The sequence below is a fragment of the Gymnodraco acuticeps genome, unplaced genomic scaffold (genome assembly GCF_902827175.1).
Source record: "Gymnodraco acuticeps unplaced genomic scaffold, fGymAcu1.1, whole genome shotgun sequence".
In the NCBI taxonomy this organism is placed as follows: domain Eukaryota; kingdom Metazoa; phylum Chordata; class Actinopteri; order Perciformes; family Bathydraconidae; genus Gymnodraco; species Gymnodraco acuticeps.
Window position 1 is genome coordinate 5,382,717 of NW_022992351.1, and position 123,756 is coordinate 5,506,472.

The window sequence follows — 123,756 nt, forward strand, 5'->3', positions numbered from 1 at the left end:
CATTTCAGGAATCGAAATCTGAACTTTGGATATAGCCAGATTCAAAATTATTGTTTCATTTTGTAGTCATATTAGTATCTAAGGCTTTTACAGAAGGGATATTGGATATCTCTTTTTATCATTCCATAAATCAGAAAATACTGTCAACAGCCCTAAAATATCAATTTTCGCCATGTTTTTAGGTATACAATGTTGTATAATTCAGGCTATGAATGATATATGAACAAACCCTTCTGTAAAAGCCTTCATAATATTGATAGGAATATAACTGGAAGGTTTGGTGTATCTACGTGCAACTGAAGTTGAAATTTCGAACTCAGAGTAGGAGAAAAAACTCATTTTGAGAAAACGACCTTTAAAGATTGCAGTGAGAAGCTAGCTAAACCCTCCTGTTCTTTGGACGACAGCTTGCGCATCGACGCACTCCGTGAAGGTATTTCATGTTCAGGGTCATTTTTTTTTTTATAACCTTGCTTCGTGCAAGTGACAATTGTTGTCGTCTGCTCTGTAAACGTTTTTTTCGCCGTTCTTTTGGCATTTTGAGATTTCAATTTCTAGCTGAAAGCTAACCAGGAAGTGTTTTAGCACACCACGTGACGCATCTGAACGAATCACGTTGTCAGAAATTGACACCAGCCAATGAGATTTCGTTTCTTGGTTTAAGACCCCTTTGTGCTTTCACGATTGGTTGCTGATACAAAGGAAATGACCATATTTGGATCCGATGAGATTGTGCAGGAGAGACACAGCTTTCCAGCGATACCTCTGATTGATTGATTGATTGAAAAGTTTATTAACAGCTTGTATATTGGGTACAGTACATACAATTGTTAAGGGGATGCAGACCAGAAAAAGACTTTCGTCTTGTTTACATCAGGGTCCCCCATTTCCAATTCATCATGTCATTTAAGACATGTCTGTTGACATGGTGCACACAGCGGTCGCGGTACTTTATGTTACGTTAGAATGCTAACTTTTGGTGAATTTAGGAGAAATCTACAGACGCAAATAGACAAACTATAGTAAAATAAACACTTAAATGTGTATTTTGTACGTTTTCCTTCAAAAAGCCTGAAAGAAAACATGTTATGGAATCAAAATAGCACAAAATCTCAAAATTGACCAGTTCTTGAAAAACGATGTTTTTGCCTGCCGTGTCTCACCTTAAAATCACTGATAATGTCATCGGATTAAAAAAAAAAAAAAAGACTGGCAGAGACTGGTCTGTTTTATCGGATGATAATTATTTAAAAATGAGTGTCATGAGCATACCATTCCTTTAAACTGTAGCTATTCTTGTTTATTAATAACAACTTTTTTGTTACTGTCATATAGTATTTTATACCTGTTTACTTTATTCTCTTGTTTTTTGATAACTATAATGATCATATAAAGATGTGCCTTTACCTCACTGGTTGTAGAAAAAGCTTCTTATATTCGTTAGCATAGCTAGCTAACCAGATGCTAATAACAACAAAGTTATTGACTGTATGATCAGAATGACAGATGAACAGATCGCCACTGGGCTTTCAACTAAAGACACAGCCCTTCAAAAACTGCGGCATGTGTATGTATGGAGTCAGATTTGGGTCAATATTCTAGCGCGTAAAACAAGCTACTCACGAGCGGAAAATGTGCTTTTACACGCGCATAAAATTACCCTCGCGAGCAGATTAAACCCCCGCGAGCGGCTCTGCGCCCACGAGCGAGCGCAGAGCCGCTCGCGGGAGAGACAGCCCTCTTGCTCGCTCGCGGGAGTATCAGCCTCGCGAAGTCTGTCTACGCGCGCGTGAAAAGTTTCTGGCACTTTGGGGCAGAGCCACTGGACTTTGATTGACAGCTGCCAGGAAACCCGGAGTTGCCCGGTTTGATAAATGCCTGAACTACCAAGAGCCGAGGAGTGACAGCTGCAAGATCAGTTGGACGAGATTGAATGGTAAAGTTGTCCATAAAAAAATATTATATTCGTAAAGTGTACAGCTAATATATATATATATATATATATATTAATTAATTAATTTTATATAAAACAATATATTTTTGAGTGGGCTGTATCTGTCGGAAATTGCATATATAAATTAATTTGATATAAAACAATATATTTTTGAGTGGGCTGTATCTGTCGAAAATTGCTAGCTACTGTCTGCTGTATACTCTTAGAAGGGATGTGTCAAAAATGACACATGTGTTGAATTTCAACACACCTACAGAGTGTGCTCAGGGACAACACGTGTATTTATGTGTAAATCATTTTTACACACAAAATGTGTTACATGCCCCTAACACACAATGTGCACATTTTACACATTGTGTCATAAATGTGTAACCAAGATGAACACACTCATTTGTTATTTCTGCACATTTTGTGTTATATTTCTTTAACCAGAATTAACATTTGATTGTGTTATATCTGCACATTGTGTGTCAATGACGATTACTGGAAGTACCAGGTGGTGGATATGGTTTTTATTCAAAAAATCGAATGCAAGAATACATTCATTGGACATTTATTTACAAGGATTTCATTAGCACAATATGTCATTAAGAAAATAATTGTTAACATTTAAAAATATTAATATTTTTCTAATTCATCAAATGTTGACAGAATAGATCATTCATAAAATCAGACCTAAAAAAACCTTATACCTTGGTTAAAACAAACTTAATCTTCAGCAAACTATTGTTGTAAATGACTTTCAGCTGAGGGAATATAGTGATGAGATTCTTCACAAGGACCACCTTTTCAGTGTTGGATGGATAATTAAGGATACAAATGAATGACAAGTGAGCTATTTATTTTTTATTTTTCAAAAAGAATACAACAGTTCTAGCATACAAATATTACAAATGCGTGATAATAAAGCAATTGGTTATAAAGAATGTCCTTTTGTATCAAGCAAATAAAAAAACGATTTTTACAACCAATTATATTTATATATATATATATATATATGCAATTTTCGACAGATACAGCCCACTCAAAATATATTGTTTTATATAAAATTAATTTAATTTATATATATATATATATATATATATATATATAAATTAATTAAATTAATTTTATAAATATAATTGGTTGTAAAAATCGTTTGTAAAAATATAAATATATATATATATAAGCTGTACACTTTACGAATATAATAGTTTTTTATGGACAACTTTACCATTCAATCTCGTCCAACTGATCTTGCAGCTGTCACTCCTCGGCTCTTGGTAGTTCAGGCATTTATCAAACCTGGCAACTCCGGGTTTCCTGGCAGCTGTCAATCAAAGTCCAGTGGCTCCGCCCCAAAGTGCCAGAAACTTTTCACGCACGCGTAGACAGACTCCGCGAGGCTGATACTCCCGCGAGCAAGAGCAAGAGGGCTGTCTCTCTCGCTCGCGAGCGCAGAGCCGCTCGCGGGCGCAGAGCCGCTCGCGGGGGTTTAATCTGCGCGCGAGGGTCATTTTATGCGCGTGTAAAAGCACATTTTCCGCTCGTGAGTAGCTTGTTTTACGCGCTAGAATATTGACCCAAATCTGACTCCATAGTACGGCTCCTTATGGATACTGCGATTTTTGAAGTCCCGGAGTGGCGTTCTGGTGCTCTCAGGTAGAACTGCCCCCCTGTCAGACGTTAGGCTCGTGTTGTGTTCAAGGACCATGACCGTTGCCAGGAAAAACAGGTACTCACTTGTTTAATTATTTTGCGGTCTAGATTTCTTTAATTTTTTTCTTTTTTGCGTGTGTTTATAAATTAGCTCGAGGGCCATACCAAATGGTCTCGCGGGCCGTATACGGCCCGGGGGCCGGAGGTTCCCCACCCCTGATGTAGGGCTTTCTTTAACAGGTTGAATCATTTAGTTTATTATTATTATTATTAGTTTCTTGGGAATCAGTCATTCTGAATAAAAATAAAAATAATTGTGTTCATTAAAGTAATTATACGACTAAGATCAAATGATTGAAACATGTTCTCTTAGCAGTAAGGAGACTCTTAACTACAAAAGCAGTGAGTAATAATTGCAATAATACCCCTAGCATCTGATTCCATATAATTTACAAAACAATAAAAACAGATACATAGCCCATAAATATGTGAGAAACTTAAAATCTTCTTCAATACTGAATAATTTGTTCATGATTAACAACATACCACTTTTATTATTGGGCCTAAAGCTGAAATGCATGGCAGCTGTAATAATGCAAACACAGATATGTGAAGAGACCAAACAGGGAATCCCTTCTGATCTTGTTTTATTTTTTTCTGTTCTTTATTTATTTTCGAAGGAATGCAATTACAATGTACAGCGAAGACACGGCACCAGGCAAAAGAAGCAGAGCAGAGGGGAGGAAGCTGCTGAGGAGGAGGGGGGAGCTTTGTACAGAGGTTTAAGGATCAGCCAGAGGTCGTCCAATGAGACGTCAGCACCAGGTGTCTCATCCACAGCCAAATGTCTCCGGTCATCACTTGTCAGACGTCCAAGGGCCCGCCTTTTCTGGACTCAGGAAGGACGGTTTTATCTCATCACTTGATCCAGGCAGGATTTGGATAATTTCGCACCTTATTGAGGAATAGTGAGAATGATTTAAGCTGGGAATGCTCCATGTTGTTGCAAAGCTCTCTTCTTTGTTTGGTAACTGGTGCCCCCTAGTGTACATCAAGCCCATTGCCATTAACTACTTTACATCTTCACAATCCATCAAACGGCATCAAATATACAGTACATGGCTGCATTTATTTTTTACCTTCCAGGTTGACATCCATGATTAATCATCACTTTAAAGGATTTTGAACCAAAATATGAATAACAACGGGAATTACACTACACGTGAAAGTTGACAGAAAGGTTTGGCGTCTGAAAGCCTAAGTCATATTTCAGTAATACCCTCATAAACCTTACATGACAGGGTTATACCATGGTTTTACTCAATTGAGTCATTTTGCTGCTGAATGTATTGATTTTTATATAAAATGTGACATTTGCAAGGAGACAGAGACCTTGTAGGTAATGTTAAATACACCATTATTAAAGGGAAACCTTGCCGTGTCAAGTTTATGCATTTGACTTTCTGGACTTGTAGCTTTTTCATACAAATATTTCAATATAAAATCAGAGTTTGTACAATTCACTGCTACCTTACATGGCATAGCCTACTACGTTCCTCTAACATTCATGTGACAAATCACACACAATTAAAAGTCCACAGATTCTGCTCCTACTGTATATTTACTTTTCTCAAAAGATTATTGGAAGGGCTCAGATGCATCCCAACATTTTTGTCTTTTCTTCAAGACAGAGAAAATGTGTTGTACAATAAATAACTCTGCAAAATATATCATTCACCACAACTCATGTAGGTCTCCTCATGTTTCTGCACAGGGAGATTAAATTAAAAGCTAATTGATATGTAAAATGAAGATATGTGTATCAGCACTAGTGGCTTAAATAAGGAGAAGACACTGTAGCCACTTAGCTGTCATTGAATCTTGGGATTAACAAAACTGAATGCATTGTGAAATGTCCCACTACTTCTGAATATTCTTAATTTCCTGTCAGAAGGCTTCATTTCCTTCTTTTAATAAGCTCCGATATAACTTCAGATTTGTTGCCCTTATTATCTTGGACATCATGATCCATTACTCTTATTAGTTAATATCTATAATACTCAATTACAATCCAATAATGCCAGAACATATCATGCAAATATGATCTGAAATACTAATTGTACTGACACAGCAGCCTGTTCTGTGACCTGAACAAGGGTGTGAGCCTATACTCTACGTACCGACTACACTAAATGGCCAAAGTGGTATTACATACAGACTTCTGAAAGCATATCTAAAGGCTGTGAAAGGAGAGGAACTGGGCTCGTACATTACATCTCCACCATGTAAATACATAAGAGTTCACTGTGTGTATCAACAGCTCCCACAAGGTCCATCCTGATGAAGCGAAGCATACTTCATGGCCAAATACATTTTACAGAAGTAAATTCTCAGGTGAGACCAATAGAGGAGCAGAAAATACTAGCTCAGGCTGGAATGATCAACAGAGGATCTGATTGGCTCTACATGATCCGATCTGCTCAGTGCATCCTCATCAATCAGTGTAACAGAGGGGGGACGGACGGACGGACCTGAACCCTGCTTCACTGGATGTTCCATCATTACTAAAGATAAATGTGATGGATTATTCTATGTGTAAGCACAAACAGTAGTTTTTTTTACAGCACACAGCAGTAATCTGATGAATTCTTCAGTACAGCAGCACAGACATGTAAAAGACATTCCTAGTTTTTTTTCTATTTTGTGGGTACCAACATGGCACATGGCCCTGGATTATTCCACAGTGTGAATGAATGATTCCCTTTGACCGTCGAGGAATACTTAAGCAAGTGGTTTTAATATACAGTAGCAGCCCTGAGAGCTTTGCAGGGAATTTAGTCGGATTGGGATCTCTTTAAATTGTTCCAGATGTTCGGATTTCCAGTGGCAAGTATATGTGTGTGTGTTTAGGCTCCATATTCGCCACTGGCAGAAGTCTATCAGAAGGGAGGTGGGGGGAGAATTTCAGGCCGGGCACTGCCACTTCCGGTCCACCGGGGGGCGCTCTCGTATCATAAAATCAGGACTGCAGGTAGAGAGAGAAGACAGCGTCAACCTTAAATCCCTTTATCTCAAAGGTTGATAGTGAGGGCCAAATCATATAAAATCAAGATGGTTTTCGTACCTCTGATGGGCCGTGACGATCCTCAGTGGACGATTCTGTTTCCCTGACAACCACTGCCTTAGTTATCTGCATGTCTGGATGCTGCTGCTTGGCTTCCTGTATTGCAATAGCCAGAGCCTGCAAGAAAAAGTGAAATATCAAATGTATCACAGAAAAAAATTAATTAAGTAATTTTTTTAATATATTTTTTAATACATTACTGTAATGTCAATTTTTTTTTGTTTTGACAAATTAATTTAACTATAGTCTACCAATTATTTGTTTTAAGATTTGTAAAAATTCCCAGATGCTCAATTATATAATTGATTTACTACAATTGATCTAATCTGAGGTACATTAATGTTTGCAAATACTATATGCATTATGAATAAGACGTTATCTATGAATGGTTGACATGGCCATTGTTTCACTTTAAGGATAAAAAGTACAGTCCTGCAAAGGTCCAACAACTACAAATGTCCCAAAAATACAACATCCAGCAACAGACGACATGGTTCTTTTGAATTGACCGTTTGCTCCACAGTTCATTTCAGCTCACCTGTTCCTGGTCTACATCATCGTCTCCTGTGATGATGATCCTCTTCTCAATCCTGGTCTCTGAGTATCCTCCTTTCACCGTCTGCAACACACAAGGGCTTTTCTTTTAATAGCCTTCAGAAGTAGAGCCCATATATGACTGTATTCAGACAGCAGAGATGAACCTCTTTTGATGTAAAACCCACTTTATCGTAATCATACATTAAATTGAGCACTTTGTAAGGTCTACTCTACTTGAGCTTCTCTACCTTGGAGACGTGAGTGGTTGCCGAGGTAACATTTTCCGTTATGAGGATAGGCGACCCTGATGCCTCTCTTCTAAGACTTCCCATATGCACCTGAGAAAGAAGAGATTAGTTTTCAGGACATGCATTTAGACACTTTTTGGACATTTGACAGCAAGTAGGTTTAAACCCAGGAGAGCAGTGTGCTTGCTTTAGGTCAAGTTAAAATGGGAAAGGTCCTTCTGTTCGTACTCACAGGGGATATGCTCTGTCTGGTGGAGTAGGAAACTTCACTCAGGCCGGTGATACCGTGACCCTGAAACAGAAAAATGTATTGTGTGACTTGTGGGAAGTAATACTTTAGATCAGGGGTGTACAAACTTTTTGCACTGAAGGCCACATACAGAAAAATATACGAAGGGCTGGGCCACTCACTAGGTGAGGTATATTGCCTCATAAGTTCAGTTGTAAATTGGAAAAATCTATCCAATCTAGGTCAATTGTTCTTGATACTTGAAAATGCTGTTAGAAAAAAAACTGCCTAAATTACAGCTCTCCATTTATTTTGTTAGCAGCTCATTCCTTAAAACAGAAGCTTCACATTGCTTATAATAGGAAATATGAAGGGTATATTTCAAGGTTATTATGTACATTTGTTATTGGGCTTTTTTCTTATCAACTTAGATTTGTTAGAACATGTTTTCAAATGTAATTGACTGAATTTATTTGAAAATTGGGCTAATCAACACATGAATACTGTGTAATATATTAGAATATATATATTAAAGAAGTACAATATAAGACAAGCAGAAGTTTATTGCCAGAAGGGTGGCAGTGAAAGCAGAGGGTCTCGACGGACCAGACCCGGGCGACAGAAGCTGGCTTTGGGGACGTGGAACGTCACCTCTCTGGGGGGGAAGGAGCCGGAGCTTGTGCGGGAGGTAGAGCATTACCAGTTGGATCTGGTTGGGCTCACCTCTACGCACAGCGTCGGCTCTGGAACCTTACTTCTGGATAGGGGTTGGACTCTATTCTTCTCCGGAGTTGCTCAAGGTGTGAGGCGCCGGGCGGGTGTGGGGATACTCACAAGTCCCCGGTTGGGTGCTTCGTTATTGGAGTTTACCCCAGTGGACGAGAGGGTCGCCTCCCTACGCCTGCGGGTTATGGGGGGTAAAACTCTGACTGTTGTATGTGCTTATGCATCAAACAACAGTTCGGTGTATACGGCCTTCTTGGAGACCCTGGAAAGAGTCCTGTATGGGGCTCCTGAAGGGGACTCTTTAATCTTGCTGGGACACTTCAACGCACATGTGGGCTGTGAAGTTGACAATTGAGCGGCCCGACCAAGCAAGGAGGCAGAGGCAGAACGTCCAAAATACAACCCGGTGTGGGCATTTATTAAGTCAGGAACACATGACACACAGCCTCAATCCTGCTGTTTCTCCCTGACCACAGCCTGCAGCCACAAGGATCTCACACACACTCTCTCCCAAACAGCAAAACCCCAGAGTCTAAATGCCCAACCCAATCAACCCAACAGGACACAGGTGAGGGGGGAGGAGACACCATAGAGCACCAGGTGCACACAATCAATGGCAACAGACATGGGGAAAGGGGAACACATTTCAAAAATAAAATACAATAAACACTACATCAATAAATAATATAAACTGTATAAACATGTGCACATATGCAAGGCCCGAAGCCATCAGTGACAAAGTTACCTTCGTCACTCGGGCAATGATGGAGACATTTGGAGGGGCGTGATTGGGAGGAACGGCCCCCCTGATCTGAACCAGAGTGGTGGTTTGTTACTGGACTTCTGTGCTAGTCATGGATTGGCCATAACAAACACCATGTTCGAACATAAGGAAGCTCATAAGTGTACGTGGTACCAGAGCACCCTAGGCAGAAGGTCCATGATCGATTTCGTTATCGTATCATCGGACCTGAGGCCATATGTTTTGGACACTCGGGTAAAGAGAGGGGCGGAGTTGTCAACTGATCACCATCTGGTGGTGTGTTGGGTCGAGTGGCGGGGGAAGCCTCTGGATAGACCTGGTAAGCCCAAACGTGTAGTTCGGGTGAACTGGGAACATCTGGAGGAAGCCCAAGTTCAGGAGGCCTTCAACTCACACCTCCGGCGGAGCTTTTCGGGCATTCCTGTGGAGGTTGGGGACATTGAACCAGAGTGGTCGGTGTTCAAAGCCTCTATTGCCGAAGCCGCGGCGGGGAGCTGTGGTCTCAAGGTCTTAGGTGCCTCAAGGGGCCGTAACCCTCGAACCTCCTGGTGGACACCGGTGGTCAGGGAAGCCGTCCGACTGAAGAAGGAGGCCTTCAGGGATTTGTTATCCCGGGGGACTCCCGAGGCAGTTACAAGGTACCGACAGGCCCGAAGGTCAGCAGCCTCAGCCGTGGCCGAGGCAAAGCAGCGTGTGTGGAGGAAGTTCGGAGAAGACATGGAAAAGGACTTTCGGGCGGCACCAAAGTTGTTCTGGAAAACTGTCCGACACCTCAGGAGGGGGAAGCAGGGGACCATCCAAGCTGTGTACAGTAAGGATGGGACGTTGTTGACCTCAACTGATGGAGTGTTAGTGCGTTGGAAGGAACACTTTGAGGAACTCCTGAACCCGACAACTCCGCCCTCTATGTTAGAGGCAGAGCTGGAGTATGACGGGGGATCAACACCAATCTCCCGGGGGGAGGTCACTGAGGTCATCAAACAACTCCACAGTGGCAAAGCCCCGGGGGTGGATGAGATCTGCCCAGAAATGCTGAAGGCTCTGGGTGTTGAGGGACTGTCATGGTTGACACGTCTCATCAACATTGCGTGGAAGTCGGAAACAGTACCGAAGGAGTGGCAGACCGGGGTGGTGGTTCCCCTTTTCAAAAAGGGGGATCAGAGGGTGTGTGCCAATTACAGAGGCATCATATTACTCAGCATCCCCGGGAAAGTTTAATCTAAGGTACTCGAAAGGAGGATCAGGCCGATTGTCGAACCTCAGATTGAGGAGGAACAATGCGGATTCCGTCCTGGTCGTGGAACGACGGATCAGCTTTTTACTCTCGCAAGGATCCTGGAGGGGGATGGGAGTACGCTTATCCGGTCTACATGTGTTTTGTAGACTTGGAGAAGGCGTATGACCGAGTTCACAGGGAGTTACTGTGGGAGATGCTGCGGGAGTATGGGGTGAGGGGGTCTCTACTCAGGGCCATCCAATCTCTGTACTCCCAAAGCGAGAGCTGTGTCCGGGTCCTCTGCAGTAAGTTGGACCCATTTCTGGTGAGGGTTGGCCTCCGCCAGGGCTGCGCTTTGTCACCAATCCTGTTTGTAATATACATGGGTCGGATTTCGAGGCGTAGTCGTGGGGGAGGGGGTCTGTAGTTCGGTGGACTAAGGATTGCACCACTGCTTTTTGCAGATGATGTGGTTCTAATGGCTTCATCGGTCTGCGACCTTCAGCACTCACTGGATCGGTTCGCAACCGAGTGTGAAGCGGCTGGGATGAGGATCAGCACCTCCAAATCTGAGGCCATGGTTCTCAGCAGGAAACCGATGGACTGTCCACTCCAAGTAGGGAATGAGTCCTTACCCCAAGTGAAGGAGTTCAAGTATCTCAGGGTCTTGTTCTCGAGTGAGGGAACATTGGAGCGTGAGATGGGCCGGAGAATCGGAGCAGCGGGAGCGGTACTGCAGTCGCTTTACCGCACCGTTGTGACGAAAAGGGAGCTGAGCCAGAAGTCAAAGCTCTCTGTCTACCGGGCCATTTTCGTTCCTACCCTCACCTATGGTCATGAATGATTGGTCATGACCGAAAGAACGAGATCGCGGATACAAGTAGCCGAGATGGGTTTTCTCTGCAGGGTGGCTGGTGTCTCCCTTAGGGATAAGGTGAGAAGTTCGGTCATCCGGGAGGGACTCGGAGTTGAACCACTCCTCCTTCGCGTCGAAAGGAGCCAGTTGAGGTGGTTCGGGCACCTAGTTAGGATGCCACCTGGGCGCCTCCCTAGGGAGGTGTTCCAGGCACGTCCAGTTTGGGAAGAGACCAAGGGGTAGACCTAGGACCAGGTGGAGGGATTATATTTCTTCGCTGGCCTGGGAGCACCTTGGGATCCCCCAGTCAGAGCTGGTTGATGTGGCCAGGGAAAGGAAAGTTTGGGGCTCTCTGCTGGAACTGCTACCCCCGCGACCCGACCACGGATAAGCGGGAGAAGATGGATGGATGGATGGATGGATGGAACTTAGATTTGTTAGAACATGTTTTCAACTTTAATTGACTGAATTTATTTGAAAATTGGGCTAATCAACACATGAATACTGTGTAATATATTAGAATATATATATTAAAGAAGTACAATATAAGACAAGCAGAAGTTTATTATACTTAAGTCATTGTACTTTTTGAATTAGCTGATGGCCGATTCAAAATGGCCAGGCCGTAGTTTGGACACCCCTGCTCTAGTCCAACATATACATTTTATCTTTAACATTTCTCAGTGAAACATTGAACTAACCTGATCTGTAAACTCCACGATGGTTGTGGTGACCTCTGAGCCGTTGGGCTGGGTCTCCGTCCTGACGTCCGTCTTCCTCACTGTGGGGGTGGGCATGAGGTCACTGGCCTCCCTGCTCAGTGGTGTGACGGCAGAATGGCGACCGGCTTCTCTCTGCGACTCTCTGTCCACTGACGATGACACCGGCACGGACCTCTTTGGTTTTTTGGGTACAACAGGCTTACAGAGGAAAAAGAAACACATTGTAGTTTTTAACACATAGCAGATGAGCTTGAAATTCTGTTGTGTTTTTCTTAGGTTTTGTGTGAGCTTCAAAAAGACTTAAATTATGTTTTTTCAGTTCCAAATTACAAGATTATTATTGAAGCTTTTAAAGCATAAAGTAAATCCAAAGAAAAACAAGCAAAAGACAAACACAAGGGAGTGTTAATATAACTCAGATGGAAGATTTGTTTTTAGCTCAGTGCTTAAAAGATGTGTTTTAAAATAGATAAGAAAAACAATGAAAACCACAGAAGAAGAGATGAAGGATATGTCCTCATTACCCTTCCGTGCTGCTTCATAAAGAGAATTACAGTAAACTTGAAACACATTTCATAACAGTCACTTTGCCTGCTCTACTTTTCTGTCAGAATATCAGAATCATATCTCAGAATCAGAATAAATATTGAAAGAACATTTTGTGATGTTTACTTTTTATATTGCACAGCCTTTTGACTATTAAAATCATAAAAAAAAGAAATAACAACAAAGAAAAGACACAAAACTGTGTGAAATGTGTAAAAAACACACATTTAACACATTACTTTGTTGTTTTTTATTAGTTAGAAATGTTGCCACTGTTCTATTTTTGTTTGTTATATCGACATTCACATTAGCCCACCACAAGGCTTGTAAACAAAACTTGAATGAACTCATCGACACCTCACTTTGGTGGTCTATCATCACACTTGGTTGGAAACTAGGGAGGCACTAAGATGGGATACGGTTGAGTTCGATCCTACTTGCTGTTGTTTTGGCAAAGCAATAGCACACACTATTTGTATTTATCATGTGCATCTCATTTAACACATGGAGATAGAAATAAAACACGTTGGTGATTTCTTGAAAAAAATATCTCTTTCAAGTTCACATCCATGCTCACCTGCCCTGCTGTTTGTATAAAAGAGGACACGTATTTTTAGGTGCCTAAAAATAGAATAGTTTTACCCTACCTGCATGAAAAATCTAAATAGAGGAGAAGCTACAAACACAAATGTTGCTGTACCTGCATATCAGACCGTTTGACCTCTGGCCGCACTTCTTCTGCCTGGATATGTTTGGTCGGAGGGGCTGACACCAGTGGGGGGGGTGGTTCAAAGGCGGCCTGCTGCTGGAGCATGTCCATGCTAAAGCAGAGACCTACGTCAGGTGACTCTACCCTGTCCCCCAGCTCCGTCATGCCCTTGGAGAACTCCTCCATGCCAGTGTGCAGGTCAGTGAGGACAGTGAAGTCCACCTCAGCCTCCAGGCTGGACGTGGAGCTGACCGTGATGCTGGAATACTTCCTCTCGATGCCCAGGTGGGTCTCCTTCAGGTACAGGATGTCGGGGTCCTGGTCGTCCTCGGAGACGGAGCCTAGACGTCTTTCCCACGGTTCCCTCTACAGAGAAGAGTGCAGTACATGAGACTACATCAACTCCAAATATAATGACTTATATAATCAAAGGCTGTGAACCACTGTAGCTCACATTCTTTGATTATATATGTTATTATTATATAAGAAGATCTGAAGGAAACAACAACAATTTTCAGTATTTCTACTGAATCTTTTCCATTACCTATATTGTATACAATACATTTTCACGGGATGGGAACCCTTTAATAATAAGATTCAGTTATTGTGTTACAGTTCTTTACATTTTGGTGGTGGGGTCTTACCAGTTGTTTAGATATGAATTCACAGCCTGTTCCTTGATGGGAACCATATCCAAAACCATTTTTATGTAAGCACAAATGAATGAAAATCTTGAAGAAAGACGTGTGAAATAATGAAGTGCTGTTTGTTTTCCAAAGGAGTGGCTAAAAAGGAGGAAAACCCAACTGGTGGAGACGACTTACTGAAGCTTCATTGAAAGGTTCCTCATGAATAGCAGGTGTGGGAGGTGTATCCTACGAAAGAAAAACAAACGATAAGAAAACGTTAATATAAAACTAAATATAGCAGGTGACAAGAACCAACCTAAACTATAGCCAACATGTATCATTTGCATCAGAAAAGGAAAGAGCTGAAACAGGAAGACAGGAAAGCTTTTCTTTGTCTCTGCATTGACATGACGTTCATAAACCACAACTGATTAAAGCTTTTTGTCACATCTATAGAAACCATGCTGTGTGATCTCACAGCTTTTAAACTGATTGCTTTTGCACTTGGCGGAGGCCTCTGCATTTTCATTTATAAAATGTCAATACTTAATTCATCTACCAACATCATGGCATACCATGAATTTAAATTAAAAGTTTAGGATTGCAATTTTTAAATGTTTGCATATCCTTCACTAGAAAGTCATATTGGACATAATTTATTGTAATGTGTATTGTGCCTTCATACATTTTACAATTATGAAGTCTTTATAAATGTTCTTGACTTTTTCAGTACTTGTGGTTGGTGATAATATACTCTGAATCTAATTTGCTTCCATCACTTAACCTTAATCAGCGTATAATTATGATGACAGGCCTTTAATTACTTAGCAAAAAATGTATGGAACGTACGGTAACTTTAACGTGAGCTCGGTACATTCTCGCAACAGAGGGTTCCCCCCGAGGATTGCTCAAGTATGACCCGCCCTCCTCTACCTCTGATTGGCTGAGCGCGAAAGGTCAGAGTCTAGGCTGCGTTCAATTAAAGTAAATTGTTTGACAAGATTTGATTGAGACAGAATCTGTCATATCACTATGATTTTAAATTAAATATAGATTTAAGAGAGGTATGGCCTTTATCCTTAATTGAAAACCTACCTGTCCGTCAGCAACGAGTTTATTTAACATGCCGACAAATGAAATGTTAAACTTAAAATAAAGACGGGGACACGTTACAGCAGGGTGACGAAAACAAGCACCCAACAACACTGTTTCTGAAAAGTGAGGAATGGACCTCTCCTGACCATAATACACAACTTGGATTCGGTACATATTTAAAGAAAAACTATTTGGTTGATTATAAATATGGAGGAATGGATCCATGTCCAGACTGAAAGACCGCTCTGAAGGTAGGGATTTGCCACGTTTTGTTTGTATCGCTCTTGTTTACCATGCCGGTAAATCCGAATGAACTATACCCTAGTGCTCATGTTTATCGTAAAATGGACTGAACGGTTAAATTGTTGGAATCTAACCGATCTATCAATAAGTAGCTTGTCCATATTGACCAAATGTAAAGCATTTATTAATGCACATTTATTTTGTAATCAGTTTTAAACTCCTTAAAAGGTGGGGTAGGCAATTCACTTCAGAAATCTTCGTTTTATATTCCATGGAATGCTCTTAACATCCCGATAGCAATGGATCAATGAAATGCTTTGGCAATATATACAAATATTTATATTTGTACGGGCCCCATTTGGCAATCCAATTATCTGCCCCAGGCCTACCTGCCCGTCAGCCTTCCATCTCGTGGACAAATGTATCTCGTGCCCTCATTGGTCACGCGCGTTTTTGTGTGTTGGAGGAGGGGCTCTGTAAGGAAGTCTGAACGAAGGGGCAGATTTTTTTCGGTTGTGTCCGTCTATGGTTGTGTACTTTCAAATTCTAGCTTACTCGAGCTGGTTTCTCCATTCTTACCTACCCTACCTTTAACTCATGGAATTACGTTTTAAAAAAGGCCCACATCCAAATAATTACATTAAAATAAACTATAATATTTAACGTCATTTCAAGACCTGCCTTTATTTATTAAAATGGTCACCATACCCAACGAGTTAAAGGGGCTGGGTGTTACATTGAAGTTTTATGGGTAGGTAAACTACACAATAAACACATAGCCTACTGTAAAGCTTACACCTACTGTCAGAAGCATGCACATAGGGTATATTTCGAAGGTTGACATAATCAGAAATGACTGCAAGTGCAATGTTAATGCCATGCACTGAAATGTTAGATTTTTCAAACTCCCTTTCAGGAAAGAGGTATTCATATGCATAAATGCAGTATATGAATACTTAAGCCCTGAAGAGGTTTGGCAGCTCTGCAGCCTGTGATTACATCTAATCGCCTTTTTCATTTTCTGCTGTAACCACAGAGGTGCCAAGGCAGAACATTTGATTCAAATGCCCTTCTCAGTCATTTACAAAATGGTGAAACGGTCTTGCACTCCTTGCAACAGCAGCCACCTTTTATTCTGTGAGGTTGTTGGAAGGAGAGACCAAGTGTGAAGTCAAGGTGGGATTGAAGGGACGCCTGAAGCTTAAGCATAGGGGTGTTTGCTTAGAGGCCCGCAGCGTTCTGAAATGGCCAAGCAGATGTCAAACTTTGCGAAGGGGAGGACAAGGGAAAGCAAAAAGCTCTGTGGACCATGGACGTAAAAACTAAGTCTGTCAATGATGCTAAGCCAAGGGACGTGAACTTTTGCTTTCTCATACACAGCCACATGAGTTCTGAAGTATGTGTGATTGATTGTTTTTAGATGGTAAAAACAAGATCTGCACGACTGAAGCTCATGCAATGCTTTACTTTCCGATGATTGACAAGTATGTTAAGGGTCGGATGGTTTTTACCGCTTGCTTCCATTTGAATGTGTCTTGGCTTGGCATCCTGAAGTGGATGTGGCTGCTGTCCATGTTGCTATGTCTGTCCCGGGACCACTGGGATTTCAGAGGCAGCGTTAGAGGAGGTGCAGTTGGAAACTTGGAGCTAAAGAGAAGATTCTCTTTAAACTCCAAGTTGTTTTGAAAATGATCTTCATGTCCTCTTGTATACACACTTTGTCCCGTTGTGCGTCTGCAGTCTCTAAGCTCCTGTTGCCCAAACAACTCATTCTTTATCTGTGGGAGTGGTAGACTTTGCTGTTGAAATGACATTTCAGCCTCGCAGTGATGCTTGGTGGCTCCTGTGTTTTCCATGATAACATTTGCTGCAGACTGCAATTCAGAATTGTCATCTACTCTCCTTCCTGCATCAAAAGATTCATCTTTTGATTTTGTCATCTGTACATCCCCAGTCCCACCAAAGACACCTCTGTCAGACCAACTCTGAGATGCAATGTTTTCCTTATTCTTCTTGGATCTCTGTGGCTTTAGAGGAACTACTTTGGTGACTTCTGAGTTTGAGTTTCTTCCTATGTTGCATTCTTGAGCTCCCACAGGGCTTGAGTCTTTTATTTTCCAGGTCTCCCAATGCCTCGCGTCACTCTCAATTCTGCCGCCGTTGCCTTTTGGGAGAGAATCCACAGCCAATACGGTTTCAACGTTGTTTGTTCCCTCTCCATGAGTGTTGCACTCATACTGACAATGCCTAATATCTCTGTTGCTCATTGCACTCCCCTGTTTGTCATGTGGAGATCCATATCCATTTTCTTGAATGGTGTTGCTTGCTAATAAAGAATCTTGATGCCCGTTAGTTGCTACTGTACCATCCACTGGGCTCAAATACGTTATTCCTGTTGCTCGAAAGTCTGTTTCCTGTTTTGGAGATGTCCCAGGTCTAGTTTTTAAAGAGTCATTGGCTGTTTGACAGTTGCTCAACTTTGTGTCAGTCCAAGGTGTCAAAGCAAAGATGTTTTTACTCTCAGAGCAAGTATCCAGCTCTCCTTCATAAGCATCCTGCTTGTCAATCAATTTGGCATCAGCGGTCGCCTATGTTGACATAGAGTAGATGGTTACTTTAGCTTAGCTCTTCTAGTATTTGTTATCCTATCCTTACTCTTAACGATTTAAGTCATTCACTTTTCAGATTTGTCTGTGTTTTGGCTCAATGAAATACATTTTTTTAAAGAGTTGAAGAAAAGACTGCATGGAAAGAAATATATATGATTCTAACTGTTGTAGTACAGTGAGTATTGTAACTTGGGAACAGGAGGTCATTCTTACTGCTTTGCGCTCAGGGGTTCCTCCAGGAGGAGTAGCTGAGGAGAGACGTTTCTCCCTCTGGGCCATCTTGCTGTTAGGCTGCTTCAAAGCCCTCTTCAGCTCATTGATGCTGGCCTGGTGCTTCTGTAGAACATCTTCTGGCTTATCCAAGAACTGCTGCTTACACACCAGGGACACAAAAAAAACAAATGTTACTATCCTGGATCTGAATCTATTTGGTTCTGGTAACAATCATCTCTACATTTCTCTTTTCTTTTTCAAAATTCTCACTCTTACTCTGTTCTGATGAGGGTTCGGTGCATGCATGCCTGTTTTTTGTTGCAATACTGGGCTGTAGAAGGAATTAAATGCTGCCACCAACACACATCATTGAACAATAAAGGTATTGATAATTACCTTAAACAGATATAGACCTTGGTACACTCAAAATGAGTATCATCTGCATTTGTATTTTACCTTGGCAATGTGAGCAAACATATATTGTGTTAGAGGTCTACACAGGTTTAAACAATCTGAACATTTTTATTTAAAATATCTTACAATGTATTTGTGTTACTGTTGATGCATGTAGTATAGCAATTTTGGATGGAGATGGAGCACATTGATTTTTAAACTAACAAGCTGTGTTTTAATAGAAACTCCAGTGTTGTGGCTGTTTGCTGAGTTCTAGCAGTGAGTGAGAGGCACAGGTATACATAAGAAAACACAGAACACCTGGTGATAGCCACACACAGCACATGCCAAAAGAGACAAGCAGTACCTCCTGTTTGGGCCGAGGGGTGGCCAGATCCTTTTCCAACAGAGGGGGGAGCCCAAGGTGTGACAAGTGAGATGAAGTGATGGGTTTTGAGCAAAGCGGGAGGTTGAGGATTGGGGTTCGGGGTGGAGAACAGATGCGTGCAGAGACAAAGAGGTAGAGTGCTGCAGGTGAGTCAAAGAGGCAGGCAGCCAGACGGACAGACAAACAGTTAACACCATCAGGGCTTTCGACTTAAAGACTTTCAAGCCATTTAATGCTCTGCCAAGAAGACAGGGACAATCCATTTCAGTGTCAGCCAATTGATAATTCATGCAGTCATCTATTGACTGAGCATAAGTGTTTGGAGAGGGGGATTATTCCCATACTTCTTCATCCAAAGACTTGGTGAAAAGGCATCACACAACCACAAATGATCGGACTAGATACACTGGAATAACCTTTACCATAAGGAACACCACAATGTATTCTTGCACCTTCGTAACCAATAAGAATGTACTTCTAAAAAGGACAATTCATATACAAATAACTAAATGTGAATTGAATAGTGAGACTTTTACCCATCTCAGTTGAGTATCAGGAGATTTGCCAACTAAGGAAACACTGATTCACTGAATCATCAACAGTGCTTTAGGGCCATCTGTTTATACTGCTAATATGATCTAATTTCACACAGGGACACAATTAAACATGTGTTGACAATTGTGAAAGATGCTTTTTTCACTGTTCAATCTAGATAAGAGCTACATTTCAATGAAAACAATCCTGTAAGAATTTTCCATAGGGCAGATAAGAAAAAAGGAAAGAAAGAGCCTGAATGATTCATATTAAAACAGTTTGCGAAGATCAATTCATGCCGTTTCCATGGATTATGCCCGATGGAATCCTGGAAGTTATGACATGAAAATAAATAACATTCCCTTCAGAGACAAACAATCAAAAAAAGAATAGATTGTGTTTTAAAAAAACGTATGTATGACCTACAGAAACCAAAAACCACAGACAGACGCTAAGGGCCAAGGCCAAAATACCTCAGGTTTTGAGTCTAGAGACGTGCCTTCCGCCTCACCCTGCAGGAGAGTATGAGGTGGACCACAGAGAGGTCAGAGAGAAGAGAGCAGAAGTAAGCAGAGTGTGTGTTAACAACACAGCAGGGGGAAGAGAAGAACTGTTAGAGGCATGAAGCTGGGTTAAAGAAATATCATCGGCAGCAAACAGGTCAAGTTAGTCTTCGGGAGGCGATTGAAGAAATGGAGAGGAAAGAGGATTCATTATGAGATTTATAAGTCTGCAGAGGAGGAGGAAATAGAGGAAATTAGGCCAAGTAGAGAAAAAGTCAGGATGGTGATTACAGTCTTATATGAAAAGGAATGTGAGAGAAGGATGAGGAGTGCTAGTCAAAAGTTCATGAGGGATTTTGTTCGGGCGTAGATGTATAATTTTCGAGCTAAGGAAACTGCCTTGAGATGTTTTGTCGCACTTTTTCTTAAATTATGAGGAAATAATTGATTTATCTGGTGTTTCATTCACTAGTTGAATGTAATTTATTCATACCGTGTGCATTAAAATGTACAAATTGTGGCCTTGTTGAACAGCTATACATTAAGGCAGGTCCATGTTTGTACCTTGAGCTCGATGGTCCTAGTGGAAGTTGATATGCGTGCACCGTAGGTATGTTTCTGATCTTGATCCTGGTCATCATGCTGCTCTAGCTCCTGATCTGTGAACTGGTCCTGGTCTTGGTCCTGATAATGGTACTGATCTTGGTCCAGGTCCAGGCTGCCCTCCTGGTCCAGGTCTTCTCTGGACATGAACTGTGTGCGTTCACTGGAGCTCCGCTGGGACAGCTGTTCCATACTGTAACCGAGAGCTGAGGCTGGGGAGGTGCAATGGAAGGGATAGGTGAACCAACCACAACTCCAGTGATAAAGCTTTTACATGATATGCAGTACAGTGTTTATTAAGGCCACATATATCAAGAGGCTGTGCTCTAACATGAAATCACAGGATAAAAGCTGCTTTTATTGCAGTTTTTGCCAAGGAGTTTCGGTCTCTGTCAACAGGGGACTAAAAAATGTGTTTCTTCAGTCTGAAAGCCATAACACAAAATCAATATGCACTGTTGATGGAATAGCTAAGTATGCTTTCACGCATACAATGTTATCAATCCATTTTTAAACCTGAGGGGCTGGAGACAATTTATAGGCTCACATGTTAATCCAGAAGATAAGTGAACCTCAGAGTGGACAGAGAAATAGTCTGGGTTCTTACCTCCATCAATACTTCGGGCCAGCAAGTACCTCTTGCTAACGGACCGATCGAACTGTGGGGCCGGCCTGTCGATCAGAGCGCTCGCCTGTCTGGTCTGGGCTTGGGTTCGCCCGCTGTAGCGGAACTTTGAGCCAATCACCAGGAAGCCCTTGGGAGGGGGCTCTGGGGAAACCAACCTGCAGAAAGGTTCAGCTTGTGTAAATCTACCTCAAATACTACCTTGTTGTTGACAATGTTTACTTAATTACAAAGTTAAATCTCTTATGAGGCACATACAGCAGTGTGGAACAGTAACTGATAAAATAGCTTGAGGGGCAAGCAAGATACACATTATATATATATATATATAATTAATTACAATATAACATCTGTGTATATTTCTTGCTTTTCCCAATGAGTTGTTTTGTCTCCTTGAACCAATTATTTTGCATCTGTTTTAAACAACTGAATCGTAAAACAGCACGACCAGCTTCTATAACAAAACAAAACAAACCACAAATAAATCACTAGCTCCTTGTGGAACAAATGGTTTTACCGTAAAAAGATAACAACACCTTTTTATATATTGAGTGTCACTTGATAGAATCCCGAAAGATATAGCAATTGTGCAGAATGTGAACAGATCATGCAAGGAGTGAAGTGCAGAAAAAGTGTGTCTCTGTGCATCTGTGAGTATCCTACCTGAAAAAGGTGTGGTGCTCAATGCAGACCTTCCACAATCGCTTTGAGGCCCGATGGTTGGGCAGCTTGAAGCCTATGGTGCTCTCAAACTGTTCATACTGAGGAGTGAGGGGGAGGAGTGGGGGTGGAGGACAAGAAGGAGGGAGGGAGGGAGGTGTGGAAGGAAATAGAGGGAGGGAGGGAGGTGTGGAAGGAAATAGAGGGAGGGAGGGAGGTGTGGAAGGAAATGGAGTGAAGGAAGTGAGTGTAGGGAAATATGGTTGGATGGTGGCAGGTTGAATTGTGTTGACTTTGCAGCAATGAGCAAATCAATGCTTGTAACTCGTAATATATTTTCCCAATGCCATGTCAGGTAGACTTTCTATCTCTAACCAACCTACAAATTAGCCATTCATGCCAACCCATCAGATAATCAGTTGTGTGAGAAGAAGAAGATGCTTTCAAATCAATAGTTTTGTTTGCAATATACCAGGGCTTCAAACATAAACACTAGTTCCTTCACAAGAGGAAGCCAAATCGTGTCTTATACAGTACAAATACAAATATGTGGGGAGAGTTTCAAATCAAAGGATTTTAATTTACAATGACGACCCTCCAGGCAATTAGAAGTGTCAGCCGACTTAAGAGGATAGATGTGCAGAACAAAGTGTATGCACTGAATGGCTTGATGTTTACTATGAAGATGTCAATGTAAGTTAAACAGTGGATGTACAACACCTTCAAGGCAAAATAATGACAGATAAGAATGAATCATAATTTTAGGTAGTTGAAAACCATAGTGTGGTTCCAACATTTGCATGTGAATCCTCAAGAGTGCAAACCCTCATGACTGACCTATCAGCCTTATCTTAACAAAACGTCAGTTGTCAACTTGTTTGCTGCAGATAAATCTCTGATGTAACACTTTTATCAAACCATGAAATTATTATTTATGCTCCTCGGGACGAGTCAAGACAGACAATGTAATTTTGAAAACTGTGAAACCATGAAATAGACATTTTGAGTTGGCTCTTAACCAAATGATGCGTTGTTCCACTTTCCTCTGCTATGCCAAAGTGACTTTCATGAGGTATTCTTGTGGGAATGCGCAGACAATAATTGCAAAGTGAACTCTCAAGATAACCAATGTGCAAAATACAAGATAATGAGTTTTTATTTACCTCTCCTGGGCGGATCTTAATATAGAAGTTGCTTCTCTTATATGAGATCTTGAGAATCTTTGGCCAGGCGAATCGGTTAATCCTTAGGCGGTCCCGATAGATGAGCAGACCGTTGGCGCTCACTCCCAGCATTATGTCAATTCCTTCTGAATCCTGGTGATCACACAGCATTGAATATTAGTAAACCTCCGACAACGTGAATGAAACAGTCTCAGTGAAACAAAGTGTCCCTGTACCTTAGCATGATGCAGATCCACCCCGTACATTGAGAGCTTCTTGCCATTTTCTAGAAAGTTCACCTCTGCCTCTGCAGGACTCATTCCCCTACGAGTCAAAGTGCCACACATGATTAATTGTTTCTTTCATATTAATCTGACAAAGGAATAGCTTTTGTCAATATTGACTCGCATTCAATTTAATTAACCGTCATATTTTATCAGACCTGTAGTTACGATGCAGCTCCATCACTCTCTCCTCCAGCTCCCGTGTCTGGTTGGGTGCAAAGCGGAACTCGTTGACGTAGTCGGGGCCGTGTTCGTCGGCCTCGTAGTCTCCCAGTTCAGCCTGGACAGTGTAGGAGCCCAGAAGGGCGTGGGTGACGAACGAGCAGGGCAGGCGACCGGACAGGATGTCGTCCCTCAGCTGCAGGCACAGGTAGTACCTGAAGAAACACAGGAGGAGGACGAAACACTGCTGACACATGTTTAAGAGACAAGTGTGTTTATTATCAGGAAACATCAACATCCACTGCTGGACTCTGTAGTCTCAGTCCATTTGATGATGACCTAAGTTTACAGCAATGCTAATGGAGTGGTGCAGGGATGACGTATTTACCCGGAAGTAAGCTGCGCATGGGTTCCCTCGACAAAAAAGCAATGGGATTTCTCCATAGGATTTTGGAAAATAGCTCGAAATAAGGTGTGTGGAAAGCGAACCTGTTAGATAAATGCACGTTTTGTCCAGCCAGATAATATCCACATGTCTACCCTACTTTTATCATTTTCGAATCATAAATCTAATCTCCAGAAGCAAAATGCTAACGTTATGCTATAAACAAACTACAGCCGAGTACAGCAGGGTCGCACGACTTCAACGTCAACCATCATTCAGACACGTAAACTCTTCAAAAATCACCAGTGAGGTCACTGCTGATGTATTTAATGTCGTAGAACAAAACGTGATCCGTCTCTTAAACTTGTGTCAACCACAGACCTTGTTTCGAGCTATTTTCCAAAAATCCTATGGAGAAATCCCATTGACTCTGAGACAAGGGAGTCATTCCCTTGTCTCACTTCCGGGTTTTAGGACTTGTCACTGCACCACTCTATGGTTTGGCCTTTAGAGAAAGCAATGTCTGGCAATCTGTCTGTTAGCCTAAACACTACATGTTCCAGACCCAAATATCTCAACAACAAGATCTTATTCCTAGGAAATTGTTTTGAGAACTTGCTGAAAAACTCAACAGCAACACCTCGAACACCCAATTTCAAAGGTATTTGAGATAACCCACATACCACACTGTCTAGAGTTGATTTTATAGTCAGCATAACATCCTAAAGTCCTAATGAAGTCACCACACAATAATAGTGTCAACGGTTTACCATTATCTGTGTTGACCATCAAGAATAACTCAAATACTGTTTTGGCTTTTTGTAAAACAATTTGAGCACCACAAACCACAAATTGGAGAGGCATAGTTTCAGAACTGTCTCAAAAACAGTGGCATATAAAATGTAAAGCATCTGATGGTTCCATTAGAGCAGGGGTGTCAAACTCAAGACCCGGGGGCCAAAACCGGCCCGCGACTTCATTTTATGTGGCCCGCAAGTGCTCTGAAAGAATAAAATAAGTTTGTTATACAGTTACATGCCGCTTTACAGAAGCATGTTGCCTATAAACTGCATGTCCCACAATGCATCTCATGTTGTGACATGCACACTGAAGAGAATTGCAATTATTTGCCCTAGACTTCTGCTTTCAGACGTAGTTAATTATGAAGCTATCCTAATAATCCAATGCAGAGGCAATAATGTAAAATAATAATACATTATTTTATATATATATTATATATATGTATATTTATAGTCTTAAAGTTACAACCAGCCCTTTGAGTGCAACCATAATGCTGATGTGGCCCGCCATGAAATGTAGTTTGACACCCCTGCATTAGAGGTAATGAAGAAAAGGTATTTTTTTAGGATTTAGTTAAACCGACCATTTAAATATTTCTTATGCCTACGTTTTGACGTTAATGCACATACTTTTGGTGTTGTGCTTTGCTCTGGTCATGATTATGATACTTAGAAAGCCTAACATCGTTGCATAATCTTCCATAATATATATATATATACAGTGGGGCAAAAAAGTATTTAGTCAGCCACCAATTGTGCAAGTTCTCCCACTTAAAAAGATGAGAGAGGCCTGTAATTGTCATCCTAGGTACACTTCAACTATGAGAGACAGAATGGGGGGAAAGAATCCAGGAAATCACATTGTAGGATTTTTAATGAATTAATTGGTAAATTCCTCGGTAAAATAAGTATTTGGTCACCTACAAACAAACAAGATTTCTGGCTCTCACAGACCTGTAACTTCCTCTTTAAGAGCCTCCTCTGTCCTCCACTCGTTAACTGTATTAATGGCACCTGTTTGAACTCGTTATCAGTATAAAAGACACCTGTCCACAACCTCAAACAGTCACACTCCAAACTCCACTATGGCCAAGACCAAAGAGCTGTCAAAGGACACCAGAAAACAAAATTGTAGACCTGCACCAGGCTGGGAAGACTGAATCTGCAATAGGTAAGCAGCTTGGTGTGAAGAAATCAACTGTGGGAGCATACAAGACCACTGATCATCTCCCTCGATCTGGGGCTCCACGCAAGATCTCACCCCGTGGGGTCAAAATGATCCCAGAACCACACGGGGGGACCTAGTCAATGACCTGCAGAGAGCTGGGACCAAAGTAACAAAGGCTACCATCAGTAACACACTACGCCGCCAGGGACTCAAATCCTGCAGTGCCAGACGTGTCCCCCTGCTTAAGCCAGTACATGTCCAGGCCCGTCTGAAATTTGCTAGAGAGCATTTAGATGATCCAGAAGAGGATTGGGAGAATGTCATATGGTCAGATGAAACCAAAATAGAACTTTTTGGTAAAAACTCAACTAGACGTGTTTGGAGGAGAAAGAATGCTGAGTTGCATCCAAAGAACACCATACCTACTGTGAAACATGGGGGTGGAAACATCATGCTTTGGGGCTGTTTTTCTGCAAAGGGACCAGGACGACTGATCCGTGTAAAGGAAAGAATGAATGGGGCCATGTATCGTGAGATTTTGAGTGACAACCTCCTTCCATCAGCAAGGGCATTGAAGATGAAACGTGGCTGGGTCTTTCAGCATGACAATGATCCCAAACACACCGTCCGGGCAACGAAGGAGTGGCTTCGTAAGAAGCATTTCAAGGTCCTGGAGTGGCCTAGCCAGTCTCCAGATCTCAACCCCATAGAAAATATTTGGAGGGAGTTGAAAGTCCGTATAGGGTATATAACAAAGTATTGAGATGAACTTTTGTTATTGACCAAATACTTATTTTCCACCATAATTTGCAAATAAATTCTTTACAAATCAGACAATGTGATTTTCTGGATTTTTTTTTTTCTCATTTTGTCTCTCATAGTTGAGGTATAACTAGGATGAGAATTACAGGCCTCTCTCATATTTTTAAGTGGAAGAACTTGCACAATTGGTGGCTGACTAAATACTTTTTTGCCCCACTGTATATGTCCACTTAGAGTATTTAAGGCGAGACACCCCAGGTGAATAGGGTAATTTTTTTAACTTAAAAGGTATCAGCTAGACATTTCTCCAGTTAATTACTTACAATAAGGCAATTGTCTTAACATCCCTAAAATATCCATTTTCGCCATGTTTTTAGGTATACAATGTTGTATAATTCAGGCTATGAATTATATATGAACAAACCCTTCTGTAAAAGCCTTCATAATATTGATGGGAATATAACTGGAAGGTTTGGTGTATGTACGTGCTACTGAAGTTGAAATTTCGAACTCAGAGTAGGAGAAAAAACTCATTTTGAGAAAACGACCTTTAAAGATTGCAGTGAGGTGCTAGCTAAACCCTCCTGTTCTTTGGATGACAGCTTGCGCATCGACGCACTCCGTTAAGGTATTTCATGTTCAGGGTCTTTTTTTTTTTTTATAACCTTGCTTCGTGCAAGTGACAATTGTTGTCGTCTTCTCTGTGAACGTTTTTTTGGCATTTTGAGATTTCAATTTCTAGCTGAAAGCTAACCAGGAAGTGTTTTAGCACACCACGTGACGCATCTGAACGAATCACGTTGTCATAAATTGACACCAGCCAATGAGATTTCGTTTCTTGGTTTAAGCCCCCTTTGTGCTTTCACGATTGGTTGCTGATACAAAGGAAATGACCATATTTGGATCCGATGAGATTGTGCAGGAGAGACACAGCTTTCCAGCGATACCTCTGTTGACATGGTGCACACAGCCGTCGCGGTACTTTATGTTACGTTAGAATGCTAACTATTGGTGAATTTAGGGGAAATCTACAGACGCAAATAGACAAACTATAGTAAAATAAACACTTAAATGTGTATTTTGTACGTTTTCCTTCCAAAAGCCTGAAAGAAAACATGTTATGGAATCAAAATAGCACAAAATCTCAAAATTGACAAGTACTTGAAAAACGATGTTTTTGCCTGCCGTGTCTCGCCTTACGTGCATGTTGTCATAGTCTACTTTAGGGTAAATAAAATACACATTATATATACCAGCCTATGTTTGTGAAAAGATAGTGATGTCACAATATTATCAACTGTATTGTTTCAGAAATAATTTATATTGTGTCCAGCCTATATTGACTATAAAGCCACTAAACAACAACGACAAATACAGTCACCTAACTAGAATGCACTGTCAGAAAGCAAGCAACCCAACCCTGTCTCCTAAAAATTACGTTCCCACAGAACTAAACTGCATTCTCAATTACGTTTAGCAAGAAACGTATTTTCTCCCACGTTACGTTCGTTATGAACGTATCTCAAATACGTTTATTTTCTACATATCTTCTAGAAGCATATTTTCTCCCACGTTACGTTTCTTATGAACGTATCTTAAATACGTTTATTTTCTACATATCTTTGCCATTTATTGTCTTGCTTATAATAATGATAATAGTCATTTATAAATAACATTTTAGAGCACACATTTGAAATCAGTAGGCGAGGCTGTAATTTCGCCAGCTGTTACTCTCATGAGCGAGGCAGAAAATAATAGTTTTTAACATGCCAAAAAGCTGCTGTGTCGTTTATTGCACCTCAAACGTAGTGACGTACTCTCATCTATTATTCAAAACCATTATATTTATTCTAACGTAAATTACATGCCAGTGTTTTATGTTTTTATTTTAAATCGTATAATGTCGGACTTTTTTTCCCGTCTGTGAGGAAAATAAATACTGAAATCTGTATTTTTGAAAATCTTTTCTTCCTTATTTACTCAACAATAACACACAATTATCCTTGTTTTTATTTATTCGTTTAATTCTATAATCTTGGGCTTTTTTGCATGCTTTTTAGCCGTAAATAAAGTCACCGGAAACAGACGTAGGCCTATAAGGGACATTTTGAGGATACACACAAACCCACTGAACAGATTACCCAAGATCCTCAGCTTGAAGCTTGTTGATTGGATGTTTAGCCGCAATGCATGTTGGGATATGATGTTGATGATGATGATGATGACGAAAAAAATAAATAATAATAATAATACTTTATTCTGAGTGTTCTTGCTTTTATCTTTGGAAGTCATCACATAACGGCATTGTAATACACAGTTCAGCTGCATTAAATATTACACATCTGCTGTAGTTCTTTATTTATAGAGCCCTGATGAGAAGACTTCTGGACAAACAGGAGAACTGCCGCCAAAACTGAATATGTGACGTGGATCATAAATATATCAACAATTAAACAACACCTTGCATTTCTTTTCACAAAATGGAATCACAATTTCAATAGCTTACCATTAAATGACGGATATGGTTTTCTGTCTGTGATGTTTTACAAATCAGATATTAATGTGTAGAAGTAAAGCATGAGAAATAGTATAGCAATATCCTGTAAAATTATGTAAAAACATCAATAAAACTACACATCTTCAGATGTTATACATACATAAGTGTCCTACACTAATAATACAAAGTTGTTATTATTAGTATGCTGTGTGTACCTTGTGTGCACCGTCTAGTGGTTAAAGCACGTTATTGAATTATTTTTGTTGAATAATGTTATTTGATGAAAAAAATATTAAGAGTACATACTTTCATAGGGGGGAAGTAGAAGGTCAATGATAGAAGTATAGAATATAAAAAAATCAAGAAGATACTGTAAGTGATCTCTACAATAAAACAGTTTAGTGCACGATGTACAAAGATATTAATATGAGGATGTGCAAAACAGACAAACTAATTAACCTTTATTAACATATTAAAGAATACTTTAGGTTAAGGTCTTCTTTCAAATAAGAAAAAAGCTTTGGGGGTATCTATCTACAGATAAATATTAAGCCTGACAAAGTACTTAACGTCTAATGTATTGCTTTTCTGCAATGTTAACTATGTTGAAGCACTTATTTTAACTGATATTATACACATTAATTATACTCTTATGTATGTAGATATATAGTATAAGAAATGTGCAGAATTTGACAGTTTAATGGTGGAGGTTCACACATATTGATAGATGTCTTGTAATGCACTGTTGAGGAACCTGTGACCCAAGTGTTTCATTCATTGCATAACTACACCGTAGTTGTGTATATGATATGTCAATAAACCTTAGAAAATCTTGAAATCTTGAAAGGGATGTGCAAAATAGCAATTATATACAGTTTTTAATTAACTATTAGTAGAGAATAACGAGTAATTAATATACTTTATAGAGATCTGCAGATAAATGTTTAGTCTTCTCAAGCACCAACTATCAAATATCTCGCCTGATTGTTGGCACTTGACAATCACCTTTCCCTGAATTTTACTCAGGTGTAACTAAAGTCTGCTTTAAGGGTTGTTTATATTTCACATCAGTAATCAGAATCTGCAGAGTTACTAAAGTAAATGTAGTGGAGTAAAAATACCAGGTTAACCTCTGAATTGTAGTGGAGTAGAATATATATTAATGCTGCCCATTATGGATACAAGCGATTTTCACCCATGTAGTAATTACATATTTTAAATGTGTACACACCAATGTGTTTCCTATCGCCTAAACCTCCAGGGCTGTACACAGTTTAATACTGTCAACTTCTAATTTTTGGAAAAAACGAAAACGTCTTTTAAAACTCCCAGTAGAGACGTGCCATAGAGAACATGTTGCGAAACACAATAGCCAGCATGTGTAGTTCTGGGGGGGCGTTCAAGTCCAGTTTTGAATAGTCTGCCGTGGTTTCGTTCCATTTCAAAGAGCTTGACGCTCGGCGTAACCTTGGCGCACTGCCACTCCAACATCCAATCCCAGAGTTTGAAGATTAATCACGGGGTTTGTCAACGGGACTGTAGTCCCAAACGATAGCTGGGGATTATGGGTAGTGTAGTGTCTTCGGCCATCCTAAACTGAAATGTTTTTCGGATATCATATCGCATTAACAACACCACATCTGGCGTCACAGAGATCTTCTGTTACTGTCCTTTCTTCTTAGAGGAAGTACAGAAACACGTAATAATAAACGAGCTGGCACAGCAGCTTTTTGGCATGTTAAAAACTATTATTTTCTGCCTCGCTCATGAGAGTAACAGCTGGCAAAATTACAGCCTCGCCTACTGATTTCAAATGTGTGCTCTAAAATGTTATTTATAAATGACTATTATCATTATTATAAGCAAGACAATAAATGGCAAAAATATGTAGAAAATAAAGTATTTAAGATACGTTCATAAGAAACGTAACGTTGGAGAAAATATGTTTCTAGAAGATATGTAGAAAATAAACGTATTTGAGATACGTTCATAACGAACGTAACGTGGGAGAAAATACGTTTCTTGCTAAACGTAATTGAGAATGCAGTTTAGTTCTGTGGGAACGTAATTTTTAGGAGACAGGGTTGAGCAACCACTACTTGCAAACATTCTATAGCAATCACAGTTTTACCTGACTTTGATGCTGATCCATTATTTTCTCATTATAACCACCATTCTGTAGTCAATATTTGTGTACATTGGCTGTTTAGGGATTGTTGTTTTGAGAGCTTTTAATTTTGTCTTTATGCAACGAATAGACACCGGCTAACCAAGCTAGCCATTATTGCACTAACTTAGCTGAACGAGAAGAGACCTCTTTTCTATAAATCCTGCCTAAATGAAAATATCCCCAAGGCAACTCGTCATATTAGCTTCAGACAATTGTAAACTCTGTTGTTGTATTAACACTTACCTAGTGATGTCTTCCATGAGCACAGACGGGTCTGGAGGGTAGAACTTGACAGAAAATCCAAAGCTCCAGGAACCAACTGCGGACCAGCAGAAAGGTTGTTTTGTAAAGAATTGCCATATGTGTGTGGATTTGTCTGACTGTGTGTGTGTTTGTTGCACTTACCCCGAATTTGCTTCTTAATCTCTTTAGAGGGATCCAGCCAATGCTGATGAAGAAAGAAAGAGACAATATCCTTTTAAAAATGTCACCTTGGCAAAATCGTAAAACCCCATTCACACTTTTTAAGAGCGTTTTTAAGAACTTTACCTCACTGGCTGCTCTTCCCTCTTTTAATATGCTCCCTAGTTGAAAGCCAAATATAATAAGACTACCAGGCTTCTTAAACACTGAAAGCATCAATCTTAGGGCTATAAATGCCAGTTGAGTCCAGCTCCTATGCTGAATGTCACTAGAGCTTTCATGCTGCACTGTAGACCCAGTTTGCCATTTTTAAAAGGCCATACTGTCTAATCACATTTTAAAAGGTTAAAGGCCATGTATGCCACTCTCAGGCCGCAAGTGGTTGAATATGGTTGAAAGGGCAACTGCGGACTCACTGCTTTATGGCATGTAGAAAAACAGGATGACTAAATGGGAGGCTTGGCTGAAAGGCTCGTTGACATTTGCTCTGATATCAGTGACAAAATCCCCCAAAAAGGAAAATAATCGAATAAAAGTAGCTATAAAGAAACATGCCAAGTGCTTTGCCAACTCATACATCTGGACTTGGACTATACAAAACTTTATAACACAGAAGAACCTTAATGACCCCCTAACAACAATGAACACAGAACAGAAGAACTTCTAAAAAGAGGATTAGAACTGAAGTTCTCTGTTGCATTTGAGACAATGGTAAACATTAAAAAGGCGAGAGCTACCAAGCGCGTGCAAATCCTTTTGGATCAAGCAACACATTGTTAACAAATACAAATGTACCACTTTTACCACAACTTTTAAATGTGCGCCAACATTTTGTGCCAGATGACTATCCAGTAAACCCCAAATAAGAATTCTGAAGGCTTTGCTAGTAAACATGTCATTTGAGCTTCAAAGCCACAAAGAGCTACGAAGCATAATTGATTGGAAATGTGACCGCATGACAGATTTTATTTTATTTGATGAATAAAAACATAATGAACAATCATTAAATAATATATAAATCTAGGCACATAACAAACACCCACTGCCTGTATTATGCACCTCATATTTTTGCGTTTGTGCGGTCTCTCATAAACCACATTTGGAAAACTATTTTGGACTTTTCTCCAGTTAAATCGTAGCCGTTTCCAATGTCTAATTGATGCCCTATGTTTGGTTATATTGCAGCTTACTTTGGTTTGAGCAACAGAGGTTCTTTTACAAATTATATAATGAAATTTGAGGTTTCTCCCATTTTTTCCCCTTTAAACTGTGGGGTTTTCTCTGGAAGTTTTTCCTTGTACGATGTGAGGGTCTAAGGATAGAGGGTGTCGTTTTTCTCATACTGATATTCTGAACAATCTGTGCTGTTGTATTTGCTGTAAAGTGTCTCTACTGTACGCTATTTTTATTATATGTACAGCACTTTGGCTCGACCAAAAATCGTTTATAAATGTGCTATATAAATAAAACTTGATTTGATTTGAAGATAACTGCCTGAAGTAAGATATCTTCATGCATGTGTGTGTTTCTTTGTGTCTGACCTTGGCGTTGTCGGTGTCCTGGAAATTCAGGCCAAAGTAGTCCCTCTCCAGCAGGTTCAGATGGCCACACACCATGTCCAGCAGGGTCTGGCCCTTGGCAAATTTCTGTTACACACACACACACACACACACACACACACACACACACACACACACACACACGTAAGAACCATGGGCGTCGCAGCCATTATATGAGGGTGGGACAAGTCCCCCCCCACCTTTTAAAATGATTAGTTTAGACCCCCCCACTTTTACTATGCGGAAAGTCCGTGAATCGGTCTATCCACTCGCCACTCTCTGTAGGGCGCTGTGTCAGTGCTTCATTATCAAATCCATTCCACTTGCTTATTGTGAGAATGCCCAAACCAATAAAACTCCGTATGTTTTCACTGCTACTTTGTACCAAGGCAGATTCTCAGAGCCGTACACATGAGCTGTACACATGCTGCATTCTGTGCGTAGCTGTGTCTTTAATTGTAAGCCCAGTGGCAATCTGTTCATCTGTCATATCACACAATAAAGCCATCGAAAATAATATGATACAGCATTACAAGTTATTCTGGGTCTTTGTGTGTCTAGCTTGGCTGTGTGGCACGACGAGCGCATTTTGTGTTAGCGAGCGAGAGAGTGAACGAGAGAGCGCTAACGTACACAGTAAGGAGTTGTTTCTACAACAAGGAAGAGGAGAGCTCTCTCCTGTCAGACAAATCTTATAACGCCAGCTCAGGGAGGTAAAGGACTCTGAGTGTTTAGATCGTTGACTTTAGTCCAAGTTATCTCATGTAAACAAGTATTTCCAAGGCACACCTTTTATATGATCAATATAAAAAACAAGAGAATAACAGGTATGAAATCATTCCAACTCATACTATAGGACAGTAAAACAAAAATACTCTTTAAAAGGGGAGTGATTTGTAAAATATGCATAAAGAAAAAGTCAATCTGTTTACAGTTATGTTTCACATGGGTGTTGAGAGATGTATCCATATATTTAGTCCCTAACTTTGCTCTCAAAGTGCAGCAGATAGATTAATTTAATTTCAACATTTAAAAAAAATCTTCCCGGGGGTGCATGCCCCCGGACCCCCCTAGAGGAGGTGAAGTCCACTACCTGCCCACATCCCGCGTCAAATTGTCCCACCCACATTGAGGATGCTTCCTACGCCCATGGTAAGAACACACAGCGAGTGGGCAAGTGACACAGTGCAGGTTCAGGTTGTATGAACATCAAGTCAATTCAATTCAATTCAAAACCTTTATTTATCCAGGTAAAATCCCATTGAGATCAATGATCTCTTTTTCAAGGGAGACCTGCAGCAGTAGGTTCCACAAGAAGACAAACAACAGAACAACAAAAGGACATCATACAGCAAAATGTACAGGGATTACAATTTACATATTTAACCACAAGTACAGGTACCAACAGCATCTGATTTTGTAGCATCCAACAGAGCTTTAAAAACATGTAGTGGTACTAGCTTGGTAATTTTCCATTCTTTTTGCAGACTGTTCCATGTTAGTGGAGCTGCACATCTAAAAGCTTTCTTCCCTAAGACAGTCCTAGCACTTGGCACATTTAATAAAACCACAGCATGCGATCTCAGGCAATAAGTACTTTCAATTCGCAGAGAGATCAGGGAGCAGATATAAGATGGTAGTTTATCCAACATGGCTTTGTAAATGAAAAAGTACCAGTGACTGAGCCTCCGTACAGTAAGTGATGGCATAACCGCCTTGGTATACAGGGTACAGTGATGCGTAAGTGCTTTACAATTTGTCAAAAATCTCAGTGCACTGTGATACGCAGCATCTAACTTGCTCAGGTAATTGACAGGTGCATTCATATATAACAAATCACCATAATCCAGCACAGGTAAAAAGGTCACAGTGACTAGCCTTTTCCTGGCCTCAAGCGAGAAACAGGACTTATTTCTGTAAAAGAAACCTAGCCTAACCCTCAGCTTTTTAAGCAGGTTATTGACATGAAGTTTAAAAGTGAGACAGTCATCAAGCCAGATACCCAAGTATTTGTAACAGGTAACCACTTCAAGTTGTATTTCTTGCGTAGTTACAATATCCAAAGCAGTCTCTGGTGTATTTTTAGCTTTAGCTTTAGCTTTAGAAAAGAGCATTACCTTGGTTTTATCCACATTTAAAAGAAGCTTAAGCTCAGAGAGCTGAGCCTGAATAATGTTAAAAACAGCCTGTAATTTAACAACAGCCTCGTTAATCGAGGGACCTGCACAGTACATAACGGTATCGTCCGCATAAAAATGTAAGGTTGCTCCTTCGACATTTTCACCTAAACTATTAATATAGATGGAGAATAATAGCGGACCTAAAACTGAACCTTGTGGTACACCATTAGTGATGTTTAAACCACTCAGAAGACAGCCCATCAAACTGAACACATTGGGATCTTTCAGAGAGGTAGTTTACAAACCACCCTACTGCATGGCTGGACATGCCTATACTGACCAGCCTTTGCTTCAAAATGCAATGATCGACAGTATCAAAAGCTTTGGATAGGTCAACAAATAGAGCTGCACAACTCTGCTTATTATCTAAAATACTCGTAATATCATTTACCACTTTCATTGTGGCAGTGATGGTGCTATGTTGCTTTCTGAAGCCTGACTGATGTTTAGACAGGATGTCATTGTTACATAAAAACTCCTTTACCTGTTCACTCACTAAGCATTCAAGAACCTTGGCCAGAACTGACAACTTAGAGATGGGTCTATAATTGTTTAATAAGGTGGCCTCCCCTCCTTTTAGTAGTGGCAGGACATAAGCTGACTTCCATACTTTTGGGATTTTGTTCGTGCTGAGGGAGAGGTTAAAAAGAGTAGTAAGAGGTGGAGCAATAAAATCTGCAGCTATCTTTAAAAAGAAAGGTTCTACGTTGTCCGGACCAGCCGGCTTTTTAGGATCTAGCTTGGTTAAGACTTCACGAACAACATCAACAGTAAAAGGAGTAAAACTGAAGGGTTTTCCAGACCACATTGTTCTGAGTCACCGACTGTGGTGTTCACAGAAGCAGAATTAGAAACAGAAAGCCACAGGACACAAAATGCTCATTAAAACAATTTAGTATGGTGGTCCTATCCGATATAGTGCCAGATACTGTGGTAAGGCACGGAGGTAGCTCATTACGGATATCACCGGTGGATATCGATTTAATGGCTTTCCAGAATTTTCTAGGGTTGTTCAGGTTCTTTGTGGTAACTGACAGATAATACTTAGATTTAGCACTTTTGACATGTGAAGTGAAGCTATTTCTTAGCTGCCTAAAACGCAGCCATTCTACCTCTGAGCCTGAATTCCTAGCCTTTGCCCAGGCCTTGTTTCTCTCATGTAGGAGAATAGATAATTCAGCAGAAAACCAAGGATTGTCTCGTCCCTTCACTCTAAATTTACGCAGGGGTGCATGTCTATCTATAATTTCCATAAAACCAAGATAAAAATAAGACCATGCGGTTTCTACATCAGCACACAGATCGATTTTTCCCCAATCAGATCATGCACAAAACCCTGCTCCACAAAATGTTTGATGTCTCTCTTGATGATAATACGAGGTTTAACCTTTTGGACCTTAGTGTCCCTAATTGTGGCTACAACACAGTGGTCACTCAGATCATTCGCAAATACTCCCACAGCTAGTATTTATAGGGAACATTAGTTAAAATGAGATCAATTAGGGAGGATTTATTTGGGGACTTAATATTAGGGCGAGTAGGACAGAAGTACTGTGGAAGACAAAAAGAAGAGGACAGAGTGTAATAATGCAAGTTTATTGAAGATGTCAGAAGACACATGCAGCATAACTCCCTTTATCACTCTCAGTCGAAGGGCGATTGGAATTTATACGATTTTACAATATTTACTTTAACTGAATAGAGCATGTACTCATCACAAAGGAATCTCTGTTTTCATTTGAGATTATTAGTGTTTAGCCAAACAAGACAAAACATCTAACATAACTAGCTCTCCTCTTGACAATTTCAACAGAGATTTGTTTTTCACAGTGTAGCATTATCAGGGGGAAATGGGATGCGTTCAGGTTTATTAGGGCCCATTCTTTCAGTTTTCAATTGATCCAGACAAAATGAAACCTGTTACAGTATGCATACTGTAGTGTATGGCACTGTGCATGCCAGAAAGCATATATTAAGGGAATAGATTGACACCAATTAATGCAAATCCAAGGAATGGGACAACCATTAACCAGGTCATCAGGGTATCGTCAGCCTTCTTTCTCTTCTCGTATTTTTTTGTCTAAATCTACAGTATTTGCAAAATACCACCAAAAAGATCCTCTTTGAAGAAATAATAATAATAAAAAATGTATTCTGTTGTATTCAATATATAATTATTTGGTTGCTTATATTTATTTATAATAATTTTACCTACTAGACAATTAGTTTTTGTTTTACTCATATTTTATAACACAGAGGAGTGAAAATCTGTGACATAGAAATCCGCCCCAACGGTGGTCTGGGAGAAGCTTCCAGTCTGCCCCCCCCCTGCGGAGCAGGAGGAGCCACAGTCCCTCTCTATGCCTGTATAAGGGGAGGAAATGCATTGGCATCAGTGGCGTTTCAGCAGACCACACCTATTTTCTCTTTAGCCCTTCAGAGAGGAAACAAGCCCACTGTGGGATACACACACTGCCTCGGCAAAATGCTATCTCCACACACAGAGACACACACACACAGGAACACACGCCAGATTCGTCTCCTAGGGAAACCTGGCTCCTATGGCGACAAAGCAACCAAGCAGCTGTTACCATGGAAACAGAAGTAATAGGTCCCTTCTGTATGTGCATGTGCCCTCTCTCTCCGGTTAATACAAGGTCCCGACAGAGCTTTGTTCAGCTCTTGAGCAGTAGAGAAAGCATATATTTAAAATATTTAGGAGAGACGTATAAATTAACCATTATAATGCTATCTGTCTCTCAATCAAATTAATAATAACTTATACCCTGCTGCAATGAGGCTGCATGGGCGAAGCAGTGACATAATAATGCTGATTAACAGGCAGAGGCTGCAGTCAGTATTTTTTTTTATTTTGGGAGCGGCGCATACATTCGATTTTCTTACAAAATGAAATTGTAGCACACATCTCAGGTGATCCCCCAAGCATGGCAACCAATTCAGGAGCTGCTGATGCGATTTCGTTGTCGCTCCAATTGGCTCCAATTGTCAGGATTATCATGTTATGTCACGTTTGTAGTTTTGTATGTCTGGTTATGGGTATTTTCCTCCTTGTATATTGTCTGATCCTTCTTCCTGTGTTTTTTCCCTGTCGTTAGTTTCCCTGGTGTGTCTAATTGTCTGATTGTGTTCACCTGTGGCCCTTGTGTTTCTCCTCCCCTGCCCGGCTGTTTCTCGTCTTGTGATTACCCGTCCCTGTATTTAGTCTGGTCTCGTCCTGTGTTCAGTGTTGGTTCGTCTTTTGTTTGTGAATAAGTTCACCGGTGAGAGTTCTGTTTTGTCCAAGTTATTTTTATTTTATCCTTGAAATAAAGGCTTTTTTCAGCGTTATCTGCATTTGGGTCCTGCTTGCTTCACTTACCGTAACAGTACGAACCAACCAAGGACGGGCCCAGCAGATCCATTTGAGCAGGAATTATTGGATTTTTCCTTTTCTCTGACTTACTGCTCTGATCGATGGAGGGGAGCGTCCGGAGTTCTGCAGCGAGAGGCTGCTCTGGCTGAGGCGCACCAGAGGGCTATAGAGAAACCAGGTTTAGTTAAATTCTTACCTGGCTGGATTTTGGACTTCCTCTCTGTGTGTGATTCCCGGCCTGCTAGCCCCAGGCATGCTAGCTCCCTGCCTCCCAATTCCCAACCTGACACCATACGCCTCGGTGTGTTCCGTCTGGAGTCAACCCTTGCTTCTGCCCCAGTTCCTGCTCCTGTCCAAGAGCCGTTCTCTGGAACTCGTCTGGCTTTCGGAGGTCCACAGAGCCTCCAAAAGGCTCATAAGAGAAGGAGTCGCAGGTCCAGGCTAGCAGCCCTAGCCACAGAAGCCATGCTTTGGGCTCCAGTACAGGCCCCAGCAGCCATGGTTCCGGCCCCAGTTCTGGCCCTAGCAGCCATGGTTCCGGCCCCAGCAGCAATGGTTCCGGCCCCAGTACAGGCCCCAGCAGCCATGGTTCCGGCCCCAGTACAGGCCCCAGCAGCCATGGTTCCGGCCCCAGTACAGGCCCCAGCAGCCATGGTTCCGGCCCCAGCAGCCATGGTTCCGGCCCCAGTACAGGCCCCAGCAGCCATGGTTCCGGCCCCAGTACAGGCTCCAGCAGCCATGGTTCCGGCCCTAGTTCTGGCCCCAGCAGCCATGGTTCCGGCCCTAGTTCTGGCCCCAGCAGCCATGGTTCCGGTCCCAGTTCTGGCCCCAGTAGCCATGGTCCCAGCCTCAGTCCTGGCCCCAGCAGCCATGGTTTCGACTCCAGCCCCTCGTCTCCGGCCGACGCCAGCTCCCCGTGCCCTGCCGGCATTTCCGGCCGACTCTATGTCCTGTCCCGTTGGGGGTCCCGCCGACTACTCTTCTGCCGGGGGTCCTGCCAACCCTATGTCCTGGGCCGTTGGAGGTCCCGCAGACTACTCTCCTGCCGCGGGTCCTGCCAACTCTGTGTCCTGTCTCGTTGGGGGTCCCGCCGACTACTCTTTTGCCGGGGGTCCTGCCAACCCTATGTCCTGTGCCGTTGGAGGTCCCGCCGACTACTCTCCTGCCGGGGGTCCTGCCAACCCTGTGTCCTGTCCCGTTGGGGGTCCTGCCGACGACTCTTCTGCCGGGGGTCCTGCCAATCCCATGTCTTGTTCCGTTGGAGGTCCGGCCGTCACCTGTCTCGCCGGGGGTCCTGCCAACTCCTGGTCCTCTTCCGTGGGGGAAGCCGCGGTCTTCGCCCTCGAGCCCGGCCCCCTGACTCTTCCTGCCGCTGCCTTCGCCCTCATGCTCGGCCCCCTGAGTTCGCCCGCTGTGGCCTTCGCCCCACCATGGACTCTGCCTTGCCCCCGGGCCGTCCGCCCGAGACCCCCACCTTGGACTATGCCTTGCCCCCGGGCTGTCCGCCCGAGTCCCCCTTCTCGGCTTCTGCCTTGCCCCCGGGCCATCCGCCCGAGACTCACACTTTGGACTCTGCCTTGCCCCTGGGCCGTCCGCCCGAGACCCCCACCTTGGACTCTGCCTTGCCCCCGGGCCGTCTGCCTGAGTCCCCCTTCTCGGCTTCTGCTTTGCCCCCGGGCTGTCCGCCCGAGATCCCTTCCGGGTCCTCCGCTGTGCTCCTGGGCTGTCAGCCCAAAAACCCGTCCTCCAGGCCCTCTCCACCCACCCTGGTGGCCCTAGTTTTGTGTCCCTCCTCCGGACCCCCTACACCCACCCTGCTTGAGGTTTTGGACTTTTTTTTTTTCTTTTTTTTTTAGGAACATCTGAGGGGGGGTTCTGTCAGGATTCTCATGTTATGTCACGTTTGTAGTTTTGTATGTCTGGTTATGGGTATTTTCCTCCTTGTATATTGTCTGGTCCTTCTTCCTGTGTTTTTCCCCTGTCGTTAGTTTCCCTGGTGTGTCTAATTGTCTGATTGTGTTCACCTGTCGCCCTTGTGTTTCTCCTCCCCTGCCCGGCTGTGTCTCCCTGTATTTAGTCTGGTCTCGTCCTGTGTTCAGTGTTGGTTCGTCTTTTGTTTGTGAATAAGTTCACCGGTGAGAGTTCTGTTTTGTCCAAGTTATTTTTATTTTATCCTTGAAATAAAGGCTTTTTTCAGCGTTATCTGCATTTGGGTCCTGCTTGCTTCACTCACCGTAACACCAATCACATTTATGTTACTGGTTCTGTGGGCTAATTGTGTTCGCAGCCATTTGGTGTAATCCTAGGAATCTATTCTGCTGATCGCCTTGCCCATGCAAACAAGATGAGGAGACACATGTGGGTGTTAATGATTTAATGGCTAGCCAAAGAGAAAGTAAATCTATTGAACTTAGTCTATTTAACTAATGCAAGGAAAGGGATAGCACTTTGCAATTAATTAACTAGAGGAACAACTGTAGATTGTCGAGTTGTCCTCGTTTTATTAGTATGCAATTTAGTAGCTTGGTTTGGTTCTTGGATAAGTTGCTTGAATTGGACAGTTAGGTGAAATGAACAATCCCAACACATGTTAACCCTGTAAGGCCCCCCGGTTGTAATTTTACAACATTTCTTTAAGCTATCCTAAAAAAGTCAGTAAATGTTTTGTTTTTTTAAAGACTACATTTACATAGTCAAAAGGTCCTTTTTTTTCAGCCTCACAATGCTATTGGGTAGTAAATGTGTTTATAGGTCCTGCCCTCTGGCCATACACTCACAATATTTCCGAATCTTAAAACGAGTAACATCTCTTTGTTTTATTGGACTGGATTCGTCAGATTCAAGTAAGTTAAATGCCTCAAACTATTTTTTTTGTGATTATTACAATGTCTAGAACATGTACATAATTAGTTATTGTGGAATACATTCATCAAATTTAAATTTTAGCAGCTTATGTCTTAGTTGCAATATTACATACCTGGGTCAGTGTGGCAGTAACAAATAGCATGTGCACCTGTCATGGAGATTGCCCTTATATGTTCACATGTGGAAATAAAACACTAATAGAAATATAATGTCATTGATAATTCACTATAACTAAGTTCTAAATGTGTCCTCTGTTAAGATTTTTTGAATTAAAACCAGAATTGAATAAATGAATACATTATTTCTGATAAAAGTATGTGAAATTATATCTGTAGCAATATTTTAAACTCTACTTGTATCTTATCAGTTAATTAGTTACAAAAATACATTTAACTCTTCTCTGGTTCTGGCAGAAACGGTTCTTTCTGAAATGTTTTGGGACACTTGAATGTATCCCTTTTTAGTATGATAATTAGCCTATTATCATTAGCCAGACAGCATTGTGTGACTTGTTGAACTGGTTTACCTGCATGTGTCGGTGTAGGTATTCCTTTTATTATGATAATAGGCAGTATTGTGTGACTTGTTGAACTGGGTTACCTGTATGGGTGAAGGTATTCATTTTATTATGATAATAGGCTAAGCCATACTGCCTATTGTGACTCAAGTGTACAATGTAAATAGGATTCAGATGCTTGTTGCATCGGGACACCTGGAAGGGGGTGGTGCATGCATTCCTTTCAGTATGATAATAGGCTAAACCAGACAGAATGAACACTTGTCCCACCACCCTATCTATTCCTTCAGGTAATGTATTACAATATAATAAGCATGTGTTATTGATACATATTTATTAATTACTTTTTCCATTTCAGAATGCCCCCAGCAAAGAGTGGTCCTCGATTCAGTGTGCAGGATGTGATTGCTGCCATCCAAAAAGGAGAAAGTGAGTTTGAGATGGAATCAGAGGAAAGTGACAGATATCAGTGACGAAGAGGCAGATGAAGATGCCTGTGGCCACGTGTACAACGAAAACCAACAACCCAATGACCCCCATGAAGTCCCGACGCTGGTACGTGTACATCTTCTGGCACACCATCATCCTTGCTGTGATCAACGCCTGGCTCCTCTACAAGCGGGACTGCAGAGCTCTAAAGATGCCAAAGCAGGAGATTGTGAACAGGAGACAGTTCTCATTCATAACACTCCGTTCGATGTCTCACTATGGGATGCGCCTCATCGCGGAGCAAACGGAAGCATCAATCTCATTACGCCAATCCTGATTGGCTGGTGATCTTGACGTCAGCGTCAGGGAATCCACCCCCTATAAGTAGCTTGCGCTACGTCGCATGCGTCATTCAAACACCTCTTCTCGCTTCAGAGCACATCTCGATGGTAGCCGAGCTAGCTTAACAGTCCACAGACTGAACCCAAAGCTAACTTTCGGTCGACGGGCGCTCGCCGGCTACTCTTCTGCTTCGCAAGAAGACTGTTAACGCTAACACACCAGTTAGTATTACAATCGACCTCGCCGTTTCTTTCCTCGGAGATTAAGGTAAGGTTTTGATTTTTTCAAGCTAGCAACACACCTGTTGCTAGCTTGCTTTCCCTCACTACCGACACCACGGTAGCGAGGCTACGTACCTGTTACGAGCGGGTCCTCTCCACGCCACGCGGCGAACAAGATGGACGCCTCTCTCCCTCACACCAGAGGAGTCAGGGACTCGGAGGCTCGGCTCTGCGGCTGTGGGTTGAAAATATCAGGCACAGACTCACACCAGGTCTGCTCGTCTTGCCTCGGGCTGGAACACGGGCTATTGACAACCCCGGCTCGTGCGGGCATTGTGCTCGCTTCACCGTAAAGAGCCTCCGCCGACGGTTAGCACGCCAAGCTAGCTTGTCGGGACAGGACCCCCTCATGTCCGCTGATTTGCCGGCTGGCAATCAAGACGCGGGGGCGTCCGCCGCAGAGATTGAGCCCCGCACTGTGTCGGTCTGGGGCTCATCAACAGCGGCAGCTGCGGAACCGGAGTCCCGCGCCGTGTCAGGCTGGGACCCGGTGGCGGCAAGAGACGCGAGAACGGAGCCCCACGCTTTACCAAGCTGGGGCTCCCGGCTGGACCTCACCATGGTTTCGCCCGCGGAGGATGTCCTGGAATTGGATTATATGGAGGACGAAGAGGGTGCCTCTGAGTTCCTCCTGTCTGATTCGGATGAGCAAGAAGACGATATCTTCGTGTCATCGGCTCAGGCTGCAAAGCCGGGAGCGATGGCTGCTCTCCCGGGCGATAGCACACCAGCTTTGCCCTGTCTGAGCATGGACCTGCAGGCCGTGTGTCAGTGTGCCGCCTCCAGACTAGACATCCCGTGGCCCGAAATGGCCAAGGAGACCTCCAGGTCCCGTTACGAGGGGAAACATTTTCCCCAAGCAACGAGGACAAAGAGGCAACTCCTTCCGGTCTTCCCGGAGATGTTGGATGAGGTGTCGGTCTCGTGGAGAGACCGGCCCTTTAGCAACAAGGCCCCAATCCAGGGTGCCTCCTCCCTAGACTGTGACGGTATGGAGAGGCTCGGCCTGCTCCGCATACCGCCTATGGAACCGCTGGTGGCAGCCCACCTCCTACCGAGGCTGGTCCCGTCACCAAGCAGGAACCCCACGCTGCCAGCGAAGGCGGACCGATTCCAGTCGACCATGACTGAACGGTCCTACAGAGCCGCAGCGTTGTCCGCCAGGGCTTTGAACGTTTCCTCGCTGCTAACCGCATACCAAGCGGAGCTCTGCGAGGATCTGTCAAGCAATCCTGGACCGGCCATTCTGGACGAGATGGCCGCGATCACAGACATTTGTCTCCGTGTTCAACGCTGCGCCGTCCAGGCCACGGGGCAAGGCAATGGGGATCATGGTGGTGCAGGAAAGAGCTAGATGGCTCAACCTCACCAACCTCCCAGACCGGGAAAAGGAGGATGTGCTAGACATGCCCATCGTTCCCGAGGGGATTTTCGGCTCCGCTCTCGCCTCCATGCAGAGGAGATGCGAGTCGAAAAAGAAGGAGGACGAGGCCCTCCACCTCTGCCTCCCTCGAAGGGTCCAGCCGCTGCCTTCACAGCGGCAGTCCTTCGCCCACGCTGCCTCGAACCCTGCTCGGTTCAAAGCTGGGGACTCGGGGCGCCGAGTCCCCAGCCCAGGCAGGAGACGAGGGCGAGTTGGCCTAGAAAATCTCCGGTTCCGGCTGCAGCCCAGGCGCAGCCAACCCAGAATTTCGGCCAGCAGTCGAGGAAGAATAAGCGGGCGGCCTGACAGCCCCCCCTTCTCCCCTCTGTGACAGAGCTGGAAGTCCACGGTTCCCCAGCTCTAGATGTGTTCCCGCTGCCTCGAGAGATGCCTCAACGCCATCCTCAAATCCGCAAAAACACATGTCACAATATTGTTGTTGTTTCTCATAAACCATTTTCCGCTGACGCATCCAGGCTTCAGGCCAAGGGCGCAGCTCAAAAAAATGAAAAGAAAAACAATAAAAACAATAAACAGTCCGTCAACTGTTCCCCTTCTGAGAGCAGCTACGGCCTCTCTCAAAAGGCGGATAAGAGACGGGTCTGTGAAGGCACCACCGTCACGCGCATGCGCAGTGTCGGTGGGGATTGTCGAAATGGGGTACCACCGTGTTCAGATACTAGAGGGCCCCATAACACAACAAATAGAGACTCAGAGGGTAAGAGAAATGACATCTCCACTGGCTCTAAGGAGCATGCAGTGGAAGATGCTCACAACATCTGCTTGGGTTTTCAAGACAGTAACACAGGGCTACAGACTCCAATTCGCTGTCACCCCTCCTCGCTTCTCGGGCATTCTGTATTCACAAGCCCGAGGAGAGTCAGCCCATATTCTAGAGAGAGAGATCCTCTCACTTCTAGAAAAGAGGGCTATATCTATAGTACCTGCCGAGCAGAGTCAGAGCGGCTTTTATTCCAAGTATTTCCTCGTTCCCAAACGGGGAGGGAACGGGATTCGGCCAATACTAGATTTGAGGGTTCTGAACAAATATCTAAAAAGATAAAAATTCAGAATGCTCACTCACACATCTCTGCTGCGTCTCATGTGACAAAACGACTGGTTTACATCAGTCAACCTGAAAGATGCGTATTTCCACATCCCAGTATATTACAATGACCATATACCACGGCCTGTCGTAAGCTATTGCTTAAATATATATTATACACACTGCTCTGTTTTCTGCACGGATCTCACAGCTGTTCCCACTGTAAACATTGCGTCGCGATGAAAGCAGTTAATAAAATAATATCCAGGGGATGCATGCAGAGCTGTCATTGGCTGAGATAAGTGCGTCATGACTCTTTTAACTGCACTGTTGCCGGAAATACATCCACGGACTGGCGCGGAGGACCCATCAGTGTATCCTCGGTTATAGCTCCTCCAGAGAGCCTCCTCGATGCTCGATCCTCGGTCCTCGAAGTGTATTTCGAGAAATTAGATGTCCTTCAACATGGCGCACTGAAATCCATTTCCGGGAAATTAGAGAAATGAGAAAGGGCCCAATAAGAGATCACAACCTCCACTGGATGTACGCGAGGACCTAATGGCACATTTTCCAGTGAAGACAAAGAGAGGACACTGCAGACACTGCAGTACACAAACACGCAATGCAGCAAATGCAATGTCCGTCTGTGCTTTTCCAACGACAGGAACTGTTTTTGGGACTACCATTGTATTAATATTTAATAAATGACTATTCCTAAAAAAATATGACTGATGTGTGATTATTATTCATGCTATATACTGATATTGGACTAAGTAAGCAATCAATCCTGCAAAGTAATCCTTAGTTGTTCAATATATTTATTCAAACAATGTGAGTAGAAATATAGAAATTCTGCTCCCACCTAAGGCCAACATTACAATATTACAACATTTCCCTAAAAACATACCAAAACGTAAAGAAATTGAAAACTCTTTAATTTCTGCTCCAGAGGCTCCCTACAACAACAACATCTGAAGGGTCAAAAAATAAATTCTAATGTTTTTCTATATTTAGGATTATAGCAATTCACTTCCACAAAATTGGGCAATTTGCTATTTTTCAACATCATAGCAGCAGAGGCCAATATATCCTGACTCTTAGACCCCAATCCATCTCCCTAATGAACTTATAAATGCCTTTTGAATAATGTCTTTACAATTCCACATCCTCTCACTTTGTAATTCAGGCTTTCAGTCGAGATGACCCTGATGAAATCACCAAAGTTATTGTATTATTGTTTTCAGAAACCTCCCTCCAGAATCACAAAAGACTCATTTTAGCAGGCTTTGTAGAAATCCTACGAATGAGCAAATGAGTCTCATGTGTAAAATAGGTGGAAAGCCCCTTTCATGTAACTGTATTTAATTGTATTGATTTGTCAGTCATTACACCTTTTTTAAACAAATCTTAGTCAATGGAAACTAACATTAGTCTTGTACTTCACACTACACTACGCAGCGTGGTGGAAAACATGTGAGTGCAATAAACATTTGAGGTTGGAAGAAGCAAATATCTACTGGTTCCAGATAATTGTATTAAAAGATTTAATGAGAAAATCCCAAGTTTGTCTCATAACCACTTGGAAAATATACTAACTTTGTTCTGAAGTTCCAAAACAATAAAAACAGTGAACTTGTTTATCTGTGAGTTTAAAAAAAGCCTCTGCTTTTAGCACAGCATAAACAAGTGGGTTCTTAGGATGTGGAGCAGTGTATAAGAAATACTGGCCTCCAAACAGACAGGGTGTGCTTCAGTGCAAGTTCTGAAGTTCCCTTGAGCAAGAGGCTGAACTCATCTGAACCTTCAGCAGTGCAGAGAGTGGTGCAGCAGGGAAACATGTTATATCTGTGCTTTTGGCAATGAGAAAGATATTCAGAATCTACTATAGATGAACTGATGTTATCATTCTTTAAAGAGTCGAGGTTGGTCCCAGTGTCATTAACCACATGATCATATGAACATCGCATTTATGGCGCTGGTGGTTTTCTCAGGAGGCATTTTGAATGTAAGAATGTGGAACACTCTGGATTGTGGGTTTAATGCATTTATCCTGTGCGTAATACGGTATCCAATTCCAAGTATAGGTGCCAAAAATCATAGAATAATAAAGGGGACTGGAAACAGTACTTGTACATTTAATATTCTATGTATTGGGACATACAAAATCATTTTCTGACATACTAAACACAGTAGCATGGTAGTATTGGCATTGGAACACACCATTGGTTTGTGTCAGAGATATTAAAGGTTTGTTGCAATGCTTTCTATGTGAAACAGAAGCACATTAGAACAGTGTTACCAGGCCGCCCCTCCCTACACGCAAATCATGCAGACTGCGTGGGGCCTCATCTTGCGGAGGGGGCCTCATCTGATGCGCAAATGCAATTAAGCGGCCCACAATTTCGCCGCTGCGTGCGCGCATGCTCCACTAGCACCATCGCCCCCCCTGTTGACACTCACGACACAGATCACATAGCTTTGCGTGGGGCCACAAGTTGGCCAGGGGCAGCCCTGAGTGTAGTCACAAAACTGTTAATTTTTATTATTTCTATCTCTGTCTTAATAAGGTCCTTCTTAAAAAGTGTATCAGGTCCGCATCAGAGGCTAAGTTAAGTATCAGTGCTACAGAATGGTTTCCAGACACCACACAGCCCTGGCTTTTCCAATAAAGAGGATCTCCCACAGACATGTGGTTAACTATCAAAAATGATTGTAGGCCTACCGTGAGAAATACATTTCATGGGTTGGATCGAAAGAAAATATCTTGTCCAGCCAAAGTCCAAGAAGTTAAAATGTGGGTACAAGTGGGCCCATCGTGGTGTTAAGCCAGTTTAATTCAAGATGTTTTTGGGGAAATGTAAGCTTGTGTGGGATTGTAAGCGTGAAGGTTGGGAAGCACTAGGTGGTGCTCTAGTTCTTTCTTTAATATTAGGGCTGTAGGTTAAAGACTGGACTAATGCGCTGAGCTTAATCAATATCTGTAATGTCGTGAGCCAAACATCAATACGAGGCTCAGGTTGCTTCTTTGTGTTTTTGTCATCAGGGCACGTTTGCTTATGACTGTCATTAAAGCAGTGATTCCACTGCATTCATCATTATGTGCCTTTTTTCCAATACTTGCATATACTACGGTACACAAATGAGCCCTCCTGGCGTCTCCATCTTTCTTTCCACCTCCTCCCCCACTTTCTTCATCTTTACCTCCTCCCATTCTATTTTCTCCCTGGTCAAACATAAGAGCACTCATTTGTCAACTGTATGGATTTTCGGTCTAAGCCCAATACCTCTAGTGTCACTTCCTAGGTGACGTGCGTGTGCGTGCATGTGTATGTGTATGTGTATGTGTGTGTGTGTGTGTGTGTGTGTGTGTGTGTGTGTGTGTGTGTGTGTGTGTGTGTGTGTGTGTGTGTGTGTGTGTGTGTGTGTGTGTGTGTGTGTGTGTGTGTGTGTGTGTGTGTGTGTGTGTGTGTGTGTGTCAGAGGGAGATATGGGTTGGGGTTGAGTTGAAGGAGAATGTGTGATGCACCGGTCAGGACTCGTGACATATTTCTCCTCTCCTAAGTAAAATATGGGAGGTCACGTGAGAGGCAGTAAGCCATAAAAGGAATATAGTGACATGAATGAGTTTGAGCCAAGATGATCATTCCCGTCACGCATCACACTCGGTCATTGGCAGCCGCAAATTAGGTTTCAGAGCTGGCTTTAATGTGATCTGTAAGTCCCGGCCAGGATCTCTCTGCTGTATATGGAACAGCCCCTTTGACACCCCTCGCTTTTTTCCCTCCATATGAATTTTCTGCAGTGTTCAATCATTGTGTGGGCCATTGTGAAAGACAAATAAACCCAGAGCTACGCCCGTCTGTTTACAAACACAAAAGGGTTACAGAGTCACGATTCAAGGAAGCTGGAGATTGCTCATCTGAGTCTTCCATCCCCCACAATGCAGAGCTTGTGTTACCTCGCTCCACCCGCCCTCTCGCTGAGAAGAGCCACAGAGCTGCTGCTTTTCTGACTCAGTAACGCAAATTACCGAGGGAGACTAGATCCCACTGAGGTGTGCTGTGCTGAGTCAAGGGCTCTGTTCAAAAGAGGGATATGTACATCAGCTTCTATGAATGCTGTTTTCCTGCTCCCCAAGTCTGTGTGCTTTTGAGCAGCCAGAGAAACTGCTTTTGTATAACACTGCAAAACACAATGTTCAAATCATTATTTCTAATTATGTTTCTGCCTATTTTGCAGAATTGAATTCTGATGGGGTTTTTTCCCAGGCCTACAGACCATTAAGGAAGATCTCTCACCCTATATTTAATATTTTATTCCAAGAACATAATTAGCAGATATGTGGTTGTGAGGGTTTCAATAGATAGCCAGACAGGACAGTGAAGTTTTATATATTTTCCTGGATCAGTGAAGTATTCAAGTTTCAACCCATACTTTCATCCACTTGATGAAAACATTAGGAGCTATATGGTCATATAATATTAGATGTAGGGGAGACCAGGCAATCTCTGACACTCAAAAACAGATGTAGAAAACGTAATGGAAATATAGTATTTTAGTTTGTTTAATGTATTTATTTGAGGCATGTCAGTCTCCTTATTGCTCCACATGTTTTTATCTCCCACTATTTATCTCCCTAGAAAAGCAGAATTTTGAGTGATGCCGGCTTCATCAATTTCATTATATATTCATTAAGTCTGTTTCAATGATTTAGTCTGTATTTTATTTTATTAATCCCTCCACTTAAGCCAAGTGCAATGCCTGATTTGCAATAGTGTGTTTGCTTTTCAAATTAGCTGCATTTTTTTCTTATGCTACAATGGAAAATGCGCATAACAGGTGACAGAAAATGAATTTACAGGGACCCAAAATGTTGATAATAATCCAACAATGCACAAGAATAGGCTATACATGATGATAGTCATTACATAGATTATTCAGCCCCTTTCTCAATTATTGTTGATGAAAGTGAGAAGCATACCTCAACCCCAGTTTCATAGACCGAGCCGTCCAGTAGTGTGACTTTAATCGGGACGGCCTTGGGCCGCTTGTTGATCTTCTGGGGGGATCTGGAGGCTTTGCTGGGGGTCTTCTCTGAGTTATCATCCATGTCCCCCTGGTCCTCTGCAGCCTAGGGGAGAGAAATCCTTTCTTTTAAGTGTGTGAGGTTCATATCCTAGTGCTTTGTCTTCCATTTAAACATTTACATTCTGAGTCTCAGGGGGCATTGTGTACTTGTCTTTAAGTGATTTAAATCATCTAAATGCATGACGTAGTGTGATCTGCTGCTCTAAGATGTTTTAGTTGCTGGCACATGCAGAGGAGGCTAGCTGTCTTGCATATCAAACATGGCGGCGGGCCCTGAGTGATTGAGGGGCCTGAGTGAAATGATGTACAGCTGCTGTGAGTTCCACAGCTCTCTCACCTGATTGGTTCTCATGGCGTCACCCTCCATTGCACTCTTCAATCCCCCAGCCAAAGCCGTCTCTGTTGTCATAGAAATGGATTGCAGTGCTGAAACCACACATAAATGCAGCAGTCAACATCAACAAAAGTCCTGTGTTAGGGTTTACTGCGGCTGAAATCTAGCTATAGTTTCCTGATGGTCTCATGAGATGTGAGCAAAAAATGTCCCATCAGTGCATTGCATTAAAAAATCTTCACTTAAAATGAAATTTTCGTGTAAAACCTGCAGAAGAGATACCTGTCTTTACATCACATGCAATACGTCTTTGCACCTGACAGCTGCTTTATGGTGTCTGTAATTAGCCTGAACAGCTATGCAAATTTAGTGTCTTCCTCCCATGCATGGTCATTGCCGTGTGCATGGGAGATGGTGAAAGAGAGGGGGGGGAGCTCAGTCGGTGCTGGCTCACAGCCTCCCACAGGAGCACTCTGCATGAAGAGTGTTGGCTTCAGGACGCTCTCCTCTCACACTAGCAAAAGGAGATAGCATAAATTACATCAGCCAGAGGGGCCCTGCGGCACGGCACAAGACGGCAGACACACTGAGAATGAGATGTGGGGGGGGGGGGGGGCAGGAACGTGATAACAATGATCTGAGGATGAGACGGGAGGAAGGAGAGAGTAGTGCGGTATAAAAGGCAGAGGTTATGAGCAAAGAGACACCAGGGAAAGAAGAGAGAGACATACAATAATGCTGATTCAATACTAGGTGAGCTGGGAACAGATGAGCCTTGTCATTTGAAGGTGACCACTGCTGTACTCGAGCTGGACTCCTGCAGAGAGCTCTTTTTTTCTAGGTGACATACAGTACAATAGGTGATATTCAGATTAGGTGGTTCAGCTATGAAAAATGAATTATCTGAGATAAAGCCCAGAGTCAACGTGCAGCTTTAGCACAGGGTCACCGGTTAACACTCCTTATGTCAGCTGAAAAATTATCTCATGAATACAGGGTGTTTAATTTCTACACTTAAGCCATTTTTGGAGAGAGGCTGGATTTTAATGAGATAGTAATGGTGCAGAGTTTTATTTTTGTGCTTCCTTTTCACAGCCAAAAATATAATGCCCAAGGTTCTTACTTTCCGAGTATATTGTTTTGCTTACAATATCACCTTTTTCAGCCTTGCGAAAAAGATAGTGTGCAAGAAATGCCTCTGCTCTCTAATGTTACAATTTCATCTTGAGTTACCCCAGAATATGTGTCAGCCCAAAGTGTAATATTGTTTTAAACCGACTTCTGTAATGATACCCATACATTATAAAATGGCTTTAAAGCCATACCCAGAATGTGCTTTTCACTTCAAAGCAAACTTTCAACTCATGCCAAACTATATATATTTAAATTGTTGATTTAAAAACGTATAAGAAAATATCAACCTGATTCAATATGTACCTTATCAAAAACACTGTAAAGATATTTGAAATTCAAACCTCAAGCCTGAATTTTCACAAGTAAAAAAACAACATAAAATAAGGCAGGAGGTTAATGAGAGGAAGGGATTAGTGAGGAGGGAACTGAGAAGCTCCGATAAAAAGTACACAGCTTCCAGGGAAAACTATCATTAGGGAGGAGACAAACAGCTGCTTAATTTGGAATAAGATCGGCCAGTGAAATGTTTGTAAACCAGGAAAAGATGTGGTAGCATTTTTCCCCAAAGAAGAGTCCCTAATTAACTATTGTATCCCTCCACCAGCTGTCTGGGTACATCTCTGTGTTTACTCGTTGGGAGGCTGGAGCTCAGCATGTCTCAGCTTTCATGATAGGTCAGCCTCCCTCTGCATAATGAAGCCGGATCAAAGAGCAGAGCAGGCTGGCACAGGGACGGCTGCAGATGTCTCCCCAACAGTGTTCCTCCACTACTTTGAAGGGCCTGCAGGTTGTTTGATTCATCTAATTAATGAATAATAACAAAAAGATTCTCATTATGACTATAATGTGCATCAATATGCATCTTGAAGCCAGTTTTATATTTATTTTTTTGTGTAAGTTGTCTGAGACTGTGCAACTCATGTTTATGCATGAAGATAATGTCAAAGTTAGACAAGGGGTGCTGCCAATTTTAGCAAATGTATAAGTACAGTAAAAATAAAGAGGCACAATAGATGTGAAACAACATTTTAACACCATATGGAGCCTGATGAAGAGTGAACCTGTTCAGGAATTTCATCAAAAATGACTGAGTTGGTCAGCCGGTTAACTTCTTTCGTCCAGTTTGAGCGTTTGTACGGACATTTATGGTCCAGTAGATAATGACTTCGGTGATCCCCTGGCTTTACCCTGGGTGCCACCATAAGGTTTGTTTTGAGTGAAATTACTTGGAAACGAATGGATTGGAAACATTTTAGTGACCCTTTAACTTTTCATCTAGCATCTTTAGGGCAGTGGTTCTCAAAGTGGGGGGCGCGCCCCCCCAGGGGGGCGCAGAGGTATGACAGGGGGGGCGCGAGAGACCAGGAGGAAAAATGGTTATTTAAAAAAAAAAAAGATTATAAAAAAAAAAAAAAAAAAAAATCATATTTTGAAAAATTATTGATTCGAAAATAATATGATACAGTACTATTACGTCTGGGTCTCTGTGTTTCATTAAAGCTCGGCTCTGTGTGTGTGTGTGTGTGTGTGTGTGTGTGTGTGTGTGTGTGTGTGTGTGTGTGTGTGTGTGTGTGTGTGTGTGTGTGTGTGTGTGTGTGTGTGTGTGTGTGTGTGTGTGTGTGTGTGTGTGTGTGTGTGTGTGTGTGTGTGTGTGTGTGTGTGCGGAACGAGCCATTTTGTGTGCGTGCGTGAGCGAGAGAGAGAGATAGCGCACCGGTACCGGAGATCGTTGATGTTAGCTTCTGGTGCTAGCGAGCTATGCTAACGGATATAAGGAGTTTTTTTAACAACAAAGTGGAGGAGAGTCCTCTCCTGTCAGACTGAGAGTCTCAGTGAGCTAAAGGACTCTCAGTGTTATCTCAGTGGGTCTCAAACGTTTTGGTCACCATTAATGTAAACAATTATTTCCGAGGCACACGTTTATATGATCATTATAGTTATAAAAAAATAAGAGAATACATGAAAAACAGCTATGAAATACTATATGACAGTAAAACAAGAATAAAGTTTAAAAGAGTGATTTATAAAATATCCATAAAGAAATAGTAAATCTGTTTACAGTTCTGTTTCATCTGGGTGTTGAGAGATGTATCCATAGATCTCTTCATTTTGCTCTCAAAGTGCACCAAATTGATGCTTTCAACTTCAATATTTAAAAATCTTCCCGGCGGAGCATGCCCCCGGACCCCCCTATGTGAGGTCCACACACCACCTATAAAAATAGCACTTTACCCCTGCTTACACCTATATGCCGAGACTTGATATCGAGCCTTCATTGTAACAGTCGCGGGTACATTGTGTATTTGCGTGGGGAGTGTTGCAGTAGAAAATTCCACTGTAGCGACCGGTACATTAATGGGAAACCCTAAATGTTTGAGCACGCTCTATGAAAGGTCAAGCTACCCCACAGCACCCCCAAAAGAAATCTCTGGTGCCGCCACTGAGCCTGACTATTTGTGTTGGGGGGGCCCGACTTTTTTTTTTCTCCAAAGGGGGGGCCTGACCGAAAAAGTTTGAGAACCACTGCTTTAGGGCAACATTTTAATTGGATCAACACTTTGTTTTTTGACCCATCAGGCTAATGACAATCCAGTTAGCTGAACTTTTTATTTAGTACTAAGAGAAATATAGTGGGAGAACACTAAACTAAGATGGTGAAAAAAGCATTTTAGCATTATCATTACGAGCATGTTAGCATACAGAAATTAGCATACATCTCAAAGCACAACCCAACAGGCCCCTCCCTAGAGCTGCTAGCATAGCTGTGTAGACAATTCCAAGTCCAGTCATATATTTGTTGTTTTTTATCCATCTCTAATCCTCTGCTAAGTAGATTTTCTTCTCAACACTTGCTCACCTGATCTAATCAGATCTATGAACTTTAATACCCCCGCCTGTGTGAATGTCAGCCCCGTATTAAGAAGTTGTCAAAACAAAGTATCAGTGATTCACAAGCAAATTTGAGAAGAATCCTAATAATCTCTAAACACACAGATTGGATTAAAAATATTCTCTCACAAGTGATTCACAAGCAAACTTGAGAAGAATCCTAATAAATCAGTGTCAGAGTCTTAAGTGCGCACATTTCACACATATCATGATCGTGAGGCCAATCAATTATTTCATTTGGGTCACTTTGTGATTTAATCACTCTGGCTCCACATCAGTTCTGGTCTTTGCACACCTAATCATCTGTGTGAAGAATCTGATGGAGACAGAGAAGTATGACTTGCTGCGGCTGCTTACACTCAACATTCCCATAGCAGACACCGTCTTCAAACAGACTCCCTTTAAAAGGTCTTTCTCTACAAAAATCATCTGGGGCCCTTTGGTTCTTGAACTTCAAAGAGATATCAGCACGGAAATACTTTGTGAAGTACAGTATGACAGAACGCCCTGAAAACAATGTGCAGGTTTGTAGGCCCTCCAAAAATAGTGACTTTACATAACTTGGCTTATTTATACTTAAACAAGACAGAAATATGTTTTACATACTTCAGAAGTGTATTGGCCAAATAACACAAAGTGGTGCTTTGTGAAAAGTGCTTATATCATGATGGTTATCTAACTGATCAGACACAACTATGATACTGTACTAGAGGTTTAACATTTGAGTCATAGAGGGGCAAAATAATCCCAGACATCTTCGATTTTACTTTCACTTTTGTCTATTAATCTCAAACTGTGTGGGCACTGTGGTGTGTTTGTCTCTGGTGGGTTTTAAATTAGGTTTTGTCCTGATACAAAATGACAAATGATGGTAATTGTTCAAGACAGCAAGAGACAGAAATCAATGTGATATTGATAGAACAACAGGGGGAGCTTTGCAGCCCATTCTCACTGTTTATCCACACTGTTGAATGAACACCACTGACTATGTTAAAGGTCCTGAAAAGGTCTTCCTGTTTTTGTCTGTTCTATTGTAAATATTAAGAAATAGGTGGGGCACTGATGAAAATGGTTTATATCAAATATTTGCATGCACCAATCAGAATTGAGGACCTTAACAATGTGGTGAGATGTATTTGTTTAGGTTGCCAGGCCAATGCCACAGTTAAATCAGATCATCCCACAGAGTCCAAGTCAATGTGAAGACTAGAAAACCAAACAGTGAGCAGGAAGCCATTACATTTGAAAGCTCTAGTCTATAGAGCTGAGGGTAGCTGCACAGTTTAAGGATCATTTTCTATAGTTGTGTCACTTTGAAGGATCACTTTTCATTGCACATAGTCATTTGAACTATTGTTATTGCAAAAAAAATTGACATACGACATGATGTATAATGCAATTGATCGCAAAAATAAATGTTGATCCTTTACTTGTCAGTTACGTCATTGGAGAGGAATCACCATTTTGGCAGTTTAAATAATTTCTAAGCTTTGCAAATCTTCAGTAAATTATTTTTATTTTCAGAACATTTAACCAGACACGTTTTTTGTTCCTGTTTCAGTTCATGAAACAAATATTTAGCTCCCTATTGTTGCTTTTTAAGCTTAATGAACATATTAGTGTTTGGCAAGCACCCATTGAGTATTCGGTCAGTATGAGTTCAGCCCCAAAAGCTCTGTCAGTGTCACTGGTGTCTATTTGTGCAAGGCTCCAAGCACATCGACATTTTTGAAATATCATATCCCCCTTATGGTACCCTACTCCTTCAAAATCATGCGAAGAACTGTATTTTCCGAAAATTTACTTTCTTTGTCGATGAAAATGATAGCTCTAAAGTCTATGATGTACGGTATCTCTGGCTGGCAAGAAGAACAGATCGAATCTTCAAAACAAATGCTTTGTTTTACATAAGAAGTGTTGCCTATTGAAGTGGGTTATATAACTCTGTTGGCATCAATAACCTAAGCTGTGTTTCGCTGATCAGCTAGTGAGAATCTCTGAAGATTAGATATGTGGGAAGCAGCCTTGTTCCTTGATCTTTATCAAACACACACACAGATGTACACAGACTCCCCGGTTGCTCATACAGGCCTTGTCAGTGTATCTGTGGAGCTGACCTCTGCGCTCTACATTTTACAGTAATCATAACTGAACATCGCAGCTCTCCTGATATAAGCCTGGATCAACTGCACTGACTGAGGAGGAAAGAAGTCTGAAAACTGTACAACGTCAACTCCTCTCCAACTAACGGAGGCGCAATGCCACCCCAGCAACAAACTGTTCTGTCTGCTGCCGTCTGGCAGGCGGTACCGCAGCATCTGGACTAAAACCACCAGACTCTGGGACAGTTTCATCCCACAGGCCATAAGACTGTTAAACACCTGAACTAAGAACATCCATAACATTCACCTGTTTGCAACTTACAAATTATGTATCACTTGTATATAGACTCTTATGGCATTACTTCTATTCTATTTGATTGTATTTATTTGCACTATTTTCTCAGTTTTATTGTGTTGCACTGTTAAAGGAGCCTGTGACCTAAGATTTTCATTGACATAACTACACTGTAGCTATGTGCGAATGACAATAAAAGCCTTGAAAATGCAGACAATGCGATGCTCCAAAACACTCATCGTCTGCAGCGCAGAAGCTCAGACAAATTGCCAGATAGTAACGGACATGATGGCTGATCATCTATAGGGCAGCATGATGCCCATGATGCACGATTCACCAGGGGCCTGCCTGAGCCCATTTGTCTTCATGCTGTCTTTCAAACAAAGAGCCTGTCAATTTAGTGAACCTAAAAATTGATGCGTCGTCAGACAGGCGTCAGTTTCCCACCGGCCTATCCTCCATCAGCAGGTGGGCAAGGAAAGTCTGTCAAAACACAGCCCCTCATAATTAATGTCAAAGCAGAGCATGGGGAACACGGCTTGTGGATTCCTCTCACTCCTTAACACAATATGCTCTCAGGAAATTAATGTGCTAACAGCATACCTCTTGAGTATACGGGAGAGAAAAAAAGAAGTGTGGAATACATTGTGAGTGCATTTTTTGATGAGTCACTGTGTGATCAGCACCTCCTCTTCTCATATTACCAAAGGTTTGCAGGAATAGTGTTTAGATACTATTTCACAAAAAGGAGTATAAAAGTGAAGTCAAGACCATTCTGTTACTTAAAGTAACAGTGCTGAACAGTATATCACAGGAAATCAAAATACTAACTTGGCCTACATTTTGGTAAAAAATAACACAGGTTTAAAATCAATATTTTATGCCAGGCAGGCTCTCATCATCACCAATGGAACTCCCACTCAGTGTGAAAGGAGCGGATTGCTCTAATTTATAGCTTTTAGATCAAAGTGCAGAATTGAACTCCGTAGATGAGACCTGCTAGCGTCACTGAGGCCCTTTGTGCCCCTTCTTTTCTCGACAGCTACTGTGCTGTTGTTGTTTGAAAAGCATAATATTTTCAAGCGTTTCTCACAAAGATCCCCAAAGAGTTACAGCCCCCATACAGCTTTTATTATAATGGTAAAATATTAAAATAAGCAAGGATAAACAGAACAAAGAAAAATAACCAAGGACCCTTCAAGGACCAGTTCATTTAAATGCACATAAACCATAGACCATTTAAAAGCCTCACTGGCAGATATCCAAAAATAACTCCAATTATCAGTCTAAAACAACCTGACAGTTACTTAAAAAATGGAAACCATTGTTTTTGTATTTAAGGTTGGACTAAAGTGACCATCTAGGTTCTATACATAAATATAGATTTGCATAATCTTATACACAGTCTCACTTGATTTTTTTTACCAGCTAATTCAAGCTTTATCTTGTCATTAAAGTGTTGCTGATCAGCTGCTGTTGATAGTGCCTAAGACCAGCCTTAAAACCCGAGGGCATCGAGCTTTTGCAGCGGCTGGCCCTAGGCTCTGGAATACTTTGCCCCTCCATGTGAGGTCGGCCCAGACCCTGGGGTTTTTTAAATCAATCCTTAAAACTCACTTTTTCTCTCTGGCTTTTGTTTAATTATCTATTCATTTATTTATTTACTTCTTTATTTAAATATTTATAACATAACATAGGATTTCATAAAGTATTTCTAAAATAGTTTATACATTATTCGAATATAGGAATAGTAGATAGGATTACTTAAAATATAGTACCTTATATTTCATATTTTTTCCCTTTAGACCCTTGCGGTTTATTCTTAAAAACCCTTACCCTTACCCACCCCCCATTTTCCCTCTGCTGGTCTATGGCCTTGTAGAGGGTAACGGGGTACAGAGTCGCTTAGATAAGCGGGGGAGTGCATCTGATGAAGAGATAGGTTGTTGTGCTCCCTATCTCTGTTTCTTATCCTATATCTAATAGAACTGCTCGGGTCTTGATAGATTGAGTGGGGAAGTTCATGAGATCTTTCTAGAGGGTTATCAAGAATAACTTTTATCCAATGACCTTTTCCCTCTCTGTCTGTGTCTGTGTATTATCTTGTTCCGATTAACCCAGCCAAATCTTTTTTCTTGTTTTGTATCTATATCTACGTCGGGATCCGGAGTCGAGGCTGATCCTCTTGCTGTAGTCCTGTGTCTTGGATCCTCTATCCTGAGTTTTGGATTAAGTCATGGACATCGGGTCGTGGCTGAACCTGTCTCTGCGGTCCTGCCTTGGGTCTCGTCATGCTGCTTCCCTGATGGCTTCCACAGGATTGTAGCTGACATCCTCGTGGATTCATCTTCTTATTACAGACACATGCATTTCCTAACATTCGGTCTATATGCTGTAAAATGTATTATCTCTTCGATTTACACGCGGCATCTATTGCACGTCTGTCCGTCCTGGGAGAGGGATCCCTCCTCTGTTGCTCTCCCTGAGGTTTCTCCCATTTTTTCCCCTTAAACTGTGGGTTTTCTCTGGAAGTTTTTCCTTGTACGATGTGAGGGTCTAAGGATAGAGGGTGTCGTTTTTCTCATACTGATATTCTGAACAATCTGTGCTGTTGTATTTGCTGTAAAGTATCTCTACTGTAGGCTATTTTTATTATATGTACAGCACTTTGGCTCGACCAAAAATCGTTTATAAATGTGCTATATAAATAAAACTTGATTTGATTTGATTTACAGGAACAACGTACTGATAGTAGCAGTTATCTTCTGCAGAGAGGAGCACACAGATAATGAGTTCACTGTGATACAGGCAGTGTTCTTCCTTTGCCAAAATGTCTTTCAAGACTACATCATTCACAAAAATGAGCAGACCATGCCCCAAACAGTACTCCTGTTAATTAGACTATTCATTCATTTGGAGACTTGAAGGTCGGTTACTTTTGCCCAGAAAAAAAGACCTCCAACCAACACCATCTGTCTGTCTTCAGAGCGTTTTAAAGAGATCATTCTCATTGAAGATACATATTGATCTCGGTCTCTTTATTTTGTGCCAAGTGTATGTTGTTTTTTCCAGGGAGTTTGTTGGACTAGTTGGCCACCCTAACGGATTTGTGGCAATTTCCACAATGCCTTTTGACAGGCACAAACAGAGAAACTGATTGTAATGGCTGAGAATCCCTGCCAAGGGGATTGTTGAGATTCCTTTTTTCTGAACCTTACTTTGGTGGTCGCCTACCTTCAAATCTAACACCACCAGCTGGTCCACATACATTTGTCCAAAACTGTACTTTGGTTTATGAACCAAACCTGCAGAACTAACTATGTTTATCAGCTAGACTGTGTTTAGTGCTAATGTTTAGCATGTACGCTTGACATTAGCACAAAACATTACTGTGTCTACTGTATATACAGCATGGCTGTAGACTCATAGGCTTGTTGTATATTGTATTGAGCCCTCTAACTGCTGAGATTCTAGTAGAAACTCTACATCTACACTGTAAAATATTACCATGATTTCACAATATTTAGCTGTAATATTTTACAATAAATTACTGTTTTACCACTTTACCTGTAATGTTCACAATATAACACTGTAATTTAGAATTTCACAGTGAAATCAATACAGGCACAGTTAATTACTGTGAATGTACAGGATAAATGATTACCAGGATTTCACAACATGTTACTGTATTATTTCATAGTAAAATACTGTATTCAGACCATCCTCTGTGATAACACAACAAATTAAGTGATTTTCTTGCTTTTATCGCTCTTGCTTGGCTTTAAATACTAATTTCTTTCTTTGGTGCAGGTTTTACTTAAATTGAAAGGGGCACCGCTGCATCTGCCTTCAAATAAACGATGCAACATATACATCTATGTAACATTTAAATTGTTGTCTTGGCTTATTGTTTTAAGATGCTTCCTGGGCATTAATCCTGAGACGGACTCAAAAGCCAAAAAGAGGCATGGCAATTTAAACCCCCATGTCAGCACATTCTTCAGAAAAATTGTTGACTTTGAGTGGATGTCTGTGTAGACATGTGTTAAGTGCTCCTTGTTTTCTGTCTCCCTGGCTCCGCCTCTGCCCAGGTGCACCTGGTCTGCCCCTGGCTCCGCCTCTGCCCAGGTGTTCCAAATTCCACTCAGCCGTGTGTATATATAAAGAGAAGCTGGAGGAGAAGGATGTCTCGCCTATCCTAACGCCGGAGACACTGTCCTTAGAATACCTCTTTGCCATTCTGAGCTGTAGGCCATATTTTTGCAGATGTGTTTATGTTTAGCCTGGAGGACCTGGTAGTCCAGTTTTCGTGGCTTTATTTTGTTTCCCATAGGGTTTATATTTTGATTTGTGGTTAGGCGGGGGAGTGCTGGGTCCTACGGCCCGTGGTGTGGCTGGCTCGGGTTCCCTCCTTCTATTTGTTCCTTTTGGCCAGTCCTCCAGACCTCTTTTTGTTTCGCTTGTGTGAGCAAACGGCTGATTATCAATAAATGCTCGTTACCAAGTACCGGTTATTGCGTGTATTCTTTCATGTTGCGGGTCTCAGCACAAGCCACTACCGCGGAGTAGAGGTTGGGGCCGTAAAAACAACATTTCCAAGACACTGTGAAATTACATTACATTACATTGCATTTAGCTGACGCTTTTATCCAAAGCGACTTACAATAAGTGCGTTCGTCCAACAAAATACAACTTGAAGAAAACAGAATCATATAAGTACATCAGGTTTCATAGAGCAAAAACATTTCAAGTGCTACTCAACTGGCTTTAGAAAAGCCAGTCCTTTATTAGTATAAAAGTGCTTCGTTAATAGTTCTATCGCTCGAAGTGGAGTCGAAAGAGATGAGTTTTCAGTTTGCGCCGGAAGATGTGCAAGCTATCTGCTGTCCTGATGTCAATGGGGAGCTCATTCCACCATCCTGGAGCCAGGACAGCAAACCCACGTGTTTTCGCCATTGGGAACTTGGGTCCCCCTCGCAGCGAGGGCGCAGCGAGTCGTTTGGCTGATGCAGAGCGTAGTGCACGCGCTGGGGTGTACGGTTTAACCATGTCCTGGATGTACGAAGGGCCAGATCCATTTGCAGCATGGTAAGCAAGTACCAGTGTCTTGAAGTGGATTCTAGCAGTTACCGGAAGCCAGTGAAGCGAGCGTAGGAGCGGAGTAGTGTGGGAAAATGTAGGAAGGTTGAAGACCAGACGAGCCGCTGCATTCTGGATGAGCTGCAGAGGTCGGATGGCACATGCAGGTAGACCAGCCAGGCGGGAGTTGCAGTAGCCTAGGCGTGAGATGACGAGAGCCTGGACCAGAACCTGAGTCGCTTTCTGTGTCAGCTGGGGACGTATCTTCCTGATGTTGTAAAGCGTGTATCTGCAGCAACGGGTTGTAGCAGCGATGTTTGCAGTGAAGGACAGGTTGTTATCTAGGGTCACACCCAGATTCCTTGCAGTCTGAGTCGGGGAAACAACTGAGGTGCCGATGTTGATTGTTAGGTCAAGAGTGGAACAATCTTTTCCCGGAAGGAAGAGCAGCTCAGTCTTGTCAAGGTTGAGTTTGAGGTGATGAGCAGACATCCACTGAGAGATGTCAGCTAGACAAGCAGAGATGCGTGCGACGACCTGGGTCTCTGAGCAGGGAAAGGACAGAATTAATTGGGTGTCATCAGCGTAGCAGTGGTAAGAAAAACCATGCGGGCTAATGACTGAAATGTACTTTGCACTTCAATGGAGTAATACAAAGTTAAAATGGGCATTTTCTTTGTTTTTCTTTGTTGATTGAGCTGATTGAATTGTGTAGTTATGGTACAATCCCAGTCAAATTTACAATATATTATCGTATTATTTAGGTTTGTATATTTACAGTAAATTACTGGCTACTGTGTTGCATTACTTCTACAGTAATAGTGTGAACATACAGGTAATTACTGTAATTTATGTACAGCAAGGTACCATAATACCACAGCTCTGTACTGCTATATCACAGTAATTCCATGGGCATGGCAACTGTAAAGTCACAGTATTTAGTTGTACTTTTATTCTAATGAACTGTAAAATATTTACAGTCAATTACTGTGAAATATTTACAGTCAATTACTGTGAAATCCATGCAACTAGTAGCCAGTAATTGACTGTAATTTTACAGCCAAACATTTTACAGTGTACAATTTAATGAGCATAGTGTATCAAGACGGTAATGGTTACTACGGCTACTAGCTGAAGTAGTTAGCGTTTTTTTGTAGTTAATGGCCAAAGCAGCTACTGTAGTCGACCTACAAATAACATGATAAATGACGGTATTTCCAGATAGAAGCCAATACCCAGTCACTGAACATTTCATAAATGAGCCTTGCCCTTTTTATCATGCAGCTCCCATATCTAAGCTTTATAATCAGTGCTTCCCCCCTAATGGAATATACAGCCAGTCCATCAATCCTACAGTGCCGAGGCTCGCTCCGGGAGACCAGGTACAGGACTGTGGGGGTTGGGAGAGTGGGAGTGGCGAGATGTCCTTGTTCAGGGAAAACCACATACACACATTCTCCAAAACCATTGGCACTCAGCAGTCTTGGAAGCAGTTTGCCTAGCAGGACTGTAAAGTCTGCTGCAAATCATGTCACACCACAACAGAGATAAATGATACGACTTGCGAACCAATGAGGCTGCAAGTTCATCCTCCCAAAGAGAAAGCAAGCCCAGAGGAAGTTGTGCTGCCTGCATCGACATAGAACAAACACTCTCTCATGGGAAGGTTCTGCACTAAAGCAGGGGATGTTACAGGAGTTACAATGGCGTCTACATTTAAAACATCTAAAGTACTTAGTTCCACTTTTTGAGCTGATATGAAACGACAGATTGTGTGATTGCAAACTTATCTTAGATTGGAGAAGGTGGTAAATGTGCATATCAAAATGATTAGAGCAGAGGGTGGGGTCATTGTAAAGTTAATCCTCCCTGATTAAAACAGATCAGGCAGGGAAATCTCTAAAAAATGAGCCGTTGGAATGCATGGTTTGATTTATGTGAGGAATATCCTTAAAATTAACCAGTTTACATGACTGGAAGTCCCGTCCTTCGCCATTATACGTCCACAGAGTAATCTTAACGCCATTTACTAAAGGGAACATCAGGATGTGTAACAAGGTAGAGGAACATTACATTAAGTGTCAAAAGAAATGTGAACATCTAGAACATGATTGTAAAGCTCTGGCTGCTAATCTATTGAATGTGTTTTCGATCAAAAGCGGGGTTATTTTAAGAACCCTCACGCTGCAGACACTTGTGTGGGTGACACTGATGTGAGACATGTTGAGACACTGTTGATACAAACTGACAAACAGTCCAGTCTGACAAATATGCTGCAGCAGTTTACAGATACAATTAGACAGAGCAGGGCAGACTGCAGACACTACAGTAGCCTACATACTGTCTATAGTGTGTGTGTACACTGTTTACATTTTCTGCAAATACAGCCTTTAACCTGAACCATTGAAATCAGTAAATCCTTGGCAACCACAGAATCTAAAGTGAATATTTCTTGCAGTGCTATTTTATGATTGCATAACATATTGCTGTTATTGTTATTGTGTCCACCGCATGTGTATCTAGGCAGACGGTACGCATACAAACACAACATTCGATACATTGGATAGATTAAGGTGCATCTTTTTTAATCCATGTAATACGGACTGCGATTTATTCTGACCCTCTGACCCAATATGAACACATAACGTTAAAACAGCAAGAGTATATTCCACTTCACAATTCAAGCTCACCGAAATTGAGAGAAACTCTCCAATTCTTACAATAAAAGCATCTTCTGCAGTTTCATAGTGTACTTCTCCACTTCCCTCTATGCAATTGAACTGAGCCTTACTTGCAGAGTCAAATAGACAAAACTAAAGAAATCTTCTCTCTTCATCACAATGACAGGGAAATGACAGGCACCACACTGTGCCTGCAGCACAGTTCTTTCTTTTTTCTTTCTTCTATTTGACCAAAGAGGAGACTGTCACCACTAACGATGGTTAACACAGAGACATCAGGCATGCCTGTTTAAAATTCAGTTACCATGGGAACCCTTGTCTAACATCAGAATTCAACACAAGATAATATTAAGACAAAGAAACAGCCGGTAAGAAATATTGTGTTCGTTCACATGTAGCCTACACATTGGTAAAATAGAAATGAAGTTAATAATTGAACCGTGGCACTGGACTGAAGGATGTGACTTCCATGTAGAGGTGGGGGCACTGAAGTGACACAGGGTCTGTGGATAGAGGAGGGGGACCAACAATTTCAAGCAGCTTCTAGTCTCTTCTGAAATAGTTTGCCATGAAAACAAAGGGCTGGTGAAAAGATGTAGCTGTAATGTGTGTCACAGTGGAGGGACAATGTAATGTAAGATAATTACTTTAGCATGTTAACCGTCATGTTGCTCGCATTACGGCTAACATGCTTCAGATTTTTAACAACCAATTTTAAGTCTGTTCAAATCCTCTGATCTGATTAATTTCGTAATTTAAAATGAGCAGGTCACAACAACTGACTTTTCAAGTGGACTTCAGTTTTGTTTCCAGTTTTAGACAAAGTTAAGACATATGTTAATTATTGCTTTCAGCAAGCCCAACGATAGTCTTGAAGAAATCCCCATACTTTTACATTGATTGATTTAAAATGATGTGAGAACCATGCAGAAAATGGGATGTCTTTCTGAGTGAGGCATTGCATCTCACAAAACATCATGTTGATAGTAATGCAAAAAGTGACCATGTATTGCCTGCGGTTATCTTTAATATGCCTTTGAAAGCTTCTCTCACTTCTAAGTGACGTGCGTTTATCTTGTGGAGCATTCCAAGTTGGCTGTGAACAGACCGCTGGCCCTGCTTCAATGAGCTATTACAAATCGATCAGAGGATGACTTGTAATAGGACTCTTGGGAGAGATGTATAGAAGTGAGCTGCCTTAAACAAACAAGCAGGCAGAATTTACGCACACAGAAATACAGACACAAAAATGCATCCTGGAGGCCATATAACGTGTGACCTGACCTTTGCCATAATGGAATATGCATTGGTGACAGATTGCACGGAGGTCACACTATGACCGGAAAGTAATGGAGTCGCTGCCTGTGAATGCCATGTGTACATCCGTCTCATAACCTTGTCCTTTCATGTTTTACACAAACAGCTGCTTGACTGTCCTTTACATCATACCTCTCATAGATAAGAGCAAATAAATCTGTGGGAAATATAGCATGTAATTCCATTATTGTATTACATGCATTTAAACTCATTGTAGCACCTTGAAAACAGCCTGTATGAGTTTAATTCAACATACACACAAAGAAGCTTTGCCCTTTTGGTGTGAATGATCAAAGGGGCATAACAGAGGAGCAGCACTCTGCTTAGTTGCACCATTGTAATGCACCTAGGGAGGCTGGAAGTGGAGCAGGTGAAAGAAAGAGACTCCAGAGACTGGAGGATGCATTAAGGGACAGAGATGGACAGATGGATGGATTTGTTATCTAATTTGCCTCCTCCCTGACTCTGTCTCCACCAATTCAGTCTTGGATATCTGTAGCCTTTGGCGTGGTAAAGGAGCCAGATACACAAGGACTGACAGTCTGTGAGGAGGATGAGGGTGAACAAAAGGCCTTGTTACTGATAATGGTAACTTTTATAAATTGACTTTTCTGGAGTTGTTGAAATGTAAACTTGCTGAGTTGTTCACTTTTGTATTTTAAGTATACATATGTGTCTCATATTGATGTTTTTTGTTTGGGAGTTATTTTTCTTTGCCAAACTTTTACCACAGAAAGTTATCTGGTTGCATCCCTCAAATGTAAGCGTATGCTTTATAGTTTTATGTTTTATGCAAATGCAATCTTCTGTCAACATCTAATATTCAATTAATTTGTGTTTGTGTATACTATTTCAATTCAAAGTTTAATGTCAAGGAATATATTGTTGTATAACATTTAGAAGAGAGGATCAGATGACATTTTGAGAAAATAATTCAGAAAAAAGGATCTACACCCTAAAATAATTTGTGGTTTACAGCTGTAATACAGCTTTGAGTATGAATAGTGAGGACATTTCAAACTCATTGCAAAGATGTTTAAATTGTATTTTTGAATCCACATGCAAATAGCTTAACCTATTTCCCAATGGACACATTTTTTAAAATAATAATAGACCAAGGACAGCAGCTGATAAGATGAAACAAGGCCAGTTTGTGCCTTTCTTTGTATCTATTCATATGTGAAGTATCCTTTTTAAATCAGTCTTCTAACTTTAGTTTTCAAGCATTTTCAGTTTAACAGCCGATTGTCCCATTGCAATTCACACATTCAGGAGACCTTCCTTGCTGAGGCTCCCACGCGTGCCACACCCGCGACACACACCGGCTTCAATTAGCTCATTATCTCGAGCATCAGCTGTGCTTAGCCTATAGCTCCACAAAGAGAAATCACAATCATCACACACCGGCATTTCCAAAAATAGCTCAGAACAATCGTATATGGGTCGGATGTGTAGAGAAACAGGGCTGATCTGGCGCTATGTGATTCAGTAAGAAGATAGGAAAGGTGTCTGCCTAGGGCCTTGATATGCATGAAATAAAGGATGCCCTGATTCTATGCAGCTTATTAAACCATCCTGCCGACCATATTGGCCGGATTAAAGATCTGTGACAACACCCTCCCTATCCGTCCATGACACTTGAAGCACAAAGCGGTGTCTTTACAGAGCATGCAGAGCTCGGTGTGAGCCAAAAGCGTGTCACCGGTACCAAGACGCTCCCGGTTCATTGCCTACAATGTCATTTCCTAACAACCGGCATATGCAGCATGCACCTGTTCCGCTGTCACCGTATGAGACAAACAAATACAAGGCATACCTGTCCTGTCAGGTCCGGGGTTTTTCAAGATTCAGCCCAAATTGTGATCATAAAGATCGCAGGGAACTGGAAGACAGACGCCGCCACCGCCCCGGAGCTCCGTTCCTCTGCCGCGGGAGGAGTAGCCCTGCAGCCTGGGACAGCAGACAGCACGAGCCGGCAGGGATGCTCACGGTCGCGAGGGCTAGGAGGAGAGTAGAGGGGCGTTTTCACCGGGAACTCCTCACGTCGTGCGTGAAATGTGGACCTCTCCGCTAGTGACACGCAGCACCTCTTTACCACTTGCTTTGCTGATACCCGGGTCATTTTTTGCCGGCGCAGGCCAAAGCAAAAATAAGGGGTATTTAAAAAAAAGAGATGCTCTAATCTAATGCACATGTAATCGTGTAACCGAGTCTCAGCTGCAAGAGGAACATACACGCGTATTTAGGCATATTGTTATTTATTTAAGACACACTTCGTCTCTTGAATACGTTTTAGTGAGGAGGATTATTTATTGTCAAAATGTGTTCCTAATTGCATATTCATATTCAAGTAGTTTACCCCACCTCTTTAAAATGCACCTGCTGAGCTGCTATGCTATTGGCAAAGTATATCACTGCAGCCTTTCTGTGCCCGGCCCCGAGCCCCCTTTAAATGCCATTTATATACCTGTCAGTCACTAAAAGTCCAAATGCAAAGTACATTTGTCCTTATTCATTTCAAATCAATTCACTTGGCTTTGCATAAAACTGATAGCAGTGTCATTGATTGGTGTTGACATGAGTTTGGATTGAAGCCTAAAGAGCAAGAAGATGTACAATTAAACTCTCGTCTTGCTTTGACATAATTGAAAGACTACATTATAGTGAGATCAGTTGTTGTATTTAATGCCCACTCTCTGTTCCATTGTGCTAGACAAGAGCTCATTAGTCAACATAACAACCTTTAACTCCTGATATGTTTAACATTCAGAAGTAGGTATATTTTAAGTAAAATAGTCAAATACATATGCATACTCTTCCCTGCATAGCGAGAGGCGTGTTGAATGAATGAAGGCTAAGTGGGTGATGTATTGCAATGATGGTGACTCATAGGAACCTTCTGTGCCGAACGCCCTCTTTGGCTTTCATGCACAAGTGTTCAGTTCAAATGCAAATATGCATACAGGAAATCAATTCCCGTCATGCTTCAGTGGTTCTCCTTCAGTTGCCTTTATGCAAAAAATGAGCAGCGAAATGACTTTATTGCCGTATGGGAACGATTTTTGGAGCGTAAACTATTGCTACAGTATGTCTTTATCCCTGTAATGGCTGAGGTTGAATACTGAATATATGACCAGACACTCTTATTTAAGTCACTAAGAACATTAATATTACATACACTTGCAAACATAAGAAGTCAGTCGCTCCAATAGTCGTAATGAGATTTCTCCACATGGTGGCAGTAATAAACCATCATCACAACAAACATGAGGAGGACAGTATTCACTGCCTGCACATGCTACACCCTAAAATCAAGTTTACAGTCAGCATCTAATTTGTTTCGCACTTATACTTTAACTAGGTAATTACCTATGGTAATTACGTAATTACACATATCTGCTGGCATTTTCATCGCATTTACATTTCCTGACTTGCACACATGGTTTCTCTAATCAAGTGGTTCTCAAACTTTTTCTGTCATTCCCCACTTTGAACAGGTGGGCCTTTTCAAGCCCCACCTGTTCCTCATCGCTCCAATAAAATGGTAGGCCAAGCTTAAAATTGTCAAATGTATCGTTCTATAACAGGGGTCTCCAACCTTTTTTAAGATGAGAGCTACTTAAAAAAAATAAAACAAGTCGTGAGCTACTTTTACTCCTCTTTTTTGTTTTTTTGCAGTGTATATATTTAGCACATTTTAACATTATTATATGCTACCTTTAACCTTTGAATGCTGTTTGGGTCTGTGGGACCCGTTTTCAGTGTTTACTAAAATAAAATGTATGCAATTTAATTATTTTAACCTGCTTTATTTGGTGGTGGACGTCACATCCTCTGGGTCCGGGGGCATGCACCCCCAAGAAGATTTTGTTTAAATGTTGAAGTTAAATGCATCAATCTGGTGCACTTTGAGCTAGGGCTGCTCAATTAATTATTTTTTTAAAATAGGTTTTTCAGTTGAATTATACTTAAAGTTCAGGGTAATCAACTGTTAAAAACATACTTTTCAAATTATTTTCTTCAATAAATTGATGTTTTTCAAAGTAAATGGTTAATCGTTTTTAATAATCGTGATATCAATTATTGACCCAAATAATCGAGATTATGATTTTTGCCATAATCGAGCAGCCCTACTTTGAGCCCAACATGAATTGATGGATACAGCTCTCAACACTCATATGAAAGGGAGCTGTACTGATACTTTTCAATAATCCAAACATCTTTAGAATATGATCACAACAAATCATTTAAAGTTGTTTATTCTTATCTTATGTTACCTAGTTAGCATTCTTTCTTTTTATGTATGCATATTTGACTAATCCCTCCCCTTTTAAACTTTTTACTGTCCTATAGTACACATTGGAATGATTTCTTACTTTATTTTTTACAACTTTATTAAATAGATAAAGGTGTGCTCTTTCTCTTGCTCTCTCGCTCTCTCTCTCTCTCTCGCTCCACATTGCTTTTCTTCCCGACTGCAACGTTGTTGTGTGTGTCTGTGAGAGCATTTCACGTGTCTATGAGAGATTTTTACCAGTGGCGAGCCTGTCTCTGAGGGCCTAAGATATTCTACAAAATAATATTTAAAAACATTAAAACAAATTATATTTTTCTTTATATATTTTTTTAAAATATGTTTAGTAATATTTGTCATTAGTTTTACCAAAAATAACTTGATTAAATTGTATTTAAAATAACATTTCCAAAGAAATAAATCCTTTGAATCTGCCTATTCAGTTTCTGTTTGAATGTGAAGGGTTAAATGAAAGAAGCTCCTCTCTGCGAGTTACTGTGAAGAGAGGAGCTGATTGGACGTCCAGCTATGAATTCACAGAGGGCCAGCTATAATAACTGAATGAGACAGTAATGTCAAATGACAGTACAATTGACCAATCATATCTTCCCTCTAAATGGGTGGGCTTTATTATCGGGGACTTTATGACAAGTTCCGCCCGCTGTGAAACGTTTCTTGTTTCCATAGCAACAACATCTGTCAACAGCGTAAACTCACCTTCAAAATAAAAGCATGCCAAATTACACTTAAGACATACAACTGCAACGAAAGTAACAAACACAATGTTTGTTTGTAGCCTTTATTTAACCAGGTGAAAGCCCCTTGAGATCAAAAGATCTCTTTTTCAAGGGTGACCTGCAGGACATTAGTTACACATGTAACATAAAAACAACAGAACAACAATAAGGATGACATACAACATAATGCACAGGGTACAGTTTACAAACTCTATTTACAGAGACAGGTACCATGAGTATCAAACAGCATGTCACCCAGCTGAGTTTTAAAATGATGTAGGGGAACCAAAGTGCTCAGTTTTAAACATGTTTGCAGACTGTTCCAATTTAGTGGAGCTGCACAACTAAAAGCTTTCTTCCCTAAGACAGTCCTAGCACTTGGCACATTTAATAAAACAACATCATGAGATCTCAGGCAATATATACTTTCAATTTGTCGAGAGATCAGAGAGCAGATATAAAAAGGTAGTTTACCCAACATGGCTTTGTAAATGAACATGTACCAATGACTGAGCCTCCGTACAGTTAGTGAAGGCAGACCTGCCTTGGCATATAGGGTACAGTGATGAGTAAGTGCTTTACAGTTAGTAACAAATCTCAGGGCACTGTGATAGGCGGCATCTAACTTTTCCAGGCAATGGGCAGGTGCATTCATGTAGATCAAATCACCATAGTCCAGCACAGGTAAAAAGGTCACAGTGACTAGCCTTTTCCTGGCTTCAAAAGAGAAACAGGACTTATTTCTGAAAAAGAAACCTAGTCTAACCCTCAGCTTTTTAAGCAGGTTATTGACATGAAGTGTAAAAGTAAGACAATCATCAAGCCAGATACCTAGGTATTTATAACTGGTAACCACTTCAAGTACTTGTCCTTGCATAGTAACAATATCCAAAATAGGCTCTGGTGTCTTTTTAGCTTTTGAAAATAGCATTACCTTGGTTTTATCAACATTTAAAATAAGCTTAAGTTTATCAAGCTGAGTCTGAATAATGTTAAAAAAACAGCCTGTAATTTAACACCAGCCTCCTTAATGGAGGGACCTGCACAATACATCACGGTATCATCAGCATAAAAATGTAAAGTAGCTTCATCCACATTTTCACCTAAACTGTTGATATATATGGAGAATAAAAGTGGACCTAAAACAGAACCTTGAGGAACACCATTAGCAATATTTAACCACTCAGAAGACAGCCCATTAAAGTGAACACATTGGGACCTTTCAGAGAGGTAGTTCACAAACCAACCCACTGCATGGCTGGATATGCCGATACTGAGTAGCCTCTGCTTTAAGATGCGATGATCGACGGTATCAAACGCTTTGGAAAGGTCAATAAATAGAGCTGCACATCTCTGCTTATTGTCTAAAATACTCGTAATGTCATTAACCACTTTCATTGTGGCAGTGATGTTGCTATGTTGTTTTCTGAAGCCTGACTGATGTTTAGACAGGATATCATTTTTACATAAAAACTCAGAACTGACAATTTAGAGATTGGCCTATAGTTATTTAAAATAGTTGCCTCCCCTCCTTTTAGTAAAGGCAGGATATAAGCTGACTTCCATACTTTTGGAATTGCATTTGTGCTGAGAGAGAGGTTAAAAAGAGTAGTAAGAGGAAGAGCAATCAAATCTGCAGCTATCTTTAAAAAGAAAGGTTCTACGTTGTCCGGGCCAGCCGGTTTCTTAGGATCTAGCTTAGATAAGGCTTCATGAACAACATTGACAGTAAAAGGAGTAAAACTGAAAGGGTTTTCCAGACCACATTGTTCAGAGTCACGGATTGGGGTGTTCACAGAAGCAAAGTTAGTCACAGAATCAAACATAGAACCGGAGGACACAAAATGCTCATTAAAGCAATTTAACATAGTGGCCCTGTCCGATATAGTGCCAGATGCTGTGGTAAGGCACGGAGGTAGCTCATTACGGATCTCACCGGTGGATATCGATTTTATTGCTTTCCAAAATTTCCTAGGATTATTTCGGTTTTCTGTGGTAACTGACAAATAGTACTTCGACTTTGCACTTTTGACATTTGAAGTGAAGCTATTCCTTAGCTGCCTAAAACGCAGCCACTCTACCTCTGAGCCTGATTGCCTAGCCTTTGCCCAGGCCTTGTTTCTCTCATGAAGGAGACTAGACAGCTCAGCAGAAAACCAAGGATTGTCTCGTCCCTTTACTCTAAATGTACGCAGGGGTGCATGTCTATCAATGATCTCCATAAAACCAAGATAAAAATAAGACCATGCGGTTTCCACATCAGCACACAGATTGATTTTACCCCAATCAAAATTAAACAGATCATGCACAAAACCCTGCTCAACAAAATGTTTTTTGTCTCTCTTAATGATAATGCGAGGTTTAACCTTTTGGACCTTAGTGTCCCTAATTGTGGCTACAACACAGTGATCACTCAGATCATTTGCAAATACTCCCACAGATGAATATTTATGGGGAACATTAGTTAAAATGAGATCAATTAGGGAGGATTTATTAGGGGACTTAATATTTGGGTGAGTAGGACTGTCAACAATCTGAGTAACATTCAAAGAGATACAAAGGTTTTTTAAATCCTCTGACACTGCAGTTAACCAGTCCCAGTTAAAATCTCCAAGTAGCACTATTTCCTTGTAGTCTAGTTGTGATAAAAGATTTGCTAGTGAAGACAAGGAGTCTTTGACAGCTGAGGGGGGTCTGTAACAGCCCACCACCATGACCTGTTGACCCTTTGCTACTTCTATATTTATGGCTAAAAATTCAAATTGCTTACTGATCGATTTGGAAACTAATGTGGTTACACTGAACTTATTCTTAACATAAATGGCAACGCCACCACCTTTATTAGGCCGGTCGGTACGATACACATTAAAACCATTTAAGGCAATGTCAGAGGCCAAAATAGATTTGTTTAGCCATGTTTCTGATAAGACAATGACGTTAGCGTCAGTCGATTTTGCCCAGATACGGACAAAATCTAGTTTACCTAACAGACTGCGCACATTCAAGTGGATGAAACCCAACCCAGACCTAGATTTAAAATCAGCAGGAGTAGCGATCTGACTACTAATACTGGGCGGACCAGGGTTAGGTTGTACATTTCCTGACAGTAATAACAACAAAAACACCAGGCATCTTTTCCTCTTAAACGACACAAATACATTGTCATCTAATTTAGAAACACCGGAAAAGTCTGCGAGAGTGTGATTAGAGCTTAAGAAGCAGTCCTGAAGAACCATCATCGCAGGAAAAAGACAAACATATTTTGTCGAGCAGATTGACTGTGACAAGGCAACCGGTAATTGTTTGAGCAACACATCTGAACCTTTGCAGGGGATGCCCACTGCGGGTGGCAGAACAGACCTGAATCCAGTAGTCTTCTCAGAATGACTAGAGATCTTCTAATAGTCCAAAACAGTTAACAGGCACAGCAGAATCCCGATATGGGCCATTTTCCCAGACCAGCACACAGTATCCGCGATGTTCCTGGAGCAAAATCAGCACAGCAGCAAAGGACAGGCGAAAACAGCAGCGTGGAAGCGCTCCGGTCCCTCCGTGGTATCCCCGGGGTGAAAGCAGACCTCTGCAACAGCAGAACCAGGACAGGTGGAAAGCAGGCCCCAGCGGTGGTAAAATCCTCCTCCGCACAGCAGCACACGCCCGGTGGAAGCAGGCCAAGCCCGAAGCGTGGATCCACTCCGTCTCTCCGCGACGACTCCGGGTAAAAACCTCTCCAGTACAGCCGTATTCTACAGGTGGGAGCAGGCCTCCGTAGATCGCAGATCGCAGGCAGCAAACAGGTGGAGCCGTTCCGTCTCTTTGCGACGAGCAGGCCTCCGTAAATCGCAGATCGCATGCAGCAACAGGTGGAGCCGCTCCGTCTCTTCGCGACGTCTCCGGAGGAAAAACACCTCAGTACAGCCGCACCCGACAGGTGGGAGTAGGCCTCCACAGTTCGCAGACAACTAAAACTACTACTTGTATAAGCAGGGATGGCTAAAAGTTTGTAAGCAGGAGAGCTAGATGCTGCTAGATGCTAACAGATGCTAACAGATGCCAGATGCTAACAGGTAAGTGCGAGCCTGTAGAAATTGTGACTGCCTCCAATGACAGCGTAGGTGTGAGTGACTAACATTCCTTTTTTTTGTTGATAGTCTGCCCCGACCTGATTCTATCCACCTGTTTGCAACAATGCAATATCCTTTTCAATTTCAAAGAACACAAATTGGGTTATCTACAGGTGTTGTTTTGTGTGGTAGAGGGTCGCTTTCATTGATGCGTTTTGCACCCCGGGCGGACCGTTGTTTTGATATTCCACCTGTGTGAAAAAAAAAGAAAAAAAAGAATTTTTATTTTATTTTAATTTTTTTAATAATTTTTTTTTTTTCGCGACCCACCTATCACATCTCTGCGCCCCACCAGTGGGGCACGCCCCACACTTTGAGAAACGCTGCTCTAATCAGTGATTCTCAAAGTGTGGTCCGCAGACCACTGGTGGTCCGTGATCGCCCCCTAGTGGTCCGTGAGTATATTGGTAACATTTCACATTTTAGATAAATAAGTTAATTTAAGTTTTCCGCACTCTCGCGGGAATATCTCCGCAATGCAGCAAGTTTAAGTTTCACTTTCGATTGCATGATATAGCCTAGCGCAGGGGTCGGGAACCCACGGGCCGCATGCTATGGAGTCAGATTTGTATGGAGTCAGATTTGGGTCAATATTCTAGCGCGTAAAACAAGCTACTCACGAGCGGAAAATGTGCTTTTACACACGCATAAAATGACCCTGGCGCGCAGATTAAACCCCCGCGAGCGGCTCTGCGCCCGCGAGCGAGCGAGAGAGACAGCCCTCTTGCTCGCTCGCGGGAGTATCAGCCTTGCGGAGTCTGTCTACGCACGCATGAAAAGTTTCTGGCACTTTGGGGCGGAGCCACTGGACTTTGATTGACAGCTGCCAGGAAACCCGGAGTTGCCAGGTTTGATAAATGCCTGAACTACCAAGAGCCGAGGAGTGACGGCAGCAAAATCAGTTGGACGAGATTGAATGGTAAAGTTGTCCATAAAAAACTATTATATTCGTAAAGTGTACAGCTTATATATATATATATATATATTAATTTGATATAAAACAATATATTTTTGAGTGGGCTGTATCTGTCGAAAATTGCATATATATATATATAAATTAATTTTATATAAAACAATATACTTTTGAGTGGGCTGTATCTGTCGAAAATTGCTAGCTACTATCTGCTGTACACTCTGAGAAGGGATGTGTCAAAAATGACACACGTGTTGAATTTCAACACACCTACAGAGTGTGCTCAGGGACAACACGTGTTGTGTTTATTTATGTGTAAATCATTTTTACACACAAAATGTGTTACATGCCCCTAACACACAATGTGCACATTTTACACATTGTGTGTCATAAATGTGTAACCAAGATGAACACACTCATTTGTTATTTCTGCACATTTTGTGTTATATTTCTTTAACCAGAATTAACATTTGATTGTGTTATATCTGCACATTGTGTGTCAATGACGATTACTGGAAGTACCAGGTGTTGGATATGGTTTTTATTAAAAAAATCGAATGCAAGAGTTCATTGGATATTTATTTACAAGGATTTCATTAGCACAATATGTCATTAAGAAAATAATTGTTAACATTTAAAAATATTAATATTTTTCTAATTTAACAAATGTTGACAGAATAGATAATTCATAAAATCACACCTAAAAAAACCTTATACCTTGGTTAAAACAAACTTAATCTTCAGCAAACTATTGTTGTAAATGACTTTCAGCTGAGGGAATATAGTGATGAGATTCTTCACAAGGACCACCTTTTCAGTGTTGGATGGATAATTAAGGATAAAAATGAATGACAAGTGAGCTATTTATTTTTTATTTTTCAAAAAGAATACAACAGTTCTAGCATACAAATATTACAAATGCGTGATAATAAAGCAATTGGTTATAAAGAATGTCCTTTTGTATCAAGCAAATAAAAAAACAATTTTTACAACCAATTATATTTATATATATATATATATATAGGCCTATATATGCAATTTTCGACAGATACAGCCCACTCAAAAATATATTGTTTTATATCAAATGTATTTATATATATATATTAGCTGTACACTTTACGAATATAATAGTTTTTTATGGACAACTTTACCATTCAATCTCGTCCAACTGATTTTGCTGCCGTCACTCCTCGGCTCTTGGTAGTTCAGGCATTTATCAAACCTGGCAACTCCGGGTTTCCTGGCAGCTGTCAATCAAAGTCCAGTGGCTCCGCCCTATGGAGTCAGATTTGGGTCAATATTCTAGCGCGTAAAACAAGCTACTCACGAGCGGAAAATGTGCTTTTACACGCGCATAAAATGACCCTCGCGCGCAGATTAAACCCCCGCGAGCGGCTCTGCGCCCGCCTCTTGCTCGCTCGTGGGAGTATCAGCCTCGCGGAGTCTGTCTACGCGCGCGTGAAAAGTTTCTGGCACTTTGGGGCGGAGCCACTGGACTTTGATTGACAGCTGCCAGGAAACCCGGAGTTGCCAGGTTTGATAAATGCCTGAACTACCAAGAGCCGAGGAGTGACGGCAGCAAAATCAGTTGGACGAGATTGAATGGTAAAGTTGTCCATAAAAAACTATTATATTCGTAAAGTGTACAGCTAATATATATATATATATATATATATATAAAAATGTATTTGATATAAAACAATATATTTTTGAGTGGGCTGTATCCGTCGAAAACTGCTAGCTACTGTCTGCTGTACGCACCTAGCCTACATTTATAAGCTAAGTAAAAATATATTGGATCCTTAACAGCTATGCTGTGTGCCCATGTATGGAATCGTTTTACAGTTATTCTGAATGGCCTATAACTGAAGAAGAAAATTCCAGAAGTATTTGACGAATTGCAAACTAATGGCATTCTTACGGAGAAGACCAGGCTTAAACTTGTCAAAGTTTGCATCTCTGACTTGGTGGAGAGGCATTGTAGGTATATGAATGTGAAATGTGTGTATATATAATTGTTGCATTTAAGTGATATATTGGTTGTAAAAATTATTTTTTTATTTGCTTGATATAAAAGGACATTCTTTATTACCAATTGCTTTATTATCACGCATTTGTAATATTTGTATGCTAGAACTTTTTGTTTTCTTTTTGAAAAATAAAAAATAAATAGCTCACTTGTCATTCATTTTTATCCTTAATTATCCATCCAACACTGAAAAGGTGGTCCTTGTGAAGAATCTCATCACTATATTCCCTCAGCTGAAAGTCATTTACAACAATAGTTTGCTGAAGATTAAGTTTGTTTTAACCAAGGTATAAAGTTTTTTTAGGTGTGATTTCATGAATTATCTATTCTGTCAACATTTGATGAATTAGAAAAATATTAATGTTTTTAAATGTTAACAATTATTTTCTTAATGACATATTGTGCTAATGAAATCCTTGTAAATAAATGTCCAATGAATGTATTCTTGCATTCGATTATTTGAATAAAAACCATATCCACCACCTGGTACTTCCAATAATCGTCATTGACACACAATGTGCAGATATAACACAATCAAATGTTAATTCTGGTTAAAGATAAAAGATAAATAAACACAACACGTGTTGTCCCTGAGCACACTCTGTAGGCGTGTTGAAATTCAACACATGTTGTGTCATTTTTGACACATCCCTTCTAAGAGTGTACAGCAGACAGTAGCTAGCAATTTTCGACAGATACAGCCCACTCAAAAATATATTGTTTTATATAAAATGTATTTATATATATAATATATATATATATGCAATTTTCGACAGATACAGCCCACTCAAAAATATATTGTTTTATATAAAATGAATTTATATATATATATATATATATATATATATATTAGCTGTATATATATTAGCCCGCTCGCGGGCACAGAGCCGCTCGCGGGAGTTGAATCTGCGCGCGAGGGTCATTTTATGCGCGTGTAAAAGCACATTTTCCGCTCGTGAGTAGCTTGTTTTACGCGCTAGAATATTGACCCAAATCTGACTCCATACTTTCCAATAGAGTCTGGATGCAGACATAGCCGCGGGAAGTAGGGGTGCTGGGGGTGCTGCAGCACCCCCTGTTGGCGAGTGGTGTACATTTGAAAAACTGAGTGACCACCTATATAAAAATGATTAAACTACATAAAATAGTTATGATTTTACTTAAAATAAAATTAGCTGTATAATGTAATAGTCATAGTATATATTTGTATCAGTCAGGTGGCTTGTATTTATTTTCCAAATAAATAAAATCCGAGTCATCTAGGTCGTAGGTCGTGGGAGAGTGACGTAATTGACGCGACCCACACACTTGCAGAGTGACAACTTTCTAGAATGGCGCAAAAAAGGATTTTGGATTTTTTTCTCCAACAAACAACCCAATAAAAAGAGTGGACCACCAGCTACTCCTCAGCCCACCACCTCTACAACTAGAGTAATATGACACAGAAGAGACTGACACATCTGACTTTGATGCATGTCCACAGTAACATGTTGGACAATGTGGATGTATCTGCTCTAATGAGGGTCTTCATTAGTGCCACCCCAGGCTACAATTGGAGTTTTGTGAAGCCCCAACACAAGGTAAGACGATGTTTCCTTTAATGCTGCTGCCGCTGTGCAGTGTTTTGCCTTGTCAATCAGTTAAAATTGAATTCATAGTTTTATTAATATTGTAAATAATATTTTCTGACTATTTGTAATGTTATGTAGTAAGACCCATAGTTAGCATGTGGGCATGTGCAGCTGTTGCTAAGTGATGTAGGTCTATAATGGTTTATTAAGCCTAACAGTTAAGGCGAGACACCAGGTGAATAGGGTAATTTTTTTAACGATATAAAGATATCAGCTAGAAATTTCTCCAGTTAATTACCTACAATAAGGCAATTGTTTCTTGTTCTACAAGTTTTCTGAATATGCAAATGAGTCATTATCTCATTAAATTTGCGCATATTTTAACAAATTTCAGGAACCGAAATCTGAACTTTGGATAAAGCCAGGTTCAAAATTCTCATTTCATTTTGTAGTCATATTAGCATCTAAGGCTTTTACAGAAGGGATTTTGGATATCTCTTTTTATCACTCCATAAATCAGAAAATACTGTCAACAGCCCTAAAATATCAATTTTCGCCATGTTTCTATGGTATAAAATCTTATATAATTCAGGCTATGAATGACATATGAACAAACCCTTCTGTAAAAGCCTTCATAATATTGATAGGAATATAACTGGAAGGTTTGGTGTATGTACGTGCTACTGAAGTTGAAATTTCGAACTAAGAGTAGGAGAAAAAACTCATTTTGAGAAAACGACCTTTAAAGATTGCAGTGAGGCGCTAGCTAAACCCTCCTGTTCTTTGGATGACAGCTTGCGCATCGACGCACTCCGTGAAGGTATTTCATGTTCGGGGTCATTTGTTTTTTGTATAACCTTGCTTTGTGCAAGTGACATTTGTTGTCGTCTTCTCTGTGAACGTTTTTTTCGCCGTTCTTTTGCCATTTTGAGATTTCAATTTCTAGCGGAAAGCTAATCAGGAAGTGTTTTAGCACACCACGTGACGCATCTGAACGAATCACGTTGTCAGAAATTGACACCAGCCAATGAGATTTTGTGTATTGGTTTAAGACCCTTTTGTACTTTCACGATTGGTTGCTGATACAAAGGAAATTACCATATTTGGATCTGATGAGATTGTGCAGGAGAGACGGAGCTTTCCAACGATATCTCTGTTGACATGGTGCACACAGCGGTCGCGGTACTTTATGTTACGTTAGAATGCTAACTTTTGGTGAATTTAGGAGAACTATACAGACGCAAATAGACAAACTATAGTAAAATAAACACTCAAATGTGTATTTTGTACGTTTTCCTTCCAAAAGCCTGAAAGAAAACATGTTATGGAATCAAAATAGCACAACATCTCAAAATTGACCAGTGCATGAAAAACGATGTTTTTGCCTGCGGTGTCTTGCCTTTAACAAACAATTTTGCAGCTCGTATCGCTGACAGCCGGGCCCGGCCCGGCACCGCCTTTTTTTTTTTTTTTTAAGCGGCCTCCTCCCCACTTTTGGCAGCACCCCCTGAGCAAAATGACTTCCCGCGGCTATGGATGCAGACCGCAGCAAGGAGGCGGATCCTATAGGGGGCATTTCCTAAAGGGTTATGAACCCCGCCCCTCCAATAGAGTCTGGATGCAGACCGCAGCAAGGAGGCAGATCCTATAGGGGGCGTTTCCTAAAGGGTTATGAACCCCGCCCCCCACGTATTTCTTAAAGGTATATGACGCTCTCTGTTTCTAATGTTTTGAATGAATCAAACGAACTTTGAAAAATAATAATTATAATTAATTTGCATAAAGAATGAAGAGTATACAACCCACAAAGACAAATTCATAAATTGTAGGCATATCATTTTTCACTGTTTGTGCAGTGGTAGTAATTATTATTCAAATCAATCAACTACGTTTTATGGAAGATATTGCTGTATATCATTTAACAACATGAGTAGAGGTTTCTGTACACCTAAAATACTGAAGTTGAAGTTACTGTCCTGATGTGTATCATTAATTTGTTCATGTTGTGTCTGGTGGTAAGATTAATTAAAAAATATATACAGTACATACAAAGAGGAAAGTCTTTATTAAACAAACATTTGTCCATTCTTGATATCGGTAGAAATGTCCACAAAGCCCACACCTTTTACAGTACGTGGACACATCTGAGAAAATACAAGAAAGTATTAGTGATGGGATTTACAGATGTCTATATATCTGTGTGTGTATACGATAGTGCGTGTGTGTGTGTAAAAAAGACAATATACAGCATATAAATGAATAGTGAATGACTGCTATACTTAACAAAATAACATTTACTGTAGCATATGGATGGCCAGCGGAAGTATCACTAATATATTCATAAACTAAACATACCCTTTACTATGCCAGTGAATGTCACTATGTTGGCTTTATGAGTTATCGGCATAGGATCCGACAGAGGAATTTTTCCTGGGCAAACAGTGCAAAAGTTCTCAAGAGGTATGAGGCGCTTTGGCAGTGTCTCCATGTTCTGCGGTGAACATGCATCCGTTGACAGAACAGCTGGCAATTTCTTGTGGTCCAACAAGTAAAGAACAAGTGATGTCAAAGCGGCTCCCTCAGGTGGATAGAGAATGTCCTCAGTACTGTGGCCTTCAGGATCAGATTCAACAAAGGTCTCAAACACATCACTGTCTGTACTTCGGACCTTTAGGAAGAGTTCAGGTCGGGTCTGATTCAAGTGCCATTTTGCTATGGACTTATGAGCACAGGAATTCTTTGGCTTTGAGCATGGACACTGCCAAGCAGGGCCGGCCCTCGGCATAGGCAGTATAGGCGAATGCTAAGGGCGCATCAACCCATAGGGGGCGCCGAAAATGTTAAAAAAAAACACAATTTCCCGATTTTGGATCAACAAAGTACATCTTATTATCTTATACTAACAGAACTACGCCTATATTGCGTACAGCGCTCATAAACTATGGCACACACACCCCCCCCCCAAAAAAATCAAGTTGAACTACCCCAGTCCCAGTAAAAACCAGAGGTTTATGTGAAATTGTTCTTTTTTTTAAATAATGGTTTTAGTGTGCAATTATAGGTTTTAATTTTGTATTTGTATTCATTTAAAATAAATCAAACTCCCAAAAAACGTGCACAGCTTCTGTGTGCTTTTATTAACATTGGAATTTACATTGTAAGCGGCCACGGGGGTGAGAGCTTCAGAGAGCTCTCTCCTGAAAGACTGAGAGGCTCTGATAACCTCAGCTCAGTGAGGTAAAGGCACACCTTTATATGATCATTATAGTTATAAAAAAATAAGAGAATAGGTGAAAAACAGGTATAAAATACTGACAGTACAAAAAAGTTGTTATTAATAAACAAGAATACAGTTTGAAAGGGGAGTGATTTGTAAAATATCCATAAAGAAAAAGAAAATCTGCTTACAGTTCTGTTTCATATGGGTGTTGAGAGATGTATCCATAGATCTCCTAATGTTGCTCTCAAAGTGCACCAGATTGATGCTTTCAACTTCAATATTTAAAAAAAAAGGCTTCCCGGGGGTGCATGCCCCCGGACCCCCTAGAATCATGTTCAAATGGATAGGAAACTAAATACAGTTGCACACATCTTGTGTCAATATCTTTCTGTTTTGGTGGTCATGCCAAAACCGTGCACGCGCGAATCATAGTGAGTGTCTGCATTTTGGGGGGGGGGGGGCGCCAACTAAAATCTTGCCTAGGGCGGCAAATTGGTCAGGGCCGGCCCTGCTGCCAAGCATTTCTTTTTATGTCATAACATACAGACACTCTCCCTAACCGCGAATAATATGAGGTGCATGTTTCAAGTACTGACACAAACTCTTGATGCGCCACTGCAAAATGTCACCACTTTACTCAGTGGGCTGTTTTCAGACTCAGCTTTCTCCTTTCTGACTAGACACATTATTTTTGTGTTGTCAGAAATCCATTTCTTCCCAACCATATCTGATAGAACTTCCTCCTTCAGTGTGACGTCTGGTTTGGATGAAGTAGGACAGTATATCAGAGACCTAACATGAATACACTCAAACCCTAATAAGTTACTTCTTCTGGAAAATGCTGATGCCTGCTTGCAATTTTCAAGCTCACAAACAACTTGGTGGCTGTTTCCCCAGGTGAACTTCTGTACATGAATGGGGTTTCTCAGCCCAGAAAATGTTCTTCCAACAGCAAAAATGCCATTTTTGAGGTCTAAGCATTGGGATGGAAGATGGTGATTAGAAGTAATATCAGGAACAGATGATGAGTGACGTCGATCCATGTGGGTCTTGAGGTTTTTCATATATAATTCAGTTTTACACAAAGGGCATGTTGTCCTTTTGGCCCTTGACTGGACTACTTTGCTGCGACTGATGGCTTGGAGTGGAGTGGAGGCTACAGATGCTGTGGCAATTTGCGAGGCTGCAGAGGTGACAGGGTAGGCTGAGGAGGCCACTGTGGAGGCTGAGGAGGAGACAGTGGCGGCTGGTAGGGAGACAGTGGATAGATTACATTATAGCAGTATAGTTGTATAATACATTTTTCCCATGTTTTGTTTAAGTTGTGTTTAGGGGGAATAAGGTTATGACCACTGCTTCTGGTGTGTTCATATGCATCACTTACTCTGGCGAAGCGATCCAACGCTGCAGGCTGCCACTGCGCACTTCTGAACATGATTCATAATAGTGGGCTGGGTTCTGAACTCCCCACAGTAGCAGCAGTGGAAATGTGGAGATTTGCAACACACCCCATTGCACCTGTACATTGTGAATCCTACAAAGAGAAATCCAGTTTACAAATGACTTAATTCTTAAGGGAATATAAAAATGTAAATTGTATACAAATTCACATTAGAATAATATTAGTTAGTAATAGTTAATTGGTTAGACTAACTAAAATTAGTCAACTATTTGTATATTTTGGAAGATCTGCAACATTTATTTAGATTAAGAAATACCTCCATGTTTAACAGCCGTTCTCCTATGGGTCTGCAGATGTGCCGCAATATGGCCATAGTCCCCCACCTTGCTGCAGAATTTGCACTTGTATTTATTAGTGCCTTCACAAAGGGGTGTTATAAGGGCATCCCCTTGTAAACAGTTGGGTGAATCTGGAAGAAAATGAGGAATTGTTTACTATTCAAACTGTTTTTATTTGCACTTTCAACAGTAACCATTCATATCACATAAATGACAGGAAAGTTTTTGAATGAGCTTTGATATTTATATTTTAATTGGATTGCTTATTAGTTTATGCAGCTCAAGGGGTCACATAATGTGTATAATATAACTAGTGTTTTTGCTTATCGATATTAGGAAGTTTTTATTATGTTACATTCTTTAACCTGTCTTTAATAGTGTTAGGTGAGCTATTAAGCATGTGTTAGATGACCAGTGACTCTTCTCAAATCATATTACTTTACCACATTTCTGATGATGCCATAACTAATGTTACATAATTATAGAAGACACATCCGAAGTGTTCTTTTTACATATTGATTAGCAGCCGACATTTACTGAAAGGATGCGTCCGTCTCTCATCTGGTTCATTAAAACTAGTAGTTACAAACTGTTACAGTTACAACCTTAATCAGTACCGCACATCTTATTACTCAATTCAACCAACCAAGCTAGCCATGTTGTCTATCCGAATCCATACCATATTATTTGATTAAGTTACAGTATGTAGGGCAGGCCTACTTATATTTCCAAGATAATACAACAGTACACAACAGTACACTAGCATCATGCTAAGTGCTGGTTAGCATCACAGCATATACGCTAACCTTAGGTCAATTAGATGATCAGCTTTGGTAACACAAATCAGTATTGTTACCGAGCCTGATAATCTATTGACCTATCTAAGCTTAACGTTATTACAACAGTAGAGTAGGCCTGGTTGCAAACGGGACTATAGGCCAACGTGTTTATAGCATCATGCTAAGTTAGCATTTAATACCACAAACATTTGTACCACATACAACTATTATTTACTTTATTAACGCTTAATGAGGTTGGACAGTCGATGTTGTACTTTGATAACGAGACAATTGTGTGTTAAGAAAAATGACATTACAATAAATATAAACATGCATCTCTGAAAAATACTATTACCGCTGTTTCAACTTGTTGTTCGGCCATCTTGAAAGAACGAATTACTTCTTCTGCGAGGATTTATAAAAGCAGCTGGAATCCCTTAAGTTGCATTACTGCCACCTACAGTATGTATTTCTGCTGAGTGTCATTATTCTATTGGATAAAAAAAGTTAGGATCCGCCCCTATAGGATCCGCCTCCTTGCTGCGGTCTGCATCCAGACCATCCAGACCCATCTCCATCCGGCAGGTGCGCCTCATCAGACAGCTGCAGCTGGAACCTGCAATCACACACAAAACACACACACAACCAGACGGCACCCCACGTGGTGTGGAGGGGTCGTCACAAGAGGCACAAATATAACGCCATAAATATGGCGGACCCTTCGCGTGAACGCGCAAACGGAGGGGTAGGGTGTAGGGTAGGGTGTAGGTAGGGGTAGGGTGTAGGGGGCGGTTTGGGAATGGGCCGCTGTGACTATTTGAGCGAGCGCAGGCAAAGCTGAGCGCGCACAGGCTGGAGAGGTCGAGCGAGCGAGAGAGAGAGAGCGCGTGCAGCGGTCTGCTTGCGCACGGAGCAGGAGTTTTATGAGAACATATATTTCTCTGTGCTAAAAAATGTTCAAGTGCGCGCTCAATAGCATTTTCTATGCTCAACATGTTTCATTGCGTGCTCAGGATAGAGGCACAAATATAACGCCATAATATGAATCCATAAACTCCTGCAGTAGACATACAGACAGCTGTAGCTCCGCAGGAGGAGACCCACTCAAACCGGCTCAAACTGACGTGGATGTTTCAAATGTGAACGACAGGCGCGGACAGTTCTCATTCATAACACGTTCGATGTCTCACTATGGGATGCGCCTCATCGCGGAGCAAACAGAAGCATCAATCTCATTACGCCAATCCTGATTGGCTGGAGAACTTGACGTCAGCCTCAGGGAAATCACCCCCTATAAGTAGCTTGCGCCACAACGCATGCGCCATTCAAACACCTCTTCTCGCTTCAGAGCACATCTCTATAGTAGCCGGACAAGCTTAACGGTCCACAGACTGAACCCAAATATAACCATTTCGGTCGACGGGCGCTCGCCGGCTACTCCTTCTGCTTCGCAAGAAGACGGTAATACTAACGCCAGTTACTATTAAAATTGACCTCGCCGTTCTTTCCCCGGAAAGTAAGGTAAGGTTTTGATTTTTCTCAAGCTAGCTACGCACCTGTTGCTAGCTAGCTTCCCCTTACTACCGACACCACGGTAGCGAGGACGCTTTTCTTTTTCTCTCTCACGGAGGAGAAAAGGATTAGAAGTATATTGACACACCAGTCAATATTCTTTGAGAACAAAGGACCCACACCGTCCCTTTTTCTCCGGATTAAGGACGGGTTGGTAACACTTTTTCTCTCAACGACGTACCTGTTACGAGCGGGTCCTCTCCACGCCACGAGGCGAACAAGATGGACGCCTCTCCCCCTCATACCAGAGGAGTCAGGGACTCGGAGGCTCGGTCATGCGGCTGCGGGTTGAAGATAGCAGGCACAGACTCACACCACGTCTGCTCGTCCTGCCTCGGGCTGGATCACACCCAGGAGGCTATCGACAACCCCGGCTCGTGCGGGCATTGTGCCCGCTTCACCCGAAAGAGACTCCACCGACGGCTAGCACACCAAGCTAGCTTGTTGGAACAGGACTCCCTCATGTCCACTGATTCGCCGTTTGGCAATCAAGACACGGGGGTGTCCGCCGCAGAGACTGAGCCCCTCACTGTGTTGGTCTGGGGCTCACTAACAGCGGCAGCTGCGGAACCGGGATCCCACGCCGTTCAGGCCGGGACCCGGTGGCGGCAAGAGACGCGGGAACGGAGCCCCACGCCTCACCAGGCGGGAGCTCCCGGCGAGACCTCACCATGGTCTCGCCCGCAGAGGCTCGGCCTGCTCCGCACACCGCCAATGGAACTGCTGGTGGCAGCCCACCTCCCACCGAGGATGGGTCACCAAGCAGGAACCCCACGCTGCCAGCGAAGGTGGACCGTTTCCAGTCGACCATGACTGAACGGTCCTACAGAGCCGCAGCGTTGTCCGCCAGGGCTCTGAACGTTGTTCAGGATGTGCTTGACATGCCCATCGTTCCCGAGGGGATTTTCGGCTCCGCTCTTGCCTCCATGCAGAGGAGATGCGAGTCGAAAAAGAAGGAGGACGAGGCCCTCCACCTCTGCCTCCCTCGAAGGGCCCAGCCGCTGCCTTCGCAGCGGCAGCCCTTCGTCCAAGCTGCTCCGAACCCTGCTCGGTTCAAAATACCGAAAACGCAGAGGTCGCAGTCCGCCCCGAGTCCCCAGCCCAGGCAGGGGACGAGGGCGAGCTGGCCTAGAAAATCTCCGGTTCCGGCTGCAGCTCAGGCGCAGCCAACCCAGAATTTCGGCCAGCAGTCGAGGAAGAAGAAGCGAGAGGCGTGACAGCCCCTCCTTCTCCCCTCTGTGACAGAGCTGGAAGTCTACGGTTCCCCAGCTCTAAATGTGTTCCTGCCGCCTCGAGAGATGCCTCAACACCATCCACAAGTCCGCGTAAACACATGTCACACACTTATTGATTTTTCTGTCATAAAACATTTTCCGCTGACGCATCCAGGCTTTGAGCCAAGGGCGCAGCTCGAAAATGAAAAGAAAAACAATAAAAACAATAAACAGTCCGTCAACTGTTCCCCTTCTGAGAGCAGCTACGGCCTCTCTCAAAGGGCGGACAATTGACGGGTCTGTGAAGGCACCACCGTCACGCGCATGCGCAGTGCCGGCTGGGGCTGTAAAGGCACCACCGTCAGGCGCATGCGCAGTGCCGGCTGGGGTCGTGAAGAAAAGCCCGCCCCGAGTCCCCAGCCCAGGCTGGAGACGAGGTCGAGCTGGCCTAGAAAATCTCCGGTTCCGGCTGCAGCTCAGGCGCAGCCAACCCAGAATTTCGGCCAGCAGTCGAGGAAGAAGAAGCGAGCGGCGTGACAGCCCCTCCTTCTCCCCTCTGTGACAGAGCTGGAAGTCTACGGTTCCCCAGCTCTAAATGTGTTCCCGCCGCCTCGAGAGATGCCTCAACACCATCCTCAAGTCCGCATAAACACATGTCACACACTTATTGATTTTTCTGTCACAAATCATTTTCCGCTGACGCATCCAGGCTTCGAGCCAAGGGCGCAGCTCGGAAAAATGAAAAGAAAAACAATAAACAGCCCGTCAACTGTTCCCCTTCTGAGAGCAGCTACGGCATCTCTCAAAAGGCGGATTACAGGCGGGTCTGTGAAGGCACCACCGTCACGCGCATGTGCAGTGCCGGCTGGGGTTTTTAAAAGCACCACCGCCACGCGCATGCGCAGTGCCGGCTGGGGTTGTGAAGGCACCACCGTCATGCGCATGCGCAGTGTCGGTGGGGATTGTCGAAAGGGGGGCACCACTGTGTTCAGACACTAGAGGGCCCCATAACACAACAAATAGAGACTCAGAGGGGAAGAGATGTGACATCTCCACTGGCTCTAAGGAGCATGCAGTGGAAGATGCTCACATCATCTGCCTGGGTTTTCAAGACAGTAACACGGGGCTACAGACTCCAATTCGCTGTCACCCCCCCTCGCTTCTCGGGCATTCTGCATTCGCAGGCCCGAGGAGAGTCTGCCCATATTCTGGAGAAAGAGATCCTCTCTCTCCTAGAAAAGAGGGCTATATCTATTGTACCCGCCGAGCAGAGTCAGGGCGGCTTCTATTCCAGTATACTTCCTCGTTCCCAAACGGGGAGGGAACGGAATTCAGCCAATACTTGATTTGAGGGCTCTGAACAAATATCTAAGAGGATATAAGTTCAGAATGCTCACTCACACATCTCTGCTGCGGCTCGTGCGACAAGACGACTGGTTTACATCAGTCGACCTGAAAGATGTGTATTTTCACATCCCAGTATATTACCCACACAGGAAATATCTGAGATTCGCATTTCAGGGGATCTGTTACGAATACAGAGTACTCCCCTTCGGTCTGTCTCTCAGTCCAAGGGTGTTTGTACGATGTACGGAAGCCGCGATAGCCCCGTTAAGACAACAGGGTATTCGCCTGGCGACCTACCTGGACGACTGGCTGCTTCTCGCACAGTCGGAGCAGGAGGCTGTTACGCAGACGAATGTCCTCGTAAAGCACCTGCTCAACCTGGGTTTCATAATAAACACAGAGAAAAGCATGTTGTGCCCCGCGCAGACTATACTCTTCCTGGGTTTACGCCTGAACTCGGTGCCCTTTTCAGCTCGCTTGTCAGCGGATAGAGTGAAAGCTTTCAGAGCTTGTCTCGCTCTCTTCCAGCTGCGCAAACATGTTCTCTTCAGATCATGCCTGCGATTGTTGGGGCTCATGGCATCAGCCATCCTGGTCGTACGACTGGGACGCTTACACATGAGGGAGTTTCAGCGCTGGGTGGCCGCCCTAAAACTAAACCCCGCGCGCCATGAGTGATGGTTACTGTGAAATGCGTAATGGCACTGCGCCACTGGCTGCACCCGACTTTTCTAGTACGAGGTGTGCCTATGGGTGCTGTCCTTTCACGGAAAGTGGTCACCACGGACGCATGTCTGACAGGTTGGGGAGGTATTTATGAAGGTCGCCCGGTGAGGGGTCTCTGGAGCAGAGACCTCCAGCGGGCACACATAAATTACCTGGAGCTTTTAGCGGTGTTTCTCACCCTAAAACGCTTTCTGCCTTTCCTCAGGGGACATCACGTCCTCGTAAGGACAGACAATACGACCACGATATCGTATATTAACCGCCAAGGGGGTTTGCGTTCTCTCCAGTTACACACACTGGCGCGCAAACTTATCCTATGGAGCGGTAGGCGTCTCCTCTCTCTGAGAGCGACGCACGTACCGGGAGTGAGGAACCTCGGGGCAGATCTACTGTCCAGAGGTATACCACTTTATATAGACTGGACTCTACATCCAAGGATTGTGAGCCAGCTGTGGGTGCGTTACGGCAGAGCCGCGGTGGATCTGTTCTCATCGAAAGACAACGCTCAGTGTCAGCTGTTCTTTTCGATGCGCGATCTAAATGCACTGTTAGGCGTGGATGCACTCGCGCACAATTGGCCCCCGGGCCTTCTGTACGCGTTCCCACCCCTGGCTCTGATACCCCCAACTCTGGCCAGAGTGAGAGAGCAACGCCACACACTTATCCTGATAGCTCCGCACTGGCCAGCTATGTACTGGCTAGCGGAGATATATCAGCTGCTGTGCGGGCAGCCATGGCAGCTCCCACTACGCAGGGACATATTGTCCCAAGCGGGGGGGGGCGATCTTTCACCCACACCCAGAGCGCTTGGCTCTATGGGCCTGGCCCGTGAGTGGTACAATCTGAATACAGTGTGACATGACGCTGACCCTGGCAGCTGCCAAGCGAGCCAGTGGCACTCATGCACTATCTGTACAGTTTTCATGCACTCAGTTTGCCCCAGGACAAACAGAGTGTGGTTGAAGCCTGACCCTGCCTTTATCTTAAGGCGGTCGGTTCGGGTACCACATTTGACATTAAGGCATCCTCCCCGCCACTGTATTCCTCCGGGGAACAGCGGCCGGATTTGCCGTGTCCAGCCCGTGCTTCACGCACGTACAGGGACAGATCAAGGGTGCTTTGTCATAATGACCAACCCCTTGTGTCCTGGGCTAACCCTTATAAGGGCAAGCCTGTTACTAAGCAACGGCTCTCCCACTGGTCTGTGGAAGCAATTGCTTTGGGGCTCATACGAGTCAGAGTTCGCAGGCACCCTCGGGTCCGCGAGCTCTTTCGACTCAGAGTCTGGCTGCATTCTGGACTCTGTCCAGGATGTCTCCCATCAAAGACATTGGTGCAGCGGCGAGCTGGTCCTCGCCGCTCACTTTTGTCTGCCTCCTAACAGGCTGGACGTTCTGCTCCCAGTGTGACTCAAGCAGTGCTGGGCACCTGGTTGAGTCAGAGCTCTACCTGTTAAGTTCTGGTTGGTTTGGTGATTTTCGAGATAAGCTCGCCTGGCAATACGGGAGCTACAATTTCCCATAGTGAGACATCGAACGGAGTGTTATGAATGAGAACTATAGGTTACTTACGTAACCCCAGTTCTCAGAGTAACATGAAGTGAGATGTCTCACCAGACGGCCCTCCTTGCTATGGTGAAGCGAGAAGAGGTGCTTATTTTGAATGGCGCATGTGTTGTGGCGCAAGCTACTTATAGGGGGTGATTTCCCTGACGTCAAGATCTCCAGCCAATCAGGATTGGCGTAATGAGATTGATGCTTCTGTTTGCTCCGCGATGAGGCGCATCCCATAGTGAGACATCTCACTTCATGTTACTCTGAGAACTGGGGTTACGTAAGTAACCTATAGTTCTCATTGGCAGGTTTCTTCGATTACGTTTATATCCTCCCTGCAGAGATTTCTCCACTTTCTATGATTTTTCTTTTTTAATGATATTGTAGCGACCCTGTAGAGTGCTGAGTGTGTCACTCAAGCATCCCCCGTCTCTCTGCCAATCACAGAGCTGCACAGTGATGCTGGTCGGGGTGCGGGCCTGGTTGGGGGAGCAGAGGGGGAGGGCGGGGAAGTTGTGACGTTGACCCTATATGTGTGTGAGTTGGGGTGTAGAGTGTGTGTGAGGATAAACCTACAACCTGTACATGTAACCTGTGTCCGTGAGTGAACAAAGGAGTTAATAAACAATCCGTGTATCTACCGTCCAATTGTTTTTCTTTATTAAACACGTAAACGGAAGAGCGTCTGAGAGGCCTTTTTGCTTTTTACCTTACTAAATGGTCTAATGGTCCTTGGAGCGAGGGGCGGGACCAAACTCACGGAAGTGATTTCAAAACAAAAACACTCGTTTGCTAAAATCACACTTTGAATCACTACAGTATCCTGCTGAAGGAACGGTGATTATTATAAACAAGGGGAATTTAGCGATCACAACGAAAACGGCCAAGACACATATTGAGCCCAGAGAATGGATGTTATTAACGGCTGTAAATATAATAAGCCTATGTCTAAAATGGACAACATTGTTAGGAGATTTAAACTATACAGCGGTTCTGCACTGCGGTCACTCAGCCGTCTCTCGAGTTTGCTTTTTCAAATCAGCTGCTCTTCATTATTCCTGCTATATTTGACGAGTGATACAAATATTTGTTACCACACGTTCTTAAGGAAACTGACACTGTTGGACTCGGTTCTAGTTTGGCTTCTACCAGAAATAAAATGAAGTACTTTTACTGTGTACTTTGTGAGTAATCCTCTGTCATAGTCCCCTCCATAATGCATGTTTTTCTGCTATCTTTGATGAATGATACAAATATAATTTTACCATTACTTCTTAATGAAATTGATACTGTTTGACTTTGTATTAGCCTATTACTTACAATACATTGAAGTACTTTTACTGTGTATTTTTGGAGAAATACTCTGTCAAAGTCCCCTGCTGAGAACAAAATCAAGCTACTTCTGCTAAGTTTGATGAGGGAATTATTTTGTGTTGCCATTAGCTCTTCGTGAGATTGATCCTGTTGGACTCAGTACTAGTGAAACTACCCCCACAAGTACTATGAAGTACTTAGGCCTGCTGTGTACTTTTCCAGTACTTCTCTGTCAATGTCCCCTCCTGAGAACAAGAATGCATGTTTTTCTTTTAATAAGTGTTAAAACACATTTCTTCCTGAGACTGATATTGCTAAGTATTTTAAGAGGATATGGTAGACATGATATCAGCAATACTTCCAGTCAGTACTCCGGCAGCAGCATTTTTACCCCTTGGAAAGTCTTTAGAGTCTGGTCTGGATAGCTGGTCCCAACTCCTTCAGCACACTGACACACTCTGTCACTCTTGTTGGCCTCTTATGATGCTGCTGTCTTTTAAAATATGATTATTTCTCTGCTCCTAGTTCATTCCTCTCGGATTATTCCATCAGTCCCAGTCATTGCATGTCAGTCAATAGAGCTTCGAAAAATGTGTCCAATTCAACAAAATGTTTTTTTGTGAGTGAAGGCCAGAGCTAAATTATAGATTGTTTGATTGTGTAATTACAAGGTGAGAGAAAATAAATCCACATCCTCCTATGAAACCTATTTTATTTCCTTGTCCATGTTATACTTACTTGTATTAGAACATTTACATGTTGAACTACATGCTGGATATCTTCCCCAGCCTCAAGGAAACACAATAAAATAAATGGATTCATATTTTTTTTTAAAGTGATAAAAATGTATAAATTAATAATGTGTGCAAACATTTCAAATTTAAATATAAAATGAAAAAAGTTTACTTTTGAAATGATTTCTCACAAAAACCTTTCTAAATTATAGTAAATTATTAAAAAAGGTTTAGTCAATAAACGTGTTTCTGCCTAAAATAGTTGAAATTGAACGTAAACTATATCAAACACCACATCCATGGCAATTAACCCATTTGTGCCCGCTATTTAAATTGACTTTGGTTAGTTAATACAAATATTGATATTATATATATATAAATATAGATATATAGCATATCATGGGGGGGAATGATGACCAGAGGTGGGGAGAGTGGTTACGGCGTCCCAACTTTTACAGCTAGGCGCTGCCACAGAGCCCACCAGGAAGGGAGAATGTTTATGGCACCCCTGGAAAGAGGTTTAAAATGACTGGTGAATAGCCTACTTAAGTTTATTGAATTAAAAGTTATCTATGGGGAAATTCATATATACCAGCCTGTGCGGCCAGTTGCAGCCACAGAGCCCACAGGGAAGGGAGAGAGAGACCCAACAATCCCACGGCCAAATCCCAATGTGACATGAATAACAGTCAGTACACCAGAGGAACCAAGCTGAAGGTGAGAATACGGCAGACAACGGCAACTCACCAATAGTTGCAACACTGCAAGACCGGGAACCTCCGGAGGAGCCAATCCTCCTCAAACGCACCGGGCGTCAGCTGCGCTAAAACAGAGTAGTGTCAAGCCGGGTGTCGCTCGTGCTCATGAATAAATGACAGAATGCAAGATGTTTTACCTGTCTGGTAGAGAATGTGATGCGCGAGCTGCCACGCCAAACAATCCATGCGGCCACAAAGGAGAAGCGGAGGGGGAGGGAGCAGATTTGTCTCCTCCACTTAAATAGCAGGTGCGCAAAATAGCAGGTGCGCTGGCATGGTGCCAAGCAGCGTCACAGAGGGAGGAGACGTGACGTCCGGTCACATCTACCCCCCACTTTTGCATCGTCGACCCAACGGTGAATATGAGAAGGCTAATACTAGCACCAAGGCCTGAAAACGGCAGATTGGGAATTAGACACGGGGGCCCGAAGTGGACTCGCTACGTTGTCCTGAGGGCCTGTAGACCGAGGAAGATGGTGGACATTTGAGTGGTGGCCAACTGGGAGATGTGCCTCTCGAAAACAAAACATTTTGTTTTTTGTCTTTCTCGTGATACACTTGTGTATAAAAGCTGAAAAGTAGATAATGAAGTACTTTGTGTCAGTAGATTTTGTTAAGAATCTGACTCTTAATGGCAGTTTGTGATTTTGAGACTTTTTACAGACACTCTGCAGATTTATGTGTAATTCTCTCACAAAGGAAACAGTAAGTCTCTTACTTTTTTTATATGTATGACAACTTACAACTGGTAGAAAGTTAGGTACTTTTTCTGACCAGATTTTCTTTAAGACTGTGACTCTTAACACACCACCCCCCCGAGAGCCAAACATACTCACCCCCTTTTCAACGCCCTCCCCCGCAGTAGCTCAGGTGTGAAACCCCCATACAGAATGTCAGTCCCTGTGTAAAACTTTTTAGTGACCCTCTGCAGATTTGTGTGTAATTCTCTCACAAGGAACTGTAAGATACACTTTTTATGTATGCAAAACCTTAAACATTTCTGAAAATAAAATACTTTATCTGAATACATTTTCTTTAGAGGGACTTTTTGATTTTAACACTATTTCAATGGAGCAATCCATTTTGTTTCCATCAAATGCTTTATACTCTTTTCTGGTGTTACTAGGATACTTTTAGTTACACTTTAATGGATGCAAACCTTTTTAACCGGGTAAAATATTCATTAATTTGTAAGGAATTCGTTTTCGCTATGTTTGTGATTTTAACACTGTTTCGATGAAACACAGCAGTCTTGATAACTTGACATGACTAACATTACTTTTCTAAAATATATGTTTTTTAGAAGCGTTACTTTGATTTCTTCATGTTATTTTGAACACATTAGTTTTTCATATTTTTCAACATACTGTGATATTTTGTTTTTTTGTCTTTCTATCCTTTTTCCATTATACTTTATTGAAGGATACACTTTTCTTTTTTAAAGCTGACCACTGTCATGAAAGTACTCTGTTTTATTAGATTCCGTAAAGCATCTGACTCTAAATGGCAGTTTGTGATTTTGAGGCTATTTCAGTGAAAACAAGGCTGTTTTTGAAAACATTTGGCAGATTTATGCTTAAATTCTCTGAGAAAGTTACTGAAAGATACACTTGTGTATAAAAGCTGAAAAAGTAGATAATGAAGTACTTTGTGTCCGTAGATTTCGTTAAGAATCTTTGACAGATTTATGCTTAAATTCTCTGAGAAAGTTACTGAAGGATACACTTTTGTGTATAAAAGCTGAAAATTAAGTACTTTGTATTAGTAGATTTGGTTAAGAATCTGACTCTTAATGGCAGTTTGTGATTTTGAGGCTATTTCAGTGAAACAAAGTTGTTTTGAACATTTGACAGATTTATGCTTAAATTCTCTGAGAAAGTTACTGAAAGATACACTTTTGTGTATAAAAGCTGAAAAAAGTAGATAATGAAGTAGACTTTATGTCCGTGTGAAACCCTCATACAGAATGTCAGTCCCTGTGAAAAACTTTTTAGTGACACTCTGCAAATTTGTGTGTAATTCTCTCACAAAAGGAACTGTAAGATACACTTTTTATGTATGCAAAACCTTAAACATTTCTGAAAATAAAATACTTTATCTGAATACATTTTCTTTAGAGGCACTTTTTGATTTTAATACTAGGATACTTTTAGTTACACTTTAATGGATGCATACCTTTTTAACCGGGTAAAATATTCATTAATTTGTAAGGAATTTGTTTTCGTTATGTTTGTGATTTTAACACTGTTTCGATGAAACACAGCAGTCTTGATAACTTGACATGACTAACATTACTTTTCTAAAATATAGGTTTTTTAGAAGCGTTACTTTGATTTCTTCATGTTATTTTGAACACATTACTTTTCATATTTTTTCAACATACTGTGATATTTTGTTTTTGTGTCTTTCTATCCTTTTTCCATTATACTTTACTGAAGGATACACTTTTCTTTTTTAAAAGCTGACCACTGTCCTGAAAGTACTCTGTTTTATTAGATTCCGTAAAGCATCTGACTCTAAATGGCAGTTTGTGATTTTGAGGCTATTTCAGTGAAACAAGGCTGTTTTTTGAAACATTTGTCAGATTTATGCTTAAATTCTCTGAGAAAGTTACTGAAGGATACACTTTTGTGTATAAAAGCTGAAAAGTAGATAATGAAGTACTTTGTATTAGTAGATTTCGTTAAGATTCTGACTCTTAATGGTCCTCTCTAAATTTGATTCAGGGTTTGTTTTAAATGATTTGTGCTTTGTGTGTACAGACACACAGAAAAATACTGAAAAACACAAAAAGAAGGACTGTAATACACATGTATCAGACACGCCCCCCTGGCTATAATGAAGACAACAGTTTTTTAAATGTAAAAAACCACTTTTTTATTTTTTCACACACAAAAATCAAAATAGTTATACTGATTGTAACATCCCCAGGACCGTCTCCAGCTTAGAATTCCCCATATTACTGGAGATATCGTGATGGAGTTTTTTCACTTCAGTCAGAATATTCATGTGTATGCTGCTTTCTACACATAGATGCATTACATCTACAAACCGAGCATACACTGATAGCACATGATACACTTTTGCTGTTTGTTTCATTTCTGAGATAATGTTACAGAATGTTTCGGAAAATGAAGATTCCAGGACCACTTTAAATGTTTCGTTTACAATCGTTTCCCAATGACCCGGAATAGTACTGCCAGAACGAACGATATCCAAAATGTCTTCTAGTTTACAAACTTCAGCCATTCTGTTTACACAGGGGTCACTACTCGTCCTGTTTTCAATCGTCCTCATCACCACACTTATTAAAAGGGTATTGACTACATTCTGATCAATATATACAGAGCGTTTTGCATAGTAGTTCCCCATTTTTATTTTACTTTAAAGAAAAAAGTCAATGTATCGAACAAGTCCCTGGCTTCAGTCAACTGCTGGTTATTAGTCTTCTTCTTCTCCATCCAACTCTGCATGGATATTTTCAAGTCTCTCCTTGAGGCGTCTGCAGTTTTTGAGATTGTGAAGAAAAGCCTCCGAAGCGCCTTGGATCCTCCAATCATCCGTGAAAATGTCTTTATCAATAAGAGTCTGGTCGATCTCAGTAATGAAGTCGGTGAGCCAGAGTCTTTTCATTAACGCGTTGTAATTGTTTCTGAAGTAAAAATCGGACATGTCATTCAGGAAATCGTGTTGCCTCTGGCCGGGGTGACTGACTCGGCATCCATTGCATATTTCTTCTCTGTACCGATGTATCACCCTCTCCACAATATCAACCAACACCGATTTCACTGTGTCCATAAACAGAGACGTTTTGGCCCAAGGAGCAAAATCAGCAGCAGTAGTATTGCAAGATTCGGGTGTCCAAAATGGTGGTGATGATGGTGGTAGTCCTACAGGCGTCTGTTCCTGGCTGCAACTCGCGGGGGGAGTCTTGGTTTTTCTCAGCTCCATGTCTAGTTTACAGCGGTCGTCTTAGTGGGGTCCTTCGTTTTAGATGATTTGCTGAGTGGAGGGTGGGGTTTATTGCGTTGAATGGGGGGAGTCATTTATAGAATTGAGAGTTTAAAAAATAAGTTCTTTAAGCGTTGTAGCTTTTTCATCAATCATCTCCAACCAAGCAGCAAGAGGTCAACATTTAAGAATAAGTAATAGTTTGTCAAGATTTTACGGAAAAAGTCAAAAAGTATAGTTTGTCAGAAATATGGAAAAGTCATTGTGTACAAATAGTATGTTGAAAATCAAAAGAAAGGAAACTCAATTCATTACAAATTAATGAATATTTTACCCTGTTCTAAAAGTTTTTGCACCCCTTAAAGAAAAAACCCCTTCCTTACCAAGTACTTCATATTATACCCCTTTTGTTAAGTGTTGCGTACATCAAGGTGTATCTTAGTAACACAATGTATAGCCTTTGTTGTCTAATTCTTTGATCTCGCATGCTGTCTGCGTTTTCTTTGCTTTTTACTGCAAATATTGGTTGTAGAGCGTCCCCAATGGCTGTATTGAACCGAATGAACGCCAAGTTGTTGATTCCCCAAAAGAAAAAATGTATTCAGATAAATTATTTTGTTAGACTATTAAGTCCAAGATGGTTACATTTACCCCTTAAACCATTTGTATTATATTTTGTTTTCCTAATAAAGACAGAGTCACCTGAATTAATTTAGTCTCCAGACCTTTTATTTTTACATTTTGTAACAATCTTTAAACATTTGTAGAGAACAAACACTGAGGTTAATATGAGTGTCTTTATGAGTTGGTATTTTTCACAAAATTCATTTTTAAAACACATCATCTTGATACAGAGATAACACATTTTCGTAAGACAACCCTCGACGCTCTTTTTACATTGGTAACACACTGCTTTTCTTTGAGGGGTCCATAGTTTTAAATGATCTGGTGAGGAGGGTGTGACTTGTTATGTTGATTGGAAGGCTGAGGCCTCTGCAAAAGTGAGAGTCTTTTTCACCAGTATAATGTCGATCGATGTCTGACTCTGTTTAAAAAGTTCTTTAAGCTTTGTAGCTTTTCCATAAACCATTTTCAGCCAAGCAGTCAGAGGCACCCGCAAGGATGTCTGAAAAACCCCGCATGTAGAGTTGAAATACTCCAAAACAAAATCATCATAAGGGTCCTTCCCCAGCGTCACCATACGGCTTGCGCGGTAATACCATCGCCCCGATGGTCCGCTTTTAGTTTCCCAGACGGTGCTTGTCAGGACTCTTCTCACTTCTGGCGGCGGGGAAATATCTCCTTCTTCTTCCTCCACCTTGAGGGGCAGCGGTGCAAATTCTTCTTTGATCTCGCATGCTGTCTGCGTTTCTTTGCTTTTCTTTGCAAATATCTTGTACACCGCTGGTTCCACGCCTGTTTCTTGATGCACTACTTCTTCCGATACAGTGGTTGCGTGGAGATCTCTGGAGGACACCAGAGTTAACACAGCCCAATCTGTTGAGGTCAGTGTCGCTTTAACACTACGGGGTCCATACGTTTCTCCATTCTTCAGATTGTAGAAATGCAGTTAATTCGCCATATAGTTGAATATATAGTTGAACCCCAAACATCACCATTTTTCAGAGTCCATTCTTCATGAAGTTCTTCGGCTGGAGGCGTCTGAACCCGGCCCAGATACTGCATTAGTTTCTTGATTGGCGCTCCGGACTGGTGGCGGTAAGTTGTCACTGGAGTCTCACTGATTAAACCCATATCTAGGGTTCTCTTGGCCATTTTTCTTTTTTGAAAAGTGACTGGGTAAATGGAAATGACTGGCTTGTATTTAGTTTGAGCGTATTTATTTTTCATCTATTTCCACCCCCTTACTTTTAAATGATCTGGTGAGGAAAAAGCAGGGCTTGTTATGTTAAGGGGAGGCGGAGCCCTCTGTAAAAAGTATTTTGCAGTCAAACCAGGGAAAGTCTGTCACTTCCTCACAGAGCCCCTCCTCCAACACACATGAACGTGCATGACCAAAAGGGGGCGCGAGATAAGTTTGTGCACAGAGACCCCCGCATTGCTGCTGATGCATTCATTTGACTGACGCTCAGGACGGATGCGGTAAGCTGACTGATTAAACCCATTCGAGGCTTCTCTTGGCCATTTTTCTTTTTGAAAAGGTGAATGGAATTGCTGTCTTTTTAATTAGTTTGAGCATATTTCTAATTCCACCACCCCCCACTATCTGCCTGCGTCATAGCCCCGAAGGGGGGAGAGGCTAGGAGGGGGCTGGTAGACAGTCTCACCTCACTTCAAGAGACACCTAAATTAACATCAGAGGCTTACAACACCTCATAGATTAGACTTCATAATTATACAACTCTGAGGGGCAGGGGGCCAGACAGCATAAAAGAGACTTAATCATCTCCTAAATTAACATCAGAGGCTTATAACACACCAGTGTGAAGTCACACCGGTGTGTTATAACACCTCCCGTCAAAGGACTAGACTTCATAATTAGATTATACAACTCTGAGGGGACAAGGGGCCAGACAACACAAAGAGACTTAATCAACACATCAAAGAATTAGACAACAAAGGCGCTAGCCCGGGGCTTTTCACATGACACAAAAGGATCTCTAACAAAAGCACTACACAGGGGGGCATTTCACACCTACGTGTGATGTACCTCACCCCTCACATCAAAGGATCTCACACCTACGTGTGAATTCACACCTAGGTGGGACATCCACCTCGAACAATGGGAGGCGGGACTTAGCTCATTAACATAAGTAGGGAGAGGTGTGACCTGTCACACCACCTGTCACCTTTCTTGCATACTAATGTGATTGAAGTGGCATTGTTACTACTACTGCCGTGAAAGTGCGTCAGCATTCCCATTGCTGCGACCAGAGCGGTATTTGACAACAAAGTCAAAAGACTTAAGCTGGGCCGCCCACCGTTGCTCCGTGGCGCCCAGTTTGGCAGACTGGATGTAACTCAATGGGTTGTTGTCGGTGTAAACAGTACACTTATGCCCCAGCAGGTACTCTCGAAACTTCTCGGTCATGGCCCACTTGATCCCAAGGAATTCCAGCTTCATGGAACTATAGTTTGACATGTTTCGCTCAGTGGGCCGAAGACCCCTGCTGGCATAAGCCACCGGTCTCACAACCCTGTCCTTCTCCTGGGAAAGGACAGCCCCAAGGCCACTATGACTGGCATCAATCTCCAAGAGGAAGGGGCGTGAATAGTCCGCATAAGCCAGCAATGGAGCTGAGACCAACTTGGATTTCAGGGACTCAAAACTTTCCTCACACTGAGGTGTCCATGCCGCATCCAAGAGTTGATTTGATCTCCTCTTTGACTTGGTGCCTGCCAGCTCTGCCACTAACTGATGTAGAGGTCCTGCCAACTTTGCAAAACCCTCGACGGTAATAGCTGGCAAAACCTAAGAAGGAGCGCAGCTCTGAAACATGACGAGGGCATTTCCAATTTGCCACTGCCTCAATCTTCCTAGGGTCTGTGGAGACACCCTGGCTGGAGATGACATGGCCCAAGTATCCAACCTCCTGTTTGAAGAAGACACATTTCTGAAGGTTGGCCTTTAGGCCTTCTTTCTCAAGCCGACCAAGCACTGTTTCCAATCTTTGCAGATGTTGTTCAACAGAGGATGAGAAGACGATGATGTCATCAAGATAGAGCAGTAGCGACTGGCCCTGTTGGTCGCCAAACATCCTCTGCATCAGCCGCTGGAAGGTGCTAGGGGCATTGCATAACCCGAAGGGTATGCGGTTGAACTCAAAGAGGCCAAAAGGTGTACAGAAAGCGGTCTTGGGCCGGTCCTGCTCTGCCATAGGAACCTGATTGTAACTGTTATGGAAATAATTGTCATAGACGCCAAGATGTGACATACAGGACAAACCTTGATGTCTGTTTACCTTCTTTAAGGACACAGGCTGCTTAGCCAATAATGTTATTGTTCCCATTCTGTGACCGGTCAATACTGGGTCACAGATGGTCTGTGTTGTGGGTACACTGGGACACTTCCTTCTCTGTATTTGTGGACTCCAAGGTGAAATCTTCGAGGTCATAAGTGTCCGACGCAAGTAGCTCAGTGTTCCCACACTGTTTAGGCTATCTTCTCAAATATGTTGTTTACTCTCTGCGAAACCAGTTAGATGGGCTGGCAAGAGAGAGGCTCTCCAGAATTGACGTGGCAACTCTACCGTGAAGTCAGAACCTCTGACTCTTGGACTTGTGATGTGAATCCTCCGGCCGTTAACTCCAAATAAACCACCAGTGTTTGACATCAAAGCTACTGCTCCTACCGTGTCTCCTTCCTGAGTCGGTGACTCCCACTGCATAGCTACACAGAAGTTTCCTCTACAGTAACCACTGGCTAGGTCGAGGGTGGAGAACCAGAAAGTGCATCCAAGGTTTCCTCAATGTGAGGCAAGGGGAAGGCATCTTTCCTGGTCTTGCTGTTGAGGAGGCGGTAGTCAACACACAAGCGCAAGCTCCCATCCCTTTTTCTCACCAGAACAATTGGTGATGTATAGGGGCTGCAGCTCTCCCTAATGACTTGGGACTCCAAGAGTTGGTTAATGTGGGCCTTCACTGCTTCGTACTCCGATGGAGGGATGCGGCAGTGCCTCTGTCGGACAGGCACATCATCAAGTATGGGGATGTCATGCGAAATGAGAGTTGTACAGCCCAAGTCTCCATCATGGGCTGAGAAGACAGATTGGTACCTGAACAACAAAGACTTTACGCTTGTCTTTTCCCGCTCAGTCAATGAAGACATGTCCAATGTATCCAACCTATCGTGCACTGAGGGGGCAGCTGTCTGAGAAGAAACAGCTGCAAAGGATGACCCCACCTCAGTCACACCTGCGGGAAGGCTGACAACCTGGGCAGCACTCAAGACACCAAGACCAGTACGTGGGTAAAGCAGAACTTCGGTCGTCCCCACATTGACCACAAGGACGTATGCTGTACCCCGGACAACCTGTACGAGGCATGGTGAGGCGAGCAGCCCAGCTGGTAAGCCCGACTCTGGGGGCTCGAACAGAGCACTTTGACCAGAAAGCTGTTCAGGACAGGTACTAGCAACCAGCTTCATCACCCCTCCAGGTATGCGAACTGCATGCTTTCCCCGGACCCTCGCAATGCCAGTGAGTTTCCCTGGAACCTGAGTGGGAGACTGGTGGACCTCCTGTAGAGCTGCGATGACAGCAACAGGTGCCTGTGACACGATGGGTGTGTCAAAAAGAGAAGAGCCAAAGGCCCCGAAGAGCTCTCAATAGCAGCGACGAATCACATTCATCCCCAGGATTCCAGGGACAGGAGACACAGCACCAGGGGGGTCCTTAACGATCAGGATCCCACAACGGGACATCACTTTACCACACAGCTCTACATCAAGTTCCAAGTAGCCAATGTATGGAATGGCTAAGCCGTTAGCTGCTCGCAGCTGTAGCCAGTGACAAGAGCGAAGGCGATCAAAGCCCCAAGGTGCAAACTTCTCCAAAAAGAAACTCTCAGTGACTGTGGACACCATGGAACCAGTGTCCACCAAGCACGGGACAGTTACACCTCCGATCATAACATTAATGTTTGGACAAGAGCCAATTAAATCAGCTGCGGCACCTTCTAGTGAACCTGTAGACTCCCCAACTGAGCTGTGGCTCGGCAGCTCAGTGGGTTTCAGTTTTCCGACCGGTAGGAGGGATGGGCTGGCAGAGAAGCACTGGAGTTAACGCCAGCAACATAATTACTACAATGTCGGGGGGGAGCCTGCACACCATCACACTCCCGAGCAAGATGGCCAGGCTGCTGGCACCTTCGGCATATTAAAAGGACCACTACTAGAAGTTTGGCCTTGGAAGCGAGGCATCTGCAGGGAGGCTACAGTCTGGGTAAGTGTGTTCAGCTGCTCCTGTTGACGTTTCATAAGATCCATCAACTCACTCAACCCTGGCCCAGGTGGATTGACCTGAGGGTGGGGTTGAAAGTGAACCTGGGGGGGTTGGAAGCGACCCTGCACTCCATACTGAAGACCATAAGCTGATGGCAGAGAGGAGCTACGCCCTCTAGTACCCCCTGGAAGACCCTCCCTTTCCCACCTAATAGCCTCTCCACGAAGTTCCAACAAGGTGGCTGTAGGCTGGCGACGAACAAGCTGTTTAAGCTCCCGGCGGAGAGAACTGTCCAGAACATGCTCAATAAACTGATCCCGAAGGAGAACATCTGCATTGGGCATCACATGAGGTGCATGCTGCTCAACCTGAGCCATTAAAGCCATGAGGGCTAAGGAGAACTCCTGAAGGGTCTCACCTTTAAGTTGGTGCCGAGAAAAGAAAGCTTGTTGTAAGGTGACATAAGACTGAGCACAACCATAAAGCTCCCTTAAGATGGTGAACACTCTGTCTGAGTCTCCTCGCTCTAGCCTAGGGCGAAACTTGATCTCCTCCTTCGCCTCTCCCTCCAAATGATCAAATATGTAGAGGGCTTGGTCCGCAGCAGAAAGATGGCGGGCACGCACACATGCCTGTACTTCTTCTATCCATTCAGTTACGCCCATGCCTGTCTTGCCACTAAACATGGGACACTTACGATCCCTTGGAATAACAATAACCCGCTCAGCAGCAGCGACACCTGCATACAGGTCAGGACGACCCGGCGCAGAAGAAACACCACCAGAGTCCATCCGCGAAGCAGCATGCTCCTGACGAAGTTTCTCGTTGTCTGCCCTAAGCTCCATCACTAGCTCGCGGAGCTGTTGCATCTCGTCCTCCATAACAACTGAGGAAAGCTACACCAAAGCCACACAAAATGGTATGAAGAGAGGGATCCCTATATTACACACTGCTGTTTTGGCTCTACAATTACATATATGGGAAAAGACACTTACTGCTGAAACTAAACATCAAAAAGGTAAGAAAACTAAACAAAAACTTGTCTCTGCCCCTTTAACGTGGTGATGCTGCCGACAACGCCAGAATGTGGCGGTGTGGTGCTCATGTAGAATGCTTGGTTAGCTGACAACGCCACCTGGGGGAGTTTCGAACCCAGGAAATTACTAAAACTACAGTTATACAATTTAATAAAAGGCAATCAGGTTCGTTTTAACACCACAGGCAGAGACAGTATAAAGGATATTACAACAATTGTTATTTTATTGGTACATAATTATATTCCTAATAGTACACAATATAATGTTATAAAAGTTCTCCAGGGAGGAGGGAGAAGGACAGTGCTGGGGCTTACCACGGCGGCAATTAACAAAACGGGGAGGAAGGGGTCAAATCAAAATCACCCGTGACACTGCACATCAAACAAAATGACCAGGGGGGGGGGGGGGGGGGGGGAATGATGACCGGGGGGGGGGGGGGGGAATGATGACCAGAGGTGGGGAGAGTGGTTACGGCATCCCAACTTTTACAGCTAGGCGCTGCCACAGAGCCCACCAGGAAGGGAGAATGTTTATGGCACCCCTGGAAAGAGGTTTAAAATGACTGGTGAATAGCCTACTTAAAGGGGACCTATCATGCAAAATGCACCTTTGGACGTCTTGTATACATGAATATGTGTCCCCGGTGTTCCAGGGAACTCACCAAGTGTCAGAAAACACAACCCTCTCTATTTTCCTCCTTCGCCAAATCTCTAAAAAAAGTGGCTGAAACGGATCTGAAAAAAACGGATCCAGATTTCAACACTTTCCTACGTCACAAAGAGACGTGCTCCGCTTATTGGTCAACTCTCCACCTATCAGGGGAATGAGCCACGGCCACGTGCATTGCCGGGATCAATACCAACCATCCGGGAGCAGGCCAGTGAGGACACATCCAATTTTGAAGCTGTAAGTTTTTATTTAGCGGTGTTTTTCCTGATAAAGCTATCTCTAGCTTGTAGTATGTAGCATGTAGCATGTAGCTTCGCCGTATCAATGTCGCCTCAAACCCAAATAGTAATCGGTTAGGTGTTTATATGTTTTTATAACATTTTATGTTGTACGCTCCGCAGTCTTTGCTTTGTCTTTTATTTTAATTATCAGGCATTTGCTAACATGTTCAGACATACTGCAGTAATGGCGATCTGTGTGAAGGCTGTAAAGCCACGCCCTAGCCGATAACACAAGTATTTATTCTCCTATTTATTAGTATTTTGTATCCTCTAAAATCATATTGAGTAAGTTATAATAACAAACGTAATCTTCTGTAGGTAAGTGCCGTTTTTTGCAGCGTTATATGTAAAAGCTTTTGTGATTGTAGTCTGTAAGAACGATCAGATCTGTAAGCTAAGCTACGCTACGCTAATGAGACATGCCGTTTTTTGCAGCGTTATATGTAAAAGCTTTTGTATGTTTACTTGTTTACGCACATGAATATAAATGGGGGTGTGTGAGGATACAACACTGTGTATGTATGCGAGGGGACACACACACCACGAGTAAAACAGAACTAAAGCCCCGTTGGTCTGTTGTTGTTGACGAGGCCTTACCTAGCAACAGGCTAATTAGTGGCTAGCACTCATTACAGTCAGTCTACTGAGCTCAGCCCCTCCAACATATCATCTGTATTGAGTCAGAAACACAGCATGCACGTTACGGTTCAAAACTAACTCAGATTGGAAAAGGCTAAGCAAAGAGCTTTGCTAAATAGAGAGTTTTAAGCCCCATCTTTTGGGATTTCAGACTATATTTATCCAAATAGTATTTTCTCATCCTGAATACTAAATTGAGATGATTTTGTTCTAACTATGTTTTCTTCTTTACAGGCCAGCACCTCACATACTTACTAATTAGTGACAATTTGTACATCCTTTGCTATTATTTACATTTTTTTTTATCATGGCGGAAATGAAAGACTACCTGGCAGCCCTGCACTACAATGAAAACGCTGAGCGTGCACAAGCCACTACATCCACTGGAAACCCTCTATATAAACTGCAGTTCCCAAAGGCCAGGAAGGGAGAATGCAGAGCAAAACCAGTAAAGACTGACCCCGCATTCCGTAAGTGTTTAAAATATTTATTATACAACTATTTACAAATATAAAATTAGAAAGAACTTTCAGTTTTTTACATGCATATACTAATCTAAACCACATTTTTTGTTGTGCTTTTTTTTAAACATTGCACAGGCTACGTGGCCAACTTGATGGACCTCATCTTCGACCAAGTCTTTGTGGACCCTGCACCATTATGAGCGACCTGACAGGGACGAGGTCATCGCCGGGTATGCTATACGGTTCAATTTGGCTGCTGTCTGAACCCAACATCGACATTTTGCGGATCAGGAAACTCCTGCCTCCTTGAGGACAACGCAGGCCGGAATCACCACTCTGATCCTGCGTCCAAGGAAGCCCCAGCACCAGCTCACAAAGCTTCTGTAGGCTAGATACCTGTGACGCCTGAAATCATTAAAAAAAATATTTAGTGTAATTTATACAAGTACATTTCGTTTTTTTTTATGGGTTCAAAGAACCGTTGATTTTGACAATAAAGTTCCGAGTTGATATCAAATGTGTCGTGATTATTCATGTTTGGATGGGTAAAGAATATTCTGATTTCAAAAGCATAAGGTTGTGTGTGGACTTTTTTTGTCGTACACATGGGTGTGTTATGCCATTGCTGTGTAATAATATATATATATATATAATAGTACATGTACAATGAAAGATTGCATAAAGCCATATACACCAGTATTTATTTCCATGAACAATATTAGCATTCGTTTTACAATTTCAGTCAAAAGAAACAAACCACTCACTGCTCTATTTGCCTCAACTGTAGTCCACCATGTTCAGCTCTGTAAATATTCAATGCATTCTGCAGGGAGAACACATTCAGGCACACAGGCTCCAATCCAGGATGGTCCACCATACAGGTTACAGAGTCCTCAAGTTCCTGAATCCGTCTTGACACCTAGTGTGATAAACATATTGAATGACATGTTAAAAATGCATTCTCTAAACAGACAACTTAGTGAAGCTATCAAAAATGTTACCTGTGGTATCTCCATGCAGCACACATTCTCCGTTCAGAAGGCATCGTGCCGCAATTTGCACATGTACACCTGTAGAAAGAAGTCAATAACTGAGCTTTTAAAAACACATGAAACTACACACACTGCTGACAACTGAGGTGTTGTTGGAGTTATACTTTTTATCACTCTAAGTTATTGAACTTTCCAACGGTTGTTGCACGATGTTGGAAGAAAAGGGGTGTAAACTATTAATAAACGCAATGAGGCCATTGTATATATGCTGAAAATATGAATGTCTCCCTTTATAAATATATATATGTATCGCTGTTTTTGCGTTACAAGCTCTAAGTTATAAACTGTACACATAGCATTCTTGCTAATTAGCCAAAATATAAACGGAATAAGTAGCAATCATCGTAACAGAGTAAAATAAATAGGAACAACAGCTTGTCAACTAACCATTCAGAAACGTCCTGCTGCAACCGAGATCTTTGCACCTCCACCAAAACCTCCGCTGCTTCAGGGTCAATCTCTGGATCAAATTGATAATACGCTTGAACACATGCATTGCTTTGAGATGACATGTTTATTCCACACTCGTAATCACAGAAAGCATGGTAACGTGACTCTCGCCGGCGCATGCCCCGCTCTTCTGCAGGGGGGCGTGGTCAGCTGCTGCTCAGAATTTTCAAAGACAGGCTTGGAAAAGAGCGAAAATGAGCGAAACGAGGCATGGCTAAAAAATGATCTGTTTGGTATTTTGAAAAATAAAATGTATAAATATACCTTATATAGGTATGGTCATACACTATATCATTTAAATATAGCATGATAGGTCTCCTTTAAGTTTATTGAATTAAAAGTTATCTATGGGGAAATTCATACCAGCCTGTGCGGCCAGTTGCAGCCACAGAGCCCACAGGGAAGGGAGAGAGAGACCCAACAATCCCACGGCCAAATCCCACTGTGACATGAATAACAGTCAGTACACCAGAGGAACCAAGCTGAAGGTGAGAATACGGCAGACAACGGCAACTCACCAATAGTTGCAACACTGCAAGACCGGGAACCTCCGGAGGAGCCAATCCTCCTCAAACGCACCGGGCGTCAGCTGCGCTAAAACAGAGTAGTGTCAAGCCGGGTGTCGCTCGTGCCCATGAATAAATGACAGAATGCAAGATGTTTTACCTGTCTGGTAGAGAGTGTGATGCGCGAGCTGCCACGCCAAACAATCCACGCGGCCGCGGAGGGGGAGAGAGCAGATTTGTCTCCTCCACTTAAATAGCAGGTGCGCAAAATAGCAGGTGCGCTGGCATGGTGCCAAGCAGCGTCACAGAGGGAGGAAACGTGACGTCCGGTCACATCCATTTTAGACATAGGCTTATTATATGTACAGCCAGGGCCGTTTCTTCCTATATGCGGACTATGCGGGGGCATTTTTTTTTTTTAATTCATCCGAAAAACAATTTTTTTTTAAATTCATACACACAAAGATGAACAAAATTAGTAGAAGCGGGAGGGCTGAAGCATAGCTTGTGGAAAGTAGCCCTCCCGTGCATCATCCTAATACAGCGGCATTATTGTGTCAAAAACGTATAGAAATGAAGGAGTACAAAGAAATAAAGAAAACAGGAGAACAAATTAAAAAATAAAAGTTAGGGCAGGAAAACAATAAATGCATATATATACGAAAACTAGATATAGGGTCATTTTCTGAACATGTCAATAGCAGTTTCAACTATCTTTTTTTGGAAATTAAAATACTATATATACATAGGTATACACTTGGCAAATGAATAATAATAATGATAATAAATTATGCATAATTGCATATAAACATTGTGAACACTTATTTTCAAGTGACTTTTTTTACATTCATATGTTCACGCTGTGGTTTGGAACTGCTTTTGAATGTTAGTAGGCATTTTCTTATGGAAAATGTTGTGCATAATCAGTACTGTTTTAAGCTGTACTCTCTCAACACATTTTAATAGATTTAGTTTTTTTTTAAATATGGCAGTTGTGTGTTCATATTTACCAACACCACAGACTATTCGTAAAACTTTTTTTTGGGATGTTATTATTTTTTTGTAGATTTATTGAGTACGTGTTTCCCCATATTTCGGAGCAGTAATAAAGGTAAGGGAGAAATAGACTGTTATAAAGAGTATATTTTCTTCAAGAATGTTCTTAGTATGATACAAAATACCTGTTGTTTTTGACAGTTTAGTCTTAATTTATATGGTGCTTCCAATTGAGTTTTTCATCAACAAGCAGTCCTAAAAATGTACATGCACCAACTTTTTCTATCTCGATATTGCAAATCCGTATAATGCAGTCATTTTTACTCTCTGACTTTGTATTGAATAACATGTCATTTGTTTTGGCCACATTAAGTGATAATTTATTAACTGCAAACCAGTTACATAGTATTTCTAATTCTGCATTCACAATTTTAACAAGATCGCCAAGATTATGATGGGAGCAGAGAATTCAAAGTTCAGGTTCAGCCTCAATATATTTGGGGAGAATTCAAATGAGCCGTCTTTATTTGTAGACAGCCAAGCCCCCTCCTGTGAGTGTTCGGTGAAGCATTATATGCTTACAAATCCAATGTAGGATATAAACACGACTAAACTGCAATGATAGCAAAGCTGTGGCTTGAGTTTTTGGGGTAATAAAGTCCAAATCATCGTTGGGCTGACAGCTGAGAAAATGCTGCATCTCTTGCATTTACTGACATAGAGGAGCCTTATTGTTTACCTTTTTAATATAATTTTTTGTAATTTTCAATTGCTTGGTTTTCGTGAAATTAGCCTGTTTTCCTATTAAAGTGTAACAGATTGATGCATCTCCACAGATCATCTTAAAGGCTTCGGAATCCCCCCCATTGTAGTTAAAAAACTGTCAAAACTAGGGCCCCCAAACAGCATTTTGCATAGGGCCCCCAAAAAGCTAGAAACGGCCCTGTGTACAGCCCTTAATAACATCCATTTTCTGGGCTCAATATGTGTCTTGGCCGTTTTCGTTGTGATCGCTAAATTCCCCTTGTTTATAATAATCACCGGTCCTTCAGCAGGATACTGTAGTGATTCAAAGTGTGATTTTAGCAAACGAGTGCTTTTGTTTTGAAATCACTTCCGTGAGTTTCGCCCCGCCCCTCGCTCCAAGGACCATTTGACCAGAGCCATATAATAGAAGAGTTACGACATCTCCGTTCACTCCAATGGACCACTTTTTTACAGCAATGGCGGATCGTGGAGCCTCTCAATCGTTCCCCGGAAGTTAGTGCCAAGGCTAGCAGAGCTGTAGAGTTGCAGCATAATAGACCGTTCGTGACGGACTTTTAAAGGTAAGAAGAAGTTTAAAGATTGATATTGCGGATATTATCAGTACATCTGATTCAAATTAACATGTGTATTAAAGGATATCAGTGGATTATCCCTAAATTAGTAGATTTAGGGAACGTTTACAGATAACAGATTAAGCTAGGATACCGAAGCAAGTTAGCAACAGACGTTGAACAGCCTTTTAATTGTAAATTCCGTTCTCTTAATGTCATTTCGTCCAACGTTGTTGAATTAGAGAAGAGGGGCTTCTAAACGAGATTGTATGCGGGGGTGGAGGGAGTTAAATATTAGATAAATATAACTTTGGTGCGTGAGTGTTTTTAGCAGAGCCATATTGTGTCCTTGTGATTATGTTGATTATTACCTGTCTGTATAATGTTGCAGCTCAGCTGATTTTGGATTGATGGCAGAGGGAGAGGGACTTAAGTGAGAGTGAAAGCACAAGGTAAGTTTAATACTACTGTTTTATATAAGTAAGCATACTAAACATGTATTCTATCACTGTATTATATAAGTAATCTTGTTAGTAACCTACTGTATGGCAGGTGGAGGGGCAGTGATGTTACAGGTGGAGGAGCAAGACTGCAAACTCACAAGACAGAGAAATCAAAGTTTGTTCTCCAGAGAAGAGGTTGATTTCACTTCAATTTTTTATTTCATATTTTCTAAAGATGTGGAAATGGCACAAAAAAAAACTTGAGAGCTGTAACCAAGACAACTGTAACAACATGAGTAGAGAGCCACCAAGGTTTTTCAAGTCCCTCTCTTACTCCATTTTGCCAACCCAAACTTCCAGGTACATGACGGGACACCTTGCTTGTTTTTGTTGTTTGCCTTCTTAATTGTCTCATTGCTCCATTTCATCCCCTTTGTGGTGAGTCTGCCTAATGCCTTAAGTTGGTCTTTTGAAAACGTTTTCTTATATTTCTTGTCCCTAATTTTCATTGTTTTCTTGAGAGCTGCATTTTCCTTCCTGATTTTTCTTAGTGCAGCCTTTGCTTTTTTGGTGATTCCTTCTTGGCTCTTTAATTTTCTCTTTAATTGTTGTAATAGATCTGTTTGACTGGCTGCTGGTTCCCTCGTATGCTGACTGGCTGCTGGTTCCCTCGTATGCTGACTGGCTGCTGGCTGAGTGGGTGGTGTCCGCCCTCCCTGTCTCTCCTCACTAGCCATGTCCTCTCTTTCTTCACCCTCACTTTCCTTTCTCTCAGTCTCCTCACCCCTTATTTCCTCAATCTTTGAGACTAATGTAAGTAGAAGACATGGCACTGTAAATGTTCGAACATTTTAAATATTATACCACTTAAAAATAACAAATATTACTTTTGTTACTAAGAGTTCATACTTATTATACCTGTGTCACCTTTCACACTATCGCTGTGATCATGAGCTATGGGCTTTGTAGATACAGGTCCCGGGGTGAATCGTGGTGCAGGGGCCCTTCTCTTTTTGACCACAGGGCAATGCACGAAGATGGTGTGTATAGCCTCTGCTCTCAGCCTAGTCTTGCCCTTTTTTGTCTTGAAAAACTGGTCTGCATCAAAATGTGCCTGCGGAGTGACTTGAGGTTACTTCACACACAGAACTGTGTCTGAATCTTGTCTGCCCACATACATATTCCATAGTGGTTGAATACACAGTATTAGGAAACACTTTATACTTACTGGACATGTTATACTCATTACATACTGTATATAAAATATGACCAAGAATGTGAGACAACTTTATAGAAATTCATATCACATCTGTTACTGATGCCATTTGTCATACTTTGTTAAACTCACAAATAATAAAGTTCCATAACTTCAGTTGGGAACAAAGACCACACCTTATCTCCCCAAGGCAATTTCCCATCCAATAGGTGTGCTATATAGGTGTGTATAACCCTTTCTCCTGTCTGTTTATCCCTCTTTCAGCACAAGAACCAGAGGGGGATTCAATGGAGCCTGAATACCTGCACTGAGACCCTCACCCTGCACCCTGAGTCTCAACTCTGTGTTTTTCAAGCCTTTCCCTGTTTGTTTGTATTAAACAAAACATTAAGCTTTCCCAATGGTGTGGTTTTCGTTTTGTGAAAAAGTGCAAATGCAGTGTTTGTATATAATTACCTCACATATTTGTTTGCTGTTGGTCGTGAAATTGCTCCTGCTGACTTGAGCCAGACATTTTTTCCTCCGCTCTGTGTCAGTGGGGAAGCCGTACATTTGTACTCCTTTCTCGGAGCGATTTGAGCATCCCCAGGCAGCACAGCAAACCATGGTGGCGACTAGGAGGCAGCACAGCACACCAGGACAACACGGAGGAAAAGGCACAGACAAACTGCATGATATGCTATTCAATGTTTATTGAATTCCATGTATTTGCAATGGATGTTCCTAAAACAACACATTTAACATCATCATCATGCTGCTGCTGCTAGTCCTTTGATAGTCACCTGTCCTTTCTGAAAGCCATAAAGATGACATTAGTCATTTAGATAACTTGTGTCCTCAATGGGATTACTGAAACTACCATGAATTTAAGAAAATGGTAGACATTAATCTAATCTGAATTTTAAAGCATTACTTTAGATCCCCTCCCTCTAAATATATCAATAAACATTATAAAGTGATGCTCCTGACTACCATACAAGTTTAAGAAGATAATATTGGTTTTAAAGAATTCAAAGCTATAAATAAACAGCAACAGGCTCTTTAACCAAGGCACTGTTAGCCTAACATGTAAACTAGTTGTTCACACTAATCCTAATATTATCACTTAATATTAGCAAATTCTATTTTATTTTTTAAAACATATTGATGTAAATACATACACATATCGATTTGTTGTATAAATATTGCAAATCAAAACCTTTATTCACTAATAATTACCAAAAATCGTAGTTCTATCTCCTGTTATCAATGCATTCACATTGCCCGCCATGAACTTCCGGGGAACGATCCTCGTCTACATGAACCACGTGACGATAACCGTTTTTGGACTTCCGTTGTCGTAACTCTTCTATTATATGGCTCTGCATTTGACCATTTAGTCAGGTAAAAAGCAAAAACGCCTCTCAGACGCTCTTCCGTTTACGTGTTTAATAAAGAAAAACAATTGGACGGTAGATACACGGATTAAAAACCCTCCATAACTTGAATTCTGTTTCCGACTCCCTTTGTCGAACGTTACAATATTGTCAACTGTAGATGTTTACAATATAGTAAGTTAGGAATTTAATGAAAACATATTTATTTACTTTTGTTTCAACATTGGATATTTTGTGTTTGTGGTGGATTCAATCGCATATTGAGAAAATGATTTATGTAAAAATATTTTACTTACATTTTACGTTTTTTTTATTTGACGCTTTTTTTTTACAGTTTTATGTTTACCTTAAAATTACAAAGAAATATCTTAAAGTCTTATAATAGTAATACACTTTTATATTACGAGTTACATATTTAATTACAGATAATACTTTTTATTTTATGTACATCTGCATGTATTTTATGAAAGTGCAAAAATACAGTAAATATTATATAGTACATTTACTGTAAAAAAAAAAATGAAATAAACGTTATTTGTTGTTATTGTCAAAATACTTAAAATAATGTTTTGGGTTGTTAATTTATAGTTAATATCTGTAATTTTCAGGTTTTTGCAAGTTATTTAAAAAAAACATGATAATTACTATAAAACTGTACAGTTATTTCCTGTAAAATTACGATCTTTTTTTACAGTGTACTGTCATCAGATTCAATTCTTAGTTTTACTTAATCTCAATTCTACCTGGAAGTATGTACCTCCTTCCCCAACTGCGCCCCACCCACCTCAAACCATACATCTTTCAAGTCTAATAACCATAGCAGGAGATGTGTTTATAAAAGATCCCATCGCTCATAGTTAGGAGATAACGTATTGGAAAGAGCTCTATTGTTCAACAAAGTTTGTTGAAGGTTATTTTTTGTTAATCTTTAGAGTGGCTAACATTCCTCACAAATGTACTTTTTGAAAAAAAATTAATAATACATTTGACACAGCAACAGTTTAATGTTGAGGTCACCGAGTGTGAACAACAGCTCAATTGGGAACACTCCTCACATTCCGCACCTGATTGAACCAGTGTTTGCATGTTACTCCGTTCCTTGAGGTGAGATTCTCGAATAATTAACATCTCGCGTGTGATTTACTTCTCTGATGAATAGTTAGAAATATTCTTACCCTGGGGTGGTAATACATTTATCATGAACTTTGTGAAACAGACCTCTTCCAGCCAGGATGTTTGTGCTTGAACAAGCACAATGTGCAATGTACTGTAGATACTATATTGCATTTACTTTCAAATGAAAGGTCATTTTCAAGTCATGCATGTGATTCAGACTCCAGAAAAGTTTATAGAGGGTCATGTTCTTTCGTTTATTCTTTACAAAGTTGGCAGGAATGAGTCCTAAAACGCAGAAATGTATTTGCGTTTTACCACTTCTGGTTTTCTTGTCACAAAGTCAACTTTTTTAGTTGGTTGTCTGGCATAAGGCTGTGTTAACACGAGCATAAGAGATGCTCACTTTGTGTTCTACAAAACAGTAAATACTCAACTTGTGAATATCCAAAGTTCAATGTAGTTTGTCTATAGTCTAGTTTGCGGTTTGCATTTAAGCTTCAAAAATCATAAAAGTATTAATCCACTATTCCTAAATTCAATGGAAAAATCCCATTTGCCTTTTGCTTTCGACTTCCTGGTCAGCATTGTAAAACTTGATGGCATAGGTTTTTGTCAGTGTATTCAGTGATGTGCTCAGCTGGAAACACCACTCCAAAATAAACAACCTACAACACAACAATTAAAGTGATATATGTGAAGGATGTGTGTCTGTTGGCTGTCTGCAGCAGTTACAGATGTTATCTTTTTGTTTATATGTGTTTTTTCAAGTCGAAACACACACCTATCTACAGTCAGACATCACCGCGGACTGTACTTAATGTTACTCTGATCCGGTTACTTATGTTGTGGTAGATATGTGGTAAGTGTTCTTAACGCTAATGTTATAATAGTCCGATTGCTCTGAAGATGGGAGGTGATATTCTACTATTAATGTTCACGTTCACACAGTCGGTGATTTTTGCCGGCCGTCTTTCCTGCGACGGCAGCTTTTCTGTATTTCCTTTCTCCTGTAATATGACTTGATCGCTTTAAACTCCGCACACTGAGCTCTGATTGGTCAGCAGGCAGTGCTTTCACTGAGTTGAGCTCTTAGCCTGCAACCTAACCAGGGGGGTATACTACGAAGCAGGATTTTCGCTTAGCGGGCTAAATTCAGGGAAAACTCCGGCTTTCCGGTCCTACGAAGCTGGTTCTCTTTTTAGCAGGCTAGATCTCCATGGTAACTTATGCTTGGCGGCTAACCTGGTCGGGACCAGGTTAGGTTGCAGGCTAAGAGCTCAACTCAGTGAAAGCACTGTCTGCTGACCAATCAGAGCTCAGTGTGCGGAGTTTAAAGCGATCAAGTCATATTACAGGAGAAAGGAAATACAGAAAAGCTGCCGTCGCAGGAAAGACGGCCGGCAAAAATCACCAACTGTGTGAACGTGAACATTAATAGAATATCACCTCCCATCTTCAGAGCAATCTGACTATTATAACATTAGCGTTAAGAACACTTACCACATATCTACCACACCATAAGTAACCGGATCAGAGTAACATTAAGTACAGTCCGCGGCATATCACTTCATAATGTATCATATATTTTCTTATCTGAGTCAGCTGAGCCGTATCTGGCCGTGCAACACTCACAGTGTCACATAGGCCTACTGTATGCAGAAGTATTATTTTAAGCAACACATTAAGTTGACGAAACACTCGAGACAAATGTAATTCAAGTCAAATCGTGTTTTAGACGGGGCAGTGATATTATAAACCTGTTAATGTACGCATTCAAACACTTTTTCTGTTGCCAGCTGTATTCACCTTGCAGGTGCAACTATGTGGCTTTTATCCTGGATAAAGTGTTTAAGTCATGGATGTTTAAAGTTTAACTTCTTCATTTTTGACTAGTATTAAAGTTCACTTTTCATTCAGGAAGTATGATGCTGCGCTGTCAGTACGCTTCTCCATGTTTGTGATTGGTCGAATGCTCCAAATACCACCCCTTTCATGTGAACGCGCACCTAACTAGATAGGAAACGGCTGGCTTAAGCGATCCACTTGATAACCAGCGTCGTAGTACAGTTTAGCGAGAGCGCGTATGTTTTGGATTAGGCCAACCGGCTAACTCAAACATATCCAGGTTAGGTTGAACCAGCTTCGTAGTATAGGCCCCTGGTCCCGACCAGGTTAGCCGCTAAGCATAAGTTACCATGGAGATCTAGCCTGCTAAAAAGAGAACCAGCTTCGTAGGACCGGAAAGCCGGAGTTTTCCCTGAATTTAGCCGGCTAAGCGAAAATCCTGCTTCGTAGTATACCCCCCAGGTTAGGTTGCAGGCTAAGAGCTCAACTCAGTGAAAGCACTGCCTGCTGACCAATCAGAGCTCAGTGTGCGGAGTTTAAAGCGATCAAGTCATATTACAGGAGAAAGGAAATACAGAAAAGCTGCCGTCGCAGGAAAGACGGCCGGCAAAAATCACCGACTGTGTGAACGTGAACATTAATACAATATCACCTCCCATCTTCAGAGCAATCGGACTATTATAACATTAGCGTTAAGAACACTTACCACATATCTACCACAACATAAGTAACCGGATCAGAGTAACATTAAGTACAGTCCGCGGCATATCACTTCATAATGTATCATATATTTTCTTATCTGAGTCAGCTGAGCCGTATCTGGCCGTGCAACACTCACAGTGTCACATAGGCCTACTGTATGCAGAAGTATTATTTTAAGCAACACATTAAGTTGACGAAACACTCGAGACAAATGTAATTAAAGTGAAATCGTGTTTTAGACGGGGCAGTGATATCATAAACCTGTTAATATACGCATTCAAACACTTTTTCTTTTGCCAGCTGTATTCACCTTGCAGGTGCAGACTATGTGGCTTTTATCCTGGATAAAGTGTTTAAGTCATGGATGTTTAAAGTTTAACTTCTTCATTTTTGACTAGTATTAAAGTTCACTTTTCATTCAGGAAGTATGACGCTGCGCTGTCAGTACGCTTCTCCATGTTTGTGATTGGTCGAATGCTCCAAATACCACCCCTTTCATGTGAACGCGCACCTAACTAGATAGGAAACGGCTGGCTTGAGCGATCCACTTGATAACCAGCGTCGTAGTACAGTTTAGCGAGAGCGCGTATGTTTTGGATTAGGCCAACCGGCTAACTCAAACATATCCAGGTTAGGTTGAACCAGCTTCGTAGTATAGGCCCCAGATGTTCAAAATGAGCCGCTGGAGTCTGCAGCCTGCAGCCCTTGTTGTGCAAGATCAAAGCAGAACTATTATGCCCTTATGGCAGAAAATAAAAGGATGATTGAAAGAGTCTCGTAGCTGTTTGTGTGAGATATGTTAAGGCAGGTAATAAAAGAAAATGTTCAACAACTTTAGGGACCAAGTCATAAGCAAACATTAAACATCTCTGTGAATCGGACTTGACAATAACGATTATGTCAGGAAACAAAGGACACAAACTAACTTTTCCTCAAGCCTTGTAGGTTCACTGTAATTATCAAATACAGATATACTTCTCTGCGCAGCATCAAAGTTGTCTAAACAACATACAGTTTCATGCAGCACTTTCAATGCTGAGGTTCTAAAAGCCTGGCTTGAAAATTAGAAAGATCCATAGATTCTGGAGCTCCAAATCTGGAGCTGGGAGCTACACACTGACGCCACTCACCATGCTATACAACACTCTTGCTCCATGGATTGTCAGACTCTGAGTGCATCGTCCTAATTGAAAAATGACATCAAGATTTATTGGAATTGCATCCCTCAAGGACTATGAATTATGCTTTCCAAGAGTTGTGCATGATCAAGAGGAAATACCTTATGCACGCCATATCATGTTTGAGTGCCGCTAATAAAGTTGTGGGTATGTGATATCTTATCAATTCCCATCCCTGGTTCAGAGTGGGATTTTGAACATGATGAACATCAAGTGTTAAAAATGAGGATGATTTAAGACACATCTGGAACAATCTTCTTGACTGACAGTGGACGTAGCTGAACCGGAGGCAAAGTATGGAATAATAAGCAACTTCTCTCCCACCACAGTCCTAAGACATTTGCACAGGAGCAGTCCGTCATACACATCTCCTGCATGATCACTATCACAGTTGAAGAAAAATTGAGATGGAAAGGAGCCAATGGGCCATAATATTAATCCCTAATGGCAATAAAAGTTTGGGCATTTTACCCAAAACCCTACAAACGTATTCCAATTATCATCACCCTTTGTTGACTTCTTGTATTGTTGAGAGACTGTCAAGGACCTCTTGTGGTGGTGCTTCCGCAGTTTTGTAAGAACTTTTAATCTAACTGTTACAGTTTTTCTCGATTGCTAACACACACAAATTATACATTAAGCACAATTATTTTAACTGACACTCAAAGAGCAAAACATCGGCTCAAATCTCCAAAACTCTAAACACGTTTTCAGCTTTTCACACAATTTGCAAATCAACATGGCACTTTTTGCAAACCACTGCACACGTTTCTCCACGTAAGACACAGGAATCTGACATAAAGTCACGTGTTAGCAGGTTTAAAACACAGATATTCAAAATGCCTCACACATGAACCAATGATCAAGAAACACGTTCCACCTGACCAAACACCTGATAGCATAATTGTTGGCTCATCAATCAGGATGTTAGCACTATAAAAAGACCACAGGTGAGTATTTTCTTACAGCAACAATGGAAGCCAACATGGAAGTAAGAGGAAGAGGAAGAGCTGGGCTGAGAGTGAGAGGAGGAAGAATGAGAGGTAGAGGAGGAAGAATGAGAGGTAGAGGTAGAGCTGGAGGGAGAGCACGTGGACAAAGAAGAATACTCTCTAATGAAATGTTATCAACCATGGTTTGACGATGAGAGAGGCTGGACACAGGGTTCAGCCTAATCTAAGGCGATTTACTGTTGCCTCTGTAATCCGGACACTAAGACTTGAAAACAGGTTAGTTACCAGTTTTCACCCTGCATAGTTCATGATATATCAGTGCTTATATCTGTTGTGTGAAACGTATTTACTTCATTACTGTAATTGAATTGTTGGTATGTTGCAGACTATAACTGTACAACAATCCTGCACAATGCACTGTGGTAAACTTACTGTTATGCAACACAGACACTGACCAACCACTATATATTTGTTGTTTATCTGAAGAACTGAGAAACAAAGAGGTGCAGGTGGAAGGCTAAGGGTTTTCAATGAGGCACAGGAAGCAGCAGTTACAAACTGGGTTTTGGAAAACAATGCATCACACTTAGAGAGATCCGAAGCATAGTAACTATGTGCTGAGATGCATGTTGCACAATGTTATTTTTGAATAAAATGTGATTTTGTTCAACAACTCATTTGTGTTTCTTCATTTACTGTATTTCTGTATACTTAAGCAATCTTTCTCTGCAGAAACCTCTATGTACAGAGCACAGCCCATACAAGATGAATGTGCTTTAGATTATGCTCAGCAGTGTGTAGTTGGGTGGTCAAACAGTATTAAGAATGAAGTGTGTTATATTTGGTGCTAAAGTTTGCATTTGGTAAGTGTTTATGTAGTTTTGAGGGCAGTTCTTCAATTAGCAGGAGAAATTAGGTGTTTTGCACTTTGGGTGTGTGGTTTTGTGAATTGTGTTTAGTGATCTGAGAAACTGAGCAATTTTTAAAAAAAATGGTGTTAGCAATCGAGAAAAACTGTAATATAATTGTAACGTCTGCCTGCAAATTTGCTGTTATTCATGAACTGGCCATGGCACTGAAGAAACTATGGCGGAAATAAATGCACCAAGGACATTATATTTAGACTGAGATCTTTTGGTTGAGCGAGTTGTATGAGACTTCATGACCTTAGCTGCTACAAAAAGTCAGGCAACTGAGCGTATATGTCCAACAAGCCTCTTTAATTAGTAGAAAATAATGTGTACAGTATATGACAGATAATTGGATCTGCTCCAAATTGTAATGGGTACCTACCACCATGTTTTCACCACGTTTCATGAAAATTAAGCAGTAGTTTTTTTCCATAGAATAGAATATATCTTTATTGTCATCATACAAAGTACAACAACATTCCTTTGGCAACTCTCACAGCAGTAAAAAATAAACACAATAAATAAATAAGAGTGGTAAAAGCAGAGGTAGTAGCAATGACAGTGCAACAAGTTAAAATGCAATGTCAATGTGCATATTTACACTTAGTCTAATATGTAATAATTAGTGCTGTCAAAATTATCGCGTTAACGGCAGTAATTAATTTTTTGAATTAATTGCGTTAAAATATTTAACGCATTTAACGCATGGCCCGCCCCATACGTGCCACCAGTGGCAGCGCCAGGGTATGGCTGGGGTAGGCTACACCCATACCAAGAAATGGCTTAGCCCCACCATGAAAAATGATGTTAAAGGAAGCAAAATAAAGTCTGCCAACTCGCGCGGAGTAAATTGCACAGACAGCAGTTAGTAAGATTGATTTCAGTAGCCACGGTTTTGAAAACTTTTGTCACGTAGTGATCGTCTTCTCAATAGAACATCTTTGATAACGGCGTGGTGTTGTTGCAGTAAGTCCCGACGGAGAATACTTTTGCTGTAGTACAGGGGTGCACATAACTGGTACGCAGGTTATGTCCGGAATTCTCTGAAATGCGTACCGTCACTTGTGTCACAAAGCGCATTTGCGTACTTGTGAAGCTTTTCCAGAAGGCGGTTAGATCACCGGACGACAGAGTCGGTCTCCGTGTGCACAGACAGGGCTGCTGTTAACGTCGGTCTGTACAACGGAATTGTGCCAAAACGACGCCAACCGGCTACGGAGGGAGACTCCCCCCCCCCTTCACTGGAGAACTGCGCTAAAACAGCTGATCACAACGTTCACACTCTGGGGTCACTAAGTACTCCACTAGCCGCCCCCCCAGTCGACTTTCCTGAAGTACTCCCCCGTTGATAGAAATCAACACGTAATGAATTAAGACCCCACGGTTTGATGATTGATAGGTGTATGGGTTGTCTTTCATTTTGACACGCAGAAAAATGTTATAGGCTAATAAACATAGATACTGTATGTTAAATGGATATATCCGCCTTCTTTCATTTATCTTTCCATTCCCACAACAATATGCATAAATAAATGGCATATTTTGGACATAGGCCTAGTTCGAATGGTGATTAATCATGATTAATTAATTTTTAAACTGTGATTAATCTGATTA

The 123,756-nt window shown here is 41.9% G+C and overlaps 1 protein-coding gene and 1 long non-coding RNA gene across 6 annotated transcripts; both read right to left on the minus strand.

Annotated features, from left to right (window-relative positions):
* Nucleotides 1-4,198: 4,198 nt before the first annotated feature.
* On the minus strand, nucleotides 4,199-68,556 carry si:dkey-178k16.1 (band 4.1-like protein 1). Of its 5 annotated transcripts, none has more exons than XM_034209227.1 (23): nucleotides 68,327-68,556; nucleotides 51,017-51,105; nucleotides 50,573-50,722; nucleotides 33,119-33,223; nucleotides 31,560-31,602; nucleotides 31,398-31,473; nucleotides 23,369-23,587; nucleotides 23,163-23,250; nucleotides 22,927-23,079; nucleotides 21,767-21,864; nucleotides 21,086-21,261; nucleotides 20,440-20,690; nucleotides 19,846-19,884; nucleotides 18,058-18,216; nucleotides 16,747-17,823; nucleotides 14,093-14,143; nucleotides 13,260-13,634; nucleotides 11,993-12,211; nucleotides 7,734-7,793; nucleotides 7,502-7,591; nucleotides 7,255-7,335; nucleotides 6,717-6,833; nucleotides 4,199-6,617 (listed from the first exon to the last, which is right to left on the minus strand). In XM_034209227.1, the coding sequence occupies exons 2-23, from the start codon at nucleotides 51,086-51,088 to the stop codon at nucleotides 6,612-6,614; spliced, it is 3,705 nt and encodes a 1,234-aa protein (XP_034065118.1). In that variant the 5' UTR covers nucleotides 51,089-51,105; nucleotides 68,327-68,556; the 3' UTR covers nucleotides 4,199-6,611. The 5 variants fall into 5 exon arrangements, with proteins under 5 accessions (XP_034065118.1, XP_034065119.1, XP_034065120.1 ...); XM_034209228.1 differs by having other exon boundaries at nucleotides 18,058-18,213; nucleotides 68,327-68,555; XM_034209229.1 differs by lacking the exon at nucleotides 19,846-19,884 and having other exon boundaries at nucleotides 18,058-18,213.
* Nucleotides 68,557-83,887: 15,331 nt separating this feature from the next.
* LOC117541698 lies at nucleotides 83,888-86,482 on the minus strand. The gene is made up of 4 exons (XR_004568334.1): nucleotides 86,273-86,482; nucleotides 85,117-85,269; nucleotides 84,783-84,932; nucleotides 83,888-84,644 (listed from the first exon to the last, which is right to left on the minus strand). It is a non-coding gene; the product is annotated as an uncharacterized LOC117541698 (long non-coding RNA).
* Nucleotides 86,483-123,756: the final 37,274 nt, after the last annotated feature.

What these genes read in the sequence shown, in the direction of transcription:
- si:dkey-178k16.1 (XM_034209227.1), bottom strand. Translation starts at nt 51,088, where the DNA reads ATGACAACAGAGACGGCTTTGGCTGGGGGATTGAAGAGTGCAATGGAG. An exon ending in TCTATGAAACTGGGGTTGAG is followed by an intron (nt 33,224 to 50,572) that starts GTATGCTTCTCA and finishes TGTGTGTAACAG; the next exon opens with AAATTTGCCAAGGGCCAGAC. An exon ending in TCGTGGAGTTTACAGATCAG is followed by an intron (nt 7,794 to 11,992) that starts GTTAGTTCAATG and finishes TTTCTGTTTCAG; the next exon opens with GGTCACGGTATCACCGGCCT.